Source organism: Dermacentor andersoni, chromosome 4, assembly GCF_023375885.2.
Source record: "Dermacentor andersoni chromosome 4, qqDerAnde1_hic_scaffold, whole genome shotgun sequence".
In the NCBI taxonomy this organism is placed as follows: domain Eukaryota; kingdom Metazoa; phylum Arthropoda; class Arachnida; order Ixodida; family Ixodidae; genus Dermacentor; species Dermacentor andersoni.
In genome coordinates, this window is record NC_092817.1 from 62,178,534 (window position 1) to 62,322,712 (window position 144,179).

Here is a 144,179-nt window from a genome sequence, read left to right on the forward strand (position 1 = left end):
ATTCGGGGAGCTTATTGCCTAGGTGACAACATATTTCTCAAAGGTGACGCTACAGTTACAGGTAAGGCTACAGGTAACGCTACAGCTCACACCAGCCCACTGCAGGTTTTCAATGTAAAGATCTAGACTTTGCAGCGGTAGCTCACTTGAATAATAAAAGCATCAACGAAAAAAAAACATAGCACATAAGAATCCAGTTAGGATATCATACCAGCCGTGATGCAAGAAACATCTCAGAAACACGGGCGATATATGGCTTCTACACCATTTACCTTGATTTTATCCCGCTAAAACATGTTTGCTCGCAACGAGTAGTTTATGGTATGATGAAGAATTTTCGAATTTCTTCCCAGTAGCACTCGGCAGTAACACTAGTACTTATAACGCTGTCGTTCTTCTTGTTTATTAACTGCAAGAGCGCCAGCGCAGTTTAGATTCTACCAACACCACTTGTTTCTTTAACTGCTTCTCAAACTAAGGCCCTTCTTCACCGCTTAATTTTAAGTCGCTGTAATTTGAAGTAAACTTAATTGAGGCTTACAGCTGTTGCAGTATACACTGAAAGGAATGTACCAATATTTATTCCCTTTTTGAGCAATTTACTGGTGCTTGTTGTTGAGGAACAGACAGGACGAATCTGCTTGGCGAACTGACACTGGCTGCTCGGCCCAAATGTTTGAGTGAAATGTGCGTTTTGGACCGTTTGGCTCCAGCCAGAAAAAAGCCGGAGCTTCATTTATAAGTGGTATCGCACATATCATTATTATCAGTACATATCAGTAAAAAGTCAAGTGAATTCATGTGAGACTTCTGTTGTCTTCATTATAAGGTGGGTGTGCGAACGTCTGTTTGGTGTACTGACGAAGCGAATAGTTCTAAAAAATTAATAAATTAAGGGGTTTTTATTTGTTAAAACCACGACAGGCGAGTCCGGAAATTTGGACCACCTGGGGTTATTTAACGTACACCGTTTGTATAATTAAAGAACGCAGTTTGGAGACACGGTGAGGCAGAAGGTGTTGGAATTTTCATTTTCAAGGCAGCCTATGCTGCGCGATATTGCCTCGAGTATGCTTCAGGCATCGCAATTGGCGCTGTAAAACTGCATCAGAGTTTCAACTCGAAGTTGTAGTGAACTGATGGGTTTCGCGAACACTGCGTGCCTCGCCATGACGACATTCGTTTGCCTCCGTCGCGTGAGGGGTATGCCATATTGTATATAAAGGCTACTGAGGGCTACTGAGAAGGCCACTATGATAGGATATGAATAGCTCCAATTGACTGATTCTCGATCTTACGAAGGTGATTCCTGTTATGGTATTCGTGAACCATTTACATGATCCCCCGCCATGAGCAATGCATTTTCTTGGTGCCTTTTCCGAGTTCTCATTTTGCGGTATATACCAGTTGAGTCATTCGGTGTGCTTTGGTGGCATAGCCGTTAATGCGGTACTGGCGAAGCGGCAGAAAAAATGTGTTAGGTAGGGTGACTGTGACGTCAGAAGGCACACTGCACGAATGAAATGAGGACGGTTGCGATGCGCTTCGCTGGCACGGATATGGATTTCACGTATATTTTATATTCAAGAGCATGTATTCATGACTTAGAACAGCAAAAATTAACATCCTGTGCAGCGAATTATTGCATGCTACTATATTACATGTAACTATATTGTATCACGGCATTTATCTAGCTTGGTAAATCTGTAAACATGCTTATATTCCAAGTTCTGTATCTCCTCAGACCCAGTGCTTTGTTTTTGTAGCATTTGTGAAATGTGATCTTTCACAGCTGCGCATATACTTTAAAGCAACCTAGATAAGAGAAAACCAGCTAGTGGTCGGTGCTCGCGCTTTGTGGTCTCACGAGAATTCTGTAGTAGCAATTTTAATAAGCATGAAGTTATCTCTGGCAGACATGGGTGCGGGAAATATTTCTAAATATTCGTGACTAGACGTCCAGACAGCGGCTCACCACTGCATTCCTATGCTTGTTTTTCGGGAAGCTTTCCCTTCATAGCCACCAATAGCAGCATTGCTGTGTATACACAAGGCTTAAGGTGTCTTCTACATTAATGCATTTCTTTCATCGACTAAAAGGTGACTCATACGGCGAAAAAAAAAAGAACATACGATAAAATGTGTCCCCCCTGAGTGGTTCTGACATTAAGCTTCAGAACGTTGCCGAACAGCCACTGGGAAGTCTTGTGCTCACGTCTTCCGCTGACTTTGTTGTCCGGAAACTGGGGGCTGTTGTTGCCGTGAACGGCGCAAACGACCTGCTTTCTTTGTAAAAGGACCGTTAAGCGGCGGTTATCATTGCTACCCCACAACTGCACTCTTCACTTTAACAGACACTTCTTTATGATCTGGCGTTGGCAAGCTCTCATGAAGAGCACTCAAAAAACAGTAAGCTCGTTTGTGTGTTTTAAGCAGCGCACGGAGTGTTTTGTGCACAGTAACGTAAGTTCTGTTTCTGCTTTCACATTCTGCACTATTCTTTTTATAGTACAGCTAGATGCTAGCTGGATACTACAAAATCACTAGAAAATAGCACTGTATTTTGCTTGCGTACTGTAGATATATGACGAAAGGATGCTGCCTATGTTCCACTCTTTTTAATAGCCATCTGCCATAGGCACATGGAACATTTGTCTGAAAATTTAGTGTTGTTGCTTGAAGGACTCATATAGTTTCGCCTAACAAGGTTGCTTACGGTGCCAAATCGATGATTGCAGCGGAAGCTTTATGGCAACAAAGAAAGCATGCGGCTTTGTGGAAATAATCAGGATCTTAAACTGATTAGAACAGTTTATATTTGAATTTTAGTGAACACTCAAGAAGTTAAGCTTTTCGCTAGTGTAGAGGACTAAAAATCGGGGGTGGACGAAATCATGACAATAGAAGAAGCACGATGGCAAAAACGACAATGCAGTGATGCCGATTTACTGATAACGACGGCATGCCTAGAATGCGATACGACACTGCAATTACTATGACAGAGTTATGACGATGGAACGACCCCGACGGCACAATAACGGCGCAATAACGACTATGGCGTGACAATGGCAGACTGACGAAGAAATGACGACGAGATTATCGCGACAATGGAATGACGACGACAGTGTGGTGATGACAGCGTGATGATGTTGTCACAACGACAATCGCATGATGCTGGAATGGTGACAATATGACAACGACGGCATGGCGCCAAAGAGATGACGGCACTAGGATGATGGCTGTATAACAACTACACGACGACAGCGGGAGGACCAAGTTGATAAGACGACGGAATCTCGACGATCGTGTGCCCACGCATGGTTGACGACGACCATATGAAGATAACGTCATGACGACGGTGACACAACGACTGTAGAAGGACCACGACGGCACGATGGCAGCAGACGACGACGCAGTGATGGCGATAGAATGACGAAGGAATGATGACAGCGGTATGACATCGATGGTATGACGAGGAAGGTATAACAGTGTTGAAATAAGAATGACAGTAACGTGACGATGCTGTAACTACAATGGCATGACAATGCCTAAATGACCATAGTGGGATGACTATAGTCGGATACAACTTTAGAACGCAGCAACATTGGCCCCTCAAAGGCAGAGGCACACGCACTTCCCCCAATGGGCCCGCACCCTAGACTGCCGTAATGAGCCGGGTGGCCGGTCAGCCCGCCGGTGGAGAACATGGCAGCCCGCGCTTCGAAATGGGCCGGGTCGGGTCAGCGGGACTATTTCTTCAGTCGCGGAGGCAATCAGCTGTCGCGCTTCGTTCACTTGGGAGCGGCCTCTTTTGCCTTATTTAGTTGTACCCGACTGTAAGTTTGTGTGACGACAATGGAAGGACCACGGCGGCAACGCGGCGGCACCGCGACGACGTTATGACCACGCATGCATAACGACGACAGCATGACGAGGACACAATGACAACGGCTTAACAACGATGTCATGACGACGGAATGGTGACAACGCAATGATAATGGCGGCGGGACAACGAAAATGTAATGACCAAATGACAATGCAGAGATGATGACCGAGTGGACACGGCTGAACGATGACGACGGCATGAGAACGAGGAATGGTCACAATAGATTGAAGTCGGTGAAATGAGCATTACAGAATGACGTGCGCGGATACTTGAATTCTCTGCAGCGCTGGGCTGCCTCAGTTTGCACTGTATTTAGTGTTCGTTGTCAATTGTGAAAGACGGCAGCCAGCAGCCGAAAAGTGGAAAGAGCGGCAGATACAACTTCGCCTTAAAGAAACCTCTACCCATTCCCCCGCAACCCTTCTCCCCTCCGTCCTATCTCCTATTTTTACCCGTCCCCACGCTTACGTTCAGCAGCTACATTCAGGTGTTGGTGTAGGAGTTTATTGTTGTTCATCTTAACAGGCCGAAAACGAAGAATATACGACAACGCACATTAAATAACCACAGGTTAATATGAATCTAAGCCAAATCACCCAACTCGTCATCTTGCTTCAGCATGTTTATTGTCGTCGGACATTCTCCTCTGTACTAGGCGATTAATCGCGTACATTGGATGCTCAACTCCTTCCCTCAGATACTCTCTTTCCGACACTGCCCCCTTAAATGGCTGATATATTTAAATTAATGGAAACGTGCACTACACCATAGGAAACTTACTCTGCGGAAATGAAAATGTTATGTGATGGGCTGTGCCTGAGAGGCTACGGAGAGTTACCATGATTGAGAGACTCTGAACACTACGTATGTTCGCTATTGGGCAACCATTGACCACGTGTCTAGTTTCTGCATGTGCCGATCGGGATTGTATGGAATATTTATTCACTGCAATTTATCGTGTGTCGGCTCGTCTGCAAGAGACATAACAATCAATGCTAACGCCGGAATGTTTTAGCACTAAATGTGCTAGTTTGGTTACTTCTGCTCCAGCAATAGTTGCCTCGGATCACAAGCAACAGAAAGTACCGTGCTTGCATTGAATCCGACACAGTTTGTGGCGTCATGGGCCTCTAATAGCCTCGTCGTGGGATTCTTCTCCAGTAAAGGTTTAGTAAGGAGGAACACGCTTTACAAACAGTGACAACGTCCAGCACGTGAGTATTCATTTAGTTTGCTAGCACGCACGCAGACACAGACAGACAGACAGACAGACAGACAGACAGACAGACAGACAGACAGACAGACAGACAGACAGACAGACAGACAGACAGACAGACAGACAGACAGACAGACAGACACAGACAGACAGACACAGACAGACAGACAGACAGACAGACGCGCGGGCAGGAGGTTGGTAGGTGAATGGACCTTTAATTATCATTGAAAAATATTACTGGTTAATTTGTCTAGCATAGTAATGAAGACTGTATGACTCACATATGAAACGATAACCGCAAGAAAAAAACTAACTCGCGCGCCATAAACTGGCGCCTACTGGAAAGCTAGCTTACGGTTTTCTGAAGGCCGTCGAAAATTAAACGCGCATGTGAGAGCTGTACAAAAGAATGAAAGCAGCTGCAAAAGGCATATTCCATGATGCAAGTTAGAGGGCTTATTGCGTACGTATGTAACTTGGCTAACGTAATAGTCAAGGTTTCAGTAAGGAGCATCTTGTTAACCGAATTCAACTTAATCCATTGTAGGGGCTACGGTTAGATTTGTCTATATAAATTCTGAGGAAGCCTTACTATTATGAGAAAAGGAGTAGCCATCACGATTATAGGATAACTACCTCTATTTTTGTTATTTCAATTTCAATAAAGAGAAAGAGACAAAGGGGAAGGAAAGACAGGAAGGTTAGCCAGTGTAAATACCGGCTGGCTACCCTGTGCTGGGGAAAGGGGCAAAGGGAATAAACGAACAAAGAAGAGAGAAAAAGAAACAAGAAAATTTACGCAGTAACGCGATGTTACGCGCAACAATAGTCAAAGGCGGTCGCACAATTCAAAGGCCCTTAAAAACTTCAGCAACGCCCTTAAGGCCTTGAGTGCCGAAACCCGTCTGGACCAGTGTCCTAGAACTTTCTCTTCTGTGAAGGGATGATTGTCTAGTTTTACGAGCGCGGTCACGAGCACTTCTTTTGGCACATTGTAACGTGGACAGTCACAGAGGAGGTGCGCGATCATCTCCTCGCAGCCGCAGATGTCGCAAGCAGGGCTGTCGGCCATTCTAATGCGGCAGGAATAGGAGTTCATGAATGCCACGCCGAGCCATAGCTGGTACAGAAACGTTGCTTCCGCTGGTGGCAACCCTTGTGGAAGACGGAATTGCAAACTTCGATCCAATCTGTAAAGATGTACGTTCGTGACTTCACTGGCGTTCCACAGAGTTAACGTAAGTTCGCATGCGAGGGAGCGAAGACTCGTGGCTGCATCTGTTCTTGACAGCGGTATGGATATTATCTGGGCACCATCGTTGGCCGACCGGGCAGCGTCATCCGCACTGTGATTTCCCGAAATTCCGTAGTGACCCGGTATCCACTGGTAGATGATGTTGTGTCCCTCGTCGATTGCGTAATGGTGGAGTAGTCGGATGTCTGCGACTAGTGCGCATTAGGTCCGTGGTTGAAAGAGGACAGCAGAAACTGGAGGGCTGCCTTTTAATCACGAAAGATGGACCATAAATGCGGTGATTTAGGACCAATAAACTCCAGAGCAGCACGGATAGCAACGAGTTCTGCAGCAAGGCCTTTACAGAGGGCGAATGTGATGATCTCCTAGAGCGCCGCTACAGCTTATCCAATGCTCTTATTGACTTCCTTTTTAATCTCAATCCATCCTACCTCACTTGGTAACCCCATATCATGCCTAAATTTTATATATGTTCATCTTACCATTTACGGCCAATGCTGCGTCTAGTGCGAGGAAATAAATAGACTGCGCGGAACTCAAGACAAGCACGTAGTAAGGGACACCGACAGGCGCCAACAATAGCGCTTGTCCGTGTCTCTTAATACGTGCTTGTCTAGAATTCCGCGCAGTCCATTTATTTCCTCGCAGTCTGAACCAACCCGCCCAACAACAGGTCTTATTGAAGTTGCGTCTAGTTTTGTACAAATATATGGTAATTTGTTTTTCGCGTTTGGGACCCTTAAAAATATTTTGGGGTTGCGGTATATGGTTCACCCCATTTTGGAATAAACTTCAAACTTCCTGCGCCACCTATTTAGCAAGCATACCCGTGTTAATTATTAGATATAATTAGGAAGTCAAGAAATGGGCATGGACAGGGCATGTAATGAGGAAGGAACATAATCGATGGTCATTAAGGTTCACGGACTGGATTCCAAGAGAAGGGAAGCGTAGCAGGGGGCGGCAGAAAGTTAGGTGGACGGATGAGATTAGGAAGTTTGCAGGGACAACATGGCCACAATCAGCAAATGACTGGGGTAGTTGGAGAAGTATTGCAGAGGCCTTTACCCTGCAGTGGGCGTAGCCAGGCTGATGATGATGATGATTATTATAAATGGATCTCTACGTCAGTATGAACTTGCTCTCTTTCTTCTCTCTCTCTCTCTCTCGTTATTTTTTTGCCGAGCTGGCAGGTAAAACTACTGTGGAGCCTACTACTGTGAGCGCAAATGTTCTTCAGCTGCCTCCGGAAGGTGTAATATCCATTAGCAAAATCTGTCGACTTGGCTGGAAGGTAATACACAAGCAAGGACAAAACAAAGACAAATAAGAGGCAGCTTCACTTCTTAGGGCTCCAGATGACGGCCATTGTATGAGTGGCTCTTAGATGGGTTTGCCCGTGTTTCTTTATCTACTGCAGTATCCCAAATTGGTTCCACTATGACATATGAGGGAAAGAATATCGACCGCGAGAAACGGAACTTTCCGCGTTCGGGCGTTGCGCGGGAAAATGGCCAGTCATTGTACAATCATAAGTAGAAGACACAAGGACATATGTGCAGCAATCATGTTTCGCTTAAAAAGAAGAACCCAGTTTCTGTTCTATCACTTTATGTGCACTTCCGGCAGCCACGAAAGCGGGCATAGAGGTGAGGACGAAATGAATTTAAACGTTACTGCTCGCTCCGTATGAAGAGAGAGAGAGAGAATGAAGAGGAAAGGCAGGGAGGTTAACCAGATATGAGTCTCCGGTTTGCTACCCTACACTGGGGATGGGGGATAGGGGTTAGAAAGATGACAGAGAGGAAAACGCAAAAAAAACAAGAAAAAAAGAACGCGCACACATGGAGACACACACACAAAAGGCGTTCCAGTTAAAGTCGTTCACACAGGCCGGTAGATCGCAAGAAGCGCAAAAGCGCTTGCACGGCCTTCTTCTGTGACGGTAGGTCCTTTCGAAGTTGTATGAAACTTTGGCTGTACTTGTAGCAGGTGACATAAATGTGTTCCTGCAAAACGTATCTTATCGTCAGCTAAACACAACGTATTGGTACTGTTGAACAAGTTGCGTATGATATATGTACTGCAGTGCGACTCCTCTTTCATGATCCCCCAAGAATATGCGACGCGATCTAGCGGAGCATGCGCGTGGTCCCCTAAATGCATGGTGCGCCGGTGCATGTGAACGCTGAGAAACGCTTCATGCGGCAACCTGACTCCTCTATCGCACTTTTTGTGGACACGCCGCGCCAGCTAGTGGCGCCGCCGAGGAGTCGACGCGAGGCCTCTGAGATGAGAAGCGTGGCACGCCGATGCTTGTGAACGCTGAGAATTGGTGCCTTTCTTGCCAGACACTCAGTGACACAGACTCTCGGTAGGAGGTTCTTTCAAGGGCCGCACATACCCTGTGCATTCATGACGCAGCTCGCTAAAGCGTTGACGTAAGAAAGGCATTCATTGAATCGCGGCACATACCCAGTGCATTTGTGACTTAGCCCGCTAATGCATCGGGTTGCTCTCACTGAAGAACCTTTGCCACGTGGGTTCGATTCCGCTCAGATTCGGAGAAATTCAAGGGTATCGTTTCTGTCATCGAATAGAGGCACATTCCCAGTGGCACATGCGTAGTTACCCTAGTTGGCGTGAATGGCGCTCATTGAAGAGCGGCACACACCTACTTACAGATGCCCGGTGACCCAAGTTGGCATGAAATAGGTTTATTGAAGACCAGTACTGACCAAGTGGCACCTACCCAAGGCTCCAAGTCGGGGTCAAGAAGCCTTATTGAAAACCTGCACCTACACAGTCCCGCATCTACAGTGAAACAGGTTCGTCGAAGAGCGGTGCATAATATACACAACGCTACATACTCAGGGATTCATGTTAGTCCGACGGTTGGCTTCAAAACTTGTCCAGCACCCCAATGAGCTACTTATTCGGCCATGGAGTACTCAGTAAACCAGGTAGGTGGGAAAATGGTTGTGGACATACATACATACATACATACATGCATGCATGCATGCATACATACATACATAGTGCCACTGGCAAACACACAATGACCCAAGTACGCGTCTAAGATGTTCATTGAAGAGCGGCACATACAGTGGTCCATACCCAGTGACTCATATTCCGGTTTAAGAGCATCTTTGAAGTTTGGTGCTTACCCTGTAACACATCTAGTGAGCCAAGTTGGTCTGACGGTTGGTTTCGAAACCTCTTCCCTCAGCACAGCAGCCCGATACTGTGCCCAATATGGACTACGCAATGATACAGGTTGGTGGAAGAAGAGAGAGAGAGATGCAAATGAGAGAAAGGCAGGGAGGTTAACCAGACTTAAAACCTCCGGTTTGCTACCCTGCACTAGGGGAAGGGAAAGGGGAAGTAAAGACGGAAAGAAGAGCGTGACAAAAATAAAAGCGTGAGAAAAAAAATATGAAAAGGGATGAAATGGGGTCATTATAGTCTTTCTAATAGGCCACTGTCACGTAGAAAAGTCAGCAAAGCCTTGACCGACTTTTGCTGCGACGACAGTTCACGTCGGCATTCCAAAACTGACTGTTCTGAAAGTGGCCTGTCGTCAAGGCGTGCCAACGTGGTCGCTAGTGACAGCCGGTGCGCGCTGTACTGAGGACAGTGGCAGAGCACGTGTTCGATGGTCTCCTCGCCGCCGCAGTGTCTGCAAGCCGCGCTGTCGTCCATACCGACTCGGAAGGCGAAGGATCTTGTGTAGGCGACACCAAGCCACAGTCGGCAAAGTACTGCTGTTTCTAGTCGAGAGAGTCCAGATGGGGGTCGAAGTCGAAGGGATGGGTCCAGTCGGTGTAGACGTGTATGTTTTAAGCTTGGTGTGTTCCATAAAGTTTTGATGGCTTCATTTGCAAGCACACGAATTTTCGTTGCGGCGTCTGTTCTTGAGAATGGAATGGAGTCTTGCAAGCCCTCCTCATGTGCAGATCGTGCTGCCGCGTCGGCAAGTTCATTGCCCATTATGCCACAGTGGCTTGGAATCCACTGTAATGTGATGTCGTGTCCTTGCTCGACGAGGTGGTGAAGCAGCAGTCTGATTTCTAGAACTAGTTGTTCGTGGGGTCCTCGGCGTAAGGCAGAAACCAAACAATGAAGTGCAGCCTTGGAGTCAGTGAACACGCTCCATTTCTTGGGTATTTCTTCAGAAATTACACGAAGTGCACAACGAATAGCAGCAAGCTCCGCGGCAGTCGATGTAGTCTGGTGAGAGAGTCGAATCTTTATGGTGGAAGGTTTTGCAGGAAAGATCACCGATCCTGCAGACCCATTCACCGTGGTTGAAGCGTCAGTATACAGATGATGATGACCGTTGTACGTCTCGTACAGCAAGAGCAGTGAAAGCTGCTTGAGTGCTGGAGACGAGAGCTGGGCTTTTGTTCGTATGCCTGGTACGATAAGTCGAACCTTTGCTTGAGCCAAGCACCATGGTGGAAACGGAACTTTCGCTGGAGCTGTATAACCTGATGGAAGGTATGCACGATAGGGCAGGACAGTTTCACAAAAGGAAGCACGTGGTCGATCCTCCGGCAGTGTGGCTAGATGATGGGCAGGGGCTCGAGCAAGGTGTCTTACGTGTGCTCTGAGTGCTTCCATGACTATATGGGTCTTGGCTGGGAAATCGTGTGCAATCGCAATGGTTTCAGCCGTTGACGAACACCGCGGCAATCCAAGACACACTCTAAGCGCCTGGGCCTGGACGCTTTCGAGTGTACGGATATTACTTCTGCAGGTGTTGGTCAGCACAGGCAAGCTGTATCGCAAATACCCAAGAAAGAGCGTCCTGTACAGTTGCATCATTGCATGTACTGAAGTACCCCAGACATTTCCTCCAAGAAACTTAAACACATTAGAAATATCCGTCAGGCGCTTCTTTAGGTAGGCCACATGAGGACTCCAGCAGAGGTCGCGATCAATGATTACTCCTAAGAATCGGTGCGTCCTGACATAAGGAATGTTTTGACCGTCGATAGAGACATCGTATGATCTCATTGGCTTCCGGCTAAACGCGACCAATGCGCATTTTTCTGGCGAGATCTTGAGGCCTTGTTCATTTAAGTAGGCCGATGTTGACGTGGCAGCTTTTTGAAGCCTGGCGCGTACTTGCGGCCGTGTCACACCAGATGCCCACACGCAGATGTCATCGGCATACATTGAAATTTTAACTGTGTTCGGAAGTCGTTCCACGAGACCAATGAGTACAAGGTTGAAAAGCGTGGGACTCAAGACACCACCTTGTGGAACTCCGTGGTGCGTATAATATTGCGAGGTTGGGCCAGCTTCAGTGTTAAGAAATAGAGACCGCCTATGTAAATAACTGCGAGTCCAACGATATAATGGACCGCCTAGGCCCACCGATTCCAATGCTTCAAGTATGGCGTCATGAAGAACGTTGTCGTAGGCTCCCTTTATATCTAAGAACATTGCGACAGATAACCTCTTACACGTCTTTTGGTGTTGAACATAGGTTACCAGATCGATAACGTTGTCGATAGAACATCGGTGACGTCGAAAACCAGCCATGGCGTCCGGGTAGATTTCGTAATGTTCAAGATACCACTCAAGTCTGGCGAGGATCATTCGCTCCATTACCTTCCCAACGCAACTTGCCAGCGCAATTGGTCGGTATGAAGTAATCTCTAAGGGAGACTTGCCAGGCTTAAGAAGCGGTACCAGGCGGCTGAGCTTCCAATCTTGAGGAACTTTGCCCTCTTGCCAGGACTCGTTATAGATATGAAGGAGTGCACTTCGTGCCCGTTCACCAAGATGACATAGCATGCGGTAAGATATGTCATCCGGACCAGGCGACGACGACCGATTACATAGGGCGAGCGCCGCGTCAAGCTCTTGCGTCGTGAAAGGCAGATCCATGCGTGAATCGCGTGAATCTGGAATACGGTTCAATGTAAGCGAACCTGCGCGAGTTGGCTGGCCCGCAATCATAGCACAGAAGTCTTCCGCCACATCAATGTCTTGTCGGCGCTGGAATAGTGCTAGGGCCTTAAACGGGAAACGCTGTTCCGGAACAGAACGTAGACCTCGCACAGTTCTCCATATTTGAGATAGCGGTTTGCGTGGATCTAGCGACGCACAAAATTTCGACCAACGCTGAGCCTCAAGTTTATCCATTCGGCGTTGTATCTTCTTTTGCATTCGCCTGGCTGTTCTGAGATCCTGAATTGACTTAGTGCGTCGATATCTCCTTTCGGCACGACGGCGAATCGCACGAAGCCGCTCCAATTCCAGGTCGAATTCAGAATACCTTGGAGAACACGTAAGTGTGCGCGTGGCCGTCTGTGCCGTTTTCTTAATAGCTTGTTGAAGTCCACAAGAGAGGCCTTTGTGACAAGCGTCCTCAATCTGGGATTTAAAGACAGACCAATCTATTCTTCGTATCGTGGTGAACGTAGACGTGTTGGACATTCCCTTGATCTTGAGGTAAGTGGGGATGTGGTCACTTCCGTGCGTTTCAATGTCCAAAAACCACTTAACATGTGTGGCGAGGCGGTGGGAGACGAAAGTCAAATCGAGGCAGCTGCTGTACGTTATTCCCCGCAGAAATGTTGGACTCGCGTCATTCAGCAGGTAGAGACCATTGTTGGAAGCTAATGAAGCTAGTCGTCTTCCCGTCGCGTTAACCTTTGAGCTTCCCCAAATGGTATGGTGAGCGTTGAAATCCCCGGTGATAATCCATGGACCAGGTTGTGTTTTCAAGATGTCTTCTAGTCTTTTGGTGTCAAATCGACTTGATGGAGATAGATACACCCCCAAGAGTGCAAAGGTGACTTTCCTATTTTTAACAGTCATGCACACATACTGATTGTCGTCATGATGTTGCACCGGTTGGACGACGTAAGTGAGTTCACGGCGAATAAACACGACCACCTTGCTACTTTTGATGTCGCTTGATGAGAATATTGTCTCGTAGCCGGATAGTCTCATTGGATGGGATAATCTTGGTTCACAGATGACAATGATTGGAAAGCGGTTAGTGAGAACAAATTGACGAAAATCGGCGATGCGAGATCTTAGACCTCTCGCGTTCCACTGAAGGATCGACGCTTCTCTGACCTCCTTACGAAATGACTTGTGATTGTCAGTCATGGCTTCACTCAAGGCTTGCTAGGACGGGGCTCAGCGCGTCGAGCACTTGTAGTCCACTACGAGCAGATGGAGTGTCAATGCTTGTCAGCATGGCCCTGATGACATTCACAATGGATCGCAGCACCGGGATTATTTGGCAGTCGACTGTTGAAGCCTCACCGACAGAAGCGGGCTTCGATGGGAGCATCAAGCGTGGAGGCTCCTTAGAAGACTGAGAGCTTGCAAGCGCCGGCCACTCTTCCACGGGGGCAGCATTTTCCGTCGGAGGCCTCCTTGTGCTCTCGGGCGTTCTATTTGAAGATGATGGCGTTGGCGCAAGCGGCGCACGAGCTCCACTCTGTCTTGAGCGTTTCCGTCGATGACGACGTCGACGCCGGATCTTTTCTGAGGCTTCTCTATGGGTTGAGTTATCCCTCACCATTTGCTTCAGAACTTCGAACTCTTTTTTGATTCTTGGGCATTCTTTAGACGTCGCTTCATGGGTGCCTTCACAGTTGCCACACCTAAAGTTTGTGGCATGGCAGACATCTACCGTGTGTGACTCCGCGCACCGGGGGCATATTGGGGAGTTTGCGCAGGCGCCCTTAACATGTCCGATCTTAAAGCACTTGTGGCATTGAAGCGGCTTTGGGATAAACCGTCGTACGACATGTCGGAAGTGACCGACCTTTACGTGCGAAGGGATGGAATCCCCCTTGAACACAATCTTCACACAACGGCTGTTGCCAAGTCGGCATACGTGCGTGATGACCATTCCTTCGTATGCCGGTTTGATCAGAATTGGCAGGTCCGAGTTCGAAATAGCCAAGTCAACATCGTAGATCACACCTGCAGTGCAGGCCCCATCCATAGGTATGACCGATCGTACTTTTATGTTGCCCAAATCTGTTATCTGTCGTAGCGTCTCCAGCGTGGTTCCACGGGTTGTGTCGACAGCTAAAACATTCTTTCGTGTGTTCAGCCGGACTTCCTTGATTTCGTTTGGCGCCTTTCCCTCAAGAAAAACAGAGAGAGCTTGCCTGTTCAATACTCGAAGGTTGACAGAAGAATCCACTGGCATGAAGAGGATGGTGTGCGGCCAGCGTTCACTACCTGCCTGCATGGTTGACGTACTCGCTGGTGACGACGTCTTGATAAGCCTCCTTTTAGCCCTTCGGCTCCTCACCGACACGAAGCTGTCATCAGATGAGTCGTCACCTGTGATGGAGTAGACCTCTGTGTCTTCGCTGGTGCTGGACCAGGTGCCTCGTTTCCTTGAGGAACTTGTTAATGTAGTGATCTTGCCAGACGGGCCGGCAATAGGCTCTGCATCCATGGCCACAGGAGTAGGAGTCTCTCTTGAGCGGTCACTGGTGGTTGACCAGGTGCCTTGACTCATAGAAGAGATTGCCGTTGCAGACTTCTGGCAGCACGGGCCTGCGGAACGTTCCGCGTCCATCGCCTCAAGCCAGGACGCGGAAAATGCCCCAGAGACTGATGAAAATTTGACGAAAACTGGCTAGCTGGGACAGATGCGTTCTAGCACTGAGTAACTTCCTTGGTGGAAGAAAGGTTGAACAGAAAGTCCCCTGAAAGTTCGCCAAGTTCACAAATATAAATAAATAATATAAAAAATAATATAATGTTACGAAGAGGAAGCCCGATGCCCAAATGTATGTACAACTATTTACATGGGGAAAAGTTAGTGGCAATCGGGCAGGCTGGTACAAAGTTCACAGCACCAGGAGGCAGTCTGCCACTTCCTCTTCGTCTCCCTCTTTCGCGCACGTTCCTGTCCAAATGCACCGTAACAATATATACATAAAAAATATCACAAGCAAAGTTGACTTGCATGCAGTTACACGCACTAGTGAGAATCTGTTGCAGAGGTAATCGCACAGAAAAATAAATCCGGGAATGAAAAATGAGGACTGCAACAACCCAGACCACGGCCATTCATTCTTAGAGCTCAACAGGGTTGGTCCTTTCTCCCATGTAAATTTGTTTTTACATTCATACAAGTGGAACGGGCGAAATGTTGCATAAGGTAGTTGATCCAAGAGTCACGCGACTGAGCATGGCCTTCATTTATTTCTAACTGGAAAAAGCCAACATTGCTTGCAGATTTACCGATTAAATAATAATTATCTGGATACAATAGAATAAATGGAAAGTTAAGTAGCATGAAGTCAAGCGGGAATAAATGTACAATTTTACACGCTGGACAGAAATGCAAAGGTTTTGCTGAACACGCGTATGGTGGGCTATTCGTGTAGTGATACGTTGATGAGCTCTGTAGTCAGGTAAAGGAGAATTTAGCGGTGAAGTTTCCATGGTTAGCTCTCGGTTTCAATGCCGGAGATCGCCTTGTTTGTCAGAAATTATGAAGAATGGCTCATCAATATTTTAGGGTCTTCTTTTTTGTCAACATCTGTTACAACCAGATAAGCCGTTTTTTCAGCCTATTTTCCAACACACCATTCAAACCCATCACATACTTTTAAAGAAAGAAAATTATGGGTTTTACCATTGCGCGGACTTCAATAACGTAAAGCATATGTCAGATAATCCGTTATTATCCAGGAAATGTATCATTAAAATATTTAGCCGTTAACTGTGTTGCCATTTCTTCATAAGGTCCGTCTTGAAGCGGCAAAGTAATGTACAAGCGAAAAGAAGTTCTCGGTACAGAGGCCGAAAAGTACTGAAACTTGAAACTCTTCTCTATATATATATACCGTGCGCTCCATAGGAGACAACACTTGTCTGTGGGATTGGCGTTTTTCAATCTAGAAAAGAAGATGTCTTATGCAAGGCCTCCCCACCATTAGGCTTGACGCGGGGTCATTTTTAAATCTATTTCCCGCCCTTCCTCCACATGTCTGCTTCAGCCCACTCGTCTAAGCGACCAACGGTTTGAGAAAATCTAGATAGGAATCCATCACCTGTCATAACAAGTGGCAAGTTGCGCCACCGTGTTGTTGGAGTGTCAGAGAGAATCTTGAAAGGTCTTGAGATAAAGTCTTGAAAAAATGTCTTGAAAGTCTTGAAAAGTCTTGAACTTGCATGCATTGAGCTACCCCTCTCTCGGCAGCTTTGCATATCCGCCGTTATAAATGCAGCGTTGCTAAATCACCTATACTTATAATTTTATAATTTCGTACATCAGGCCGAAACATTCTTAAGCAAGTCTGTTTATCAAAAACGATTTCGTTACTGTCAGGTAAAACGTATGTGCAAATGTAGCGCGCTTGCGAAAGTCGAGTAAGCACAGGCACGTTGTGTTAAGGATAATTTCAGTGCGCACTGACGCTCTGCTTCATTAGGCCGGGCGTGGAAAACACGGATGGTTTCACCGTTGATGCTGCCAGAGGTTCGTTAACGGTGCTGCGGAAGTGCTTAGGGTAGCGATGGACGTGGTCGTGGAAGCGGCACACGTGCAGGCATGTCTGTCATTGTGTGGAGTGCCGCGCCGGGAACGCATGAAACTGAGATGAAAGTCGGTGCAGAGATTCCTACCTAAACTGCTTCACTCATTAAGCTCCAGCCTGCTGATACAATGAGCGTCGTGCATCGCTTAGAAGCAGCAGCGGCCGTGGCACCCAACCAAAACTGGCCTCAAGAGGTTTCTCCAAGCGGAATGCCCGCTCAATGACAAGGTGTAATGAGTGCAGATTTACGAGGCAGCCCACTTGGCACACGCCGACGATTCCGCATAATTTGTTCCTCCGAACTATGTTTGGAATACGCCCGCAGCGTCCTCCAGCAAAGTACAAACGCTTGTTTGCGGGACGCGAGAGGCTCGAGTGCTTGCTCTTGTCATCGCCAGTGAACAATCTGCACCGCATTCGCATTTGCAGACGTTCGCTGCGACGCTCTTTTCTGCAATGAAGCTAATATGGAAAAATAATTGTCCGTGCGCAGTTTGCGGTGCTTCCGTATGAATAATGCAGAAAGCGTGATGCTGGAGGCTTAACTAAATGTCGCGGGGGCTCCACGGTTGCGATATTCTACGGATGAACAGGTAGCCACGGGTTCGATACCCAACTGCTGCGCCCACGTTCTAATAGGGCTGGATGCTTAACGCTAGTGTACATATATTGAGATGAGCTTTAACGAAACCCACATGGTCAGAGTTAACCTGAGAGCCTCCACTACAGCGTTCGTGGCAAGCACGATATTGCTCTGGGTCACTAAACTGTTAATGATAAAGCTACTCTACGATTATATTTATTATTACAGCTTATAATTGACAGATGGTACATTACGTCGAAAGGCAACTTGAACGCAAATCAGGAAGACAGTTTGACCAGCGGAGTAAATGTTATCCTCAGTTTTCGAACTGGGACCGAACAACATACGATTGACTGTCAGCCTCCTAAAGAAAAATTACACGCAGAGAGGAGATCAGCGGTCTCAAATATTTTGCACATCGAGTTTTCTACTAACAAGCCAACGTAGGTTACAGAACTTGTCCTAATGGCAGCATCGTTATATTTCCAACGTCTATTGTAAGTAATTTCAGAATGTAGCGCGATATGAGATTCGGCGATAAGGATGAATTAAGGCAACAGAGAGAATATGGAGTTAGTTATAAATGGAAGCGTTTAGCTGAGATAAAAAACGTTGGCATTACATGTCGGGTCTGCGGAAGTTTATTGACATGATTTTTCACAATAAACCACTTCCCAAATAGGCGATAGTTTTTGTGGCTACCCAAAGACACTCACATTGGGCATGAAGTAAAAACATATATTGTCCTGTCTATCTGGTAAGTAGGTCTTGGTGCTTGCGTTTGGGTTAGTTTTTAGAGCCTCACAGCTGCTCACTGGAGCGAATAATTCAGCCTGAAGTTTGCCCATGCAAGTGGCGCGTGACATTTGAGTGAGAGGTAGTCCTGTGCAAATAATCAGAAAACAGGTCTTCGAAATGAAGATTTATCACTGGCTTAGTCCACTTTGTGCTAGCATTAGAACTCTGATTTTTACCTCACAATACTCGACACTTCAAATTTCACATTAGAGTTTGACCGCACACAAGGACAGCCTGAAAACTGAATCAAGGTATGTATGGATCCCATGAGAAGTTGCCTAGAGCCACTGATGAGTATAACTGCGATAGACATTTTGTTAGAGATTAGGCTGGTGGGGGAAATGAAAATGACGGCGGCGGATATTTTACTGTCTGTTATTTGAAGTTTAAGTAGGCCCAGCCATGGCATTGCAAAAGGCCTCTGCAGTTATCGAAATTTTATGACCTGCTCAACAGTCACGAATAATGATATATTATTGGTACAGTGAGGAAGATAAATCACTCATTCAGAGCTAACCTTGTTAAGAAGTGATGAGAACTGTGTCAAAACCAACGCGTTATGCGCATTTATGCGCATTTGCACAACAAAGCCAATCAGATCATAACATTACTGTAACAATGACATTGAGGAAACTAGCAGCACAATTCCCTACTGCATGAACAGAATGGAATGGGGAAGAAATCCGAAACGTCACTTGCAATACCGTCCTCATGTGCAGGTGGAAGAGCAGTGAGCGCGATGAATTTAAGTGATACTTTCAAGATTATCTCTCAAATGAAAAAAAAATATATATATTTCTATCTTGCTGACTAGCCACACACATCTTTTAATATACTTGCCTTAAGAGCAGAAGTGGTCATCAGCTGCAAATAGACAGCTTAATAATGCAACGTACTATTGCTCTAATTTCTCGTTGCATGCCATTTTACAGTAGTACCACATCAAATGAAGTTAGTAAGTGTACAAGATAACTAATAATCTTTGGTGGAACAATGGTTTTTACTAAAATTACAAGGCGGAGCTCTGACGGTATGCTTGTTCAGCCTCCATAGGAATTCTGGCTAGTGTAAGTATTTGCCTGATCTTCAGGCTTGTGGTTTCAGGCATCCTTGTGGAATTGTCTAGTACGTTTCTTGCTTTCTTTTTGCAGAATTGCCTAGCAATTATATTTTTCTATAAGCACCAGGACAATATTTATCTGCGCAAGTGAATAACATCATAATTTGTTGTATGGATCACAGAATTGTTTTCTTTAATATTGTTACGAGGAGATTGACCTTCATAAAATATGGTCAAATCGCAAAGACTTAAAGACGTTTGCAGTCACAAGGAGGCAGTTTATGGAAAGAAACATGCTAACTACCATTTTCGTTTTGTCTGAACCGCCTTACTTGCTTCGCTGTTAAATACTAGTGCCAAATTTCCATTGTGTAATTTTTCAGGAACCTTTAAGGATGGAGGAGGAGGGGTCTGGGGCTAACTAAGGTGAAGAAGTACACTTCCTTGCCCTGACGCTATATTAAATTGGATTGAGTTGGAGCCAACTTTATATGTGCCTGCAGTTGGGCGCTCGCGCGCCCCGACGAGGGCCTACGTCATCTACGAAGTCGTCGTTACTCTGCGCGAGTCTCCGCTCGCCGTTGCCGGCTCGCTGGGTCCCTGCCTTTCGAGCACCCCGAGGACCTGCTGGATGGCCCAGAGCTGTTCGTCTTGGTCGTAGCTCTTCGCGGCTGCCTCGAGCCGCGGTGGGATTGTTCTTGATTTTGCTTCTTCTGGATTTTTAACGCAGTCCCACAAGATGTGCGTGTAATCTGCCGTCTCCCTCCGGCAGACTCTGCACTAATCGGTCGGATATGTCTCAGGGTACATGCGCTGCATCAGTCGCGAGCTCGGTAGCGATCCGGTCTGGAGCTGTCTCACTGTCTCGCTTAAGGCAGGCAACGAGCAAAAGCGCTTTCCCAAGTTCCAACGCTTTTTAGGGTAAAAATTGTTACACGCCCGTGCGAATACCAAAGAAAAGGCTAAAATTGAGTAACGAGCGGTTCCCGCTTCCGCCGCTTACGCTGATCGCCCTGGCGCACAGTTTTTGTGGACGGAAGTTCCAGGAAGAGTTTCCAAGCAAATGAGACCCCTCGCACTTCAATTAGGCGAGAAGCGTCATCGCACCATCACACTGTTCTGCATCTAAGTGCAATCGAGAACGGTGCCCCAAGGCATCGGCCCTATGGCACTGAAGTTCCCAAGAGCTTCATTTCGGGTAACTCAGTGGGTCCAGATGGTCCCTCGCCGACAGCCTGGACGGGCGGCGAACCGGCGCTAATGAGAAGCTGCCGATCAGGTCCTCTAATGACTTGCACGGTGCGCTGGGACCCGCCGTTGCTGTCGTGAGCGTCGTGTTTTATGCAGGGACAAAGTTCGAGAACTAAAACGACATGTCCTACTTGCGTAGCTTATGTGTAACTTGTACGCATATCGTTCTAGCACGGCCGTCCCCCTTCTTTGTCCGTAGTTTGTATTTTTTTATCTAAGATGCCTCTCAGTGAAAGGGAAGCAGCCGGTGTGCGCAGGCGGAGGTATCAGTCGATCCTGGTAATTCTAAAGCAAAGCTTTCCTTTCCTCTTTTCCCCATTTTGTGGGTGCCGGCTACTGCTGTGTCGTTGATTTTACATCTCTGGTAACTCTACATGCACAGCTTAGAATGGACCCCTGGGTATCCGAACATTCTTGGTCACAGAATGAACAGAGAGAGAAGTTCAATTACAGAAAGGTGGAGGCGTGTACCCATACAATGGTCAAGTGTCATTATTTAGGTACCCGAACATACAAATAGAACAGTTGGCAAGAAGCGAAGAATCCGGCAGCAGCGCCAACGGAGTGTAAAGAAGTTCAATTAACGAAATGCAATCACAGCGTGCATTGAATGCGAAGCGTAGACCTTCGTAGAAGTAACGAGGGCGAACTTCAGTGAATGTATTTCAGTAAACATCAATGAAAACTTCGTTTATCACCAATTCCCGTATATGTGTGGGATCCGCCATTCTATCACTTACTTATTTGACTCTACGTTGTGTTTTCCTTTTTAGGCTTCAGACAATCCTTTTAATTCGGCTCATGCGATGTAGCTCAATGCGCCGTCTTGACGACTTTCTTCAATATGCATAGATATGTGTCATGACTACCAGAATAGCGGAGCTGCACACAGTGGCCTGTGTAGACAACTGATCAAACCCAACTTGAGTGCTACCGATATCACAGCAGTCTGGGCACACGGAATTACACCGGATGCCTCTAATAGGCCACGCTGAGAGGAGTGATTGCAGGAGGTTGTAACGTCGTGAACACAAATTGTACGTCCAGAGAAGAGTCTCTTTGTCGCTTTGTTTCATTTACGTTGGTCGGGGATGTTGTCATTATATAAAAATTCAAGTGATCCTACGGAGGCATAACAGATAAGTGAGCATCGCAAGACTAAGCTCAAGTACGTTACCACCCATCCTTCCACCCACAAGCGACCGAAAATTATCACGAACGATGTCACATTGGGATGTGCTGCGGCATGTTATTGACGCCCTACCATCCATTGCACAAAGGACTTAAGTTTATCAGAAAACAAGTAACCCTCATCTTTCTAGCTTTTCTAACAGACTGAGAGCTTTCGGATCAGTGGTGATCATTTATGGACTAAAGTTTTTGCTATGGAGAAATCAAACAGCTTTTCTTTCTTGTTTCAAAGAGGCACTAGGGCTGAGCATCGGGCAGAGCACCAAGGCAGTGCGCTAGGATACAGTTCACACTATCTGCCAGGCTAGCATTGCCCTAAACAACACCACCTCCACCACACGTAGGCTTTATAGTAACGTTTCTTGGGAGGGAGGGCGGAGTTATGGCCTGTACGACGTTTTTACAATATTTCGCCTGCCGCAAATGATGTGCCGCTTGTGTACACGCCCAATCAGTTGACCGTTTAAGCCCGCAGCAAACAAGCACACACAAACCAATATAAAGAGAAAGAACCAATTATCTGCACCACGAACTATGCACATTTTATGTTAAATAAAATAAGCCACCCAAAGCTTGTTCTGTTGACGATATATTTCCGTTCGTATTCAAGGGAACGAGTGTTGTACACAAACGCACTTCTATAGTTAGACATTCATCGTAAGACCAAAACTGCCTTTCCCTTGCAATTAGGGTCGCGTTTAAAGATGTCGGAGACCTAATTATTGACGTGTATTTTTTATCTTGATGTTCTATTTTCTTAGCACCTCATTGCATTCTGACGAGGCTCTGAGTTCTACCAAAATTACCATAGGAAACAAAATTATGCAACTTGTTTTTCAATATCCTATTTCCAGCGTCGGTGAGCAGCTGTTTACGTGATTATGAGAAAGAAATATATTTTATTTCTTTTCATGTTTATATTTAAATGGGCCTTATTTTCATCAAAACAGGATTTGGGGCAACTTGTACAAATATTTATTTGTACTAAAGCTGCAATATTCAACACACTTGTTGAACAAATGAAGTTATGACAGCCTGCCGAACTTAAATAAGATACGTGTATCGTCTAGAATATAAAAATTCCGAAACATCGCAACTTTCGAAAAGTCGCATATTTAAAAATTTTTCAGAAAGACTGTGAGCGCTATTTGTGCATATCGTCATCGTCATTTGTACATATGAGTCATCTTGTGTGAGCGTTGTTTGTGCATATTATCGTTTTCATTTGTAAATACGGCTCATCATCATGTTTTCGTTGGTGTGGTGCTTCGGCTCTGTTTCGGGCGGCTGCTCTGAAATAAAAGCAACGTATTGGTCGATATCACACAAGTGGTGGAGTATGCTTCGATTCGGACGTCCTCTTGCTATTCCGTTACCCCTGCAGCTCCGGTCCGGTCGTCATTTTCTCTCGTAAATCACGGTGACGGTAGAAAGCAACCCATCAGCCAATGATACTACCATCTCTGATGATCCAGCTAGGCCCACCTGGTCCGTGAACACCAAACAACGAGACGCTCCCGTATTTGCCGGATTCCGCGACAACGACGTGTAAGATTGGCTCGAGCACTACAACAGAGCAAGTGGCGTCAACTATTGGGAGGACACGCACAAACTACAATATGTCGCTTTTTACCTCACTGAAGTTCCCAAGAAGTGCTTCTTTAACCATGAAAATGACATTTCGGACTGTTCAACTTTCACCCAGCAATTTCACTAGATATTCGACATGTCCTCTGGACGCTCCGAAGTCGCAGAACAGACGCTGGCAACGTACATACAAAAATCGGAAGAGTCCTGTACATCCTACATTGAGGACGTCCTCGCTCGCTGCCGCCGCGCACAGAGCGACAAGGTGAAAGCTGACCGCGTTCGTCACATACTGAAGGGCATCAACTCGGTCGCCTTCAGTGCTCTGGTCACTCAGAGGCAAAGCAGCGTCCGTGATATTAACACAGCATGCCTACGTCTTGGCCCGCTTCAGTTCATTAGCCTTCCACGCGCCTCTTGCGAGACTCGTTTCAACAGTGACGCCGAGTTGCGAGCGCTGATAACTACTCTCATTAGGGAGGGTGTAGGACCGGGCTTGTTGGTAAAACATGTTTTAAAGTTTGAATAACAGCGCAAGGACAGCAGAGGGGACGGTAGAGAGAACAGAGCGCGCTGTTGTATCTTGTGTCCTCTCTGCTGTCCTCGCTCTGTTATTCAAACTTTAAAACTTATGAGGGAGGAACTTCAGGGGCATCTTCCTGGACGTGCGACGCTTGCAACCGTTCTCCCCGCTCCTTCTGGACAGTGTGACATTATGAAGGACGAATTGGCCTTAATGACAAGTGCCGTACTTGACAAGTCCACTGGACCATTTCGCGCACCAGTTATGCGGACCTTGCCTCAAGCATACCTCAACCGTTCATTCTCCACCGGCAGAAACTTACTGCGACCACCTGGTTTGGATGGCAGCGAATACTACTGCACATCCGCACAGGCATCAACCCGTTCGCCTTCAATGCTCTGGTAATTGAGAGCCGAAACAGCGTCATTGATATTATGACAGCATGCCTATGTCTTGACGCGCTCCAGTCCATTAGCCTTCAACGCGCCTCCATGACCTTCGTCGCTCTCTGTTTGCTCCTATGCGGTGTTCGCGGCCATATTTCTCCCTTCATACACCGGCGTCAGCCAGATGAAAGGCGAGACTGCGCTACCTTTGAGTGGGACAGGGCACCTCGGTTAGATTCCTACGTTCCCGGACTGTACACAACCCCTTCTCGTCGCTCTCCGTCACCTCCCTATGCCTCGAGCTTCCCGCTCGTCCCGGAGTCGCTCTCCTTTACCTTACCGACGTTCCTCATCGCCCTTGCGCGCTGCTTCCCATGCTGTGGACGACCATTCAGAAAACTAAAGGCTTCAGTTTGGGGAGGAGAAACCGCAACGAATCGGACTGCCACAACTTCTCCTGCTCGTCCTGTCAATTTATTCTTGGTTTGTGTGGAAGGTGTTTCTGCCGACCCTTTTGTATATACTGGAGCCCCTATTTCTATTATTCATCACGAACTGTGCTTCCGTCTGAGAAAAAGTGCAAACACCATATGTTTTTCTGGTTCTATGTAGTGCCAATGACGCTCCCATTTATCCTACCGGATACGGTACAGCTCGCATCCTGACTGGTGGTATTCGTCATCATGTGCAACTGGCTGTGAGAGAGAGAGAGAGAAAATAATGCAGAGAAAGGCAGGGAGGTTAACCAGAGGTAGTTCCGGTTGGCTACCCTGCGCAGGGGGAAGGGTTAAGAGGGATAAAAAGAGAAACAGAGTGGAAGGGGGAGATAGAAAGAAAGGGAGACAAGCACGAACAAAGCGCGTACACTACAGAACAGTAGGGGGCGGCATTCTTAGGGTCTGTCGTGAAGCCCCGTAGACCGCAAGAACGTTAATAGCGCGAGTAAGGCCTTCAACGCGGATGTTCTTTCGGAGCATTGGCCTAAAGCTTTTAGTTCTTAAAGTGGACGATTGTCCAGCTGGTCCAGTACCCTGCACATCACTTGTCTCTCAGCACTGTATCGCGGGCAGACACAGATAATGTGTGCGAGCGTCTCGTCGATGTTACATGTGTCGCACGTGGGGCTGTTGGCCATTCTTATGAGGAAAGCATAGGCGTTTGTAAAGGCAACGCCTAGCCACAGACGGTAAAGCATGGTCTGTTCACGTCGTGGTAATCCAGGCGGGAGGTGCATCCGTATGTTCGGAGACAACGAACGCAACCGACACATGGTGAAAACATTTGAGTCCCACAGGGGCAAAGTACACTCACGGGACATCAATCGCAGCCCAGCCGCAGCGTCTGTTCGCGAAAGCGGAATGAAGACTCGTGCTTTCGAGGGGTACTGATCAGGTGGTATTAGGATGGGACTTCCTTTCCGCTGCTTCTGCACTAATTACGTGGGGTGACTCAAGGATCCACATCAGCGACAGCGAGACATCTGTTTTCGATTTCCCGTGTCCCACCCTCACAGCAGCAGCGGATTTTATCATCGCGCCAGACGAAGAAACTTATTCTCACCTTCGAGTCAAGAGAAATTGTCGACGGAGACACATTGGTTATACCATCTCAGCGCTGCATTTCTCGAGCACTTTCCATACCCTCTTGCCTAGCCCTGTTCTCGCGCGGCTATGCCAGCCTCACCGCCTTTAACTCGGCTCCTTAGCCACTACTACTACCGGAAGGGTCTACTGTCGTCAACCTCGCCGATGTTGCGTCAGTATGTGTCACCGCTGTTTCGCCTTCCTCATCATTCACGCATTGCACGCCCGCAGAAGGCCACTGTGATGCTATTGAAGCCACCTTGAGTGTAGATCTCTAAATTCGCATTAAAACAATGCCCTCCTCACAATTTTAATGAAGCATAAAGCTTGTTTTAACGTTTCTTCGTGAGGCTTCAGTCAGAGCACTGTAACTACTCATCGAATCGAAACAGAGGGCTCTCGCATCATTCGCCATCGCCCGGAACGAAACGCGAAAAAGCTTCGGAACGAAACGTTATAGAATACAAGTAACGACATGCTCACACGCAACATCACAAGGCCTTAGCAAGCCCTTGCTCTTCGCTTGTTGTGTTTGTTAAAGAAAGGATGGTTCTGTGCGCTTTTGCATCGATTATATAGTGTTAACAAAATTACCTGCAACGATGTTTATACAATTCCTTGTATCGACGACGCTGTAGATAGCATGCAAGGTGCCGAGTACTTTTCGAGCCCCAACTTGCGCTCCGGATATTGGCAGATTCCGATGCACGACCCTGGTAAAGAAAAGACTGCGTCTGCTACACCTGATGGAATTTTCGAGTTTAATTGATGTATTTTGAACTGTACAATGCGCCAGCTACGTTTGAACGTATGACAGATACGATACTGCGTGGCTTAAAAGGGAAGACCTCTCTTTGTAACTTGGACGACAATGTCATCTTTTCTTCGAGTTTCTCCCAGCACCCGCTACGTCTAGACGAAGTTCTAACGTATCTAGAAAAGGCTGGTCTCCAATTAATACTAAAGAAAGTGTCGATTTGCAAGTCGAAATGTTAAAAATTGGGCCACGCCGTCAGTAAGCATGGTATTCAGCCTCATTCCGATAAGGTCGCTGCAGTGTTGCTATTTCCGCCACCAGCCCCACTTAAATACCTCCGCAGCTTTCAACGACTATTGTCCTACTTCCGCCGCTTTGTCCGTGATTTTGCAACCATCGCCGCTGCTCTTCACGAACTTCTGACTTCGAGCGCGTCCTTTGTGTGGTCGGACGACTGTGAAGCCGCCTTCCAGACCCTCAAGCGATGCCTCACGCCAGCGCCAGTGCTCCGCGATTTCGATGCAACCTCCGCTACTACTCTACACACATATGCAAGTGAGTATTGAATTGGCGCTGTCCTGCTGCAGTGGAAGTAGAAGTCTGACGAGCAAGTAATGCCTTATGCAAGTCGCACTCTTTCTCCTGCGGAGCTTCACCTTCGCTCTACGCGTCACCACCTAGCCAACGTCTAAGCACACGCCCAATAGCGCGGAACAGTTGGTTGCCTCCTCAGTTGACTTTCTTCTGTCTACTGACCTCGCCTCGCTCCAACGTAGTAAACTGCCGTACGCTGATCGACCGACTCACTGGCTTAGCACGAACCCTAACAGTCGCTTACGACGACAACTTTCATGTTTTAAACTTCATGGTGGAGCGTTATTCCGATTAATTTACTATCCTACTGGTAACCGATGGGTCCCATTCATACCTCACTCACTTGGACTGCCAGCTTTAGAAACATTCCACGACGACGCGATGGCTGGCCACTTCTGCTTTCACGAGACCTATGACCGCATCAAAATGGGCAGTTTTTGGCCGGGCCTTTATACCTCTGTTGCCGAATACATTGGCTCCTGAGCGTCATGCCAACACAGAAAACGCTCGGCATCCTTGCCAGCTGGTCATCTGCAGCCCCTACCATGCCCGTCTACACCCTTCAAAGTTGTGGACACGGACTTATACGGACCCTTCCCACTAACACCTGCTGGTCACCACTGGATCGCTACCTCAGTGGGCCACCTAACGCGCTACGCCGAGACAGCAGCTGTTCACTCTGGTAATGCCTGCGAGTCGCCGTTTTTCGTGCACGGTATCGTTTTGCGCCAAGGCGCACATCGGCGCCTCCTGAGTGACCGTGCCAAGACGTTCCTTTTGCACAGTGTGCTTCGTGAAGTCCGCCAGGCATCTGACACCGCCCATAAGACCACATTTGCGGACCATCTGCAAACAAATGGTCTTACAGAGCGTTTTCATCAAACTTTGCCCGGCATGCTGTCTATTTATGTTTGACCCGATCACACAAACTGGTGCACCATTCTACCTTTCCTGACATTTCCTAATAATACTGCCGTCCAACGAAGAACTAATTACAGTCCCTTCTTCCTCGTGTACGGTCATGCACCGTCTTTTGTCTTGGGCACTACGTTCCTTTCAGCACCTGCTGCTCCACCCGCGTCCCTTCCAGAAGAATTTGCTGCTCGCATCGCCTGCTGCCGTGAAATTGCCCGCGCCAATACCGCTACCATTCAGAACAAAAGGAAATTTCGCTATGATGCAACGCGTCGCGTTGCTCCGTTCTGCTCAGGCGACGAATTTCTTTTGTGGACACCTGTTCACGCACCGGGGCTCTGTGAAAAAATGTCTTCATAGATATCTCGGCCCATACACACTTTTGCAAAGGACTTTTGCCGTTTAATATCGCGTCACTCCTGTGAGCTTTGCTACTAACCGCAGCCACCGCACTACGGAAAATGTTCACGTCTCTCGCCTGAAACCATAGATTTGCCGTACCTACCTTTTCTAGCTTGCGGTCTTTCTGACGACTTCGTGCAAGGGAGGAGGAGAGGGGGTAAGGAGTTAGTGTGAGCGCTATTTGTGCATATAGTCGGCGTCATTTGCACATACGACTCATAATCAATCTTTGGCTCGTGTTGTGCTTCGGCTCTGTCTCGGCCGGCTGCTCTGAAATAAGAGCACTGAATCGGTTGACTTCTCACAATATTTTTTTCGCCCAGAAGCCTCAAACAATGCTACCTTACTCTTCTAGGGGTAGACATTTTACATGAAAATTGTGTTCTTGAAAGCCGTAATACTTCGGATTTTATATCGCTATGAATTTGCGTGAATGCCATGTGCATCACAACTTCGCCTCAACACTGAAGAACTCCGGCATTTTCTTCCTCCGAAATTACACAGTTATATAAGAACCGAAGTTTAGTTTCGTTCTACCGGGTGACGTGCGCATAAAATAAAAAAATGTTTAATCGAATAAAAAATATCAACATTGGGGCCCGTGTTGTTCACTCATGGAATCACCCTCCCTCCTTATATCTACGCTCATCATGTTTTGTACTCAAAGGGTAGGCTTAAACACAGTCAACGTCATCGTCAATATCATCGCCATGTAGGGATCCCACGCGATAATCTTTCTCACTGAAAACCTCCACTCTGCACGCGCGATACCAGCGAAACCACCCGTATAGGTGGGAGTTTGATAGTGACGTCGAGCGTTCCTTCCTTCGTTTGATCGGGTAATCCGCAATGATGCCCACCGCACGTATGTAGCATTGTCTCTTCATTCTCACTGCGCTAATGTGCAGTGAGATTCTAGATGGTGTTACATGTTCCAACGCACCCACTTGCATGTAGGATACTACATATCGTGTTAGGAAAGTTCCCGTCGCAATCGTGCTTTGTAAGACCAGTTTGCTAGATGTTGTATGTCAGCCTTCTGGTGACCACCTTAGCGAGTTTCAACAACCGAAGCGTTAAAGCATTTCATCACGTACGTTGTATTGCAAATGCTTCACCGTTCTCGACGCATCCATGGCTTTTCCCGTATCATGAGTCAGTGACGGAAATGTTAAGGTACAAATAAAATATATTTTTCAACTCAGAATCAAGAACTTAGGTGCGCAAGATAGCACTGGTGACCCACTTCTCGGTATACAAATGGAAAGCAACGACAGCGCTGTGTGGCACCGTGTCGCTAGAGATTCTGCACCGGTATCAATCTTGTGCACCTCGCAGAAGGAATGGAGCACGCAGGATTGCGGTCATCTATCTGGATAAGTTAGGCGCTAAGGCTGCCAGAGGCCAGATTTATGTCACCAGGAACGCTTAATGGAAGCAGAGCTGATGGTGCAAGTAGTCTGTTGGCAGGAATCCTGCAGCTGGCTGTATAAACCCTGTCTTTGACGCTGAAAATGCTGAGCCACGTGGCATTATAAACAGCAGCGACTTGGGTATAGTGTAGCATAATTTGTTGCTGAGCACAACGGGTATTCTTAAATAAAAAGAAATGAAGCATCTTGCGTTATTCTGCATAACATGTTGTATTCATATTATTTTTTTCTTTTCCAGGAAGAAATCATTAGAGAACAGAACGACATGTCCTAGCAGAAACTAGGGCAAGTTCTCCACCTATACCCGTAAGATTATTTCTTATATTCTTAAATATATAATTTCCCTCCTCATAGTCAAAATTGTCACCTTCTATAGATGTGAACAAGAATGATGACTAAGCAATAATTAAAAATCGACTTTGTCAATTTTTTTTTTCACGTGCTGCGCTTACTGGCATAAATTTGTCGCTCAGAATGCAGGAGTCATATGAGCTCGTTTGCTGACACTTGCGTTTGGGCACATATAACCTTCTTATATATGTATGCAGTTGAATATACATGCGGTATAAGCCATTTGATGTAGGAGAAGCCAGAAGCCTCACTTGAGATCCGACGCCACACGAAGGAGCCGATGGGAAAGGTGTGAGAACGCTTGTCCAGGTCGAGTCGTTCTTTCTGAAGGCCTTGCGTAACTGGTGTAAATGAGGCGCTAGCTGGCGGCATTCTTCGGCACCCTGGACGAGGTCAGAATTCCGGCAGCATTCAGAAGCATGCGGGTGGCAGGGAAGAATGGTATCAAGAGTGGAAGAAGGCTCACGTCCACTCAGAAGGACGAGTGCGGAAAATTTAGTAGTTGCTTGCGTGGTTGTATTGTAGGAGTGTGCAACGGGAGGAAACACCATGTCCCAACTTGAATGGCCGGAGGCTACGTACATCAAGAACATGTCAACGAGAGCGTGGTGCAAGTGCTCCGTTATCCAATTAGTTTTAGATGATAGCTGGTCGTGGTGCAATGCATTCAGTCAAACTCCTGGACGACTTCAGAAAGAAACACACGTCTGCCGTCACCAAGCAGCTCGCCGGGCGTGCAGTGGATAAAAATGAAGCTGCGGTAGATGAAAATAGCAACGTCACGAGATGCAGTGGTTGGCAGAGTGGTTTCGGCATATCAAGTTAAATACAGCCGTGCACAATTATCGAAAAGTTGCCAACAGGGTTGCAAGGAAGCGGCCCGTAAATTCTATACCAACTCGATCAAATGGACGAGCAGGGCATTGCAAAAGTTGTACTGGGCCGCGCGCTTATTCTAAGATGTTTTCAATGGGTGACACGCAGTGCCAGAACGAATATACTTGCAAACACACCTGTGCATTTCATGCCAGTAGAATTGCTCGCGAAGACTGTTGTTCATTTTCAAAACAAGAGCGTGTGTGTTTTGCAGGTCGGCGTGGAAATAAGTGCATATGTCGCAGCGCAAATGGCTAGGTATTTCACGGAGTCAACTTCGACCATCGGGCTGATAATGGCGCTGGTACAAGATGGAGTCGCGGATCGCATAACGGGAGGCTTGTCGACGAAGTTCTCGATATGGCTGTGAGGTGAAAGACACTGAGGGCGTCGAGAGAACATCAATAATTGAAGCTATCGCAGGAGTCTTACGCTGTTCCGGAGGCATCTTCATGGCATTAATTTTCGCAAATGGAGGCTCGACAAAATAAAGAGGTGCAACGTGAGAGAGTACGGGCGAACGGGGAAGTGCGTCAGCGTCAGCATGGTTGCGTCTTGAGTGGTTAAATCACGAGAAGATCGAACTCTTGCGAACGGAACGCCCGACGTCCAAGACTATCCGAAAGATCTTTCAATAAAGCTAACCAGCAGAGTGCATGTTTATCGGTAACCACATCGAAATGAAGACCCTAAATGTAAGGTCAGAATCGAGCGGTTGTCGCTTGCGTTGGGCAAGCACGACGCAAAGTCCACAGCCACTGGAATGCGTGTGCGCGTAAAATTAACTTTGCTTAAGTTTGCGCGTAACTTTGTTTAAGTGACGGTATTCTACGCAGAATCGAATTCAGCCGTCTTTCTTTTTGACATAGACAACAGAAAACGACCACGGATTGCTGAATGGCTGAATTACGCCACGTTGAATCATGTAGCCCACTTGTGTGATGATAACACGACGCTCAGCAAGAGACACGTGGTATGAGCGCTATCTCAGACGTGTGTGTGATCTGGTGTCAATATGATGGACCACCTTGTGTGCTCGGCCTGATGACGTCAGCTGGCAATCCAACGAGCTGCTAAACTGGTGAAAAAGTGCAAAGAGTTCCTCGCCGTGTAGATCTTCGAGATCGCTGTCAATTCAGGTGCCAAAGGTATCCGAAGGTAGTCGGTCACACGTACATGCAGACGGTGTCAGCACACTGAACCGCAAGCTGCTCAGATGAAAGAGACGTCGAGTGACTGAACTTTGCCGATACACTCCCCACGGAACAAGGTTGCAGGGGTTCGACAGTGAATTTGTGACGATCTAGCGTTGCAATGGATGTTGAGGACAGCAAACAGAAACAAGAGACTCCCACAGTGAACGACAGTGTCGGACGGCGCAAACAGGACCGTAGTACTAGAAATGCAGGCAAAGGACAAGAGTACCAGGCGCACTGTAGGGTCGTATGTCGGGATCATCGGCGACTACCCGCTAGTCCGAGTAAGCACCTTGCGAAGCGGCACAGAACGCCGAGGAAGTAACCTCTGCACACGCACAATAAATATCAGCGTGATGCTGCGAACAAAAACCTAAGCCAATGACGTCGTTCGAACAAGCAGGCAGCGCAAGAAACTATGTAGTATACAAGATGCCTTGAAGCACGATGCGGGCTGTGCACAGGCGCAGCTAAATAGGGGTGCGCGCTGGCGTTGCAAAGGAACAATCCCGTTGACCTCGTGACCTTCCTAAGTAAGAAACAAAAAATTTTAGAGCAATAGCGGAAACAGTACATCAATGTCCACGAATGCAAAAGTACGAAAACCATCCACAAAATCTTGAACGAGGTTTGCTGGAGAATTGCGAGAACTTCAATCTTTTAGGGACAACGCAATTCATGCCTCAGGAGCTGCGGCGTTTCGTTTTCACGTGCAGAGGGCAGGGACGCATAGGTGAGAGAGAGTGACATCCGGGTGATGGCGATGGGCGGCTCGCCAGGGCAGGCGCTCGGGTAGGTTCTGGTAGCCCCACGCATGGGTCATGAAATCATCCAGGGGCGTAAGCAGCTGGTCGCATGCCTTCTGTGAGAACGGCAAGACGGCCTCAGCTTCAATCGTTTTGTGCGTTCACACCACATCTTATAAATAGAGCTTATAATTTGGTGGTAGTGAGAGGTACACTTCAAAGCTGGAACTACGGAGCCACGTATTGCCTTCAGCGTCAACAACGCAGCACAAAGCGACAGCTCAAGTTATTTCTTCTGAACCCCGGCTATCGTGTGTCTAGAATGCTGCGTCAGCGTGACGCTGTGATATTCGGTGGAACTGACGACGAAGACGTCGAGGACTGGTTGTCGCCTTTTCGGAGGGTAAAGGGGACACAAGTACGACGATGCAACTAAGCTGAGCAACATAATTCTTTACTTGGCTGGTATTGGCAATCTCTGGGTCCGCATTCAAGAAGCGGATATTACCAACTGGACTCCATTGCAAACGATTTTTGCGGAAGTCTTTGACCGCCGCGCAATGCGAAAACTCCGCGCAGTACAGTGACTCCGCGGGCGCGCTCAACAGTCAGGCGAGAACTTTAACAGTTATATCGAAGACGTTGTCAACTTGTTCAAACGCACAATCCGTTCAATGACTCAGTCGGACAAGATCAAGCAAATCCTTAAAGGAATAGTCGACGATGCATTTGAAATGTTGTTAGTCAAAGACCCAAGAACTATTGCAGAAGTGGTCCCTTTGTTCAAGTGTTTTGATAAATGGTGCAGACAACGTGCCATAACGCCCCACCCCCTGGCACAGGACGACTCTGTCACGAACTAGACTCTCCGCGTTGATCAAAATACGCTGTTGACCAAAATTAAAGAATTTGTGGGTGAGGTGGTCCCGTATCAGCTCTCCGTCTTGCTTAGCACCCCCGAATCAGCACAGCACCCGGCCCCAGCCATACGAGATGTAATACGAGACCAGGCCACCAAAGTTCTGCCCTTAGCTCGTCCACCAACTATGGAACCTGTGCCTTTGACTTACGCGGAGATCGCTGCGAGGTTGCCCGGACAACCGGCGCTTCCTTAGTCGCCATCATTAGTTCGACCACCGCGAGCCCATTTAGGTCAATCAGTCCCAACGTTTACTATTACATGGCGCACGGCACAAAACAGTCTGATATCTTATTAAGGCGAAAGCCTTATATGCCTCATCGTCCAGTCGACCTTCAAAGTCCTTGAACGAAAACGCCTCAACGACACGAAAGGTACGAAAACTATCATCATCAATAGGCTCATTTCCCCGTCAGCACGCATACCCCCGTAAGCAAGCAAGAGAGAGAGAGAGAGAGAGAGAGAGAAAGCAAGGATAGGAAAGGCAGGGAGGTCAACCAGAAGAGCATCCGGTTTGCTACCCTACACTGGGGGGTGGGGGAAAGATGAATAGAAAGCGGAAAAAGGGAGAGAGTAAGCACTGAGTGCGGGGGTGTGGGAGGGACACTATACACAGGGACACTATAAACGGTCGCTTAAGCTAGTGCACTTCAAGTATTGTACTAGTGCACGAATCGTTTTCCGTGCCAGTGACAGGTGTGGCCACGGTTCGAGTATCTTTGACCCGGTGAACGGTCTTGAGTCCAGTCGGTGTAAAGTTTCCCGCAGAGAGAGGCGTTGTACATCATAGCGAGGTCAGGTACACAATAGGTGTTAAATGGTTTCCTCGCACTTACAGAAGTCGCCCATCGGGCTCGCGGTCATTCCCAAACGATAGGAGTATGTGTTCTTGAATGCCACTCCCAGCCACAAGTGTCACAGCAAGGTTGTTTCGCGAGGGAAAGGATAGATGGCAGTTGTAGCCGTAGCGCGGGGTCCAGTTTATGTAATCGGCAACTGAAGGCACTGCAACTCCAGAGATCTTGTGACTTTTTGCGTGCAACTAGGCGAAGTTCCCTGGCAGCGTCCGACCTCGCCAAAGGTGTTTGACGCGTCTGGGTATCTTCGTGGGTAGACCGGGCAGCCTTGTCAGCTAGGTTGTTGCCGACGATGCCACAGTGAGCAGGAATTCATCGAAATATAATGTGGCGCCCTCTTTCCAGTGCATGGTGGTGCACTTCCCTGACGTCAGATATTATCTGCTCGTAAGTTCTGTGATGTAATGCAGACTTCATACTGTGAAGAGCTGCCTTAGAATCACAAAATACGACTCACTTCTCTGATGGCTCTTCGGTGACGTACGTCATAGCGGCATGGAGAGCTGCAAGTTCTGCCGACGTAGATGTAGTCATGTGTGGCAATTTGAATCTAACTGTAACCTGCTTAGCCGGAACGACGACTACGGCAGTTGAGCTGGTAGATGAGGTCGAACCATCGGTATATATATATGTATGCGGTCATAATACGTCTGGCGCAGTAATATGAGCGTAAGTTGCTTGAGCGCCGGCGACGGGTGATTGAACTTTTTTGTAATTCCAGGAATAGCAAAATCCACTTGAAGCAAGCAAAATGGATGATAAAGGTGGGTGATAAAGTGAATTACGATGGCTGATAAATGCAATTAAGATGATGACTAAACTAATTAAGAGGATCAGTAAGTGAAATAACAGGATGACTCAGCGAAGTAGACTAAGCGAATTAAGGGGGATGACTAAGCGAGTTAAGAGAATGAGTAAGCGTATTAAGAGGGATGAGAAGGCGAATCAAGGGAGATGTAATGCATCGGCACTTGGGGTTTCACCATCAAGCTGTCTTAGGTATAACGTAAGAGAGCCCGTGAATTTTTTCGTGGTATTGCCCTTATTCTTCAGTACAATATATATAACACTGCGTTGCCGACCCAGCCATAAGCAAACAGACAGCAGTAGTGGCGACGCCAAACTCAGGGAGTATTTGAAAAAAGTAATTCGGCAGAGAAACGTAACACTGCTTACGTGTGGGATTGCGAAATCATTATACCCTTTGTAGACCTCGGGACACGATGAATGTGCTCATGCTATAAATTCATGACGAGGTGCCACCTCCTTCCCATTGGCTGCGCCGTCAAGTTCCTAAGGATGCACACACTAGGCCACACCTTTAGTCCGCCAGATGGCTGCGACGTGACGTGTGCAATGACGCACGCACTAGCTACACCTTTAGACAGCCAGAACCATGGAGCCACCGTGGCAATACTACCCAATACTACGATCATTACTACGCTCACTTAGCCAATGATTTACCCAACCTGGCAGTTCTATACCAATATTCGTAACGACCTTGTTTGTGGGGCTTTATGTATCAAGTCTACTTCGCTGTGCAATTTCTCTCGGTTCGGTTTTCTGTTGAATATTTCTACACAGCGTCCAGAAAACAACTGCACAAATATTTGATATCAATGACTTTCCCACATACCCTTTATCGTTCTACATTCTCCAGTCTGCTAGGGCATATCGTACTTCAACGAGTCCACAAGATGTCTTTATCCTCGAGTACAAAAACATCTTTCTTTAACTTACACAGTGAAACGCTACCGGTGAAAACTTGGTTGCACAAAAAAGGCTTTTTGTATCTACTGTGAATTGCTGCCTCTGCGATGTACCCGCAACTATAGAGAATTGCTTCATACGTTGTAAAGATGCAATATTATTTTGGGATGTGCTTCAAAAAACTCTTAAGAAAGACTTCATTTTGAATCAGCATACCATCCGATACTTGATTGCACCCCACGGAGAAGACATGCTTTTTGATATGTTTTTCCTCACTGGACTACATAGCTTTTCGAAGACCTGCATGTTGGACCAAAATGCTGAACCCATTGCTTCATAAAAATTTCAGTATGCTCAAATGATAAGCTGCTTTAAAGACATGTGTGACATAGCAGAGTTTGAACCGGACTGGTACCACCTCTTGATGAGTTGCTTGTCGTTACAACTTCTTAAAGTTCCACAGTACTTGTAGTTTTTATCTGGTGCATGGTGTGTGTGTAATTTATAGATCCTTTGTAAGCCATACATACGAGATGTGTTGGCTAGCGGGTGCACATTTCTCGCGTATGGTACATTTCTCGCATAAATATGAAGCAATAAACTCCATGTAAGAAAAGAAGAAAAAAAAAGGAGCCTCCATGGCGTCGGGGAAGTGTGCTTGTCTCGCACGCCGGAGGCCCACGTTCGGTCCCCACCCACACTGAACTTTACCAACATATTTTAATACCATTTGCTTTGTTTGCAGGAACCTCTCTCAGAAGTTTGACTTTAATCCGAGCATATTCTTAACGTGTTTTCACTGTTTGCGCCGTGGGCCATTTTTGGTATCATCATTCGGTCACGCCGATGCCGACTGATTCTCACGTAATGGGGCATATAATGCTTTGGCATTAAAAAAACTTTGCTTTTGAAAAACAGTTTATTTTCTTTGGTACATATTTACTTCGTATATGTCTATTGAAATGGCCTCATGTTTAAAGGACAAGCATGACCGAACGTGATTGTTAATCAGGCATAGTAAGAAAAAAAGAAATTTGAGTTGGTAAAATAAGACAGCTAGTAAACAAATTTGTACGTAGAATCTCCCCACGTAGTTATCTGAATGACGCGTAAGCATTTCGTGGTAACGACGTGGTGTTGAGTGGTCGTGCGCTGGTGTGTTTTGTATAATTGAGAGAACGGCTGTGAAAGAATCGCGAAACGGAGAAGCGTGGTTTCAACACCGAACTGTTGAGACCTGCACGAGATGACGTAGAAGAGGCGGCTAGAAGCAGTGTTCACTCCTGTTATAGAGAGCCCGCAGCGGATGTGGAATCGTGGTGAAATGACCAGGGAAATGTAGGAAATGGGGGAAATGTGTTCACCTTTCTCTTGAAAGTCGGCATCGTGCGGTGTCGACACGGCGTCGTTCTCCCAGTTTGTTGCGCTCGGCAGCGTGTTGCTGCAGTTCGCTGCTATGTGCAGCGTCGTTCATTTGTTTCGGGCGTAATTTTGTATTCGCACTGATGCTCTGCACTCCTGCGTTTCCATCCTTCTTCACTAAGTGGCTGCGGTCGTCTTGGCGCCATTACGGTGAATGCGACAGGGCTGCGGCGACACGAACTGCTGCAGAAGGCGGCGCAACGTGAACTGATGGGGAAAGCAAACTACTGCAGGTGGCGGAGCCAGGCGCACTGATGACGTTCCGATACGAAGCCACAGCTGATCCACAGTTCTGGCGCGTGCATGATGGTACATGTCACGTGGTCACAGAGACTCCCTCGTGCCACTGCTTGAGCGACTGTCGTCGCCTTCTTCCACAGCTGGCTGGCTCTATCTTGAAAGCGATCGCCTTACACGAAGGAGTGACGGAGACATTTTTCTCATTGAGTAACCACAGAAATGCTTACGCATGTAAAAGTGGGCGGATCATCTGCAAAGTGAGGGCAGTATTTTTCCGCAAATGAGTAATTTTAATAACATTCAGTCTAATGAATAAGTTTACCTGACCGCTTAAGTTGCGCTCAGCATCTCATGGTCGATAGCATACATGATATATAGTGTCGAGGCTACAGCCTCTATGGACCGCTGATAAACGTGTTACTGATATCTCTGGAAGCGAAATCATAGGAACAGGCGTAAGTAAACAAAAGACTGAAGGCGATTGAAGGAACACGCAGTCGCTTCGCTTTCGAACTATTCTATGCACTTCCTGGCGGAGACTAATCCGCCCTTCTCGGAACGTTGGCTCTAGCTGAGTCTTCTCTTATTTGTCCACCGTTTATATTTATGTAACGCAGCCTCCTTTTGCTTCTTCACGCGTTCTATCATCTTTCGGGGCTGTTTTCCCCACGATGATTAGCGAACTGGTGCGTAAAACCTATTCAGTTGCGCAGGGTGAGCTGCTTAGGGATAGGATACGATGAGTGGCTGTTGAGAACGGCCTGGCGAATAAAATTGTAGAGCTCCTCAGTATGGGGCCCTGTACTCAGGGCTCTAGTCATGACCGAGGCCTGCCGGCGGGAAGCGCTCCGGTGAGATTTTGCGCACCAGTAAAGTTTCTCGTTTTCGCTCGTGAAAAACAGTGTCTCGCTAGGACGACGCGTTATCAGTGGAATGAGATTCCCAGACTTTCTTTTGTTGTTGTCTTCCTCCTAGGCTTCTTGTTCCGCCAAAGTCTGTACACGATGTGTGTCTGACATATTTGCTTGGCCTTTCTCTCTCACTATACCAGTCGCCTACCTTTGGTGACCACCGCATCGTCTTGTTGCGCTTAAAGTCAAACAAAACTGCTTGTTTCTGAAACTCTTTTGGATATCTAATAGTCACTACTCCGCCAATTTCATATATTCTTGTGGGTCACAGGACATAATAAACTCAACTGAAATATAGCATCAAAATGGTCCAGGACAATACCAATGGATCAGACTAAAGAGGCAATACGAGGTGTGCGAAATACATACTTGAGAATCTGGAGGGTGAGCTAGACGTGGTTCACGAGACATGTGCATGCAGTATTGAACGTGTCTACAGACTCTGCCACCAATAATTTACTATGCACTCAGAGTCACTGTATTTGTTGAAAAAAATAATAGAAAGTGAGCGATTACACACATTGGAGGAACTTGGGCATCCGCTTGCCATTCGTTGATTTGTGAGACGCAGCTGAGAACATTGGCGCTACAGAATCTGGCGCTATAAGTAAAAGTGTGAAATAAGAATAGCGCTGATAGCGGCTGCGGCCACTCTCAGCGCTATTCTTATTTCACAGTTTTACTTATTCTACACTTTTACTCTTGTGCATTGCGTGCATGCGCAAGAGACGATGGCAAATAGAAAAAAATTGCCATGGCTGAACGCAGTTAAACGAAGTTTGTTGAACAATAGCACGGCTTTGCTTGCTTTCGGAAAGGACACAGACGCTACTCGACATTGTCAGCAACTATTGCATCTACAACTGCACCACAAGACAACACACAGACGCTGCTCAGCGAAGCAGCAGCAGCGAGCGAATTGACCTTCATGCTGCGTCTCATTTCAGCACGCACTAAGCGTTGAAAGCACAGCGCATACGAAGCTACCAGCACTCAGCGACCTTTGAACACATCGCAGATCGCTTTGAAGACGAGGCCCACGCGACCGTGCACTTTGTCTAAATCACAGATCGCTTTGAAGATATGGGCACCCACACGGTATACACATCAGCCGCCGGCAATGGCAGGATATGTCCCAGTTTGACCTTGGCTGAACTTGAAGGTCGGGTTTACGGAAGCAGGCGTTTTCTGGGTTTGTTCCCGGAGTAGTAAAGCTATCGCTCTAAAACAATGAGGCTTTGCCCTTCAGCCAGCTGCTTTATGTCTCTCTCGTCACAGCCATCGAATCCACCAAGAAAATTAGGTGGCCACAATGCTGAACCTGTCGACAACATTCTCTGCGAGTTTTACTAGGCTCGCCGAAAAAAGAAGCAAACAAACCAGAAACGTGCCGCATCCCGTAGGTTGTCCCGCTATACAGAGAATAAGGTTCCGGCACGTTCTGAAGCGCGCTCGTAATCCGGCGCCTCGTGGAGATGCCGCACGTAGGAAGTTGGCGCCGCTCATTGCCAGCTAGCTTATACCGAAGGCAAGCCACCGGAACAGCACGCCTCTCCATGTCGTCGATAAAGCAGTACCTTTCGCCTTGGCGTATACGGCTTTACGGACAACACGCATACGCTAGCGTCTTTCGCGTCCCCTACACCCGATTATCGATTTCGGTGCTCAGAGTAGCGCCCTCAAAGAGCTCGCCTCGCGAAGACCGCTGTGCAGTGCTCGTTCCAGTGGACATGTTCAACGAGATTTCCAACTCAGGTTGCTTCTATATGGAGGTTCGTTTTCACCTATATTTCAGACACGAAATCATGCGGCAAGTGCGAGGTGAACGTAAGCGAATGAAATCAAACCATCGACGCGAATGCTACTACATAGGCGTTTGGATAGTTAACACTTTCTTTGGGGAGAAAAAAATGGAAGAATTTGAAAGCGCCTTTCCTTTACTCTGCGTGCGTACTTGAATCTCCACAGCTGCTTAAACGTTGGTATGCAACGATTACACTTTTCGAACCTCCCAATATGAGTGGATCCTTACGAACCTTTATTCTTCTGTAATTTTAATGACGCACTTGGTCCACCATATAATATATACGCAGAGCTTGGTTACTCAACGCCAGATTCACCATTCCTTACAGCTAATAGGTTTCAAGCTCATGAAGCAAATACTTAATTAGAGATTCCATGAGGTCTTAACTTAAGTGCTTAAAGGAAGTGAGATTCCGTGCTGAAAACCCAAGTTAAATCTATGCGAAGGAGGGAGAAAAAAGAAGCACTGCACGAGACTAGCTGAAAGATTGCATCAAAGAGTCTTACACTTTAAATATCTTCAGCATAATGAAAAAGCGTAGCCTGCCCGGAATTACCATCCAGCTGTTTCTTCTGCAGCCGATGTTACTTGTACAAACCGTTAACCATATGAGAAACATGATTTATTGGACGTGCGATATTTCTCATGCTGTTCTGCTTGAGAATTTCGCGCGCAAAATAAATTTAAGAGAATGAGTTATCTCGCCAACAATAATCATTTTTGCTCTATTTACGGCACTTCTTGCCGCTTATATATGTTGAAGTAAAATGAAAAATAAGGTATGACCAGAAAACATAAAACAGTTATTAGACATTATACAGCCGACATTCGTGGCAGGCGCTCCGAACTGTCTGACACCTTTGAATTATTACGCGAAATATAGATAACTTTTCTTTATTTTATGCCTTTTTGTTGTCTTTGATGCAGCGTCTGAATTATTATAGTGCGCAGCTTTCTTTTACAGGCTCCCTTGGAAATAAATTTTTCATCTCCCTCTTTTTTCTTTCTTTTTTTTTTTGTGAATGTCAACATCTGCTCCAAGCGACTGTCTTTTTGACAAATAATTTGTGAACGATGCCAAACCGACGTTAGGGGAATCCGGCCGAGCGGTGGGAAATGTCCGTTTGTCATCCAACCATCTTGCTTAAAAAAAAAAAGCCCAGTGCCCTTCCGCTCTGTGAAGAAGGATGACCAGTGAAGCTACGTATGTAGGCTCCTTAATGGCGAAGTGCACCTCCGCCGCGGGTCGGCCCGGTATTGCACTACCTTCGGTATCGGCCCACGTACGGGAGTGCTTAGCGCCGGCTTCACCTCCGCCGCGGGTGGGCCCAGCATTGTACTACCTTCGGGATCGGCCTCCTTATGAAAAGTTGTTGGTATACGCACGGACGCGATCCACCAGATCCTAGCCATAGACAGCTTCGCTGTGAAACAAGATCCGTTATTTCTACTAAGCCGTCGAAAAGTAGTAGTCGTCACGCCCGATGCAGGACTAATGCCTATCTCTGCCATCTTTAATCCCTCCTTTCTTCGCGTTAGCCGAGTTGATTCTTTGGCTTCAAATTTCCTAGTATAATCCCACCACCTACTTCACTGCCATCAACTACTACGTTTCGTCAACTGTTATCTATTATACACATTACATGACTTACCCAGCTCCATTTATTATTCTTACTATCAACTAGAATATTGGCTTCGCCCAGCTTGCTCCAAAATCTCACCGCTATCTTCCTGTCTCAGAGTTACGCCTATCGTTTTTTTATTCCCTCGCTCGTTGCACGAACCTTAGCTTGTCATCAAGCCCTAGTGTTATCCTCCACGCTTCTGCCCTATCTATTACTGCACCGGTAGCACGCAACGATCGCACAAAACGCGGTATAACTTGATAATGGCTGCAGCAGGAGCTCCAAAGGATTTTTGTTCATCTCTCGATTTCATTTTCGGTGTCCGAGTCGCTTGTAAAAAATTGTAGTTGATAAACGTACTCTTATACAGATTCGACAGTTTGATTGTCAGTCACACATTCTGCTTGATTTGTCTGGCTTTAAACATTGTCCTGTCTGCATGTATGTATACTTTAAGTACTCTTACACTTCGTCAGCTAAGGTCTAAAATCTAGCTAAGGTCTACACACGCACGCACACACGCACGCACGCGCGCACGCACGCACGCACTCAAGCACACTGGCGCGGGCACAGGCCCGTTAAGTAAGTCCTTGCTGCTACTTCTACTTGCTACTATTTGACAAACTTGGTTAGCCTCCCTGCCTTTCCTTCTGATCTCTTTCTCTCTCTCACTCAGTGCCAGTGCTACTATAGTCACACGTGCTCAATGCATGGTGCATTTTATATGGTGGACATTTTTATACTTTTCTACTCTAAATAAAAGTCACTTGTGCTGGGGTTCCCTTGTTTCAATTTTTACCTATGTGTATATAGGTAGGTATTTCGTTCTTTATTAAAATAATATAGTGAACATTATGCATCCTATCCACCATCAGGGTAGGCAGAAGAGCACAGCACGCGATATACACAAGAAATTCGGTAACAGTAAGGACACCACATTTGCAGACGCAGCTAGACACAGAGACAAGCAGACCTACAAAGCAGTGGCGATAAATTACGAGAGAAAATGCCCGACGAGCGCTACAATCAACACGCCACAGATAGAAACCGCCCAGGAAATAGCTATCGCGTTAGCCACAGCACAAACCCAAGCAGACATAACCATCAGTTATTCCCAGATGGCGAAACGAAACTTCGTCAACGGTCGAATCTCGCCAGAGGCACTACGTCTCCTAAAATTAGATAATAACCACGACAAAAGTGTCCATCTCACCTGGACACCCGCTCACACACTACCAGACCGTAGCATGAGGCGGCGCACCACGTGGCTCGAGGGCTTACGGACCGACCGTCGGTTAGCCTCGCCTCACCGACTTCCGACGAGTGGGAGTGGGAAGGTCGAATGACCAGATTTCACGAAATGACACAACACGTTAGCATGCAGAGGCGCACATTCCAGCCGCCGCACCCAAAATTAAGCAAATATCAGTGCCGAATGGCGGCAGTTAAAAAATATATCCCATCCGAGTCCAGCTATCACGCACCTAATACACCAGATTTATACACAACTGACCAGTTCCGACATTGCGACTCTAGACACACCCTAGAGCATACCCTACGGGAATGTACGGGTATAATACAAACTAACGGTAATGCAGCCTCGAACAGCGACACCCTCCGCGCGCGCTGGGAGTCTGTGTTACTCATCTCGGAATTGCAACACCAACTCCGGGCCGTCCAGCGAGCCGAGGAAACCGCCAAGGGCCAACAACCGTTGGCCGAAACGTAGGCGGGCTCCAGGCCCACCCTACGAAATCGCAGGGCACTCAACAAAGTAATTTGAATGAAGTAATGAAAATGGAGGGGACAGTACTTGCTGCTGACCACACTGTAACTGTCTAGCTTTCGCTACTGATGAATGAACGGGGGACAAAATGAAATAAAAAGACGGGAGGAGAGGATAGCATAGAGCAAAAGAAGGTTACTGCTTACGCGTATACAATACAGTGACTAGGCAAAGGTTCATCCGTCGTTCGCACGTGGAGTGATTTCTTCAAGAGTGTTCATCACCATGCCCTGCCAACCGACACTGTTAGTTCACGTCACAGGTGCAAAATTATTTTTAGCAAGACATACAGTGCAACGCTAATGCAGAACTGACTTTTGCACCAGGCGTCACGTAACATGGTGTGATAACCCATTACCTGGTGACGCGCTTACCTATAGTTGGCACTAGAGAATTTCACACTGACCGATGTTCAGTTCAGGATGCAAAATACACGAAACAGTTAAACTCATGTGGTTGTTATGATTATTTAGCGCAATTAGTTGTCAGTTCGTTTGAATGTGAAAATGGCCACCTTTGTTTAAATTATACCTTCTTTAGAGTGTACAACAGACCGTATTTTTGCTGTAGCAATGAACAGCGTCACTGTTGAACGAAGAATCCCACCATTCCACCCCCTCCCCCTGTTTTTTTAAAGGCTTATCGCACGCGACGACGGGGTGACGGGGGCATACTGACTGAAGCGCCATCTCCCGGCTCAGTGTGGGTGTGTGCGCGAGACGTGGTGGCGAGGGTCGCTGGGAGAGGGTGAGCGGGCCCCCGGTGCGCGCCGCGGCTGTAGTTGCCGCGTCGTCTCGGCCTCTCAGATGCGTGGAAACTCCAAGCAGTGTCGGTTGCGGTCCTCCCCACGGGTCATCGCCACATATATCGCTTTGCGTGCGCCGCCAGCAAGGTCGCTGGAACGTTGTTAACGGACTCGCTTTGCCACACGGAGACAACATCCCGTCCCTTGTTATCTTTTTTTTAAATATTTTTTTTGGACGCCGCTTTTTGTGTTGTCCAACTTTGTCCAGCCACGGCGCTTTGTGCTCCCTACTGAAGAAACTAAACGACTTGAGGTAAGTTTGTGGTTGTCTTAATACTCATTGAGCCTTCTCTCTTTTTGTCGCAAGGTGTAACATGTTTTTAATTATTGCCGAGGCCTGTTTATCCGCCCCGAAGTTGTGAAACGAACCAATCTCACGATTACAAATATCCCTTGCAAATGTGCTTTTGCTGTTTGGCTGGCGCTTGGCTTACAGCTCTCATGCACGAAATGAGCGCCCTCGATAGTTGCAGACGCAGATCGCAGCTGACCGCAGACGGAGCTTAAAAGCACTTTTGTGAATGCAGGCCTTACTTTCGTTAAATTGTTGGTACTGGAATTTGTGTCTTCCTTTTTTTCTTTTTTTCTTTTGTTAATCTGCTTCAAAGAACAAGACTCTTGGGAGTGACCAGTGTGTCAAGTCGAGCAATTTTGTGTAATAAGCCAGGACACTTCTTTATATTGACGCTAGTATTTTTTTTTTCTTGAGTACTTGAGGCTTCAGCTTGAACTACTACTATCGAAGGTATTAATTTTTTTTCGCGACAAACAGGGCATTTACATGAAATATAAGTTACATCGACAACATTCACACTATGGACTAGGGTACAGAGGAAGGCCTGAGCTGAAGGCGTATTTATTAACATGTTATCAGGAGTTAAATTATTAACAGTGAACTTGTAGTATTCGGGAAATAATCGTGCAAGGACAGTCGCCGTGATTAAACTTATAACTATGCTGTACCTCATGCATTTAGGAAAGCAAAAACAAACAAAGGCTAACAGCAAGTGCATAAAGTGCATATGTAGCATACAAATGCGGTTGTAAATTTATTACATAAACATATTTTTTAGGATTCGTGCAATATATTCAAGACGCTTCCGCATATCTTCAGAGCAACACTAATGCAGATGCCAGGTTCCGTGGTAAACTGCCGCAGAATTTGCGCTACAACTCTCGCATATAAAGGTTGATTTGATTCTTTGAATAAATGACAACTAAGGGGTAGGTATATATCGTTTTAAGGCCTTACGTAAACTATTATGTCCAGCTTGTAAAACCCTGTGCATTAAGTAGGTATGATTGTCAGGTATTTAGCTCGCGTTCAAGATAGCTTGAATGATTCATGAATGCTGCACTCATCGATCTATCGTTTACTCTCTTAATTACTACTACTGCTGTTGTGACCAGCAGTTCAGTTATAAGCAGCTGCGCAGATAGTTCGTGTAGCTTGTAAGTGGAAATAAGGCTGCCTTCAGCATCCCTGAACTCTTGCGAAAGATTCAGGAAATGTCAGCCTTCTTTAGTTAGCAGGTAGTAACTGTTTCTGAACCTGTTCTAGGATTCTTCTCCATGAAGCTTGTAACTTCGCAAGCAGATTTATATATAGCTTTCAAACCTCCATGTCGAGTCGTCAACGCAGAACTTTGATCTGACTTTGCGTGTAGTCGGTCTTGCGACACACATTGCTCAATGGAGAGGCTTGTGAGCACGACAGTTGTGGTTGTCGGATCACTGTAGAACGCCGTATTCGGGAGATCTTGACGCACCTTCGTACCAGCGAGTTCCTCATTAAAAGAAGATCGTGGCTATCCATGCCAAGCGCATATATTTACATGGTTATTCAAACGTACATAAATAAAGTGTGTGATGAGAAGGCAACACGGGCCAGGGAATGCAGTTTTAGTTCTATAGGCATTGTGTGCAGTAACCTTCCGTTAGTTTGTTAATCAGCTACTGAGCCCACGGCTACCATCGTACTCACTAAACAATAATTATCACAGCATCATGCCCTTTATTCTTGCATTCATTGCGACGTTATGTGTAAATATTGATAAGGTGCGCTCTAATGCTGTATAAGCGAATGTACCGAGAATATTAGATGTCGAATAACTCGATTCAGTGTATAGTACTATATAGATACATACGTCGAATGTAAAATGAATCTGCCCTGCCAATGCCAACAAGATAGGAGAATTGAATCTGTGTTCATTGAAAGCTTTTACGGGAGAACTGTTCCTAAGAGTAGATGCCATTCGAGTGTAGAGCGTAATGCAGACATACTATTAGCGAAGACGAATGACATAACTTTATATAATCCACAAACAGCACTTACGGTCGAAACGCTTAATGATTTCGGCTCCTGTATCTCATAATCGCCTGGCATCGTCCTAGCGCTTCTTGCGCGAGGACTCCGAAATCTACAGAAAACTGCACACATTTCTTTTTTTTTAACGTGTCTATCTTAGTCTTTGCGGACAGCTCTGACGTGGGATGACTACAGAATAGGACGCAACGTGAGATTAATCTCATGAGGCTTTTTTTCACAGGAATTCATATCGTTTCTTTGCTTGTATTCTCATCCCTCCCAGGCATGAGTTATAATGAATACGTTGCTGCAAAATTTCCAAGTTCTCGTCGTTCTACAGTATAGCGGGAACCATTCCAGTCATTCGCTTCATCAACAGTGCAACTGGCGTCTTGTAGCAGGCCCCGCAATTTGGTTGTATGCACATAAAGGGTCATGCTGGTGAAGTCCAACTGAAGAAATTCAGAACCATATTTCACTTGTGCAGTATTGTTTTTTTATTTTCAGGAAGAAACGTGTGAAATATTACATATAAACGCTTAAACAAATCTGAGTGCTTAAAAAACAACTAAAACGCCTCTTAATTATAGTTACCGTACACACATAGAAATCATTTTCCCTAATTAGTTAGGTAAAAGTTATGGAAGTCGGAAAGTTAGGGAAATTTAGGGAAGTCATCTTTTTTTGACCAGTGCTTCTTAGGTGTCCAATGAGATACCGTGTCATTAAAGCAGAGATGCGTGTTTTCTGATAATGCAGCAAGTACTGGAGAGGTGTGAACGTCTACACGCAACTCTGTGTGACGACGGCGTGGAGTTGCGTTCACGTCATTAGCGAGGTGGAAGAGAGGCTCAGTTCGTTAAAGCCGTTTCCCGTACCGGGCTTCAGACTAGGCAAAGGATTTGCAGCATGGCTTAGCGGGGCTTTACGAAAGGAAAACTGCCCTTTAACTACTGCAGGAAAGTAAGCGCTTTTTCGCGTTTCGTCAGGTGCGCGAGCAGAAGCCTTGGACGTGTGAGCTATCTTTTTAATCATTTTCACCGCTGAGCCCATCACTGTAAGTCATCATCATCAGTGACGCCAGCACTAGCAAGTTCTTCTACGTAACCGTCTGGCCGGTGCTTTGCTAGAGAACCAAATAGTGTAGAGGAAAAATTTTTTTTCTAGATCCAATTGCTCATACGATCACGGAAGTTTAGAAGTTCGCGAAATTATATGCATACATTGAAGTTGCAGACAGAATAAAAACAGTGTTTCGTGCCGACGTAAGCAAGCCCGGGGTCAAACTTAAGAAGGATTCACGAAGGTCACACCGAAAGGAATATTATAAACCGGCACTTGTTGCTACACATCCACGTACGAGTTGCCTTGCGAATACGAACGCTGTTCCCTGTGAACAAAAATTCAGGGCCGTTCCGCCCTGCGAAAGTGGATAACCGGTGGAGCTGCAAACATCGTGGCAAGAAATCTTGCGGTAAAGATTTTATTGGAATCGCTCATTGTCGTTTAGTAGCGACGGTAACAATGGCTTTGTGGTCGCTATGATACATACTGATCGGCATACTGGCAAATGCAAACATATCATTTGATAATGTCATATCGGCGCAAGCACGCCGCTGGGGGGTGATGCTGGCGGGATCGGTGCGTCATCGCAAGCGATATGCTTTCACATATCGCATATGTCTACCCAAATGCACAAGTACATCTTGTTTTATATGCTGCATTACTTACTTTCTTCCATGTTTCCTTGTATGTGATTCTAATGTGGTGCTCCTCGTTGCTTTAGAAAAAGCATATTTATATATAACAGGAGGTCCCAATACAGTCATCGACTATAGGACATCCTTCTGTATATTATTGTTCTTTATAACCTGTAATCTAGAATGAATAAACCAATTCCAACACAAAACGCGTAAACCACTCCCTTTTCGGTCCCGACGCTTCCACATTGAAATCACCGGCAACGACGACAGGGTTAGTGTCATCGCAACTAACCCACGTGAAGCGAGTAGCCATGAACTTTACGGGGGTATGAGCCATTTGCTTTTGGCTTGCTTACGGGGGTATGAGCCATTGACGACGACAGTTTTCGACATGCTGTTCTGTATGTTGTACGTGTGATTAGACAGAATGTAAGCGCTTTGCTGAGTGCTTGTAGCCTCTGCCTTACGGGGCAATGAGCCATTGACTTTTTTGCTTGGTTATGTGGGTGTGCGCCATTAGTGACGACAGTTTTTTTTTTTTTTTATGCGGACCCGAACATCCTGTGGCACCTTTACAGCTCGGCTGTAGACGTGTCGGCACGTGGAGTTCTAACATACGGCTATGCACAGAGTTCTTGTGCCAATACCTTAACGCATGAAAAATAAAGCGTGGCATGATTTTGCAAGTGAACGACGTGGTGAGGATGAATCAAAAACGCCAAAGAACCCATGCCTGTATAAAGCTGTTCCAGCTGACGTTTTCCAAGCTGTTCAACAAAAACTTAAATAAAAAATAGGCTGTGCAAGTTACGATCTTAAACTCTACGTCGCAGAGCCTTTCAGAAATGTTTTTGTAATTGATGTTTCTAATTAGCAAGTCATAGTTCTCCAAATGATATCATCCTGTAGGATGGCGAGACAAGTTGTACATGTCCTATCAGCGATGGGTCAATTCGGAGTTCCTCTTTTCGAAGAACATATCTCTCCGGCATAGTTTTCGCATATATATTAGGTCATTAACATCCAACTATTTCCTTTTATTTCGCTATATTTAGGCGCCGTTGATATATTACTTAACGTCATTTTGTGTACATCTTGGGACCCCTTCAGACATGTTATGAGAACGCTTTAGAACTCTCATGTAAGCTTTCATTTATTAGAAGGGTGGAGAACAGGAGTAGCGTTAATTGAGCATAATGAACATAGAAGAATTCAGGAAATTTCATTCGGTAAAGGCTGCGGTGCTCTGCACGGTGCTCGCAATATTCTTTATTCTCAGAGCTAATAAATAAAAACAGCAAAAGTTTAAGTGATTTCATTATGTTCCACGAAACTTGGCAGTTGGTTGTTCTGCCTTTTTCCTAATATCTCACTTTCTTAAAAGTGAAGCGAAACTTTCTCTTAAATTTGTTATTACAATCTTTTAATTAGTACCGGAAATTCCCGTCTATAAATTCTTACTGCTTACAGAATAGCTAGGTTTTGTAAGAGGGTGCATTATTAGTTTCTTATATTGGACAACGAGAGGAACAAATGTAACTGTAAGACAGAATCTAGCAACTCGGGTAAAAAGGTGGGCTACACGACAAAGTTAATTACGTACATAGTGCTTGCAACGACGCAAACCCACAACGCCGGAACAAGTAAGAATATTACATTTCTGAGGAGGCAACGGCGCAGAATAGTGCATGCACTAAAAATGCACGCAGAAAATTTATGGAGTAGATGCAATGCTGATGAAAGCAAAGGTATGCCCTGAGGAACAGTAAATGATTCACAAGAAAAAACTATTTTCAGAATTTACTATCGGTATCACAACCAACCAAGGAGCCCCCGCATGAGCTTACATATTAATTTTTTTTTCAGAGAGGTTTTGGCTCTTCCGAAATTGAATTACACTGAGCGAGCAGACGTGGCCGATGCTCACCACAGCTGTTGCTATAATGGCTCGCTTAGTTTTGTGAATAACGGGTGCGCTCAGGCACATATTCAAGGGGGCAGGGGACCCGCTCCCCCCTCGCCCTTTCGGAAATGAAACTCATCGCGCCTGTTCGCACGCCAAAGAGGAATACAAGCAGAAGCACTGATGCACGTATTTCTCTTCCGCGAGAGTTGGGCCCCTGCTCGTGTGCAAAAGAAACTAATTTCCCCAGCGCATTGTCTTACACAGGCAGGCATAAGCGTGATCGTGAAAGTTGACCCCTCCGATTCGGGCAAGATAGCGCGGTGTCAGTTTTGCGGTTTCTTTTTTCCCCTCGATACAAGCAGGGCAATTTCATTTTGCATCCACGCAGAGCAAACGAGTTCGCAACAAAATGCAATGCGCCATGGCTGCAGGGTCGCCAGACGAAAACATCAGGCCGATTATTATTGTAGTTCTGTACAGAGGAGCAGTACAGGTGAGCGTCGTACATTCCCTACATCGACGATCTGTGAATGTTTCTCGAGCTCCACTTGGCAAATCACGGCTCAGCAGACAACAACACTAAACATAGCTCGTAATTTGCCCTAACAAGGCACGCACGTCGCGAAGGGTATCTGCGCAGCCCATGTTCAAATTTTACGTCGAAGATATGAGAACGGCACATCTCCTTATGGGAAATGCGAGCGGGAGATCTAGGAGGTAAAGTGGCAGGCCAATCAAAGAGTTTGGCCAATCAAATCAAGGCATCGCTGAAATTATTGGCAATGGTCAAGATTGAAAAGAATAAACACATATTTTGCTTATCATGACGGCTGAAGAACGGCTTAATCAGTGGATCTCATGTACATTCATCGTGTGCCAGCCAGCGTCTACGAAGGCAATATCCGTGCTTACCAAAAAGCCCGGGCGTATGAAAATCGCAGTGTAAAGCAAATACTCGAACGATGGACAAAGTGAAATCTTGAAGAAAAAGCAACTATAATAAAGGCAGTGATGTTATTACGGTCATACTGTTAAAAGCGCTTAGAAGATGGCCTGGCGCAGTAGTATCATAATGCTGTCTTCTCATTGAATAATTAGTGCCTGCTAAATCTGCAAGCGTTTACGTGTCGCATCGTCGAATACGATACTGTATGTTTAGTGGAGCTTGAACCATTCTCCTAGTGGACCGCTACGCCTTGCTGAGGCATCCTTTACCAACGTGTTGGAAACTTAGTGTTTGTCTTGTTCATTAGAAAGTAAGTTAATATTAGTAAGATGCGTCACGGCTGCGCATAATTGTGTAATCCAAGTTTGACGCTCCTTCTTAAATTTGTTTTCCTATATACCGGGCGTCCCCTGTCACTTGAGAGTCAAACTAAAAAAAAAAAAGATTTGTAAATGCCACATAACTGGACAGGACCGAGATAATGTTGTTTGCCGTCACTTGGAAATATTTACCTTATTTTTTTTTTTTTTTGCATTCCGCATGGTTACAAAATTAGTTTTAATTAGTGAACTTCTAAGATATAATTAGATGAAAAGTGACAATGAGAAAATTGTAGAGCAACATGAAACACTCAAGATACAGCTTTTTGTTGCTCAATACGTGCTACATAAAAGTGTTTTTTTTTTTTCCAAACGTGAGAGAAGTCCGCGAATACAGACTAAGTTCCTCGAGCAGCCAGTCGCGCGAGAATTTTTCGTGTATTCGCGGGCTTCTTTCCTGCTTGGAAAAACACCTTTATATAGCAAGTAATGAGAAACACAAAGCTTTATCGGGAGTTTTTCATGCTGCTCTACAATTTTCTCATTAGCACCTTTCGTCGAATTATCTGGTTTGAGAAACTGATTAGATATTCAAGAGCAATTATGTAATTTGGTAGAATGAAAGAAATAACCTGAGTATCTCCTAGCGACGGCAAACAAGATAACTTCGGCTCTGTCCAGCTACGTGGCATTTGCATATCTTTAAGATTTGACTCAAGTTGCAAGGGACAACCTATATAATATAATCAGCGAGACAACCCATTTATTTTCAATTATATGAAAGTGCACCGAACTTACAAGAGGCAAGCGTGAAACATTTGTTATTGGATACAGTGAATTTCAATCATAGGTTTTGTGTTCTTTGTATAAGGTGTCGTAATACATTTTGGTTTATATATATATATATATATATATATATATATATATATATATATTAGTAATTACTTTTACTTACTGAATGAATTAAAGAAATTATAAAGTATTGACAATGAAAGTGGATAAACAACAACTTGCCGCAGGTGGGAAACGATCCCATATCTTCGCTTTACGCATTAATTTCTCCTATGTTGTCATTGGTGTCTTTGTTTGTTTGCTTCTTATAAGAATAATAAAAATCGGGCCCCTCGGTTAACTCCCTTTCTTCGCGTTCACGCCACACAGGGGAACAGTTCGTCCGACCAATAGAGGCTTGGGCCGCCATCCGCGAAAAAAAAAAATGAAGAGAAGGCTGGCTACGTGCCCTGCTGTGCCAGTTCCTTGAATAACGCAATTTGCTGGGTTGAGTCGTTTGCCGGTAAGGGAATCTCGTAGATTACATTGCGTTATGGCATCGAGGAAGCATAGTTGGTATTAGTTACTATGATCAGTGAATCCATGTCAGTGAAGGCAGACGTGCAAACAATGGCATCACTATAGAACGAAAAGAACAGCGTAAATGCCTTTCTATTCTATACTTGTGTCCGAGTGTGCACCTCCCTTCGGTAAAGCGAATCGCTTTCAACTCACTCTACTTTCTGCCCTTTTGCCCAGTGAATGTTTTGTATTTTGTATGTTCCCTAAGCTATGTTTTACCTTCCTATGTGCCGGAGTCAGCTTTTACTTTCAGGATTTACAGGGGTCAGTGTAGCACTCTCTATCAAAGTAGAGAAATGCCTTAGAAGGTAATGTAGGCTATTTCAGAAGCAATTTGCCGCAATAAGTGCTTCAGTTCGTTAAGCAGAAGCGGAGTTACTGGCAAAGACCACCTTCGCGGTGCTTACGCTCCTTCTTCGATGTCTTGCACGGCGAAGGCTACGTCGGAGCGGGGCTTGCCCCATTGCGCAACGTCACCTTGGCGCGCAGTTAGACTGATTTTCAATGTTCACGCAGGCGCCATTGCTTCCGATTTTAGCTCCTAAGACGCGGCGAACGTAATCCAGAGGCAGCTGTCCTGAGCGAGCCGCGTGGCGCTTAACCGGCGGACTCGTCGCGCTTTCTGGGGGCGGCCGCGATATCTACGCTACGTAGCAGACCACAGCTACATGCAGCTGCATGCAGCGCTCATGCGCAGCGGTCGCTTTCTGCACGACAAGGCTTCAGTGGCCGCTCGCGCTCATATGCTCCAGTCTGACCGGGCTATACGTGGTGCAGATGTCCTACGCGAGCTTGACCGACGGATAGTAGCCACATCCAACTTGCGCATTCTGAAGCGCTATCTATTTCTCACTACAAAGCGAAGTCTGCCATGGCGTCTAACCAGGAGCGGCCAAGAGTGAGCGTACGCTGGCAAGCGATCGTGTGGTCTGATCTCAAGTTGCGGGTGGTCTGAGGCTGGTTGAGCGTTCAAAATTCGTGTTCAGAGCCGAATTTAGCGAGATTCGATGGCTACGACACCGATGGGCCAAAGTTTATTTCCAGCGCGCGCGGCCGCGCCCGAGCGTGAGCAGACGATATTGGGCTTCTTCAGGAAGTATGTAATTATTATCGAAATTGGAAAGCAGATTTTCGATTTCTCCAGCCTGTTTACTAAACTTCGTCAATAAGTATACACAGTAACAGTAGGAAGAAGCGCACTGATCCAAACACCGTTCTTGATCGATGTCAGCTGTTGTCCAATAGCAGCCGCGTATGGGAGTCCGCTATATTACGAAATAAAGCGTTCAGAAAAAGAGTGGCGAACAGGCTTCTGTTGAAAAGAGAGCGTTAGAGAAATGGGTGACTTCGCGCTCCGCTTGCGAGCTCCACACGCAGTGCACGACTGCAAAGCGCAGCTGAGATGTTCGGAGCAGCGTATGCGATACGCGGACTGCGTTACTTGACCAAGTCCGAGGGGTGGTTCCGGACCCTTTTGGGCTCTATCTGCAGCTTGGCGAATTCGTGACGAATTTCGCAAATAAGAGCCCCTGTTAGGAGATGAAAGCACAGCTACGATATATGAGTTGTTTCTCGTCTATTATCACACAATGTGTTAAAAACAGGAATACGTGGACTACGAGCAGTAAGCAGCGCTATATGAGAGGACTAAGAGAGGGACACAGACAACAGCACTAACAACCAAGTGTTGCTAGTCAGCGCTGTTGTCTGTTTCCCTCTCTTTGTCCTGTTGTATAGTGCTGTTTACTGCTCGTAATGATGAACCAACCAGCCCAAATGCGTACTCTTCTACGTGGCCTATACATTCATTGGTACACGATCAAGAAGCACAAAAATATCGATAGCGCCACATCATGCCTGGAAGGTCATGTTCCCTTGTGCAGCATATCCTGCTCACATTACGACTTTGGTCTCTTAAGGTGAAGTCGAGTTTATTTCGGAAAAACCTGGGAGTACTCCAAGATAAATAGATTGCATCCCTAACAGAAACTTAATATATAAAACAGAAGGAACACCCGATGAGTTACTGCGTTTAACTGAAAGTGAAAGATAAGTGAAAGATACAGCTGCCTAAAAGCAGCTTCGGCTTTCAACAATATTGCGTCAGTTGGCTTTACTTCCCGTGTACTTCGAGATAGTTACGGAGTAGATTGTTCCTAACTCGCCAAACCGTGCTGCATGCAAATATATTGATAAAATGTTACGCAGTAGAAGCCCAAGATACTAAATAGAAAGAAACATGAAAGGAAATAGCACTTGCATATCATTGCTGTTATGCTGCATCTTATACAAGGCGCCAAGAAAAATATATGGTGAGGTTGTTTCTGACGAAAATATTGTTAGAAAATGCTGAAGCTGAGATTTCGAAAATAATGTTACCCATTCTACCAGCTGGAACGATTGCGTGGTACACCGCTCGTTGGTGACGTGATCGACGTGCATCCTTCTTTCATTTATTCTTGAAAAATATTGTTTTGATCATATTTAGTTCTGCGCATTCGTTAATGTGCTCTTAATTTAAAGCGTTCTAAAATATATTTATTTTGCTACAGCGATTTTCTTGACTCATGACTTGAGCACTCCAAGTTGCCTTTTGCTTGAGTGACATTTTTTTTTTTCCATCTCACGAAACAAAACAAGAAATAAAACCTCGGCAACAACGTGTAATATATATATATGCGTGGGATGTCCCAACACTCTGAATTCGGTATAAAGCAAATAAAGGCCCTTCCTTTTAAGAGCGCTGTGTTAGCATTGCACAGATTGCTTCTCGATTCCTTTCTGTTTAAATGCAACTCTGCTGGAATCAGTGACGTTCCATTTCGTCCAATTTGAAAGCAAAAAAAAAAAAAATTAAAAAACTGTACACATAGAAGGCATCTTCTCCTCAGGCATTTACATTGCTTAAGACAGTCACGTCTTCCCATTGGCGCAATAGAGCTTGTTCGTCTATGCCAGATGCCGTGGCCCGAATTTTTAAGCAGCACTGGTGCTAGCTGCTGACGAGGATGTTCCTGAATATAATTTTTACCCTCCTAATTCTCACATTCTTCACAGGACTCCTTTGAGCGTGATCGAAGACGCGTGGGTGTAGGTAGGCTCATTTCTTTTCGGATTCACGCCGCCCTTCTCAATCCGGGTTTCGAAATTGATATCAGGTCGCCTGCATAACCATTACAAGTGGCCTGATGAGTCGAGCCCGAATATTGTGCGTAACAAGGTAGGCATAGGAGATGGAGATGAAGTGCGCCCCAAATACTCGCTGACTACATCTTTCTTTAAAGATAAGCAGCGACCGAATGGAGTTAGCAGAACGACTGAATAAAAGTAGTAGAGCAACAAACGCGGACTAGCGTAATAAAGCTCGCCGATCAGTATTCTGATTTAGTGACTGCTGTAACATTTGTGACATTTATAATAAAGCTTATTTTACCTAAGCGCATTGTTCGAATTTCCGGTAATAACCGAATGCAATGATCGGCGCAATAAGGTCACAATCACCTCGGCAATAGACAACTGTTAGGGGCACGTGCACTAGAGGAGATTTGCGAGTTCCGGTACAAAAATTATCCTTTTTCGCGAAGCTAACAGTAAAGCAAGATATTTTAAAAGCAGCTCGTGTAGCCATTGGAAATATTGCGGAGCACATAGGTCATTAGGAGTAGCATATCTTGTAGCTCTGTTGAAACACTCCAAGAAAAATTGAAAGTTCCTGTGTCTCGCATTTGCTTGAAAGGGCTTTCTTTTTCTTGTTTCCATCACGCAATGTATAGCGAACAAAAGGTTCGGCCGCGAGATATGGGCTGAGTCAGCAAGGATGCTTTTCTGCAGTGGTTGGGCGCTAATGGAAAGCTCCTAACTGTCTATTTATGCCTAGTGTTCTTTCATTTTATATTTCCGGCAGGTATACGATCGCAACAGATAATCACGATTAGGTGGTCGAAGTAGATGGCTTTTTCTAGATTTGTTACATTTCTAACTTTTTAATAAGCGAGCTTGCAAGATGGATGAGCGACTCCAAAACATACGCCACGGTTTAACATCAAAACGCCTTAGATTTATTCCTTGTTTTGGTAGGATGTATTGCTGCCTTAGAACTAACTATTCATGCGTGAATTTTTTCCCCTTTGTCCCTGTTGTTTCCCCGGCGACGAAGAATTATAGTGAAAATTGAAGTGAATACTCATTCTAACATTACTGATCGTTAGTCAAAAGAGCAGCGCTAGGTGCTTACAGGGATAACCAGCTTATATTTGGTTTTCAAGTAAATCTCCTGACTTCTTTTAGCAAAGCAACCTGACACGAACGCGACAGTTACTCGATCATCCTTCGTAGATCAATCACGTCACAGCGACCTATACGCGCGTGCTCCAGTTTATGGTGAAATACAAACCTTGCACGAATGCATCGAAAGAAAATGCATGCACTCGTTGGAAGGGTCGAAAAGCTCGAGGTTGTTTGTTTGTGCAAGCATGAAGGATGGCTCTTCCTTCTCTTGCACTACCCAGGGCAAGCTAAACCACCCATTTGCGATGAGGAGTTCAGTGAAAGCGAAACGTGTAGAATAAAGCGATTGCAGAATTCTGCAGGTGGTCACCAGGGTTTAAAACTGGAAGACTCGAGTTCAGCCCAGTGACTTTTTAGATACTGCTAGGACGAAATGTTCATGCTATTGATACGTTCAGTTTACAAACGGTATTTTTTTTTTTCTACCGGAGCATTTATCAAGAAGACTCATCGCTGGGCTCACTGGTTGATACCAAAACTTTAATATCAAGCGAGTCGCAACAACATGACAGACACGACAGGCGAGAACTGCGTATGTACAGGCGCCGACAAAAGTGGTATACTCTACGCAGCGGGAGCCGGAGCAACGGCAAACTGCATCGCAACGCCATCTACAGGCAGCATCTGGGATCGAGACAGCCAATGGGTGCACTTTATTATCTGCAAGCATGTCGCTTGACTCGTGTCAATGTTTCGTGCTTCAGCTCGCCAAAAGGCCGAGCGACGCTGCTGCAGTAGCAATCTGCGTGGAGTATACCACTTTTGTCGGCGCCTGTACATTTACTTTAGAAGCAAGAGAACTTCAAATCGAGTCCACTGCAAGGTTCCTTACCAAAAAAGGAAAAAAAGGAAAGAAAAAGGAAAACAGAAAGGAAGATAGAAAGAGCTAGAACGAGAGAAAGAAAGAAAGAAAGAAAGAAAGAAAGGAAGAAAGAAAGAAAGAAAGAAAGAGCGGATACAACGCAAATTTGCCAATTTCTGCGGTTGAGCATGGTAAAAGCAGATGATAAACGTGGTAATTACTAGGCAATGGTTTTGTTCATGCTATCGGAAAATTTGTATTACAGGTACGTATATGTGGGAGGTGGCGCGAAGGGGTAGCCGCCGTAGCCACGGTTTATTTAGGCCGGTCAGTCATGGCGCCACGGGATTTTGGGTGCGGCCGATAGCGCGGCCGCTCAGGTAGAGCGCGCCAGCGTGTTCCGTTCTCGCGCTACGTGCCCGTGAGCCCACCTCCTTCGGCGGCTCTGGAGGTGATAGCCGCGACGCTACATATATTTAGAATCAGCAGAGTACTATTGCATAACGCACACAGTTTGCTCATTCACATCTGTTGGCTCGTTATTTCTTCTTTTTCTACACACCGGGATCTGCATTTCTGTTGGTTTCAACCACAGAGTCTCCCACAAAAATTAGCAAAGACGCTGCAATCATTTATCTATTACGGGATTGAGGGGCATATTACATGTATTTGTCAATTTTTTCCGCTTGTGGCTACAGTCGTTCTAGTGGCGAGTAATTTTCTTACGCTCTTTCTTCCTAAATTTTCATCCAATCATAGCTTTCCAAACGCGGCAAAATAATACAGTCTCCGCACATGCGTAACCTTTGCGAATTGTTGCATTTATAACGCAATGAAAAGTGATGTAGTAGCAAAGTCACAAAGCCGTTTGAAGCCAGGAGGATGAAGTTAGGCAAATCCGTTTGCTTCCCATAATTACCATGCTGTCTGAACAAATACGCTTGTGGCTCCCGTACACACTAGTCCCCTCTAGTGACTTTTGTGGGAAACTATGGCTTCAACAGTACAGAGGGTGTCCCAGTAAGCTTTAGCCAGACTTTAGAAAGATGCGAATGCCACGTAGCTGGAAACAACCACGGTAATCTTGTTTACCGTCACTTGGGTATACTCAAATTGTTATTTTTTTCATTACACCTATTGAGATAATTATTCTTAATTATTTAGCCACCTTCTCAACTGTTATAATTAGACGAAGAGTGTCAAGGAGAAAATTGTAGAGCGACATGAAAAACTCATGATACAGCTTCCTGTTGCTATATATCTGCTACATAAAAGTGTTTTTCCGAGCGTGAAGGAAGGCCGCAAATACACGCAAAATTGCCGCACGACTGGCCGCTCGAGGCCTTTGCCTTTATTCCCGGGCTTCTCTCACATTTGGAAAAAACACTTTTATGTTGCACGTATTGAGTAACAGAAAGCTGTGTCGGAAGTTTTTCATGTTGCTGTACAATTTTCTCATTAAAACTTTTCATCTAATTATAATATTCAAGAACCTGAATAATTAATTAAGGCTAATAATCTGACTGGGCGGAATGAAAAAAATTTATTTGAACATCTTCAAGCGACGGAAAACATTATCTTGGTTCGGTCTAGCTACGTGGCATTCGCATATCTTTAAACTCTGGCTACAGTTAGCTGGGATACGCTGTATATACCCAAGATCTCTCCGCATAAAAACCATTCGTTTGCGTCGAGTGCCTGTGTCCCCACCTGCATTTTTCTTTTCTTTTCTTTCCCCCCCCTTCTTTTTCTGCCATTTGCGCTAATCGCTTCGCTAAATGGAACTCGCTTTGTATATGCTCGGTTATGGTCGCCCTCCAGCAAATGGAAGCTGTGTTTCACCCGGCACTTGATTTTACTCATATTCAGAGCTTTTAATTGCGCGTATACTTAGTGACCGTCTTTCCCCGGTAGCGTCCATCATTTTTTGCCATCCTGTCGCTTCCTCTCGTATTGCTTCCTCACTTACTGAGCGGCAGATTAGAGTCTTTCTTTCTTTCTTTCTTTCTTTCTTTCTTTCTTTCTTTCTTTCTTTCTTTCTTTCTTTCTTTCTTGCTTGCTTGCTTTCTTTTCTTCGTGCCGAACCTGGATACTTCACCTTCCACGCAAGCACTATGATTAGTAAAGACTGATTGTTTTACACACAATCTTTTTTGCGTTATCACGTAATAGAAAGAGAAATACGAGCAAAAGTCGGCCTCAGATATAATGCTTACCAATTACCTTTCCTTTATCGAGCGATTGTTTTACGCGTTCAAGAATTTCGCAAGAAAAGAAAGAATTGCCACTCGTTCCCTGTCTTGCGTACAAGATGTAACTCCAGAGTCGTGGGACGTTGTCTAGTCCCAAAGATGTTTTCGAAATAAGCTCCTGAATTCTCGCATTGAAAACGTATTGCAACCTAGAGGCCACCATCACGCCGTAGAAGTTCTCCGGAAGGCATAAAGCCTTCGATGAAATAGGACGTTTCTGACGAAACAGAAGTAAACGCCTTCCATTATAAACTACAAAAATCCCTTCCACAATGTGTTATGTTCTGACTGTGTGTATTCGTTAAGACTTGGAAACAGCGCTTTCTTTCAGACGCGGAAAATTATGACTTGAATCAATGGCGCGTGTAATGATATCTGGGCGCATACAGGGTCTCCTTGCGGTGCTCCCATGATGGCGTCATGATGCGAAGGGCGTCGTTTGCAGTCAGAAGCGAAATACGGAAACTATATATGGAGACTGTACTGCGGCGTCGTCGAGAATCGCTTTGGGTGTTTAGTCGTTCCGGCGAGACTGCCTGAATGAAAATTTTCCGCCGGTGTGAAGAAATGCATCGTAACTCAGGCGTAAAGAAGAAGAGAGACTTTTAGTTTCATGAATACGGCTTCGTGAAGCTATGGCGCGAGAAGCATTTCTTACGTATGATGAAGGGCCTTGAGAAAATAAAACTATACAAACAAACGTTGGAATGGGCTAGGAGCGAGTACGTGCGCATCTAATGTTGCATCACCACAAAGGAATACGGAAAACTTGAGAAGACGTCGTTTAATGAAAAACTACGCGTCACGTTAGCAAAAGAAGTGTGTGTGCGAAGGCGCATTGCTAGTGTGGCGGAATTGACTGGCGGAGGCTAGATTAGAAAGCTCTATGCACGATATTATCTGCTAAGTACACAGAGCGAATGAAGAAGGAATTGTTAAAAAGAAAAGCGTTAACGGCAAGCTGGGAAGCTCAGCGTGAGGACTGAATTAGAAATGTCTTAGGCAATTATTCGTGAAAGCTGAAAGTTCACACGCTCCAATAAGTGTGCCAGCACCCATAAACGAGATAATCCTAAGCATGAGATGAAAGGAGACGAACATTAGAGGAATAAAGCCATAGCGGAGGACAATCAGAGCATAGTTCCTCCAATAGAGGGCAGAAATAAGGAGGAATGGCTTTGGACATTGTCGCCCGCCATAAAGCCACATTTCACAACACTCTTGCATGTGCTTCAAAAGATCTCCCGTGAAAAGTAATGACGGCTTTTATCTTTCACGTCCTGATGGCGTTCTTGGTTTTTGATATATTGGCACATTGTGCTGCTTAGTATAGCGCGTGATACAAGGAGGTTGTCAACTGATTGAAGGGACAGTTGAAGTTTTTTTTCCACTCTGGTGGTAGTCGTCCGCACGACGTGAGGCTTTCACGCATAGGCTTAGCGGCAATATTCGCAAAGCACTAAATAAGTGTATGCGCAGGCGCTTATGGTCTGATATACGTAACGTACAATGAAAGGGTGCTGGGAAAAGATTGCACTAAAATGCCTTAAAAGTAGTCATTTAGAGCACTTTTTTTGAGGTAAACACGTGACACCAGAAAATTTATTTATTTATTTATTTATTTATTTATTATTTTTGGAAACTGCCGCTGCTCCTAAGCAGGTGAAGATTCTATAGGTTGTTCCAGTTAACGTTAGCCAAGCTGCCTAAAAAGAAAAAGAAAATACTACAGAACATAGGACTGGCTGAATAAACGTACACTCGCCAACTGAAAAAATTCAAAACACGGATTCAAAACACAGACACGGAAAAACAAAGCCAGACGAGTTTTCGTCAAACCCTAGACTTCAGAACATAGGACTGTTACTGTTTTTGGTCGTCAGACCTCTGGCAACCGAAAAACGTAGGTCTTATAATCGCATTTTGCCCCGTGATTTATTTCTCTCTCTCTCTCTCTCTGTTTTTTTTTTTCTTTTTTGACCACCGTGGCTAACGTTAGCTAGGACACACGGCATATAGGTGCTTTAGTCGGGCGTCACCACAACGCTTATTCCCGCGGACTCGTTTCCGCAGGCTGTCTCGGGCAAATGTTCGTAAGCAGAAAGCGTTTCTGACGAAGCAGCGGAGCCTGTGCTCATGGCGTTTCCGGGTCGTCAATGCCAGCACCCTACAATATATCAGATTTCCTGCGTTGTCTTGCGAAGGAACATCTCAGAGTAAGGCTTTCCTCACTCATTTGCAGACTTGGCCAGCTTAGTAGAGGTTTACCGTATCTCATATTTTTTTTTTTTAAAAACCGATTTCAGCAGTTACAAAAAAAAAAAAAAAAGAAGAAGAAGAGGGATGCGATGCAGTCGTGGGAGTCGCGTCATCGTAATAACGACTGGCGCCGATCGAAGACGCGTTCTTTTGCAGCAGTGGTCTCGGTAGTAACAGCTATATCCGCAAAACACTGAGTCTGCTCTTTACCCGCCTGCTGTTTTACAGCGAAGCTGTATACAGCTATACCCTGCGGCGGTGGTCGATGTCCGTCCGGGTACGCGTCGCCTCGGCACGAAAAAATGTTCGTCTCCAGTTTCTCGCGAATGTTCTGTAGCTCTCAACCTAATGTAGATATCTTAGAAAAAAACTTCCCCGATACTTGCCGCTAAGACGACTTTGTTAATACGCCATGTTTAATTTAGTTGTCACAATTTATTAGTTCACAGTGAAGTTGTGAATTTCCGTCAGCTGTCAATGCACGGCCGTCTACGGAGGGAGTGTGGTTACAGAAAACGGCTCCGAGTCTTGTTTTAACGAAATTATCCCGAGACAGATTACATGAGAATTACCCGATAAGAAGGCTAGCATTACGCCGAGTTTCATCGACACTTTTCACAATTACGTAGTTCCCAGCAAAATTGTCAATATTGTGGAATTCGTGTCTGCTGTAAATACGTGGGCTTCTGCTGGGGAAAAACGGACAGTCTTTTGTTTGTCCGCTAGAATAAAGCTCTAGTCCTCCCAAATTTCCTTCAGCTAATTAACTAGTAAGTATGCTCAACCGCAAATTACAAACAAACGTGTTTTGTTTTGGGCCCTCATTCGGAATACGCCCTGGTCAGCGCATATCGTCGCTCGCGTTAAGGCCCGGTTTAAAGGCCAGCTGCGTCCTATGCACACTGTTACCACCAGTGGGCGTTCGTGTAGTTGTTACGTCATAGTACCCTAGGTGACCTTACAACAACAACAACAACAACAACAACAACAACAACAACAACAACAACAACAACAGCAACAACAATACTAATGCTTACATATACATAGATGCGTCTACTGAAGTAAAACACACCACAGCTTCGCTGCTCGTCCTTCACGGAGTGGAAGGGCCGATGAATTTATTTTTTACCGCGTCTCTCCTATTTGCGAAAGGCCGCTAGGTCTTCCTTTCTTCCGGCACCAACTGCCTACTGGTTTGTGTGCCCACCTTCTTTTGTTTTTCCTGCGCATGTGTTAGTTATGTGGACCTGCCCTTATGATGATAGGGATGTGCCGCCCATCGAGAGCAAGTACCGTCGACGAAATGAGGTCAGCAGCTGCGTGGTGCAATGAAATCGATCGTCCCGCTTCTACTGTTGGTGCACCCGAAAATTGCGCGGTGGCTGAGTAGTCTGGTTTAGGACACGGCACGCAGTGTTAACAGGGCACGGAGTGGCTGGTTCAAAGTGAAGAAAACAAAACAATAAAAGAAAACCCAAGGAAGTGTGAAAGACGCAACTTCAGAAAGTCTCGTCTTATTCGAGAAAGCGATAATTTTTTTACACAAAAACGGGACAACCGAGCAGACAGGAGTACACAATACTGAGCGCCGGCCATCAGCTGAATTTTGATATGTCTTTATTTCTGCAGCTTGTATTAGACATTATACCAGGGCGAGAAAAACAATGACCGAGGTGCCTTGGAGGGGAATGTTTAACGAGAAAAAAACAACAACAAACAAACAAACAAACTGATGAGAAAGTTGATCAGGAAAAGAAAGTTAGCAAGTTTCTTCCTTCAGATCAATATATTCGTAAGTCTAGCATGACATTAGAAACCATCAATAAATGTAAGCAAATCTTCCTACTCATTATGCGCCGGAAAAACAGTGGTAGCGACAAGAATTAGGAGAAATTGTGACATGCGTTGATGGCGCGATTCTGTTCGCGAAACAACAATGCTGAATTTATCTATGAAGGCAAGAAAGGCGCGGCTGTGTACTTCTGGTTTGCCCAGAGCACAGGCCCCAGACCGTTGTACGGACACGATCACCTCACGCCAGGGCAAAAGCACCTTCAAAAAACACACCAGTTGAAGCACCCCTGTACCGATAATTGCACAATGAAGGCCCGGATGACCGATGACAGCCACGTGTTTCGAATTGCATGCGCATGAGACCTTGGTATCTTCAGATCTTCAGTTAGATATGTCGGTGTTCTTCATTTTAAGCCGACCTTAAATCAACATGGCTATCTACTTGTGCCAACAAACGACAGAATTGTCACAGGAAAAGTCACACGCATTATCGGTTCTGCACCTAAACATCCGCAGTCTCAGAAAGCATCATGATGATCTTGTTCCCTTTTTTTATTTACTTGAATATTCGTTATCTATCATATGTTTGTCTGAAACACAGTTATCTGGCAATGAACGTAACTTGTATGGATTGCCAGGTTATCATTCTGAATATTGTAAACGCGAACTGTGTCGTGGTGTTGCAAGTGCCGTGCTTGTCAACTCGTCGTTAACATAAACACGTAGTCTTGATATCACATTCAACAATAGTCCCTTTTAATCCGTTTGGCTTTAATTGGACCATAGTGTCATACCAGTTAACAGTGGTAACACCATCGTAGCTGATAGTTATCGGTCACCTTCATCTTCGTTTATAGTCAGTTAATGTTGTAGTCAGTTAAGCAACATTCTTAATAACTTTGCCACAGAAAGCAAAAAATTAAATTATGGGGTTTTACTTGCCAAAACCACTTTCTGATTATGAGGCACGCCGTAGTGGAGGACTCCGGTAATTTCGACCATCTGGGGTTCTTTAACGTGCACCTAAATCTAAGCACACGGGTGTTTTCGCATTTGCCCCCCATCGAAATGTGGCCGCCGTGGCCGGGATTCACAGAAAATAAGAACACTGTTATATGCGGTGACATTACCATTAACAGCATCAATCATGACAGTACATCACGCTTAGAGTACATGCACAGTTTATACAGCTTTGGCTCTTTTTTTTCGCATGTTTCAGCTCCAACTATGGACGATTTACTTGGCTTTAGTACGCTAATAGATCATGTCTCCAAAATTTCATGTGACCTCAATGCAGGAATGGTAGGCCATTGCATTAGACACCATAATCCCATTTTTTTTCTTTTCACCTTAGGTTCTAAAAATGCAAAGATTAATAATACTTTGACAAAGTGAATATATGACTAGGTGTAACTTGAGGAGTTAATTAAAACGCTATAGCTAAGAATATAGAAAACTGCACCAGTTACATTACTCTGACGAAGTGGCTTCGTTCACACAGAAATCCATGGATTAGTAACTCGCTGTTAAAATACGTCAACAAAATGAATAACCTTCCTTGGAAATTAAGTTGCAGCCTGGTAACCTTACAATAAAGTCGCGCTTTCAGAGAAATTCTGCAATGTTGTTATCTTTAATGAGGCGTGGTAAGCGCAATTATTGGCAGGTTCCTACGGTAAAAATAAAGCAACACGACGCGCTGCTGGAAAATTATTAAATATTTTCTGAACAAAAGTGATTGTTCAGGAACCACAATAAGAATAAAGCAAGGCGACGAAATGTATACCGATTCTGAAGTCTAGCTAATGAATTGAGTGAGCATTTTTGCGGATTATGGATGCGTAGCAGCCGACATGTTCTTTATTTGATATACCTCGGTGTAGTCATTCCTTTTAGCTGTTTTTACGACTGCAGATGAAGTTCATCAGCTGGCCACATCTTTGAATACTACAAGCACTGGCTTAGACCCCATTGATCCTTGTAAAGTAAAACTAATTTCGAATGAAATATCGTCAGTTTTGACACTAATCATTAACCAATTGTTCTCTGCTGGGCTGTTTCGGAGCTGTGTTAAAGCTGGTAGAATAGTTCCTGTTTTGAAAAACAAAAAAAGGTGATTAGACTTCAGCAGGGAAGTACAGGATAATTTGTATCTTTCCTTTTTGTGGTGAAGTCATTGAAAAGCTATTCCACACCCGAGTAATGCGCTACTTGAAGAAATTTAACCTCTTGTCTCCTCCGAAATTCGAATTTCGGCAAGGATATTAAACTGAACTGGCACTTATTACTTTAGGTGAAAAAATTAAGCAAGCTACTCGCAGATGCCTAATTGCGGAATCAGTATTTATCGATCTGGTGAAGGCCTTCGACACCGTGAGCCATCGCGTCCTACTTGCTAAACTCGTATTGTTCGGCATATCAGGTCCTCCACTAAAAGTCATTATAAACTACTTAGGTAAGTGGTCTCAAATGATACCGGTTAACGGCCATCTCTCATCATCCAAGCTAATTAACGTAGGAGTCCCACAGGGATCAATTTTAGGCCGCTTTTATTTTTGATGTTTAGTAATGACCTATCCACTATTCTTACTAAGACCAAGTGCATACTTCATGCCGATGGCACGACCATATTTGCAACCAGTTAATCGATTGCCAACCTGCTGTCCAATTTTAACACCGATCGAAACAATATTATTTATGGTGCCAAAATAATCATGTGCACATTAATTCCCCTAAAACCACATTATTGTGTTCCATTCTCTGAAGTTTCAATCGACTTCCCACCTTCTATTCGCATCGGTGATTACGTCATGCATATTTCGAACGAAGCGCGTTTTCTTGGCGTGATCTTAGATGCTGAAATAAAATTTAATGAACACGACCGATCCCTTCTGAAAAAGATTCCATTTGGCATTCAAGTTATTATCAAGGCAATAACTTATTTTCCACCTTAAATTGTGCGATCTTCGTTTTTTGCTCATATTCACAGTCATATCTTACGTATTTTGTATCGTTGTGGGCCAATACGTATTTTACGCATATCAAATGTCTGCAGCGAATTCAGAATCAAGCTATGACACTAACGACTTTCAGCCTATTTGATTTTTCCTTTAGCTCACTGTTTCCTGAAGTTAACATTCTCCCGTTACAACAATTATTCTCTCAGAAACTATCCATAATTGCATATAGGCTCATCACACTCGGAATTTACATTGGATGTAATCCTGAACACATTGCTAGAAAGAGTAGCCAGTTTTTCCCACGCTGTACTGTTATCTCTTCCTGCATGCCGCAAGGAGGAATTATGGCAGGTTCACAACGCTCTTCTCTAGCATAGCAATATGGAATTCATTACATTTCGAAATAAAATTATCACCCAACGTTCACACATTCCTCACGTGCAGCAAGAAATATTTCATTCAGTAACGAACCGACTCATCTGAATTTTATAATTATCTGTGAATATTCCTATGCCATTTTGCTGTAAACTCGTTTTTGAATAAGTAATTGATAATATTGATAATAAAAGAAGTTTCGTTTCTCATGTCAGATTGATTATTCTTGTCAATATTTGTTGTTATTCTACTTATTGACATGCTTTCGATTATTTTTCATATTTTTGAATGATTTGCATTACCATTAACTTATGTATCCAATTTCTTGTTATAGATAATCAGTTAATTAACTTACGTAATTATTATTATTGTTGTTCCCATGTCCATACCTTTTGCTATTTTTGTATAGTAACCTTATTTATGTAATCAAAGGAGGCCCCCCGTAACAGTTTTTTCAGAACTTTCAGACCTCCTTACCACGTAATTCGAACATAACTGCAGCAATAAACTTGACTATGTGGGAACCCACATATATTAACAGCGGCTTGTTCATGCTAGCTCATGCGCGTGTTAATTTCAGTCTGCTTAAGGGAGCCACATTTTCTGTGATAGCGAAATCACGTCTGGACCATACGATGAGTGAACACATTGTCGTATATATTTTGTTCCAAGGACAGTGAACCTTCCGGGATGCATGCAGTTCCGTAACACTGGTGTGTAAAGGACTGCATGCTGTGAATTTTCGGCGCTACGACATCGTTTCTATCTTGACTATATATATATATATATATATAAATATATTGCTCTTTCAGCTATGCCAGAAAAAGTAACGGTAATCGGGGAAGGCTACCATCTCTTTCTTTTACTTGAATTTCATTAAAAACAGAAACTGGTAACGCTTCCACACCACCAATTCAGCATTAGCTTTAGTAAAAAGAATTACTTCAAACTTAGAAAACGCAGCAAAAGATGGACTCCAATCTACGCTGTGAAGTTGGTTGGCCAGCGAAGCTGCGATATCCCCTCATCCGATAGACTGACGTCACATAGTCTTGAAGTGGGCCCTGCCGAGCCTGAGCAGGACGGTGTTTTGAATGTTAACGTTGCTGCTCCTTTTGTCGCTCATCGTTTTCGCGCTACCCTTCAGGCGTCCTAATTGTGCGTGGCTTTCCACATAACGCCATCACAACACAAACAAAATCAGTTGCTAAGCGGGTTGCTCTTGTGCATACGAAAATGTAGTTACTTCACTCCCTGATTCGTATGCTACACTTGCCGCGTCCCGGCAACTGAAACTTATGTAACCGTAATATTTACCATCAAATGCTTGAGACAAATGCTATGCGCGAAGGTGAGCTTTCTGGTTCTTTATATTCCTGCCCCTCCATGACCGGCGCCGCCGTTGCCGCGGAGGCAAGCGCCATCTGGTGGTGCTTCAAGGAAGCCAGCGGCGCACGCGGCGAGGGCCTCCCGCTGTTATTGGTTGAGTTTACGCCCACGGACACGACAAATGCAGTGGGAGGTTGAGACGTAAAATTTCATTGTAAAAAAAAGCCGAAAGAGAAATGGAAATCGTGTAACACGTTATTATGACGGAACATACCATTACCATGACAGAAAAGCAGGACGACATAGTTCTGAAAATTGAAAGCGAAGGAAAGCGATGCCAGCACAATATTGAATCAAATATTAGTCGACATACCGAGGTTAGTTTTTATGCAAATTAAATTATCGCTGAACACAACAGAGAAAAAGAAACTTTCCGGCATAAAAAGCACGTATAATTTGTCAACGGTATGGAGATTAAAAGCCGGAATAAACGGGGGCTAATTGTAAGCTCGACTAGTTTCGCAAGGCTGTCGTTGTTTATTGGTTACCAGGCTTTCGCGGCAAGAGCATCACTTCCAACCAGAGATAATGTAAGCCCGATGTCTTATCGAATTGCATGTTGTGTAAGATTTGGCCTGCCTTACGTATTGTGCTTAGAATACAGCTTCAGCTTAATTAGGAATGTGGTATAATATGTTCGAAATAAACATATCGATATATAGTAAAAAACAAAGCATAAGACTACTGATGGCGCGAAGAGTTATGCGCTGAAGGGACCGACATCTCTTTCTCTCTTTCTTCCTTTCTTTCTTTTCACCGGCCATGGCTGCTTAGTGGCTATAGTGTTGGGCTGCTAAGCACAAGGTCGCGAAATATAATCTTGGTCATGGCGGCCACATATCGATAGGGGCGAAATGCGAAAACACTTGTGTACTCAGATTTAGGTGCACGTTAAAAAAACCCAAGTGTTCCGAATTTCCGAATTCCCTTACTATGACATGCCTCATAATATCAGATCGGGGTTTTGGCACGTAAAACTCAATAATTGAATTTTTTCCTTGTTTTTCTTTCTTTTTTATTTGGCACCAAAGTGCCTATGTAGCCTATGCCTATGCGAACTAATCAAGGACTAAAAGGGTCAAACGTGACTGTGCGCTGAAGGAGGGGAAGGGAGAAGGGGAAGAGAAAGAAGGGAGAGAGAAGGTGTAGGTACGTGTACGGATAGCACTTCAGTTAAAGTCGCTCGAGCAAACCAGAAGTTCTGAGAAAACACAAAAGTGCCTTCACTGCCTTCTGAGCCGATGATCGGTCGGGACGGTGCTCTAATATTCTCTGTTCACTCAGAGGACAATCGTCTAGTTTCCTCAATGTGTCGGACAAATACTGTCTTTGTGCTTGAAATTGAGGACAATGGCACAATATGTGGTCAATGTTCTCCTCGCATGCGCAAACATCACATGCAGGACTATGCAGGCGCTGAAGAATCAACAGTCAACCATACTGATGGCATCGTGCACGCACAGTGCCGACGATAATTAGGCACTGTTTCTTGAGACGCATTGCAATCAGAACAGATTTCTGCGCGTATCCTTCCAAACAATGGTCGTTACTGACTCGCTTGGGTTTCTGTCATTTCAAGTTTCACAAAAACTAAGGAAAAAGAAGTTTCCATGATCACTAATGCGAGATTTGATGTGACCACTCATGAACGTACGACAAGATATCTTCAAATTATTATGCTGTGGCGGTTCTGACCGTTAGACTCACTCGAAATGATGGCAGCATTCGAGACAGTTTTTTTTTCTATACATACGGCGCGCCTGCGCAATCTCAAGCGCCATTGAACGCACCGCGCAAACAACGCGTGAACATCGGCGACAGGAACAGCATTATTAAGCGCCAGAACGAAGACTTTTCTTATACACGTTACGGAGGGCTTCTGTGAAGCATTACCGCAACATGAAGTCGCGTTCTCATTGTCCAGTACGAGCGAATGAAACGAAAAGACTCAACGACCTTCGCAAACGAGCGTCGCTGTACAAGATTCTGCTGCTCCGCAAATTACCGTCCTCTTAAGACGAAGACAATTTAGGGAAGGGAGCGTATGAGAGGGCTAATGGGATTGCAGTCCCGGCACGGGAATCACGCCAAACCTGAGGAGTTAGAGGCTCTGCAGTGTTTCAGCGAGGGCAGAGAATTTTGGCTCTTCGCAACGGGCCTAGTTGCACTTCCATTTATTACTCGTGACTTTCATGGGCAAGGCGACCGTGTACGTCGTCGGCTGCTTGGAAGTTCTCGCGCTAATTTAACGTCAACACATCGCTGTTGACGACAAAGGGAAGCCTTCTAATTAAATTTAATTTCCCCTTACTCTAAGCTATTTCAGTTCCGGTAACAAGCCATTAAGGTGAGCTTATACCAGTGTGGCCCCGCTCTGGCCCTACTCTAATTTGATGTTGAAGCGCGCCTGCTCGACAGACAGGGAAGCATGAATTAGTAAGCAAATCCCTTACGAGACAACGCGAATGCCGTATGTGAACGCTGGCCACCGCTTTCGATCGTCACGTTACCTCGTGCGTTAGACAATATGGGTGCGCACTTACCTGCGCCTCATTTGCATATATGATGCGCGTTCACGACGTGCAGCGCAAAGAAAATTCCAGTTTCTGAAAACTGTGAGTAGAAATTTTATAATAAAATATTATATAGTCTGATCACAAAAAATCGAACAACGTAAGATATATTTAAAAAATTACTTGGTGGATTCTTTTGCAATACACGAAAGGTCTCTTGTCATGCCCCGTAGCGTGAGTAATTCAATTTACTGCAGGTTTCTTACGACTTTTCAACGTCCTGTATAAGTCATCGTAACTGTGAGAAACAATGACGAAAGAAATATTATTGGGATTTTCTTGCTGCACGTAGCTCGTTGATACGACGCTCAACAAACTGCAATAAAGCGCACAAACCCCACTTTGAGAACTACCGGAAGTTGCGAAACTTGAGATAAATATGCCTTTACTTGCGGCATCATGTCGACGTATTAGGCTAATGAAGTTGCTGGCGTCCTAATGCTGGCGCTCAAATTAGCGATTGTTGCCCACTGTGCAAAAAACAACACATCACCAGTGCTTTTTGATGTGAGGGAAAGCTGCCACCAGCAATCCTGTCGCAAGAAATATGAAGCAGGAATTATAGTAGCTCCTTTTTTGTCTGTAAAGCAGTTGTCGAGGTATAGCTCGTATTTGATTTCCCTGTTCACCTTCTAACTTATCACCGATTTATTCTAGCAGCGTAGAAAAGGTAAGTCAAGCTGATTTCACAATACAGCTGCGTCCGCAGTATGGTCAACAAGAAACTATCAGCCTTTAGACTTCCAGCAGAACTTTTTGTTGGGCTAGTTGGTGCATGTTACTGAAGTACTATAGCGCCAAACAGACGGCACAAGAAGAGACACGGACGAGCACCTGCTTTTTTTTTCTCACGCAAAAACAACATTCTAAACCATCTCGGAGTCAGTATTTATTAGGTGCCCATGTAACCGTCTCGTGTCACGTGTCAGGTGCCCGAGTGGACGTCGCACTAAACAGAATTACGTGCGTCACGATAATGAAACGGGATGTTTTGCTGTGAGTGTTAAGCGCGTTCGATCCCTTTCGCTGACTTGCAGTGGTCGCCAAGCAGGAATATTAGTGCGCAAGCGCACCGTATATGTAAAAGCAAAAAAAAAAAATAAACTACGTTGAATTCTGCCTTCATTTCAAGCGTTGACATTCCAACTTCTATTTTGCTTCAGGTCGCATTGCGGGTGAGTTCCAAAGGGTCGGCCTTCGGTGTCGCCAAAACTTCGAATGAGAACAGTGCTGAGAAATAAATAAAAAACGCTCCGAAAACTCCTTCTTAAACAGCCTCTGTACCTTCTTGACAACCGCTCGAAAACTTCTTGAGTGGTCGACACCAATATGAATCTACGCTCAGCGGCTAAAAACGAAAACAACAGGAAGGCGCGATTCTGCAATGGAATTCGCGCCTACGTCTTGTAAGACCAAAGAAGCCTGCACTGGCGTCGAGTTGATGTCATGGCATTTTTAGACTCGGATTCGATTAAAGTAATACCTGCTTGGCAACCACTGCACGTCAGACCTTAATCGAGTAAGAGTCTAATAATGCCATGACATCAACTCGACGCCAGTGCAGGTTTCTTTGGTCTTACAAGACGTGGGCGCGAATTCCATTGCAGAATCGCGCCTTCCTGTTGTTTTCATTTTTAGCCGCTCACCGGAGATTCATATTGGTGTCGACCACTCAAGAAGTTTTCGAGCGGTTGCCAAGAAGGTACAAAGGCTGTTTAAGAAGGAGGTTTTGGAGCGCTTTTTATTGCTCAGCACTGTTCTCATTCGAAGTTTTGGCGACACCGAAGGCCGACCCTTTGGAACTCACCCGCAATGCGACCTGAAGCAAAATAGAAGTTGGAATATCAACGCTTGAAATGAAGGCAGAATTCAACGTAGCCGTGTTTACGTTTACACATACGGCGGCCTTGCGCAATAGTAAGCCCTACTGAATGCACCGCGCAGAGAATGCGTACACATCCGTGACATGAAGAGCGTTATTTCAGAGGCGGACAAATATCAACATCTAGAGTGCCGCTCATCGGCGCCGGTTCCTACAGCGAGCGTCGGCGTCTTACTCCATAACCGAGCGAACGAGCACAGCGAATGGCGAGATTGAACGGGCAGCTCAGCGGGGAAGAAGAAAGCTGCGAGAGCGAAGAGAGTGTGAGGATGAAAGCGGAGGAGGTGGGCATGGCGAAAGCGTGAGAAGAACCCAAGGGGCTTTGTGGCGACGACGGCTACGAGGTGTGCGCCGGAGTTAACGGGCGTCGTTCGTATACGGAAGGAAAGCGCGCTGCGTGGGCGGAGATTGTCTGCGGCGGCTGCCGTGAATCGCGCCCACGCGTCACCCGCGTGCTTCCTCTCGCGATCTCCCGATTAGCGAGGCATTCGCGCCACACTTCGCTCTGTTTGTGACGTGCCGCACGAGACAGAACGTCCGTGCCAGCCAATATATATCGAGAAATGAAAACGCGCAAATAGCTGCGCTCAAGTTTCGCATTTGGGAGTATTGTAATCGTCGGTGAATGTTTTTTTCTTCAAATAACGATCGAATACGTCAACTTAGTATTGCATATTGAATCCGATATCAAATAGTCAGACAAGCGCAAACATGGGTTGTTTTACATGATCGTTAGCAGAATTTTACTAGATGAGCTAGGTTACGCTCCAAGGCAGACATTATTTGCACAAAAAATGTAAACAAATATTTGTCTAATAAAAAAATTTGCTAATTAACTTTAGACGCATAACAATAATCCCCATATTGAAATTTATGAATAGTAGCAGGTGATGTTTCAAGTCATATCCACTTGGAAAGAATCATGAGGACGATGCCAGTTTCGAATATACGTTCCCAAAGTTTGCGGCGAAATGTAGTGGTGTTGCAGTAAGTTTTGAGTTTCAATGCATAAAAGACGTTTTGTCAAACAGTAAGTTTGATTGCGCTTAACTCAAAACTGGCGTCAGTTTTAATACTTATTCCACGTGAAAGCGCCTTGAGAAATCACTGGCTTGAATTTGTTATTGCAATATGTGCGGTAAAGCAATCAGTTGAAAAGGAAATGAGTGATATTTCTTTAGTCAATTATGAGTATTGATTTTCATATTAAGTAGTGTATACCTGTTTGAGCATTCCATCCCAATAAGTAGGTTTATGCTAAATGTCGCTAATAATTTGGAACAAGTGCGTTAACGTTAAAACACCCGGTATTTACAGCAGGAATACTTAATTCGATATAAGTAGGTACCACGCCTGCACTGAGTCGCGCAAAAAGGACCACCAGTTTTGATAACTGTCATACACAAAAGATAAAATTTAGTCCCAAGATAACTAATTATCATTAACAAACCTGCACAAATAACCTCTTTATATTTTTACAGCCAGGTTGCGAACAAGCTTTTCTGACAATTAATAGCCCTTGTATAACGGGATTTCCAAAAATCCTTAATAAATGGTGGGCGAAAAAACACCAGAGGCTATGGAGAAAAAAAAGCTGCTGAATGATTTGTGTTATATCAGCACCCGAAAATGGTGTCTCGCCATTCCGCTCCTCCCAAAGTGGGTGTCCAGCGAAGCGGTTGCAAGACCACCACTACAAGTACGGAGGGAGGTATGCAATGGCTTATTGATGGTTCGGATGCTAGTTTTGAGCTTGTTCTTTATTAAAACGTATGCTGTTCTGTGTGTTGTATGGGTGAGATAAATGAATCTACGCACTGTTCCCTTCACGTTGCTGAGCGCTTCTAGCCTCTACATTACGAGGTGGATGAGCCATTGCATCTTTGCTTCCTTGAGGGGAGGTATGAGCTATTATTGATGATAATTTCTACTGATGAACGGACGCAAAAAATGCCGACAACCGAAAGGCTAACTGCTTCGCTGTAAAAAAGGTCCATTGCAAGGAAAATATTGCTCGTTGTCGCGTAAAAGAAAGCTGCTACGCTACCACAGGCCACCAAAAGTCTAAATGACAGACTACAAGCAAAAATCACAGGTTGTCGGATAATCTGCTGCCACAAAACCAAATACCCACTCTTGCGCGACACATTTTGCTTCTGAATCACTTCTAGAGCTTTTATCTTCATTTAACTTCCACTAATTTGCAGTGCTTTATTCAGGAAATGGAGAATAGTAGCCAGACTTTAGCGGTCGATTCTTGAGAAATGTTCCGTTAGTTTGGAATTTTCGAAAACACCCAATATTTCCATTTTGAACATAGTTACGAAGAGTGGATGTGCAATAATCCATTCATATGCGATACTTCGAGTATCTGCCCTATTTTAACGCGGAAGAATTGCCACATAATACAGCCTCAGACCACAGCTTTATTTCACCTGACTTATGGCGCGCATCAATGAGGTCCAACTGTTTGACGTTGATATGTTCAATATTTTCAACAGCCCTGCTAAATAATTGCGTTTCTAATTCCGAAAATGTTTCTAATATCAAGTGTAACAAGGAGTCTTTATAAACTCAGCAGAATATTTTTGTTCTTTTTTTCTTTTTTAAACACGTCTAGCAATATGATTAGGCGATTAAATTCGAGATTGCGAAGGATCGCGGTGGGACGAGGAGTATCGTAGTTTATAGAAAGTGCCGCCTATAGGGTAACACTTGTCAAGAAGAGAAAGGGTTTCGGCTGTGCGTTCGCGCCGCGTTTGCAATGTCTCGTGACATAGACTTGCTTTGGTAAGCTGCAGCTTCCTTCGTTTACAGTGTTTAGTCACGCCGCCAAGATGTCTTTAATATTTCGCCAAGTGTGCGCCATTACAGCACGGAACGGCACAAAACAAAATCCTAGTTTGAGCGTTTCTCATCGCATATTCGGCGCAGACCAGCAGCAGAACGTTCCTCCATTCAACACATCACCTCGACTCAACGAAGTGGGCGGTAGCGCCGCCCCTTGAGAGAAGCGCTCATTTCACATCGCCGACACTCCCGGGCTATTTCTGAGAAGCGTGGTGTGTTCACTCGAGGAACGGCGCTATGCTCAACTGAGTGTAGGAAGAGCTTAGAGTTGAGAATGGTTTGAGAACGCGGGTAAGTTTTTTTTTTTTTTTTTTACTGCGAGTGACTTGGTTTACTTTTTGTGTACCATTAGAATGCGTACCTTATCGTGCGTGCCCAATAGGATGGGGTGGTTGCCAATGTGAAAGGTCTGAACGGATTCTCCATATCCATTCGGTAGCGACACAGGCCGGGACCGCTCTGAGCACTAATTCGAAAAAAAGAAATTCATGTTTGCATTGCAACTCACATTCCTACGCAAAGAGCATGGATTGTGAAATTGTGAGCCTTAATCCCAGGGAGAAATGAAAAATTAACAGCGGTTGATTTTAGCAAGGTTTACAGGCTATATATAAGTTTATAGGGCGACCAGAGCTGCTTTAACTGTTGTGCGCTGCTCTGTTATTCTATTCTAGTCATTCAGTGTTTGTCAGTAAATGACAGAAAAAGAAAGTTTATGGCAAGAGAACAATCCATGCGAAATGTCCTCGAAAAGAACCTGTCATCTGGAAAGCAGCTCTTAAGACCATTCGGCAGCGTCCTCGAATAGCAACAGATTTGTCAGCTGGGCCTTTTCCAGAATAACTTAAGCCTAGCGGCAGGGAAATTAATTCGCCCAAGAGTTTTGCGACGTTAAGGGGGCTGTGAAAGTCACTGGAGGCTTTCTCGCGAACATGGCTAGACTAGTCAGCGATGGACCGGTACACTGTCACTAATATCGGCGCCGCTACCGTTTCACTCTTTATAACCACCATCTATAGCTGAACGAGGATAACGACCACTGCTGGCGGTGTGTCCGGCATGCTCGCAGTAGAAAGCCTTGTTACGGAGAGATGCGGAAAGAATAGGCTCTCGGGAAATTGCGCTGATACGGTGAAAGCGCTGCTACATCGAGCAAAGGCGGCCACTGGTCTGTATACGGCTGCGCAATCAAACTGACCTGAGATGCGCTCCAGAAAATTACGGTTGCAGTCGAAGGACGCTGGTGCCCTGCCATAATGATGATGATGATGATGATGAAAAACGTTTATTTGCTTTATTTTGCCGTGATTTTTGCGGCTTCAGATGGAGTCTTCCATCTTCTCTCCAGGGTCGGTTCCCCTAGTCCAGGGCTCCGCTGAGGGTAGCTGCCCTGCGTGCACGCCTTACTAGTCCTTGCTGGACTTTCAGGATGTCGCTGGACAGCATCCTCTCCCACTGTTCCGCACTCGGGTTTTTTATTATGGCTAGCCCATCTATTTTCCGGCAAGCCCATGTGGTATGGTATAGGGTTGGTTTGTCTCCACACCATGGGCACTTGCTCTCGTACTGCGTGGGGTAGATCTTGCTTAGCATGTTTAGGCACGGGAATGTTCCCGTTTGTAGCTGCCGCCATGCTACGGCGTCTTCTCTATTTAGTTGTTTGTGAGGGGGCGGGTATTTTCGTCTGATGCCTCTGTAGTAGCTTAGTATCCCTGAATAGCTTTGGGCTACCGGCTTGGGTTCCTCAGCGGGGTCGGGATTGTTGGATGCTCGGTTTGTTGCGTGCCCTCGAGCTATCCTATCCGCCTCCTGATTTCCCGTAATGTCGGTATGTCCCGGCACCCAAACTATCGTGTGTTTGGCCTGGTTGTTGACGGTGTTGCCACTTGAGCGGAGGATGCGGAGCGCGCTGTGGCTGATTCTGCCGTTTAGGTAGTTGCGGCATGCTGCTTGGGAGTCTGTGAGTATGGTTAAGGACCTGTTGGATCGGTAGCCCTCCGCTGCCGCTTGAGCCACGGCTGCCTCTTCGGCCTCAACTACCGTACAGTTCCGAATTGATGCGCTGGTGATTTCTTTTAGGTCCGAGTTGATCACCGTTGCGACTTTGCTTTTCTTGTGGTTTCTGTCCTGAGTGTAGGTAGCGGCGTCTACGTACACTGTGTCGTGTCTAGTTGCCAGTGTTCTTTATACATACTCTGCTCTTGTTTGTCTTCGTGCCATGTGTAGGTTCGGGTCCATATTGCTGGGTATCGGTGCTACTTTGATGGTATTTCTGTATTCGTCTGGTATCGTCTCCGTGCTTTGTGTCTCCTCTATGGTAGCTTCACCGCCGTATCTGCTCAGGAGTCTTCTGCCCGTTGCCGATAGCTTTAGTCTTTGCATTTGCGCGATTATCTGCGCTTCTTGGAGCTCCTCGAGACTGTTGTGTAGCCCCAGGGCCAGGAGTTTGTCGGTCGATGTTGACTGCGGTAGGTGGAGCGCCGTCTTGAGGGCTTTCCTCAGGATTGCGTCCGCTTGTTGCATTTCGTGCTTCGTACAGTGGTAGTACGGGAGGCTGTACGTCACTCTACTGACCACCAGGCTTCTGACCAGTTTGAGTGTGTCTGCTTCCTTCATGCCGTGTCTTTTCCGCGAGACCCGCGTTATCATGCGGGCCACTTGGTTGGCTGCAGTTTTAAGTAGTGTTAGGGTGTGGGCACATCGTTGGTTCGATTGTATCCACATTCCTAATATCCTGATGAGCGTCTTCTCCGGGATTGGCTGTCCCTCGAGGTGGATGTTCAACTTCATGTTTACTTCCTCTGGGACGGTGCGATTCCTCTTGCCTCGCCATACTCTTAGGAGCTCGGACTTCTCCGTTGAGCAGGCTAGACCTCTTGCCTTGACATATTCCTCTACGCATGTCGCAGCTTCTTGTAATATTTCTTCCTTTTCCCTGAGTGAGCCTTTGGTGACCCACACAGTGATATCGTCGGCGTACATGGCGTGGCGTACGCCGTCGATTTGGTCTAGCTGTTGGGCCAGTCCAATCATGGCAACATTGAACAGGATGGGTGAGATGACCGATCCCTACGGTGTGCCTTTGTTTGGGGTGTTGAACTTTTCGGATCTCAGCTCACCCAGGCCGATTGTTGCTGTTCTGTTGGACAAAAATGCCTTGACGTAGCTGTGTATTTTCATGCCGCAATTTAGGTTGTCTAGTCCTGTCAGGATGGCTTCGTGGCTTACGTTGTCAAAGGCGCCTTTGACGTCCAGTGCCATGATGATGGGCTCTCCGTTGAGCGAGATATTGCTCAGTACCTCTTCTCTGATTTGCAGGAGTACATCTTGGGTCGAGAGCCTGGCTCTGAAACCAAACATGCTGTGGGGGTACAGCTCGTTTTCTTCCATATGATTTTGTAGCCTCCTCATAACCACTCTCTCATAGATCTTGCCTAGGCATGATGTAAGGGAGATTGGTCTGAGGTTTTCCACTTCGTTTCTTGCCTGGTTTCGGGATCATGATGACTTCCGCGTGTTTCCATTCTTCTGGTACTGTTCCCGCTTGCCAGTGTCCATTGAGGTATTCGGTTAGCTTTGCGACTAGCTCGTCTCCGAGGTTGCGGATGAGCGCGTTTTTGATCTTGTCCGCACCTGCGGCTGTGTTTGTTGCGCTTCTTATCGCCGCGTACACCTCTTCCCGGGTGATGGGTCTATCCAGCCTTCCATTTTCTTCTCCTTTGTAGCGCTCTGTGTAGGCTGCTGGGTCGCCGTCGCCGTAGCACTTTTTGCGTACTTTTTCCAATAGTTCCGAGTCTGTTCCCTCGTACTGGTGCACCAGTCGGTATATGACTTTGTTGTTTTCGGTCTTTGATTTTGCCGGATCTAGGAGTGCCTTGAGTATGCGCCATGTTTTTGCAGTGCTCAAGGTTCCGTTTAGAGAGTCACTAAATTGTTGCCAATTTTGCTAAAGATCGCGAAAAAGGCAGAAGAGTATGCGGCGCAGCTATCGAAGCAAAATTGGCAACAATTTAGTGACTCCCTGCCATAATATGCCTGCAGAATCTCTACAGTGCAAGAATTTCCGTGGGATGGCTAGCTTATTATACAGTATAAGCGCCTCCGACTTAACGACGACAATGTATGCGATGCGTGATGCAGGTAACTTTGCAGCAAACATAGGTAGTAGGTCAATACAATTTCCGTATAAGATACTGCATTCAAGACGCTCTCCTATTGATTTATGGCAGCTATTTGATGTTCATCTCTTTACCTTAAGGTAAATTTTTAGCCACTAGATTTAGCAAGACGTTATACAGCCACTCTTTGTTTTCGTGGTTTAGAGTTTTGCAAAACGGGACGAGAAAATTACGAAAACAAGGTGAAATCTCACTATGAATGAAACGTTGCTGAAACAAACAAACGTTCGTGGAAGAAGACGCACTTCTTTCGCCTAACTTAACCAGACTTAACGTCACCGTTTGGTGGGCCTAAACCACGGGAAGCTTTGCCAGGTGTTAAAACCACCGACACAAAGAGAGAACATAAGTCAATATGCTTTTAATACAAAGCCCGGCCTATAAAACGTTCAGAATCGAGCGAAAGCTAACTTAAGTCGTTTGAAAAAAAAATTAAATATATAAGCTTAGCCGAGCGTACGCCAGACGAGCTGAAGACGATCTGGAACAAATACAGCTTGTTTAGACAGTGGTCCGATCCTCATGTTTTCTCTTGCTTTTATTCATTACACTTCCGGAATACATTTCTGGCACATTGCAAGTATTAGGTGGTAAATTACACTAACACTCATATAAGAAGTTAAGATGAGAGCATGTGCTCGACCGTGCAGTTCTTCCTTCTTAGGCTGTCTTTTGCTTCCACACTCTTAAGCATGAAATGCTTTGAGCTCCCGTTGTCTGTAACCTTCAAGTTACCTTGAGCCAAAAGCCAGAACCGTTGGCCGGGCACTGAAACTAGAACAAAGGGAAAGTTGCGAAAACAAAACAAGATCCCAACCCCCCTCCACCCGTCCTTTGTGCAGGACCGCATTACATATGCTAGTTACTCCCAAACAAGTTACAAAACATATTGACTCCGAGTTCTTTCTAATGTTTGATTACAATATCACTCAAGCTGTAACTTCTAATACGCTGAAGTTTTATTTCTCATTCCAAGTAGCGACGTTCAAAAGCAGATACAGGGCAACAGACACTTCAATTGTGGGAAATGGAATTTGCTGCGGATCTAAAGCGCCTGCCAAGTTGCGGCATGGCGTGACGCCGGAAGCGTCTGATGCGCTGCTTTACCCAAGGAGGTTTAAAAACCTCCTTGGTTCATGGAGGAAGGAAAAAAAGTTAGGAGAGAGCATTACGTCACGCAGTCAGCCTTGGTAGGCGAACGCTCCGTGAAGCCAGCCCTTCGATCAGTGGCGGCCAACACTCGACTTCTTGCGTCGAGATCACGGAGCAAGAATCGAGATTCGCTGAGCCATCGCGCATCCTTCAGGCGATTTTCTTCTAGCTGCGCAGTGCGCACAGTCGCCCTGGCGTCTTTCGCTGCCTGAAGAGCCGCCTTCAGCCGGGTTTCTCCTTCTAGCCGGGCAGTGTCTATGTGGACCAGTGCACAGTACGGCGTGGTGCGGTGTGGTGTGGTGGGTTGAGCCTTTGCGAACGGGCACTACACCCATTTGAGATTGTGGCTAGTGTCATCTCTAAGCAATCTGCGTTGCCGGTTGCCCTTTCTTGCTTACATCTACTCTCGATTACGGGAGAGGCAGCATTTTTTTCTTACTAATAGAACCGTGCAAAGTTACCGAGATCTCTGTCTCGATGGTGTGCGATAATGAGATTTCCCCACAGGCCTATTTCTTTAATTCACAGAAAAAGCGCGCAAGGACAATGTACATAGGGAAGACAGCTAGGACACTTACGCCGACACAGGCGTGGCCAGCTCACTACTCTCTTAAAATTGTTTGTTCATCTGCAGGAAGCCTTCCTTCAACGAGTGAAGCTTGAAAAGCTTCCATTCTATTTCTGTTCTGGTCAAGCACGATTGCAGTTGGTCATACTGAGCACGTGCAGAGGAAAGCTCCTCACGAGTGGCATACAAAAAAAAAAAAAAGAAAGCGTCTTCCTCCGCGTATTTGATTTATCGCGCTAGTCAATCCCTATCCTCACCGCAGCTAGCTGGCTCCTGTCCTTAATCGCCTCTGCCGGTGATCCAGCTGACGGCAATCGTTGCGTTGCGTCGGCGGCGTAGGCGCCAACCCGTCCGACGTGCTGCCTCGGCGGGTTATTGCGCTCTGTTAGATTGCGGCACCGTGGCTCACCAACGGCTTCTGCTTTGCTCCTGAGCTTGAAGCTATCGCGCAGGAAGGAAACTTCCTCCATCTACTTTGCTTTTTCTGCGACGTTTCGCTTCACGCGGAAAACGTCCCGCAATATAATAGAAGCGAATTTAGAAGAAAAATTTAAATATATACATCAATTTATGGGAACCTTCCGTCCAAATAATGGTGGAATTCTTTTCATTATTCCGCAAATGGAAATACTTTGTAGATAGAGGTAACCTGAGGGACGGTCTCACCGGTGCAATTTGAAGGTGATCAAATTTCAGTCGTTTACGAGAACTATATGCTCCAACAAATGTTATTCCATAGTGCTCACAATTTTCCTGTCAAGGATGCAATGTCATACTGATAAAGCCCGTCCCTGAAAACATGCCACGTGCACAGCATTACAAAATGTAAAGTCACGAAAGACAGATGGCAGTTGTTGCTTGGGGACATAATAAGCGCCAAAGGGTGTACAAACTATTTTTGAGGAGTCGGCATGTGTAGCTTCCAATTCGGGAAGTTCACTGGAACTGCTGCAAGGGAAGCCGAAGGATTCGCCAGAGCAGGTGGTGGAGGTGTTCTTCTGGAGTGGTCCAGCTAGCTGGGATAGATGGTCAAATGGCTGGTAGATAGGGAAAATGGATGGATGCAGAAATACAGAATGGCGGAAACATCTCACCGTATCTTCTGCAGATCAAAGTTCAGCATGTAACAAGTGATAGGCTGCGCACGCAAACGAGCATTTCCATACGTTGGGATCTGCATTCTCACGTATATGATGCGGAAATGACATGGAGAGCTTATAAGCATAAACCTGCACGATTGTGTGTTTCGCTAAGAATCTAAGCAACGAGACGCCAGGTTTCTGAGAGTGCTACGGCTTTCTACTTCGTCATATCAACGCGTATGCTGCAAGGAAAAGGTTCTGAACGCTGACACCAAGTACCACTTCCATGAGACGCAAAGGGCGAGGCACTCAGCTAATGAAACGAATGCCTGCATGCGTATGAAGTTTGCCTCGGCTATGAAGCTGAATAACCGGCATGGAATAAAGCAATCCGAACGCACTTAATCACACACCCCCACACACATTCACATTCCAACCTACACCCAAGCACCCACCAAAGGGTACGGATCATCGTTCTGCTAGTTTTTGTCGCATGCATTACACCTATTTATTTTTAAATAATTTTTATTTATCACATACTGCGGACCCAATACGGTACAAGCAGTAGAGGCAGAAAACAAAAGGATAAAAATATTCAACCTTGAAAAGAAAAGAACTATGCGCATTGACAAAGAGACACTAAAAATGGACGATGCATGCTTATACAAAACTGAACGAGATATTTCTCGCATAAGAAAAATGCGTAAAAGAAAAGGAGCAACACGCCGCGTTGACAACATATCACATCCTAGACAATGCATTCTGACCGTCCAATTCACTCATGAGGGGCAAGGAGGAGAAAATAATGCCGCAGTGCATTCCTATCTGTGATTGTATTGCGGAAGAATAAATAGATTGATCTTACTGATTTACAGTGCTCAGTGATTCTAGATTTGCCAGTGTGTTTTCTGCAGAAATGAAGAACCTTCTGCGAAATTTTGCATACATTTGTGCAACACAAATATTATAACTTCTCTTGATTAAGAAACCGTCTATGTTACATGCACGACAAGAGATGGAAAGAAACACCTCAAAGCCTTGCGCAAGCAGTACTTGTTGCGCCTTTCCTGCAGGTGTTGTTTCACATCTTTCCCACTCACCTATAACGTTCGGTGTCGTAAAGTAAGAAAAAAAAAAGATAAGTGAAATGCGCATCAAGGTAGCAGAGAGATTTCAAGAAGCGTTGCACACCCACAAAGGAAGGTGTTGCGTAACAAGAAGCCATAAGCCTTCTTGAAGTCGGACGGTACGAAGACGCAACGGCACCGCCATGGGGAGTGATGTTATTTAAAGGAGCGTTGCACATCGGTCATTGTTCTGGCAACTCGAGGAGCGCGATAATGAGCTGCATACTATTACCGTATGCAGCGAGCTAGATTCACAAAACTCGAACACCTTAAGCCATATACCTGGGTATTGCGCAAGAAGCGCTCGATATTCGATAAGCGCATCAGTATTGAAAGATGAAAACTAGAGAAAGTCGATTACCCTGATAGCTAAAGTTATTATAAAAAAAGTCATATTCAACGCATATGTTGCAATCGATGTGAATCTAAGCTTTCACGTAGCGGATAATAAAGAACTCTAAATTTTTAATTTTGTTCCTTCGCCTTTGTCGTAAAAGAAACTTTCACGTTCTGTCGTTCATCCGTGCTACGCAGTGCGACAAATCTTATATCGGCTGATATTGCCAATTTTGTTCTTATTTGTTTTAAATATACTGGCCGCTCTTAAACGATTGCATGTTGTTGGTACGCGCCATTGTATGAAAATCATAACCATCATTATCTACATGTGAATGCGCTTTGTGCCCAGTACCCCGTTGTGGGTATGTGCCATAGTATATATGAAAATCACAATTATCGCCAACGCCCTGCCATATCTACAAGAGCTAGGTGGTGGCATGATATGTACCGCCCCCTTCTAGGCCAATTTCCCGCTGTGGATATTTGGCATAGTATGGAAATCACCATCATAATGAACACGCGGACACTCTTGGCCGATCCTTTATTTTGGTGTGTGTCATAGTATGGCAATCGTAGTCACCACCAAGCGGCGCTCCTCTCAAATAACTACTTAGTGGCACGATATGTACCACCCGCTCCTTGGCCAATCCCCCATTGTAACTGCGTCATAGTATGAAAATTGTCATCCTAATTAACACGCGGGCGCACTCTTCGCCGATACCCCGTTGCGGGCACGTGGTATAATAATATAACCATAATAATTCTCAACGGGCGCCGATCATTTCAAAGAGCTAGTTTCAGGCCCGATATGTCCCGCCCGCTTCTTTGCACGACCTCGTTATGGGTATGTTCCCAAAGTATGGAAATAATCATCATAATAAACATGTGGCAACCATCTCAATGAGCTAGTTAAAGTTGACACGAGAGAATTCTGGCGCCGGGCGTGTTTTTTTTTTTTCATTTTTTTTCAATGAGGTTGAATATACTCGGCGAAAACCCGACCAGCGACCAACCGACTGACAGAGAGCGCCGACTGGCCGAGACCAAACGATGGAATGGTCGGCAAAGAAAACTTCACTTGAAAACGTTGGATATTCTAGGTGTGGTGTGTGTTATCCTTGCCGTGGGTTTGACTTGTGTTCATAGCTGCGCGCGTACAGCTCCAACGGCGTCGTATGTTGCCCACTAGTCAGTTGCGTTTAAAGCGCGTCTGCTTTTGTAACTGAATATTGCGGCATCAGCACTCTGCTTTGAGTTCTCGATGTGCCCGAATGAAGAAGTCAAGGCCGTGTCCTTTCGTGGCTGGTTTCGCAAAGCAAGGTCATTCATCCGAGAGACAAAGGAGGAAGTAATAAGCGAAATGTAGGGAAGATATATAGCAAGGCTCAGCCCAGTAGGCTTTCTAATCCCAGGTAAAACTGAAATGCCTCAAATTCTAATATTGTACGGGGTATATACGGTAGCATGCATATGCGAGCTTGGATGCAGTTTCCAAACTGTGCGCAACCAACTGTCGTCAACGCGAACATCTACGTAGTTAGAGCCTCTGTGGGGACACCACACGCCTTCTAATGATGCATTAGAAGAATACCGAGCCAGCGTTCTCTGAGTTGAAGTCCTAATAATTTTGGCTAGTATAACTTAGCACATATTTTTATTTACCTTGCATTGCCTACGATGTGTAAGTTTGATGAACGAGCGGTAATACGAAAGATGATCGCTTTGTTCCTGCTGCATAAAACGTAGCCTCTTCAGCTTATTTCCATTTCCTTCTTTCTGACCCGAAAGCTAGCGTGTGCGAGCACTCTATTCAGAAGTGCTTGTCGTCATCGTTCGTACTTTTCTTTCTTGTCTTTTTCGTTTTCATGCGATGGCAATTATATGGACACTCCAAGCGCAGTTCCACCGTCGCCGTAAGGTTGCTTATAAAGTCCAAGGGCGGTAACGCCGTCGCCGCGCGCCTTACCCTGAATGTGCTATATAGTGAAGGCGTGAGAGGGCAGCCGACGATCGCGGCTGAATCTCGCCCGCACGAAAGAGGCAAAAGCGGGTGGCAGGAAGCGCGCTGTCTCCCGTTGTGCGTGAGGCAACCAACATTGCCACGCACCGGAGGAGCAGTGAGAGAGGAGGGGGAGGGGTTGGCGTTCTACCCCGGCTGCAACTGCGCATGTGGCCGAAGCGCACGGTCGCCCGGCCGTATCTTGCCAGGAATGTGCGTTGGGGCCATAGTCTGGGTGCGTAGCTGGCTCGTAGCTTTGTGCGTGCTGTGCATTCTCGACGTTCACTTTTCGTTGAAGCCGATAGACAGCACAAATGTCGCCTCGCTCACTGATGCTGCCGGGTTTCCTCACGCCAGCATTTCGACAGCGAGTTTACGTGGTCATCGAGTCAGATATGTTGTTTGCTAGTGCGCACCTGAGACCATGCTTCTTAATTTAGTTAGTGTACCTATGTTTGCAAATTTATACTGCCGATAAAACTACTATCCTTACTTCGTATAGCTGTTCACTAATTTGCTATCGCAATCGATGCTCCGCCTTTCGGGCGAAACAGACTTTTTTTGGCTAACGTACTATACTAAGGCGTCCTATTCGTTCCTTGATATCCTGCACACTTCGTCTAGCGAAAACACCAGCATGTCTTCCTTTATGGTATCGTGCTCCACATTTTCTAAATAGAAAGACAGCTTAGGGCGCGCTTTTGAAAGGTGGAACATTCTCTTAACTTTGCTTCTGTCGGTGGAAAATTGCGCTTGAAGCGAGCAAACCGTGAGAGCACCTGTTTTCTTTTTCACTCGGGTTTCATTTGTTTCAAAGAGTTGGAGCTTTCTTGGCAACAACAACGTACAAAATTTTCAGGAGTTGAATGTTTTCGCTTTATTTTTAACGAAGCGTAACAGAGTTTCATTATTTTTTCTCTAGACCTCTCGACCTTTCGCATTCGGGGGTTAAGAATCTCGTCTAGCAAGAGTCATGATGGACAAGCAAAGCTCTGAATTATTTCGATGACTATACCGTATGCGCAGAGGCATAAAATATTTTGTCTCGTTTATTACTCTTGTGCCTACCTAATGTTCCCCCTGCGTATATGCACAAGCTCTCATACAATGCATTTTCTAGCTATTCTAAATTCTTAACCTTTCAACTCTAACTAACCCGCCACAGGAGCCTGTCTGGCAAGCGCAAGTCGTTCATGATAAATTGCAAGAATAGCATTCGTAATATGAATAATCAAAAAGCGATTGAGTCGCTAAGTGGTCAGAGCCGATCCCGAGCTGTTTTTACTGCTCCTGTTATCCGTACTTTTGTTTAGTATGCCGTAACTACTATTTGTCAATGAAGCAATCAAAATTAACTCACCTAACATTTAGCCTGGTTCAGTTCAATTCATTATGTTGAAGAGCACTCTACGGGGTCCAACTTAAACAGCAAAAAAAAAAAAAAGAAAACAAAACAAAAGGAGCCTGAAGTCTGTCACGTCTTAATGCCCATGCACTCAAAGGAGTTGAATTCCCACATTTTAGTTTATTGAGATGTGCGGACGGTGGCATAAAAAAATAAAAATAATATAAAATAATATACAAACAGGCGTTATTCGAACAAAATCATTCTGTAGTTTGCCATAAATTGCTCATAGGAATGAGACACCAGCCCTGAACTATTCGTTGCTATGCCATCAACCACTCAGATCTACTTAACGAGAGCACCATGCTCACTTATTCAAGAATAGTTAAAGGTCATACAGGGGTGCATATGAAATGACTTACGTAAGCTTAAGACGAACCTGACTGCACCGACATCGCGCTAAAACGATAAGACAAAGTACAAAAGCAAGAAATGTTCAAAAAGTCATCGGTATAATATAGCGTGGACAAGCTATATTCACTGTAAAAGGTATATGGGATAAGGCAGGGCCAAAAGCCAAGTTAGGCAAAATAAATGAGGCATAAAATTGCACAAATTGAAAACAAGCAAGTGCATGTATACTGTTAGCAGAAAGGTAATTGCGGCCTGGTAATGTCGAAATTTCGTAACGCAAATTTTGTTTAAGCTCTTTTCAGAATTTACAGGCCCGGCATTTCACACGCACTAGGCAAGAATAGAGTACGTCTAGAGGAATATCAAGAATAAATGTATCAATAATGAATATCAAGAATAAATATCAAGAAACGATGACTGCTGGGACGATGAAGTTGGCGTAATTAGCTGATGTATTGCCTTGTAGTGACTTGTATTAATTACAAGACACGCGAAAACACGCTAGCGGAACGCCATCAGTTGGCCAGAGAATGAGTGACAGTGAGATTAATTAATGCCTTCTCATTCAGCGGACGTTCGAGGGCTAATTAGTTGGTGCTGTCTGTAAGGAAGGCTATGGTGTCTCATGGCTTTCGGTTATTCGCCGGGAGGCGGTGAAGATACAAAGCCACCAGACAGAAAATTACTGTCGAATGTACGCAATATGGCTGTACGGCAAGAAGTGCAACATTCAGATAAAACAATGAGCATTCAAAAGAGCACACTTTCATGAATTTGAACGAGTCTTGGCTATGTATTGCCGGCTTTAGCACTAAAGTTCAAAGTGGCGGCTGCGAAAAGTGCATTCGTATAAACTCATCAGGAGTGCGAGAGTAGCCCAGAAAAATATATGATGGTTTATTTCCCTGAAGTGATTTATGTGAGCGCACCACCACAACCGTGACCGGTATGCGACGCGCTTCAACGATGTTCAGTGTCGACTAAATCTATTGTCGACGTCTGGCTACCTTACACCATCCGTCAGTCTGCAGATAAATGTTTCGGTCGTCTAAGACCGGCTTAAATTATGAAACATAAATTATGGAAAAATAAATTAGGAGTCTTACGATGTCAGTTTCCATGCCTAATTTCGGCATGTACAGTCGTTAGCTGCGCCCAACTAGCAATGACTCCTGCAGGCAGGAACTTGTCTGGATTCAGAGGCACACGTGAGAAACGTGGAACCTTAGCGAGAAAAAAAGGTGCAAATTTATACTCAGCCTCATGTCCTGGCTTAGAAAAATGGAGGGAAAGATATTTTAAGATTTTTTACGAAAAAAGAATCCCTATCCATCCTATGTTCTTATTGAGCGATGAACCACTGGTCCCATATGAAGATACTTTTAACTTTTAAAAGCCACAGGAATCCTACAAGAAGTGTAGCACATTTCATGTCTTATTTTTTTACTTGGCCATTTACACCATTTTACAGCATTTAAACAAATAAGCTAATACGAAAAACATGTTCTTGGCGCATTATAGTCTGCACGGCTGCTGCGCCATAAAAATCCCAAATCATCATCATTATACTCAGCCTACTTGTGGCCTTGAAGAATATTGCTGGATTCGATGCCTGGAGGCAGCAAGGCAACCTCTTCTAATCGCTCATTTTTTAAAAGAATCTTTATAGGAAAGGCAATGCGCTTTCCATGCCAAAATCAGATTGCTTTTATCTTCGTACGTGCTGAAAGATAATATTACAACGCTTCTCTTTTCCTTCAGTCGCTTGTTTATATGGCGTGTGGACAACGGTGTCGTGAGGGTGTGCCGCGATGGACGCTGCATGGAATCTAGTCGGCCATAATTCAAACGTACGAGCGTTTGAGTACCAACCGCTTATATTCTTAACAAAACGGGCTATGTCCCTTGCTGACTTCTCATATTTGAGATAACATTTCTGTATTTCGTAGCTGAACAGGCGGCTAGTTTGCTTCACTCATACATTATACCACATATGGGACTGCACCATTGCCTTTTCGAAGCCATCAATTTGCACGCGCGACGGTAGCTAGTGTTCACAGATACCCATTATTTCTCAGATTGGGGATAGTTCTTGTACTGTTTGAAGTGAAATTTGCCTTATTTTATGTGGGGGCTAACCTAAATCAAATCGCCAATCAGCGTTTTAAGAGACAACTGTTCCTTCAATAAGGGACAATGTTCGTTTATAATTACAATGGCATTCTTTGAACAGGCAATGCTTCTCGTTTGTTTTTTAATGCAACCTATAAAAGGTCAGCAAACGAAAAGAACATGCAAGATCAATAACATTGCAATGAGCTAAGCGGAAACTAAAGAATTACAGTTCTAATAACTTGTGAATAGACAACGCATGCAGAACAGTCGATATAGACAAATTGTAGAGCAATAAAAAATATGTCAAATCCCATACACGTGTTGGACTTTACATAAAGTGAAGCCGGGATAGTTTCACTTGAATCTTACGGAAATAGACACATAATGCGTGCAATCGCCTTTTATTTCCAACTTGCATCATTTTTTACACATTTTGTTTCAATGCAAACAAGTTCACATGGCTGACACGGATGCGGCGATGACTCGCCGGCTAACGCGACGTTTTGCGATTTGAGAATGAAGCATTAAGAGCAAATAAGCATGTACAGAAAAATTTTCATCATATTAACGCATGTTTAAGGCTTCAACATCTCTGATGAACACGTTATAAATCAATTACCAACCCAGTCAACCAACAGTGTGACAGCATGACTCTATCCGACTGATAGACCTGAGTCTATCTTTAGACAAGTCATTTGTTCGCAATAAATGCCCCTTGTCCCGCAAATGTCTCTTGTGCTTTCTTTTTCCGTGACGCAGCTGTGAGGAGAAACCACCGCTAAGTATGTCCGACTAGACGACGACGCCAAATCAGCTAAATCCGAAACAAGGAGCGTTGAAGCTGTAGGTACACATGTGCTGCGCAAGAACCACTGTAATGCGATCGCATTATCAGGATTATCAAGGTTGCACTTCCCGCTAGATTGGCTCGCGTTACCGTATCTATTCAGTTTCTTGGAAGGACATATATATTGTAGACTGGTGGAAGGATGGGCCCACCAAATCGGTGCAGTTGTTTACACAACCTTCGTGGTAGGCGCTATTTCGATTACATCATGTCGAGGATCGGCTCGGTTTACTACTGCACTCGCTGCCTGATTGTCCCAGCTTTAACTACACTATCGCGGCAGTATACTCAACATTCAGTACACCGCCTCTGAGATCGGTCTACATTACTCGCCAACAAACCAAAGTAAGAATGCGAAATCTTAAGTAAAAAAAAAAGGATCGATAGCTCTCTTACATATATGTGGATCGACGATAAGCAAATCTTTCTTTGATACTTACTGAAATGTCTTCACTTTACCTCTTTGCCAGCTCAACGCTCCTCGCTCAATGCACTCTCTGGTCCAATTTTGTTCCCCTCGCTTCGTTCTCTCCACTCGGCTGCTTCTGTCGCCGGCTTCTTCACTACTTGCTGTCTTGTACTTCTTGTCTATTCGGGCAGCCTACCCATTGGAGCATATCCGTTTGGAGAGATTAGCCAAGAACGTGCGCACAGCCAGTGGCACGTACCCAGTCTCGCACTTCCAGCATCAAGAGAGAGAAAATCATGCATAGAAAGGCAGGGAGGTTAACCAGAGGTAGTTTCGATTGGCTACCCTGCACAGGGGGAAGGGTGAAGGGGGATAAAAAGAGAAAGAGAGCGGAAGAGAGAGATAGAAACAAATAGAGACGAGCACGACCAAACCGCGTACACTACAGAGCGACATATAGGGGGCTGCGTTTTTATAGTGTATCATGAAGCCCCGCAGACCACAAGAACCTCAATGACGCGAGTAAGGCCTTTAGCGTGGATGTTCTGTGGGAGTACTGACCTAAAGCTTTCAGTTCTGATAGTGGACGATTGTCCCACTGGTCCAGCACTGTGCACAGGACTTGTCTCTGAGGACTATATCACGGGCAGACAGATAATATGTGCGAGCATCTCCTCGATGTTGCATGTGGCGCACGTGGGGCTGTTGGCCATTCCAATAAGGAAAACATACGAGTGCGTAAATGCAACGCCTAGCCACAGACGGTACAGCACGGTCTGTTCACGTTGTGGTAAGCCAGGCGGTAGGTGCATCCGTATGTCCGGAGACAACGAACGCAAACGACACATGGTGAAAGCGTTCGAGTCCCACAGAGGCAAAGTACATTCACGGGAAATCAGTCGCAGCCCAGCCGCAGCGTCTGTTCGCGAAAGCGGAATCAAGACACGTTGACCACTCTCATGTGCAGACTGGGTGGCTTCGTCGGCGTGGTCATTCTCGCTGATGCTGCAATGTCCTGGAAGCCATTGAAAGATTATGTTGTGTCCCTTGTCATGGCTGCGATCATACATGTTTCGAATTTCTGAGGCCAGTTGTTAATTGGGTCCGCGGCGCATTGGGCTTTGTATGCACTGAAGGGCTCCTTGGAGTCACTAAAGACTGCCCATTGTTGCGGTGGTTCGTGATTAATGAAATCAAGTGCAGCATGGAGTGCCGCAAGTTCAGCACCCTTTGATGTGATAAAACATGAAGTTTTTAATTTGATTTTTTTTCAGATTTTGCCGGGATGATGACTACAGCAACAGTTGAGCTGTTGAGTTTTACGGAACCATCTGTGTAGACATGTTGCCGGAATCTGTGTACGTTGTAAATGTGTTCCAAAGCTGCTTGTTTCAAAGCTTGCAACGGCGCTCCAGCTTTCTTTCTGATTCCTGGAATTGTCAATTGCACTTACGGCCGGTGCATACACCGCAATGGATCTGATAATCGTGTAGCGGGCGTAAATTCTGATGGCAAGAAGGACTGATGCCTTACAACACTTTTCGCAAAAGTAGAATGTGGCCTCTTTGCTGGCAAGCAAGCAAGATGGTGTGAGGGAATCCGAGTCAAGTGTCGGATGTGTGCTCTCAGGACATTTGTATCTATATAGACTTTCAAAGGAGTGTCTGCGGCAATGGCCACTGTCGCAATCGATGACGTAGTTTTGGGAGACCGAGACAAGTTCTGAGGGCTTGCGCTTGCACACTCTGAAGTTTACGGATATTTGTAGTGCAAGTATTTCCTAGTACAGGTAAGCTGTACCGCAGGAAGCCCAAATACAGTGCTTTATATAGTTGCAACATTGATGGTACTGTTGCGCCACTGGACTTCCCGCCGAGAGATGCAAGAAGGTCCACGATGGCGGCCAAATGCTTTGCCATGTTGAGACGTGAGGGCTCCAAGACAAGACCCTATCAATGATGACGCCAAGAAAGCGATCCTTCGTCTGTATCGTACAGTTTGGTTATTAATCCGCAAAGCCTACGGGGCCATGGCTTTGCGAGAAAAGGCAACGAGTGCACATTTCTCAGGGGAAAGCTCCAGGCTATGCCTTCTTAGATATGTTGACACGGCTGTTGAAGCCTTCTGAAAACGTGCGCGAACTTGTAGACGTGTAACCCCTGAAGCCCATATGCAAATGTCTGCATATACAGAGAGCTGAACCGTTTGCGGTCATAAATCGGCGAGATCAACGAGCACCAGGTCGAACAGAGTCGGGCTGAGTACTCCGCCTTGCGGTACGCCAGGACTGGTATAGCTAGACGGTGTTGATCCGTCTTCCGTCAAAATAAAGAAAGATCTTCCATTCAAATAGCTGCGTACCCAGCGAAAGGCGTGTCAACCAATCCCTACAGCTTCTAAGGCGTCCAGAAACGCATGATGATGGACATTGTCGTACGCACCTTTAACATCAAGGAGTAAGGCCACAGTGATTCGCTTCAGATGTTTCTGGTGCTGTACATATGCTACGAGGTCAATAACGCTATCTATTGACGAGCGTCCACGTCGAAAGCCAGCCATTACCTCTGGATAGACGTTGTAAAATTCCATATACCATTCTAACCGTGTAAGGATCATTCTCTCCATTACCTTGCCGACACAGCTGTTGTCTATTTGGGCCTGTGCTAAGTGCCTGGTGGCGAATACCCCGTGGCCCAGGTTGTTGCATACTCAGCAAGACAGCAGTCAACAGCCAACCGTCAATAGACAGCAGCCATCTCCCGCAAACAAGAGGGAAGCGGCAAAGAAAGCTTCGCATTAGAAATATTTCAAATCTCCGAGAGTGTTTTATTTGCAACCTACGCGCGATGACTATCTTCGTCTATTGAACGGCTAATATTTCTACCAACGATGTACGTATAGTGTCAAGCTAGTGCTTACGGTCACGGACACACACAAAAAAAGAGTGTATTAACGCCAACCGCCTGGGTGTCTCAGTTGCTATGATATTATCGCAAAGCCGAGACTTGTTGCTGGATGTCTCGGCTTTCATTCCCGCTCCCGACGGCCATATTTCAATGGGAGTGGAGTGATAAAACAAACATACACGCACACATACAAAAAAAAAAAGGCTGGTGTGCTTAAATTTAGGCACGCGTTAAAGAAAAGCCTAGATATTCAAATTTGACACGGAGCCGTCCACTTGGCGCCCCAGTGTTAACATGACAAGTTCGATTCGAGTCAAAGTTTACTGTATTGCCTTGGACGCTGAAGGTCGTAGTCAAAGAACCGCTACACCGCCTCTGTTAGCAACGCAACCCATTCGGGACTTTAGACCACCCGAAGCAATTAATCAACTAACACCGTCTAAAAATGATCATGCCATAAGATGCAACATTTATCTCCAAATTTGGCTGAAAACCGCAAATGTTTTGTCTGGTGGCATGCCTCCTGCAGGCGAGTGTGAGTGAGTGAAAAACTTTATCAGCTCTAGATTCGCTGGTCTTCTGCATGTTCTGCATGTTGATGCGCGCTGGCCAAGGAGTGAAAACGTGTGATTCCGCTGCTAGAGAGAGCGGCCGGTGGAGCTACTTCCCGCTGTTTACCTTTCATGTTGATTCGAATAGCGTAACCTAATGAAACTATTTGCCAGGGAGCGGAGGCACTCCTGACGGGTCTCGACACCGTCAGCCAACCTTTCGGTTCCCGACAAAAAATAAAAAAACAAGCGTAGTTCAGAAAAGCATAATATATACGCTCGTGACAGTAATCGTTACCGCGGTATAAGCGGAGACGCAGGCGTCGATGGATTGACAGGAATGAAAAGACACCATAACAAATGTACGTGTGGAAACAATGGAGTACAACCCATGCATAGGAGAACAAGCGTGTGTGAGATGCCAGTTGGCCGCCTTCTTGGCACCTGCTGACGCAGCGACTGGCTCCCTTGATATAGCTGCACGTAAATACTCTCTCTGGGAAAAAGGGGAAAAGGTGAAATCTACGACGGGAATGAGGCGCACTTAAACTATCTGTTTTATCTATATAAAAAAGTTTGTCAAAACGGTTAAAAAGAAACACCAGATACCACGGTAGAAACTATGATGGTTAACACTATCAAAGCCTGTATAGGGAAACGTGACTTGAGATATACAGGACGTAAGGAAGGATAATACATATAGTGCTTCTTACGCAATCAATCGACAAAGGCTTCGAGGCAATCCATTGGGCTGTCCATTTTGTTTGCTGCGTAGCACAGACAACAATAAAGGGCTGGAGCATTACAAGGTTTACTTACTTTCATCGTCTCCGCAATCCTCACAATTGGAGGGCGTAAGAGATCCGATGGGGTGTTATAGATCCCTGGCCACTATCGAAAGAAATGAGGGATAAGGTAGAGACGATTGCAGTAGCTATAAAGACTAAGGAAAGAGTTGTGACTGGCAGAGAAACTACGGTAAAAATGCATTCCTTTTATGTTTGGGGCTTGATGGAAGTACGAACTTCCGCCCTTTACATGGCATGGTAATTTGGAGCTTTAGAAGATTCCGAACAACGAGATGATAACACTACTATCAATGTTTGTAAAAGTTTCGAGGAGAATTCTCTGAGGCAGTGGTGTGAGTTTTACAGAGCCCGGTTTTGAACAGAGCTGCTAGAAGCATGCTTGATTGAGAGAGAGCTATGTAGCTGCAGTTCTATCGACAGAATTTATGTGAAACCTCCATCGTTAACGGTTAGCACTGCGGGACTGTTTGTAACCGTGCAGTAGTCGAGGATTTTTTATGAGTATAATTCGCAGAGAAATCCAGGGTCAAAAACCATCCATCTAGCACGTCACAAACACCGCAACACTTGAAACAGCATAGCTCCTGGTTTCGTTTCGTGCATATATCACCATGTCATTGCTCTCGGAGGTCTTGTTTCTCGTTTTTAACGCGTAGAAAGCCTACTATTTTGTCTCGCTTCTTACTTCCTTCTTGAACTGTTTCACTATTTTCTTAAAAGGCTAAGCCCAATGGATTTACAGTGTATGCTTATACGTCGAAACGCCATTTTCTTTTTTAGCAAGAACAACGAGGGAAACGGACTAACTCAATCTTTTGTTCGTTATGCCTTAAGCTCCACAAATATGACCGAACATGAAGCCAAAGAAAGAATAAGGTAAATGAACTGTTCTCTCAACTGCAACATAAAAATTCTAAGGCAAAGAGAATTTAAAGTGGACGGAACAACTTGCCGCCTGCAGAAGGCGAACCTACATCTTTGAAACTTGCATGGGCAATGGTATACCATTAAACAAGCTGTCCCCCTTCCCCCCTCCCTGCTCTTTCATTTTATCTGTCATTTTCTGCTTGTACGTGTATCAACTCTCGACTCTACTTCTTGGAAGAACAGCTATCTGGATCGTTCTGCTCGTCATCCGTCTCACGCTATCACAACTTACATCATTCCCGCCCCCCCTCCCCCCCCCCACCGTTTTTTCTTCTTTTTGCGCCAGAGTGGTTTCGTTTCCGATTAAGCAAAAATACGTCATCACCTGATGTGTCTCAACACAGGAGAGCACAAATTTATCGAGCCGGCGTATACGGAATTATGCAATGAAACAACAAACGGTTCCTATGTATCCTGAATTCAGATTCATGGCTTCAAGCTTCATATACAGGTTGTCCCACGTAACTTGAGCCAAACATTAGACAGTTTTAGTTACACGTACGTATAGGCTTCACGTACGCAAACGTGAAAAGCCTACGTACCTTACGTGGACGCCATCTGAAACGCTTTTAGCTACACGTACGTGACGCACGCCAAGAGGGACCCCGTAGCTACATCTATCGGGAAATGTGAACACGGCGGTAGCCAATTCAATCCTGTCGCCGTGTTTCGATGCAAGCCGTCTGCGCGCGCGCGGCCCGCTATCGCTTGTTCGTTATCTCGCGGAACTCCCGCGCGAAGCTGTCTACGTACGCAAGAAACGCACGCAAAGAATTGAATCTCACGTACGTCCGTGAGACGCGCGCGCGCCCGCTACGTTGTACGCATGCGCACTGCTCATACGTAGCTCTACGTACGCAAAGCCTCTACGTACGTGTAACTAAAACTGTCTATTAAATACTTAAGGAAGGGAACTGCGCTAAAAAAGACACGGACGAGTAATGACATGGACGGGCGCAAACTCGCGACTGATTTTATTCAGAAGGAACATGAATATATATATACCTAGATTCTTACGCAATCATTGCCTAAGCGCACATGCCAAGAACGTTCTCTCTTTCTTATACAAATTCGTACTAGGGTCGCTTACGCATTCATCACCTGACTTATCAATGTAAAAAGCCTCTGCGAGTTCACGTGCTACCTGGTTATGACTGCGCCTTAAGATTTTGGTTCTAGCCAGCAAAGGCTGGCATGCTTTATCAGGCGTAGCCAAAGGGCATGCGCCGCAATGTAAGGCCAAATTTGACCCTTTTCCGTTAACCATAGAAAGCTTGTGTTCCCTTAGTCGTTCATTTATACAACGGCCCGTCTGGCCAATGTAAACTTTTCCACATGTCAGGGGAATTTCATACACAGCCCCGACCGAACACCTGACAAACTGGGTGGCGTGACGTTTCGTGCAGTCTCGCACGCATTCCTCGCCGGAGACAATCCGGGGGCACAAAGAGGCCAACTTGCGCGGGGCAGAAAATACCACCGGCACACCGTAGCGATTGGCTACATTCTTTAGGTTGTGGGAGACCCTATGAATATAGGGGAGAACCGCCGGTCTGGTCTTCGGTTGACCGCCACCTTCTCGAGGTGTTCTAGGTTTCAAGCCTTGCAGAAGCTTCTCTGCCACAGCAGCCACGACGGAAACGGGAAAACCAGCCTTCTGTAACCTGCCAATCTGATTGTTGAGGCTGTCCTAAAAATGTGTATATACCACGTAGCTGGACAGAGCCAAGGTAATGTTGTTTGCCGCCACTTGTAGATACTCTGATTATTTTTTTCATTCCGCTTAGTTCGGTAATTAGGCCAATTAATTAACCAATTAATTAATTAAAATGTTATATTGAGATGAAAAGTGCCAGTGAGAACAGTGTTGAGCAAGATGAAGAACTCTTGATACATCTTTTTGTTGCTCGATACGTGCTGCATAATAGTGTTTTTGCGATCGTGAAAGCAGCCCGCGAATACACGCAAAGCGCCTCGAGCGGCCTGTCGCGCGGCAATTTTGCGTGTTCTTTGCGGGCTTCTTTCACGCTCGGTAGAAAAAAAAACTTTTATGCAGCACGTATTGAGCAACAGAAAGCTGTATCGGAAGTTTTTATGTTGCTCTACAATTTTCTCATTGACTCTCTTCATCTAATTCGAATATTTGAGAAGTCGATTAAATAATTAAGACTAAACATCTAATTAGGTGGAATGGAAAAAAAAATAATCAGAGCGACGGCAAACGACATTACCTTGGTTCTGTCCAGCTACATGGCATTTGCATATTTTTAATGTTTGACTTAAGTTACGTGGGATACCCAGCATATGAGGAGTCCGCAGGACACGGTACCTGAGCAGGATAGGAGCCTGGTGAAAGAAAGGCGTGCACCCGCATTTCGCACAATGAATGGCGTGATTGCTGCCTGTCTTCAGCTTATTGGTGAGCTCTCGCAGACGGCCATTAAGGCAACGACCCATTTGTACGACGCATGAGCCCCACAGCCTGACGTGGGGATCTCGTACACGACTTCGCCCTTGCAGCGAACGAAGCGCGTGGCATTTTTTTCTTTTCTGCAAGCCTTGTTCTCGGATTGGATGGCGTTCGCTGGATTGCAGTGGGAACCCGTTTTTTATATTCGCCGAGTAGACTACTCGGAGGCCTGCACGCCCTGCCGCCTTTTCACGCTGCGGGAAAGACTGCGCCCATAGGCGATTATCCAACGCCACTTAGGCTATAGTTTACATCACAAGGCCCCTGCGGTGCCTCCTCCATCAGCTTAGTGACGTCACCCCAGTTAGATGGGCTGCGTTATGGGCGATGCGTGGATGCAGTGGGGAGAATCGACCTTGTCACTCTACCCGGCCCATGCGGCAGGGATTTTCGGGAACAGTAGTAAACAGCTGTGAACGCTGTCCTGTGTACTGAGATAGCTCTAGATAAGCTTAGAGGTGAGAGGCCGTCCACCAAGGTTTTTGGCCTTCTTAACTAAAAGGAGGCAAATGTTGCGCTAATGCGCGGTGCCCTCGATGATGACTTGGGTTCCTTGACGTCTTGATCACGGGAACTATCCGCAAGACGTCATGCATCACGTTTTGAGTGCAGCTGCAAGAATTCTACTGAGCAACCTGTGCGAGATAGCAAATGGGGAATTGCTCGTACCAAAAGGAAAGATTAAGCTCCAGACTGTTAGTAGCTAGTGTGTAGCTGGTTGCAGTAATGTAACGACCTGGGCCAACATCTGTTGTATTTTACGGCGTCACGTAATTTTGTGTGCCAAGAGTGTGCGCGACAAGTAGCTTTTGCCTTTCTGCTCTTCTGTTTGCCCTAAGCATTTCATATGTTAACCTCCATCGTACCTACAATGGCCTGTGCCATACCATGCGCTTCTTGCTTGTCTTATATTTGCACCCCTTTCGAACATTGACTTTTTTTCAATTACCGTGCACGTGATTTTATGCATGTATATTCTCTGTTCACAGTACACTCAGACAATGTATCGGTGCTTGCCGAAGTGCAAAGTATTCTTTAAAAAAAGGCACGTTGGTTATTTAGTTCATGTGTGTGCCTTCGCCAGTCTATTGCATTATTCCTGGAGTGTTTTTTTTTTCTCTGTTGCCGCATTTCTTGTGCATTTCTCGCGTGCTGAAATAAATTAATTGCTTGAAAGCTCAGGTTGTAGAGATTCATTCGGGTGCTACTCTCTCATAAATAGTGTTTCAAAAATGGCTATCGTTCCCGCAGCTCTAAGCCGAATAAATAAAATCGTACTAAGTTGATTGAGCGTACTTTGAAGTACTTTAACTCGTTTCTTCCACTGCGATGTTTTGGGTATCTCTAAATCGCTCGTTAAATACAGCTTTTCATAGCATCAGAATAAATCAATTTTCTTGCGTGGGGTTTGACGGTACACACCTAGCTGCGGGACGCAATGGCTGTCCTGGAGCGAAATATGTTTTTTATGCGTTGCAGGAGAAAAACAATTGCAGCCGATAGCGCTCTCAGCCTTAGGTTCCCTAGCGTTCGGTTGTGGAAAAGATCAAGGCGTGGGCGGACTGACCTCCGACGCCCATCGGACCGGCGTGACGTCACCACGGCGTGCGGGGATCTTGAATATTGTTTATGTGGTGTTGGATTCTCGCGACCTTCGCCTTGTCCACTTCCGGCCAAAGCTTGTTGCTTTGGACTCGGACTTTAGGTAAAATGACTTCTGCCAGTCCGGACAAGAAGCGCTCTGGGAACCCTGCAGTCATTAGTCGTTGAACTTGCATGGGGACGCTTCTCGCTGTTTGATGATGGCAGGAACGACCCAGGGTGTCCCCAAGGCACTTAGTGCTATACCACTTTACGAGCTTCGAGTGATGTGAAGTGAAGGAAACAGATTCTTTGAGAGTGGGGCATAGGACCAGCAGGCGTGCGGCAGTCTAGGGGTAGCGTTAGGTCAGGGAAACGTTGTTGACAGTCTTCAGGCGGCTCCCTGATGAGGTAAAGTTCAGGGAATCTGAAAGCTTGTCCGAAATTCACGACAAATCTGGGCAATCCTTTCGCTGACTTTATCGGGATTGGCGTGGAACAGAGCAATATAGTCGCCTAGAAAACGAAAAATACTGACTTTGCCTGCAGACCCACGGGGCTCCTGTAGGTGCCTGTCGTGGCGCGATAAAAGATGGTCACCTAAGAGCGGGGCGATGCACAAACCGATGCACACTCCTTCTTTCCTGTTCTGCCTGCTCTTTTTTTCCCAGTGTTCCTCGTGCTTTGCTTTCGCGATGGAGCAGTACCGACAAGCTCACGGTGAGACTCGCCTAAAATATTTTGTAATATAGCACTTTTAAGGCGCACCTACTGTCGCGCGAGAACTTTGTGGCGTCTGGTTTACACACGCTTGTGCGGGTGGCACTGTGTCGCTTTTCTTCAGTGCTCAATATTTTCTTGCGTTCTGGTACGTTCTCTAGAGATGCACACGTATTCCATGGGTAACAATGCACATTTCAATGTCATGTGCCTGCTATGCGTATACTGAACTGCACTACTGTATAACATACCGTATTATACTGCTACACTATACCAACAAACCCATTTGTGGCACTACTTTCATTGTTCTTAATGGCACTAAGTGGCTGCAGCTTCTGCCGGTGGCTAGTTTTGCTCAGAAATAGTCTTATTTCTTTTAGGAGGTGTGTCTCATCGCCCCCCCCCCCCCCTACCCCCACCTTCACCTTCCTTAGTTGGCGCTCTTCATCACGTGAAATTTGGTGGCCTGAGCGTGGACGGCGCACATCAAACCACCATCCTTCTCGGCTATCTCCCCCCCCCCCCCCCCCGTACGCTTTCTCTCGCACCCACAGGAAATTGCGCAGAGGTCACGATCTCATTGAACTGGGACTTTTTCAAAGAACCTCATGCCGGGGCGTCGACGGCGATGAACACGACGACAACTCGCCTTGAGTGTCTGTATAAATAAACAAAGATATATGCTTGGTGCTATGTCAGCAAATTATTGAAAAAAGAAGAAATTGGAAGTACCTCTAGTTGACGCCCATCTACCTCAGCCAGTTGGAGGTTAGAATGGGGTGCATGACGCATCTATTTATTCTGAGGCCCGCAGCGTCTGAAACGACCATGTCTGCACTTTCGACTAGAGGCGCTGCGCTTAACGATAGCATCTCAGAACGCAAGGTGCCATGTGGGAAGAATGTGAGAATGCTCTCTTTACCACTGGTACCACTGCACGGTGGTACCGCCGCCAGGCAATACTACTGCACGATGGTACCACCGCTACCGATACCACTGGGAGCGCCGATAACACCAATACCATTTGTATCACCACCGGTACCGGTATACTACCAGTGCCAAGGAGGAGGAAAAGGAAGGAAGGAAATGTAGGGAGGTGAACCAGACGCACGCCCGGTTTGCACTAGTACCAATATTACTAGTACATGCGATGATCTCGAAAGGTCCTACTTTTGCCTCCGGTCTGGGGGCTACGCTGGCACACTATCACACTCTAATGTGTCATCGCTTGAACAATGGATTTAACCCCCTGACACCAGCCAATGCAGCTCTGGTCCTGTAGTTGCTGCGGAATTTCGCTTGTGAAGCAGGAATCATCGCAAGGATAGAACATTACCCCTTTTATTACGAAGTATTATTTTCCGGGTGCAGCCAGATTTTTGCAAGCGGGTGGGCGGGCGCAGTTTCATGGTTTTGGTGGGCTGATCTCGGTAATAGTGTAGCATATCCGCCGTTACGAAGGGCTGATCCTGTTGATTGTCCAGGCGAAAATTATATGCCACAGGGGCGATTTGGTATGTGCACTGGGGCCACTAGGCATGTGCTAATGGGTTTTAATTAGTTTGCCTTCAATGTTATATATCCCGGCATCATAAAAGTCTGTCTTACTTACTACAAATATAGATACTATAGCGTATAATTTCTGCATAACCATTCGCTACACGACAGTTACACATTATTCATGCGACCGTTCTAAACAAATAGTGGATGCTTCACAGTACGTTGACATCAACTACAGTTGAGTCTGCTAAATTACAGCGAGGCTCTTAGCGCCCGTTCCTGCGCTGAGCGTCGGCCTCGGCGTAGGATAAAAAAAGAGACCGAACGCGGAAAACAGAAGAGGATGAAAGACGCCGAGAGCAAAGAGAATGCGAAGAGGAAAGCGGAGGAGGAGGTTAAAGCGGAAGCACGAGGAGAAAAGCGGAGGAGGATATTATGGCAAATGGGCGAGGAGAAAAGCAGAGTGCCGCACGAGACATCCTCCACGGAGGCGACCCGAACGAGATGGCGCCATAGTAACGTGCGCCATCACCCGGTTGCCGATGACGTCATTACTAAGGCATGCTGCGAGCGCGTCCACCTACACCATATATAGAAACAAAGCGCCGGAGTTGGTTTCGGACCCACTGCGCATATGCTACTTCGCTTGCGCCGCCGCTAGCGAACGCACTCCGTGCGAGCCAGGCGTTCCCGTGCTCAGGCTTCCTTTTTGAACAATGAGCGACGCAACTGTTGGAAGTGCTTCGCCTGCCGCTGCTGCTAAACGAGCTGTCCGAGCAGAAGCACAGCGCCGCCACCGAGAGATTAAATTAATCTGCATGGTAGATTAAAATTACATAATTTTAATCTGCTATGCAGATTAAAATTATTTGCTTCAATATACCGCGAATTCAAAACACCTGAACAGCTGCCCTCGAATTTCGCATTAGGGAGTACCGTAACCGTCGGCGAATTTAATTTTTTACCATTACTCCTTTCCCTAACATCGACGAGCATGCCATAATCTTGCATACAAAAGTTTTTCTTTCTACTCAATTCCATTTTTTTGCTTCGCAGCCCCGAAGGTTCAAGCTGACATTCAACGAACTACAATTTGCTTTCTTGTAGAACCGAACTGCGAGAACCGCTGAGAACCGTCTGCAAGGTTTAAAGCGTGAGTTAGAAACGCACTCGGCAGGCGTTGGTTAAATAAAAGCTCTCTAGAACACGTACATATAACAATTCGGGAACTTCTTTGAAAGAAGAAAGAAGTGCGACTCGCATTATTGCGTATAGACTGCTGCTCGCAGTGTTTGACATCCTTCGAAAGAAAACCGAAACACCTTCCAAGCCCCTTTCACCATCAGCTGCTCGTCTAATATGGGAGACTCGAGGTGAAACTTTTCTGGCAGCGTCAGCTTCGCTTATTGAGGCACAGCTGCGTCGAGATTCCTGCCTGCAGTCATGGAAAGTTCTAGGTTCATACAAGGAGCAAAGTTTTCTTTGTTATTTTTAAAATATTTATTTCGCTCGTGTGGGCTACAAACACGCCACGAGTGCATATGATTCGAGGCGAATATGATTTTCTTTGACGGTGTTCCCTTCCTCCAGTCCTTAAAACTCGCCTGACGTTTAAAGCCTTTGCAAGCAAGAAAACTGAGCAATAGCAACCAAATGTGACGGGTGAACTTGGGCGGCAGTAAGTATTCCGTCTATCGTGAAACAATTTCAAAGCAGGCGCTGATGGGAGAACGAAGAGTTGTAGGTGAACAATTCTTTCCATAAACGGATAAATTGAAAAGCACGAAAAATAAGTGAGCGCACAGGAACATGCAGTACACAAAGGTGGTGATTTAGACAATTGGGTATCCCCTGATGTTTCCTTGAAGAAAACAAGATAAATATGAAGAAACAGGTGACCATGGGGGCGCTTAACTTGCCGCTGCTTCTTAACTGACACCTTTGAATTGCCTTTACAAGAAGTGAACAAAACAACATCTCACAACAGCTTATTCTGTAGACGCCGACAGAACAAGAAACGTCAATTCTTTTCATGATCTATTTATAGACCGCTATATTACGCCCATCTATCCAACACATATGATGTTATAGAACGTTACCATAATCAACTGATGCGCAAAATAACAGAAGGTGAAGCAATTGCAAGATTTGAAGACTTGTTTGCAAGCTAACTATCTATAGCTTCAACATGCGAAAATTGACCTTTCTTAGTCTGCCGGCAAGTGTTAGAAAGAGCTGTGTGTTTGTTTTTGCTTCTTCACTTTGTAGAAAAGCAATTAACAGACGTAAATTAATAGGCAGCTTGAAGTTAATCGCTCCTATGTCTGCTGCTTCTTCTTGTTTGTCTTGTTTCCTCCGCTCATACTGAGTTGCGCTAATTCAAGAGAACATTCAGTAGATTACGTGCAGAAAAGGGCATGCAATAAGGCAAACATAAGTTCAGCGGAAATTTAGCGGTAAATGCGAAAGAAACACCTCAGCATTACGACGCACCACTTTGAGGGCCCGGATCCATGATTTAAACAGCGTTCACCACATTGCAAAGCTTTGTTCAGGAGCTAAGTCGACACACGCCGTGCCTCTTCGAGGAGTGAAGTGTGCAACGGACGGCGGTCTGAAGCGGACCACCATCAGTTGCACTCTCTCTCTATCTCTCTCTCGCTATATATATATATATATATATATATATATATATATATATATATATATATATATATATATATATATGTGACGGCAAACAACGTGAGCTTGGTTCCGTCCAACTACGTGGCATTCACATATATTTAATGTTTGGCTAAAGTCACGTGGGACATCCTGTATATATACATACATGCACATAACGACATACTCTTCTAAGCTCTCCCATCCCCTCTCTACCTCTACCATGTGACCAGCTGCCCTGATTTCAGACCATGCACGTTTTTCTACTACGATTCTCTTAATTCTAATGCATTAATGCACAGGTATACAAGCGGCTTGACAGCAGCATTCTTCTGTACGGCAACGGAAACATTTGTACTATCTGGAACCAGAAAGAGGTTTGCGCTTCTCTATGAGTAAATTTATTGCACGCCTTATGGCAAGGGGACAAACTAACCGCGTACCCTCGTGACGTATACGGTGGGAATGTTGTCACGTAGGCGAAGAGATGTTCTACAGCTTTGTAGAAGCTAATGTATTCCTGATACTCTACTTGTAATTAATTGCTCATTCTGTTTATTCGTTTTCAAAATTAACTATGAAGTCATTTCGCATACATCCATCTTGGAAATGAAATACGTACGCCCCATGCGAAATTCTCTGCATATGGCTTAATGATGTTCTTACTGCCAGCTCTTGTGGAAGTATGCACCAATTGAATCCAGACCGGGGTGTCGTCCAAGACGACAAGAACCACCCTTGAAGTTTGTTTTGAACACTATGGAGATGATTTGGAAATCAAAAATACAGCATTGACATGCCAACCCCCCCCCCCATTGTGTTACATTAGCTTTGTGTTAAGACAAAGAAAAAAAAACAGTTTTTATTACAGGAAGCACGAAGAGGTGGTTACTTTGTCCATGTACGTGATGATGTTTTAGCATCCAATCGTGGTAAAAAAAAATATTTTTCCGGTTCGTAACATACCAGTCGGTAACAAGATTTCAAAAAACGATTATGCACTTCAGCTCTTTTCGGTTTTCAGGAAGATATAACGCGTACAATATCAATGTAAAGAAAAGTGGCTTGGTCTACATTAGATTGGTTTCATTTCCCATATTACATATGTGGACGCAATGCATTTCGTTTCAGAAACATCGGTTCGCGACGCCGGCTGGTTTGGAATGTCGGAGCCAACGCTGTCTGCGAAGACATAGCGCAGAGCGCAGCCGCACAGGTACCGTCGCGTAGCATTCCGACATGGGAGGCTCCAGCTGCGGCCAGCGTGGACTGGGTGGTGTGCCGCTCCCGGGAACGGTGGCGAGCTGGACCAACGGATCGACCGAGGCCGTCGTGTTCCCGGACGCCGTGGACTGGGACGCGTCCTTGGTGCGGCGCGTGGTCCCTCTGTCAGTCATCATGTTCTTCACGATCGCGGGAAACGCCGCTATCGTGGCCGTGCTAGCTCGACCACGCGCAGCCAAGCGGGCCTCACGCGTCAACCTCTTCATTCTACACCTGGCCATCGGAGACCTGGCCGTCGGTCTCTTCACGCAGTCGTCCGAAATGCTCTTCGAGGTAAGCGAGCTGTACTTACGAAACACGAGTTTCGAATAAATATTGCCGTGAGCGCCGTGAGCCGTGTTTGGTATGAGAAACATGAAGCATGGTCACTGTGGCATTGTTCTGGCCAAGCAGCATATCTGCACATGGAACGTTGAAAGTGAGGCGATGCCTTCATTCATAATGTCCTGTCACCGCTGAAAACTAAGTGTTGCGGGTAAGCAAACAATTCTTTAACCGAGATTAGGTACTGAAAAGGAAAGTATAAAAACGGCTAAAATGCTCACACGGTTCCCTTTGCGCTAAGTGCGCTTGCGCAGCCGCTTATCTTATTTGGAAGTGGATGCAGGTTAAGATAACGTGCTAGAAAATTTGTTCAGAAATGTAATACATAAGTACAAGTATAATACCTTATCATGTGTCCCACGAACGTTTGAACATATGTGATAGGCGCCTGTCTCACATCGGTTGGCTACTGAACGATCATTACGCCAACTGGCCGTACGTGGTGAAAAACCGAATACCATGCACGATGTCCCTTTCTTTTATGTCAAAATATAAAGGCACAAGCAGGAGTAACCTTTCCACGCCAGTGAAGTAGGTAACTCGGCCGTGCTCGTGCTGGAAGACATGGTACGCCTGTTCGTGCTATGCTAAAAACGTCTTCCCGGTCGTTCTCCCATGCAATAAACGGGCAAAATTACAGTTTTTATTCATCGCTTATTTTTTTCTTCACGTGCGAGCCGTATTGTTGGGAACACGCCTGACTCAAGCAACCGACTGCAGGTGAATCGAGCGCCCGTGTTTATCTGTCATTCGCAGATCTCAGGAGGCTGGGTGCTGGGAGGCCCCGCTTGCAAGGCGGTCGTGTACGTACAGATGGTGACCCTGGCCTCGACCACGTTCATCCTGGCCTCGATGAGCTATGACCGGTACGCGGCCATCTGCAGACCTCTCGAGTCACGCTCGGGTCTGCGCCGCGCCAAGGCCATGGTGGCTGTCTCTTGGGCAATGGCCTTCCTGCTTGCCCTGCCGCAGCTGTTCATTTTCGTACAGGTATGTCTGCGCTCGCTTTGGCAGTATAATATGTTGCGTATAAAAGTAAATCAGGTATATGTGACTTTCCGGGGCTAAACTGCTGACTCGCACACTACATGTGAATTTCTCGTAGAAGTATTACATTGAGATGCGCTTTTTCATATATTATATATATACAGTGGATGTAATATTTGCCTACTTCGTGAGGATTAAACAAGATTTCACTCTAATGTGCGGTGATTCCGTACGAAAAGCGCAGATTTGCTAAGCAACGAAATGGAGGCGCAAACAGTAAACATTGAGATAAAGACATGAGCGCCGTGCGGCGCCAGGAACTTTCAAGCGCATATTCGTGCTTGCTGTGAGTATCTATGAGTATCGCAATGAGAAAGAAGCGCCACTTACAGCAGAATGCAAACAAAGTAGTGTGGCAGCTGTAGAAGTTGTGTTCTATCATAGCCCCGTATGTTTTTCTTGTGCCTGCTGGATCACTAAAAACTGCCGTTGTCTATGGAGGTACCACGTACGTAGGGTAAGAGACATGATGTTTAGGGCAGAGTGAGGACAGTCCTTGGGATTGCCCTATCACGTACCATTGGCAGCAGAGGGCGAAAGCTCACTGTGCTCTAGAAACAATATTGTTTGCGAGTGTACCAATACGGACACCCGCGTTTGTACCAGGAGCCGACGTAGCAGATGAACTCGTTTTGAAAGGGAGCTATAACCAAAAAAATTCGCACCACACCATTCGCTCCACTCTTAATGATGCTCATGCTTGCTTATATCATCGGCAAACACCAAAAATGTCAAAGTTTTGCTCCAGACAACCCTATGCAAGTGGCGACACCACTGTATTGGGAAAGATGGCCGTTTCCCATTGCTTCGCCGATGATCCGACAGGCACAGAATATACAGGAGGCTATGGCATTGTAGTATACGGATTGCAGCAAGGGGGAACCTAGTTCATGTCACGTCCGCGTACGGCGCAGGTGCAGACAGGCGTCACGACGTCAGGTCGTGCACACTTCGAGTGCCTCAGCGTCGGCTACACCCGTCATTGGCAGAGACAACTCTATTTCTCCTGGCTCACCCTGTACATACTGGTGGCTCCGGGCATTCTCATCTCGGCCTGCTACCTTCGTCTTTTGCGTGCCGTGTGGGCGGCATCAGGCTCGGACGGCTCCAGCTGCCTCGTCACCACGAGCAGGTCGTCCCAGAGGAGCAAGGGAAGTGACAAGGCCAACGGGAAGTCGTCTCCTCCGACGCTTCGTCGATGCGCTCAAGGACATCCGCTTCTGCCTAGAGCACGGGCGAAGACGCTTAAGCTCACGGTACGACGCAGTTGCTTCAAGATTTAGTTACTTCCAAACAAGGCTGCGATTGTTCATACTGAGATTTTCGCTGTATTTTAAATATCGTATTCGCCTTAAGTGACACATACTTAAAGCAGTTTCTTGCAGCCGCCGCTCTACCTCCGAATGTAGCTTGTAAAGGAAGCGAACTTTGGTCATTCACTGCAGCCTCATTTAATCTTTGAGCCACCTTGCACTAGGTAGAGATACAGGTGCTTTGAAGGTAACATCGTGCTTTTAGAAAAGCCAACACCTTTTGCTCATACAAAGAATCAAAGAAAGAAACAAAAAGAAAACATTAGCCTTGCTCACTTTTTTCGCCAAGAGTAGATAAAAGAACGTTCTTTTTTTCCTTTTTTTTGTTCCTCAGGGCGCATGCCATTTTCAAAGTCAAAGTATTTTATTTAGGCATCAGAACGGTTGCCTAGGAGGCAGAGATAAAGATAATTAATGCCTGACAGAGTGTCAGTCCCCTTCTCCTCACTACGGGGAAAGTGGCTGGGAAGCAGTGGCTTTCATAAGCACAGGTATCTTGCGTTGTATATGTTACATTAGATTTAGCGTATTGTATACCACAGTCATTCGGCACCCACATGCAGAATTTTACGGCTTGGTTACGCAACTCGCTAAGTGTCTACACACTATCATAAATAAATTATCTTCTTAACGACAGTACGTCACGCTTCTCAGGGGTATTATTGAGCAGCTATTCGACAAACAAAAAGGCACAATCAAGCATTCCCGCTCGAAGTTTCCAATAATCGATGGCAATGCATAAACGGCGGATTAGAGGTCTTGAGGTAAACGTTGCCCCTGAGGTTGCGCAGTCTATTAAATATCTGTGATGAAAAATTCTCGTGCGAGGAAGTAACATCGAAAGTGAAGATCGTTCGGCAAACTGCTGTATTTTGAAATTCTGAGACAAACTTAAGCGCAATAAAAGACGACAGATGTGCAGATTTGTGAAAGGAAGAAAAAGCGAAGACAAACTTTTAGAGGTAATCATTCCAATCCGTCAAGCAACATCGTCTGCAGTCCGTAAAGGTTTTCATGTGTCAAAAGATTGCACAAGGGATGCAGCATGGATAAAACAAGACTCGTTTACTCACGCTAAAGCATGTCGCACTTATTTTTCTTATCTGACGAGCTCCTGGGTTGTCTGCCCTGCATTTGTGATGTAGTACAGCCCTCAGAAAACTTCTTTCTGAGGGTTCTGTAGCTCCTGGACGGGTTTTGTCGGAGGAGCAGCTAGTACGATAAGGAATTCTTGCTGTCCTTGTAATTTCTAAGCATGCACTATTGTTCGGGTGGCGTCTCATAATTCATAGCGTCGCGTAGCTCAATCTTATCGGTTTGCCTGCGGTACCGGCAGGAAGCCCTATATTATGAGCTAGGCAGCCTTGCTTTAAGGCGGTGCTTTATAGCTTTCAAGGCACGGCCAGTCACCGCTGCGGTGGTCACCACTCCTTGGCTGGCTCATTCAGTAAGGAAGGGGGCAGAACTCGAAACAGCGGCGCATATGCTAGAAGGCTCGACAAAGAGGCTGTGCTCAGGGCTGTAAGCTATAGCACCGATAAGAACCTTGCGTTAAAGCATTGTTTAATGACAGCAGCGCCAGAAAATTCATCCTAGTGAGCGGTGAAAGGAACACAATGCCCATTCACCATGATACGGGCGATCGCTCATCAGGAGGCAATAGCGTCCGAGATCTAAAAACATCGTAAAGCCCATTCTCCGCATGAGCGGGGAGATCTCTCAATCGAAATCGTGAAGCGCGAACGTTCAAAAGCTTCAGCTCGGCAAAACTTAGTCGGCTCAGTGCTTTCCTTTAATAATGAGCGGTCAAACATAAGTCGTTGCCGTTTTAAATGCCATTTGATTTCCTTCGCATTCCTAGAGGCCGGTGTGAACGGCGCTGCGTTGATAAATCAGAATGGGATAGCGCCCGCGGCGGCCGGTGCAAATGTTAAGCTCAACTGAAAAAGAAAAGCAGGAAAAAGAAAGGACAAGCTCCACTGCACTGTCTGGTCTGGCCGACTGGTTTGGCTAATAAGGCGTTAGTAACCATGCTTAACCCGAGGCTTTTCTTATACACGTTAACGTAGAAACTGAATATGAAACCTCGCTCAAACTATTATTTTACATCATAAACAAATGACAGTGTTACCTAGAACGAAAAGGGATAGGATACGTAAGATCTGCAGCGAACTCTATAAGGACTCCATCACAACTTGATGTTTTGTACTCGAAATGAAAGCATGCCCCAAGTGCAGCATTTTCCCATCACATTGCTTTTCCTAATTGGCCGCCTAAAATATCAGGGAAGCAGTGGCTTTTATAAGCACAAATATCTTGCGCTATATTTGTTACGTTAGATTTAGCTTATTGTATGTGACAGTCACTCGGCACCCTCTTAATGTAAAAGAAACAACAGATACCATGTAGCAGGAGAGCGTCCAAAGCGTTCGCGTGTGTGCCGGAGTATACAAGTATATCTTGGTGGCCGCAATAAACGGTCATTTGCTAGTCAGCGCTACGTCCTGAGTTCTTTAGTTGTCTCCAGCTTGCGCTGTTTCTTCACGGTAACGAAAATTCGGCAGGGACACTTAAGACTGCTCACGTGCGGGAATGCGAAAGCATTGTCGTCGCTTTCGTGACATGTTTTCACTTACGTATTCATCTGCATGTCGTCGCGCGCATTGTAAACTTGCACGGCGTTTCTTTCGAGACATGATGGCAGTGGTACGCTTCATTTCATACACTCATGATTTAGCGTCGAAAGCGGCGCCTACTATATGGTTACGAGGAACAAAGCGGTGCCATTTCGTATTGAAGGATCGTTAGCACGTAATAGAAAACGAAGACGACGGTGACCAGCACACCTTCAAAAGTGGTGCGTGAGGTTTTGCATATAGGGAAGAGACGATGCCGGGTTATGTAAGGCACTGAGAAATTTGACGTCAATCCCAGTATTTTTTACGTGTTTTTAGCCTTTGCGCCGTCAGCCATGTTTGGTACCACGTTTTGGTCACGCCGCTGCCGGATTTTCCCAGAAATGGGGCATATAATACTTTCGCATTAAAACATGGCTGCTTATGTGTACCGCTTGCCATAGCGTTTATCCTTGGAGTAGTCTATAGTTCTGACTAGACGCTTCATGAGCAGGTATAAGCTCGGTACATTCACAAGATTCTATAATTCTGCTGCGTTCTTTACGCCGACATCCTTCTCTTTCCATATCGCAGGTTTGCATCATAGCAAGCTTCATGCTCTGCTGGATACCGTACTTCACTGTGCATAACGTACGCATCCACAGCCACTACTGCATCAAGGTGCCACGGGCCGCCATCGTCTTCGCCGAGACGGTGGCCCTGCTCAACAGTGCCGTGAACCCGGTGTTCTACGGGCTCTTCAACGTGCACATACGCCGCGGCATCTGCGACATCCTGCCGTGCATCCGCGGACACCGTCGTGGTCGGCGGTGCAGCGCTCGCGATTCGACGATGCGCCAGCGCACCGGCGTGCTCACCACGACGTCCTACGCACCAGATGCCGGCTCGGTGAACAGCCCCGCATTAAGCAGCAGGGGACGATCGCTCTGCCACCAAAGCGGGCGCGCTTGTGGCGACGTCACGACGATACCCCTGGTTGCTATCAACGGGAGCGCTGTGATGGCATCTGTTGTGTAATCGCGTTCGCGCATAGCCTTTGGAGGTGAATGTCTGGTGGTTACGCAGGAAGAGCAGGGTTTCAAAGTTTCCGATGGGCGTTTTGCTAGCGCGTGTCTGCATTCACCCCCATCGTCAATAGACTGAAAGAGCCGAAGGTATATAATATTTTCAGATGAGAAAGTTCCCCAGTCGGGGAAACCTGTAGTACAGCAACGGTGATTCCCTGATTCGACAGTTGCGCTCAAGCGGAACATTCTGGCTTCCCGTGATATTTGATGATTGCCCTTGTACGCTCCTGATTTCACTCGTCTGGTGTAAACGTCTATGAGTGTCTATGTTCTGACGGAGCCCTCTCCAGGTGACTGCTGAACATGTTTGCGTCTTTCAACTCAACTGATATGTTAATGACTGAAACGGCGCAACTATATGTCATCGATGTTCAGTGAGGTGAGCACGCGTCGCGATGTTGTCGCTATGGCACCGTTAATGCCTGTGATCAACTGGAACAACGTGTAAAAATAAAGAGTGACGAAGTTTTCAAGCATGCGTTGTGTGCATATGCTGCTTTTGTTTTGTTTGTTCGTCTTTTCTCTGCGGGTATCACTTACAAAAAGAAAAAAGAAGATCTTCACACCTGCTCATGTGGTCCTGTGCCATTACGACGTGCAGAAAGCAAGCGTCCCGAACGCTTAGAGCTTGCAAACCTTCCTTTGAGCACTGACATAGTGTTGATATAATTTTAGATTGCCTCCCAATGTGGAAGACCTTAAACAGGCACCTGCTCAAGAAGTTAATCCATATGCTTGTGTAGTATTATTAACGCCGTCTTAATGGGTGTCATCTATCAAAACCACAGCCAAATGCCTCTTCGATATGTTTTACTAGGATTCAACTTGAATCATTTGTCTACCCCTTTGAAGCCCCAGACGCGTTTTAAAATATCTCTGTTAGAAAAACGACCTTCACGAAAGCTTAAATGTGCAGTTAGTGCTATAATAGAAGGGGTCATAGAAAACCTCGTTAGTCTACTCTGCCAATCAGCTGTTTTCTTCATTGGGATAGCAATTATATGGACACTCAAGGCGCATTTCTGCCGTCGTTGTCGGTGTCGCAATGATGTTCCGCATAAAGTCCAAGGGTGTTAACATCTCCCCGCGCGCCATATGTTGTATGTGCGCGTGAAAGCATGCGAGGGTGAGCCGACAATGGCGGCTCAATCTGGCGCGCGCAAGCGAAGAAAGAGCGGTAGGAACCGCTCTCTTCCGTCACCCGCAAGGCACCGGCGAAAGGGGAAAGGAGGGAGGGGATTTTCTGCTCTGGCGTATGGTACGGTCATGCGGGCCCTCTTTTGAAAACGATCTGCGATGCGAACAGGGTGTAGGCGTCTAGGCGCACAAAAGGCCGATAGCTTCTTGTGTGCTGTGCTCCCGCAGCTTACTTCGTGTAGAAGCGAGAGGCAGTACAAAAGACAATTCGTTCGTTCCCGCTACCGCGTTTCCTCACTCCAGCGCTTTCGCAGCGAATTTACATGGTCATAGAGGGAGATGTACTCGTGTTTTCTCTTGCGCGCGTGAGACCATGCTTGTTAATTTAGTTAGCAAGCGAACGTTTGCAAGTTTTTACTGCCGATAAAGCTATTATCCTTAACTCGTATTACTATTTACTAATTTGCTATTGGAATTGGTGCTCCGCCTTTCGGGCGAAACTGCGGCTTTTATTTTACACTTTGGAGACTTCTTTTGAAGGCAACTCATTAGGAACGCTCATGAACATTCGAAATCAATGTTCTAGCGTATCCTGAGTGTCGCGCTGACATCGGGTTTGAATAATTACGTACACTTACTCCTCTATTCTACAGCAACAGTTATTAAGGTTGTCGGCTAAAGAAGAATGAAATATCATCTGTCCTGATTAAGCAGACTAGTATCGTTGCTGGCTATAAGAACGTTTGCCGAAATGTTCCTTGCCTAGCATGATTATTACCTTTTTTTTTTTTTGCAAGCGGTTCTTTCATACGGGGTCGCCTTACAACGATGGCTGTCGCCATAAATACAATTTTTGTCAACGCGTTCGAAGCGACATTACGTGATAGGAACTTTCATTAGACAGCTATAAACTGCCTTTATGCGATGGATAGCTAGATATTGAGAGAGACTAGGCTTCTCACTTCTGAGTTTCGGAGAGATCGTCTGAAGAGGCCTTGCTATAAGCTCCGTTGACAAATTTCCGGTCTCGTGGAGTTATTTAAAGATGATGAAAACTGTATAAGGTGAGGTCGCCTGTAACTAGATCTAGTTAATAATAAATCTGCGCAAAAGTTGTGACTTGCCAAGAGACGCGACACGAATAGTTTAGTTCCCACCGGAACTCATGTTTCTGTATCTGCGCATCTTAACGCTGTGTTCTTACACACCCGTATGTCAATAAACGAAGAGGTGTATCTTTCATAGAGCGGAAACCCGGGCCCTACAACGTAAGACTATTCCAATCTCTTGACGTCAAATTTAAGCAACCACCATCGCAACCGTCGGGCGGTGACTAGCAGCGTTGTCTTTATAGCCCAATCGAACACTCTGCTCGCTTATAGGGCGTTCCCTTTATTTGCTTTCAAAATGAATAAAATTGTCTACATTGAGCGGTTTTTCTTATCTAATTGGCTGACAAGAGGGGAGCAGCACGCCCAAGTGGAGAGGGTTTCGATGGGGCTGAGTAAACGCAGTGAATACAGTTAACCGGATTGAGAGGGTCGTTCCGGCATCTGGGATTGGTCCACTTCCCCTTAGCTTGCGGTGGATGGTCGAAAATCGCCGCGGCGTGCAACAGAATGATAAGAAGGCCACCAAAACGGATCCTCAACAAAGAAGAGTTGGCAGAGTGATATCGCATACGTGCCGAAAGGGCTCGATAACGTTTTACTGCCACGCAAAAAAAAGTTAATTATACGCTAATAAATCCATGCTCTTCGACGGGTGCGAATAGCCAGTGCCTGAGCGATCGGCTGGCAGCCATCTTCTGTTGCTTTCGAAACGGGGCAGGCTCCTGCTATTCAGAAAAGAAGACTTTTCTGCGGCACATTAATGCATCTTTCACGTGTACACGTCACTTTGAGGAGCGAGCTTTTCTTGGGTTTGGGATGTCGCGTGACAGGCAGGCGAAGTGGGTGTAGCCCGCAAACTTTTGACTGATAACAGAGGCATGAGAAAAAAAAAGCACTGAATCAGAAATAAATTTTTTTTGTGCGGTCTATCCATGCATCATCAGCGTGTACACGTCATATGAGATGGGGAACTATCGCGGTTTCCACGACGTCGCGTGACAGACAGGCGAAGTCCATAGGGCGGCCCAAAAATTTTTCGACCAATCATGGACTGCTGATTGCAGAATTGGAATAGAAAAGTTTGGAATAGCTTTACGTTATAGCACCTCTTCTACATTGATGTAAGCTGTTTTAATACTATTGGGGAAAATATACATAAGTACCTACACTTTTACTGTCCGTAATAGGCTATATGCAAGATCATGACAAGGCGTTGGGCAAGTAGCAGTGATTGCGTTCTTCCTAACTTTGGCGATATGAAGTAATATACTTCGTTTGTAGAAACAGCTAACTCGAAACTTTGTGGGAGGATTTGCTGCTGCGTACCAGGCAAAAAAGGCAGAGTGCGCGGCGTATTTACAATATCGTGGACGTTGTCAGAGTGCAGTAAGCTACTTAAATCTGCTATTTCTAGAACTTTGTTAAGGCTAAGCTTTCCGTTGGTCCTCCCGGCGGGCACATATCTCGAAAGAAACGTGCGTTTCTCTACCTAGAAGGATGAAAAATGTAACGGGACACGTTACTATAGAAGCCTATCTTTTTGTTTTCGCTCACTGAGGAAGTAGGCGGTAAAAACTGAAACATCGGCACTACTGGGCTGTACTTTTGCTCTGTCGCAGTTCTGAAAGCAAAACCGCCGCGCCGCCAAGCTCTTTCATAGTAAGCGTCCTTGCAACTCTCTTTCGTGCGACGACTGGATATTGCATCACAAAGGGTGCGAACAGAAGAGCAAAGTCCGGGGAGCAGAACTTCCGATGCTTGTGCCCTTCGTCGGGGAGTGGTATCGTGAACGAGATTGAAAAGTTGAGGCGCTATGGGGAACGGCTGCCGACAAGTCTGTTTTCCTGGTGCTTTTAGCGCCGCCCGTACATTCGCTCACATAGAATTAATAGCCGCTGGCAGATGTGGCATCTGCGGCATGTGGCTTCAAACAAGGGCATTCATGCATACCCTGCACACGCTCTGGTGACCACGATACGAACTCCAGCTCGTCGCATGAACTAGCACAAAGTTTGAGACAGCTTTCGGAAGGAGTGATCTTCCACGAATGGAAATAATGAAATATCTGCTCAGTAAGCGTACACGAAAACGATCAGGATGTTTTCCGTTCTCACTGCAGAAACGAGTAAAGGTTAGTCTTATTTCCATGCCTTTAATGTAGAAGAAAAGGAAGACTCTCTCTTTAATGAAGAAGACTCTCTCTTTAATGAAAACAGGATGTTTTGCTAGCCGGTAGGATTGCATGCTGCGTCACAATAATGCAATAAAATATGAAGCGACACAGATAAATATCCCAGGACACCTAAGCACTTCTTATTACACTCTTAAACAAAATTACACCCATTTGGTCGTACCTTGCCACACAACAATAATCGTAATCTGTCTTTTCCGCATTTCCTTTCTTTAAGGCTGCGATCCCGATACTTTCCAAGTCACGAACGGCATGCGCGTTATCAGCATGACAGAACATTCTCGACAGGAAAGTAGAGAGCGCAGCGTTTTCAAGAAAGGAAACGCAAGCAAGACAGATGACAATTATTGTTGTGTGGCAAATATACACCCCGAAGGGTGTACATTTGTTTAAGAGTGTAGTTGCGAATGCAAAAGCATTAATCTCCAATTGAATTCCGCTGAGCTGTCCTTGGAGTTTTGCATTGCGAATGGTAAGTAGTGTACTGTAGTGGTAAGTGCTAGTCGAGCCAGCAAACAGCAGTGGCAGCCTGCGATGCCAAAGCCGCGTGCCACCGACGTTCTCCGCGACGAGAGACGGAGGAAGCAGCTGTGGCCACCAAGGCCGGCAGGCGCGTGCAGCAGCTAAGCTCAGTCGTTGTCAGAGAGAGATACGGACCGTACGCTGGCTTCCGAGAGTGAGATCGAAGGTGATGTGGGATCGCGGCGACGCGTTCTTCCCTCATACATTTGGAGCGCTGCGACCACAGCAGGTTTTCCTTTTCGCCCACTCTGCTCTGTCGAGGCGCGCTTGTGACGGGGCGTCGGAACAAATGGGAACTCCGTTGAGGCGCGCTATTGACGAGGCATCGCAGTCCATGGCAATGCGAATTTAGGGGCAGTTTCGCTGCTACAGACGACAGACGCCGGCTTTTTCGCTCAATGGGCCATTTGACGCTTCTGAATAAAAACCGCTACAATGACACAACATACATACTCGGTCCCCTAGGATTTCGCTCAGGAGTCCCCTGCCATCATCCACTACTCAGCCTCTAATGCGCAGAGCGAAGGTGGTTGACTCACAGCCTTATTTCCCGCGCGTGCCATTCAAACTTCGCGAAATGACATTAGTGTGTCATATGAGGTCAGGTGTCGCCCTTATGAATGCTTACTCATTTCTTTAGCGCGAGGTTGGCGGTTCTGTGCCCTTCCAACGCGGCCGCATCCCGAAGGGGGTGGAATGCAAAAAAAGTGTACGATCCTTTGCGCGCATGTTAAAAAAACCCAGGTGGTCAAAATTATTCCTGACCCTTGAAAACGAGAACATACATGTAGCTAGGAAAGACACGCAACGACTACTATTCGACAGGCACCGAAAATTTATACGGGAACACAATGCGCAGAGTTACATGACAAAAAAAAGAAGAAAGAAGCGTTATAAAAGTCACCCGACCGATGTTTAATTTTAATTTAATTATGGCGTTTTACGTGCCACAACCACTTTCTGATTATGAGGCACGCCGTAGTGGAGGACTCCGGAAATTTCGACCACCTGGGGTTCTTTAACGTGCACCTAAATCTAAGTACACGGGCGTTTTCGCATTTCGCCCCCATCGAAATGCGGCCGCCGTGGCCGGGATACCCGACCGATGTGGTTTAAATTTTCTGATGAGAAAGCGGCACCGCCTGCTCCACAATGTCGTCCATGGTTCGCTGACACATGACACAAACAAGATAATCTTTAGGGTGTAGAAGGCTTCGAGCAACTTATATGTGAGTGCTTTATGAGTGATGCCTGCTATCGGACACTGTAAAATAATTTACGCCCTAAAAGTGGATAAGAGTAAAATATTTTACAAAGTTATATATTAGGAAGCAAGGAATCACATGTGCCTTATCTGCAGTTTGCCATTTAATCGAAGAGGCTGTGTTAATTATTGGTCTCTTGGTCGCTCAATGATGTACTAGTCATTCTTATTTAGGCTTACCATGGTGCATGTGAGGGGTATTTAATAATCCGCTTTAACAATGCAAGCGACGTGTGGCTTGGCGTGCTTCATGGAAGCCACATAAGCACTTCTCTCGTTCCGACAGTCCTGAGCATAAGATAGCGAGCCTTCAACAACACAGGAACGATTGGACGATCTCGTCCAAAGGGCGAAGCATTCACAGTAATATGAAGGTTTAGTTTTGAGCGCAAGCTTCTCAGACAGCATACGAAAATACACGGGGAAGGCTCACGTTGGCGTGATACAGCATTCAAGCCAATTGCTGCTGCGCACCAGAAACAGCCCGCCTGGCAGTAGACAGCTAAAGGAAGTAAGGGCAGTAGTTTTATCGACCGTAAAAACTTGTAAGCATTCGCTTACTAACTAAATTAACAAGCACGGTGCCACGCGCGCACAAGCAAACAGGAACAGAACTATCTCGATGACCGAGGAAACTCGTGGTGGAGTGAGGAAAAGCGACAGTAGGAGCGAGAGAATACCACCTTTCGCTTCAACGCGTAGTAAGCGGCGAGAACACACCGCACCTGAAACTATCGGCGTCGGTGCAACCAGACGCCTAGACTCTGTCCCCATCACAGATCGCTTTCAAGATTGGGCCAGTGTGGCCGCGTTATACGCAGGAGCCACCGGAGTATAACCCCCTCCTCCCTCTCCTGCCGGCGCTTAGCGTACGACGGAATACGGCGAAGAACGGAAGGCGCCATCGTCGGCTCACCCTCGCACGTTTTCACGCGCACATACAGCATACGGCGCACGGGGACGATGTTATCCCCCTGAGACTTTGACGAAACATCACTGTGAAGGCGACGAAGACGGCAGAAATGCGCCTTGAGTGTCCATGTAATTGCTATCGCACTAATGGGGTAGAGTCTGTTAATTAGGTCGATGTGTTGAACGTCACATTCACCTGTAGTAGAACGCGCCCCTGCATTCACTGCGTGAGCCGATCGAGTGGAGCGTGAGGGCGCGTCCACATCGTCGTCTTTGCAGGCCAAGACATTGCGCGTCGCTCGAGTCTCTGGAGACCTTTCCTCTGTACGCTTGTACCTTCGCGCTTGCTGAACCGCGCTTGTGGAGCCGCGCTTGCACCGTTGACAGCGGGAAAGCATGGTGGTGGTGTCGCCGACACAACGAACTACACCTCAAGGGCATATAATTGTCATCGGAATGAAATAAAACAGAATCATTATACCTGCTGGCCACGTTGCTCAGGCTATCTGCGAGCAAGCTACTCTAGGCAAATAGGAGTGAACTTCAGGCAGTTTTGTCCTCTGTCTCGGCTTTGCCTTTTTCTCACGCTTCATCACTTTCAGCCTGGTTTCCGCGACCCCAAGCAGACATTTTCGAAGTAGGAGTACCTGGATGTCTGTTGTAGGCCGCATTCTTAAGTTTAAAGCTTGCCTCAACATTTTTGAGCCCACGACTTCTCTAAGGTGGACCCAAGGCGCGAAGAAGCAGCTGGAGGTTAGTCTGTTTGCTGAATAAAAAATACAAGCTCTTTTTATACTTTCTTCTTGCACTGTGTTCAAACCGAAAAAAAAAACAAAGAAATGGGTACAAAAACACGTTCGGAAGGAAAAACCACCAAATAGTCCCTTTCATCGCCAGTTAAGGTCAATAACTTTAGTAGCCCAGGTTTTCCGAAGCTCAATTTTTCATGTGACTTGGCGGGCTGTGTGAATATTTTAATTTCATGTAGTTGTCAAACAAAAGTATCAAACGAGAGTTCGTGGCTTGCATGTCGTACTTGCTCCTATGCTTCTGATTTTCACAGCGAAGATGTCTATGGCTAAGATCTGGAAAAAAAAAGATGTGTCTCGAGATGTTGACAAGAACAAATTATCATGTGGGGCGATCTTGGTGATAGGGCAGAAACTGTCCAAGCTCAGTGGCACATACCCCTGCAGGATCGGGGACCTGTAACGCACCCTTGAACTACTGTTGTCATAGGTGGGACCCAAAGAGGTCTCAGGCACAAGGGTAAGAAGAGATGTTCTTGAAAAAAAATGTTTTATGCAGCATTTTCAGGAAGTACTGTTAAAACTTCATGAGCCATTCCACTCTGTGAAGGTTGATGACGCGCGAAGTTGTTTACCGCACGACACAGAGACGACCCCGAATATTGAACAAAGGTTCGAACATATTTATTGTCCTAACCTGTGGTCATCGTGGAAATTTATCGCGTATCACTTCTGTTAATAAATGTGTCTTTCACGTAAGAAATGAATGGCTCATACCCTTTTAAGCAATGGCTCATGCCCCCGTAAACGTGGCCTCCCCATTACGACGACAGAAAAGTGAAATTCTGCGCTGGAATGATCAGTCCTTCTCATGAGCACAGTATATATTCACAGTCAATATTCTCATGAGCACAGTATACCTTGCCATCAAGAAGCAACTACTTATGTTTATTCAGACGATATTGCATTTTTCGCATCTGCAAACGACATCCACACGCTATACCAACGACTGCAAACTTACCTTTGGGCTCTGGAGAGGTCGTTAGTTGTTAATCACTTTATACTCAATGCCAGCAAATGTGCTGTTCACGTTTTTCTGATACGTGACGTAGTGCACATCTCATTGTCTTACCACCTTGAAGACGTACCACAGGTGGAATCTGTTAAATACCTCGGAATTATTTATAACGCCTCTCTCGACTGGCGCCCACACATAGATCATGTGACTGGAAAAGGTACCCGTGCAATTGGCATATGCGTAGGCTGAGCAGTCGTCGAATAGGATTGAGAAGAGATACACTCCTAATGATATATCGTATGTACGTTCGCCCTGTATTAGAATTTCGTTGCGTGCTCTTCTCTGGAGCTCCAGCGTATACATGTCCCTTCCTCTAATCGTCTTAGAAAGAGACGCATTACGTCGGTGTTTTAGTCTTCCTAAATTTGTTGCAAATTCTATTCTTTATCTAGAATCCCGTGTTCCTCCTCTTTCGTGCAGGTTCCGACTTTTGACAGTGCAGACGTTCTTAAGGATTTATGAATCCCCGCCCTGACATCCCCAAACAACCTTTATTTCACAACCTGCGTTGTTTTTCGGTGTCATCTGGCCACGACTATACATACTCGGCAAATTATATCAGTGCAAAAACTACTTGACTCTTTGGGCGTGCGCATATGCGATGTACTTCCTTTTCCCCACAGAGCTGTTGCAACGGATATTCAATTCGATGACATTTTTCCTAATAATGCAAAATTACTTCCACATCGTATTCTAGACGGTATATTACAAGATCATCTGAAGAACCTTCAAACAAACATTGTAATTGCGACAAATGCTTCACAATCTCAAGAAAAGTCAGGTGTAGGAATATTTTCCCCGATTCTTGATTGGACATTTTCTCTTCGGCTGCGAAATTTCATACCGATCTTTTTAGCTGAATTCATGGCCGTGGTGCTTGCATTAGGACCATCAATTACGTCAGCCGTCAAAGTCACTGATTCGTTATCATTGTGCTCATCCCTTACTGCTTCTCGTGACTCTCGCGTGATGAGGACGTTTCAATCATTGGTACCTAGTTACTTGAGAAGCGTGCGTTTGATCTGGGTGCCTGGCCATAAAAGACTAATTATGGATGAGATTGCAGACTCTCTAGCCAAGGCATCGATAAGTGGCCCGATTCTCTGTTACTGCCTTTTGACTGATCATGTTACTGCTGCTAGATTTCGCAGGAGTGTCATTATGCACGCAGTATCAGGCTCCGCAATCACCAACTCTGTGGATTACCGACATCTCCTATACCCTTGGCAGAAGAGATTTTTGCCGAACACGGGAAATTGAAGTGTCCATCACGAGGCTGCGCTGCCGTGTACCTGCGTTGTATTCCACAGGACCGGTCTGGTCCCCTCGCCATTATGCTCATTCTGTTGCAAAGAGGAGACAATAGACCATTTCTTGTTGTCTTGCAGGCGTTTTTCTATTTTAAGAAAATGACTACTTGAAATCCCGCTTCGCACTATTGGTCTAAATTTATCAGTGCCTCTCTCCATTTTTGGGTTCAGTCACAGACATGTTTGCTTGGCAATCCAAAATTACCGAATTGAAACCAATCGATTTCCATGTTAGACTGATCGTTCTCCCGCTCCACCATAGCTTTCTTTTATTTCTGATCCATTATTAATTTTTATTTTTATTTTTTTCCTCTTTTTTATGCCCGGTTTTCTTCTCATTATTTCTTTTTCTCTCCAAACACAAAACGTTTACTTCTAAACTCCAATGTTCCGATTGTTAACTCCCTCGTTATTATTTTTATGCACCTAATTTAAACATCCGATTCATGGCCAGTCCCCCACTGTGGGGATGTGCCACAGCCACTCAGGACAGCAACATGAGCGGCAACGGAGCCAACTGTGGAAGACGGTGAAGCTCAAGCCATTCCTGATGATGGTAGTTTTTTGTACAACGGAGCCAGCTGTAGAAGACGACGACGACGAACGCGCGAGCAGTGGCACTAGCGTATTTGCGCGGTGGGAGCCGATAATTTTTTAACAGTCCTCGAAAAAGTTGTACAAAACATTTTTTTCGGAACCGGCTGTTCTCACCTTTGTGCCCGGGACCTCTTTGGGTCCCACGTGTGACAAGGGTAGTTCAAGGGTGCGTCACAACTACCCGGGACCACAGGGTTATGTGCAATTGAGCTTGGACCCTTCCTGCACTACAACCAGGATTGGTTCACATGATGATTTTTTTGTCAACATCTCAGATACATTTTTTCCCCAGATCCTAGCCATAGACAGCTTGGCTGTGAAAATTATCGGTGCCAATCACGCAAACTCGTTAGCGTCACTGCTCGCGCGTTCGTCATCGTCTTTCACAGCTGGCTTTACCATCATCATCAGAAATGGCTCCAGCGTCGTAGTATTTTAGAGCTGGCTCCGTTGCCGCTCATCATTCCAGCGCAGAATTTAACTTCTCTTCTGTCGTCGTAATGGGCAGGCCGCGTTTACGGCGCCATTGCTTAGGGGGGTAGGAGCCATTAATCGTCTTAGGGGACGGACACATTTAATAACGGAGGTGATACGCGAATATGTCTGCGTACCGATATCGTATTGATGACCACAGATTAGGACAATAAATATGTTCGTACCATTGCTCAATCTTCGAGGTCACCTCTGCGTCGTGCGCTGCATAGCTTCGCTGGTCATCCACCTTCACAGAGTCAAATGGTTCATGAATTTTTACAGCGAAGCTGTTAAAGGCTAGTTCCCCCAGGATCGTGTCCGTGTGTAGACACAAAATCCTGAAGATGGTGCAATCCCGGACCGACCCGAGGCGGATGTGAAGCAAGTGTTAAACCTGGCTCAGGCAGGCCATACGTGGCCCGATCCCGAAGACAGTGCAATGCCGGGCCGACCCTAGGCGGAGGTGAAGCTGACGTTAAGTACTCCCCACACGTGGCCGGATCCCGAAGATCGTACAATGCTAGGCCAACCCTCGGCGGAGGTGCAGTTCTGCAATTTTAAGCTATAACAGAGGGAATAGAATTACACTGCCACCGCCACATAAGAATCTCGGTAAGGAAGAACAGCTTATATGGAGAAAGCTGCTAACCTATACATATAACAACATGCACGTACTCCATAAAATTTATCCAGAAAGATATACGGACACATGCCCATGTTGTGGGGGCATGCTAACCCTCGACTACATTTCATGGGCATGCACGGCGTATACACAAAAGACAAACAAAGAAATTATGGAGTACGCAGAATGGGAGGCGGCGCTGCCCACTGCACAGGAAGAGGTCCAGAGGGCCATCATCTGACAAGCAAGACGGCGTGCGGAAGCCAGTGGGATCCCTAGAGGTTCTACCCATTGAGTGTTTTATTCACTAATAATGCTCTTCTTCGCCATTAAAGGGCTCACATACACAGCTTCGCTGGTCACCCTTCTTCAGGGAGTGGAAGGGCACTAAATTTTTTTTTGTTTGTCTTTTCGCACGCGTATTTTAGTACCTTTGATAGTTCAAGATCACGCAGAAACGTGCCAGATAAGATACGGTTTATGAGTATTTCAGGAAAGAAAAAAAAACTGAACCAAAGACATTTATCAGTACTCGCCACTGCTATCTGATTAAGATTAATATTTTTTACTGATATTGATAGACTGATGGAACATTTGGCTTGAATCTATTAGGATCAATATCCTCAACCTGGAAAGGGTGACAGAGGCACTGTATACTGTGCAGGGTACCGGCTTAATTTTGATGCCGTGGTTTTTTTTTTTTTTTAACGCGCATTCGTAATGCTAAGCACGAGGTTTTTCTTCTTCATTTTTTCGCACTTTGTCCACATCGTATGGCGGTCATGGCAGCTGGGAATTGAACCCCCTACCTAGAAGGAAGGAAGGAAGGAAAAAGTAGAGAAGGAAAGGCAGGGAGGTTAACCAGTTTAGCGTAACCGGCTTGCTACCCTACACATGGGAGAGGGATGGGGGCAATGAAAGATGGGGAAGGGGGAGAGAGAGAGAGAGCACATAGCACAGCACACAAACATCGTCCGGTAGAGTCTATCAATCTGGCATTGTACGTGATAACACTGTCAGAGCCGCTTGTCCAATCCCGTCTCTTTCAAAAACTGAAGTAGTCCCTTCGTCGCCTTCACCTGCGATGTCTTCTGTCGGCGGCATGTGAAAATCGTGTCGAGGGACAATGGTCTAGTGTCAAGGTGCGCGAGAACGGATGCCAGGGACTGTCGCCGAACATTATATTCAGGACAGTCGCACAGAATGTGTTGCAGCGTCTCCTCGCAAAGACAGGCATTGCAGAGAGCGTTGTCGGCCATTCCAATGCGGAATGAGTAAGATTTCGTGAAAGCCACCCCTAACCATAAGCGATAAAGCAGAGTCGCCTCGCTTCGGCGAAGTCCAGTTGGCATATAGAGATGCATCAAAGAGGGCAGGTGGTATTGACGGTTGCTCTGGTTGGTCTGGCTGTTTGGTGTGCACCATGAAGAGAGCGTCATCTCCTGTGCAAGCACTCGAAGTCTGCTAGCTGCGTCGGATCGTGAAAGCGGTATGGCCTCTTCTTGTGCGTCTTCAAGAGCTGCCCGAGCGGCATTATCGGCGTCTTCGTTTCCAGTGACGCCGCAGTGACTTGGCAGCCACTGAAACGTCACGTGGTGTCCTTTCTCCTGTGATGTATGGAGTAGGCATCTAATATCGAATACGAGCTGTTCGAATGGCCCGCGACGCAGAGCTGATAGTACAGATTGTAGGGCTGCCTTTGAGTCGCTGAAGATGGACCATTGTCGAGGTGGCTCCCGACTGACGAAACGGAGTGCAGCGCGAAGAGCAGCTAGTTCAGCAGATGTCGATGTTGTCGGGTGGTCAGTCCTAAAGCTGATGGTAACAGCTTTTGCTGGGACAACCACAGCACCGGACGAACACTGGATGTTTGTGGAACCATCAGTATAAATGTGTTCACTGTCCGCGTACCTCTCGTGCAGAAGAAGCAGAGACAGTTGTTTGAGGACAGGCGACGACAGTTCAGACTTTTTTCCGATTCCTGGTACACTGAGATGTACTGTGGGGCTGATAAGACACCAAGGGGGTATCGATGGTTTAGATGCAGCGGTGAAGCCCGAGGGAAGTTTGTCGTTGTACTTCTTGATAGTTTTAGAGAATGATGATTGGTGCCTGTCTGAAGGTAGCGCTGCAAGGTGGTGATAGGGGGCACGCGCAAAATGTCTGATGTGCGTTCTCAGGGCTTCCACCGTAATGTGAGTTCGCATTGGATGGTCCCGAGCAATCGCAAGAGTCACCTCTGTTGACGTACATCTGGGCAAACCAAGGCAGACTCTGAGTGCTTGAGCCTGTACTGCCTGCAGAACACGAATATTTGTCTTGCAGGTGTTGTTCAGTACAGGTAGACTGTATCTTAAAAAACCGAGAAAAAGAGCTCTGTAGAGTTTAAGCATTGCGTCTACTGACATCCCCCATGTCTTCCCTGTCAAGTATTTGAACAACTGCGAAGTAGCTGTCAGGCGCCGTTTCATGTAGGCCACGTGTGGGCTCCAACAGAGGTCTCGGTCAATAATGACGCCAAGGAATCTGTGGTTTCGGACATAGGAAATGGTCCGCCCATTGATTGAGATGACATAAGGCGTCATCGGTTTCCGAGTAAATGTGACTGGTGCGCATTTTTCAGGTGAAATGCTGAGACCCTGTTTACACAAGTAGTTCGCTGTCAAAGTGGCCGCTCTTTGAAGTCGCGCACGTATCTGAGGACGTGTGACTGCCGAAGTCCAGACACAGATGTCGTCAGCGTATGTTGAAATCTTGATGGTAGTTGGCAAGCATTCAGCAAGTCCAACAAGAGCGAGGTTGAATAGCGTCGGGCTGAGAGCACCGCCTTGAGGAACGCCCCTGCTGGTATAGCGTCGCGTAGTTGGGCCATCGTCAGTTAACACATAGAATGGTCTTGCAGACAGGTAACTTGCAATCCACAAAAAAACTCGACCACCTAGGCCAACCGTCGCAAGAGCGTCGAGAATGGCCTCATGTAATACGTTATCGTATGCCCCTTTCACATCTAAGAATAAAGCTGCAGATAAACGCTTACGGGACCTTTCGTGCTGGACATATGAAACGAGATCAACTACACTGTCGATGGAAGAGCGGTCACGTCTGAAACCAGCCATGGAAAGCGGATAAATCTTGTAAAATTCAAGGTACCATTCCAGGCGGCCAAGGATCATCCGTTCCATTATCTTTCCTACACAGCTGGCCAGTGCTATTGGGCGGTAAGAGGTGAGTTCTAATGGGGATTTGCCCTGCTTTAAGAGTGGCACCAGGCGGCTTACTTTCCATTCGTCAGGAACATTTCCCTCCTGCCATGAGGAGTTGTAAAGGCTCAACAATTCTATCCGTGCGGGTTCTCCGAGATAGCACAAGGCCCGGTATGATATACCATCTGGACCCGGAGATGATGAGCGCCTGCAGAGAGCTAGTGCCGCTTCGAGCTCCTCCATTGTAAAAGGAAGGTCCATGCGGCAATCACGGGAATGGGGGACGTCAGCTCGGGCTGGAGGATCTGGACGAGTCGCTTGGTCTGCGATCCGCGCACAAAAGTCTTCTGCGACATCGATGTCTTGCCGCCCTTGGAAAAGCGCTAGCGCCTTGAATGGAAAACGCCGTTCCGGAAGGCAACGCAGACCTTGCACCGTTTTCCAAATGTGAGACAGTGGCTTGCGGGGGTCGAGTGTCTGGCAAAACGTTGCCCACCGTTCCGACGCTAATCTATCCATACGACGCTGAATCTTCTTTTGCATCCTCCTGGCTGCCCTAAGGTCATGGATTGATTTTGTACGTCGATATCGACGTTCCGCCCGGCGACGAAGCGCTCGAAGTCACTCTGCCGCGATGACTGTACGGTTTAGTTTGTGTCAAGGCTTAAGAAAACACCGCGCTGAGTGAATCAGATTTATTTAAAAGGGAATAAATATCGCGTGACGACTTATTCAACGAACAAAACATGCGTAGTAGTCACCAACAAATCAATCCATTGCATCTGCTATCGATTCTATAAATGGAGGATTTCGGACACTCTCCGTGCACTCCTACTGCCAAAGCACCACAGTGCGACCACTACGATGGTTCCGGTCCATATATTCGGGCAGCTGTTGTCCCACTACAGGATATCTGATTTTTGTCCACCAAAGCAAGAACCCTACAAGGATTCTGTTGACAGCTTTGCTTTTACAGCAACAAACAAATACCATAGTGAGGATTACGCACTGGCGTATGGGGCAAGCTTATTTCGCTCGACATTTCTTGCGTTCTTTCCGGCTGGTCCGCTCGAAGTTCTCTTCCTCATCTTTCTTAGGAACTATCGGACTATCGGATTAGGAACTATCGCACTTTTTACGTATACGCTTCTTCGGGCTTCTATCGCCCTCTTTCATACTATTTATTTTTTGTCTTCTAAGAGCCGTAGTATGAGCGAATACAGCCACTCTTTTCTTTCGCCACTTGAGGGAGCAATCAATACTGTTTGCGGTGATCATTTTCGTTTAACATAATCCAGTGAGTTTAAAACAGATCTTGAAGCCCTGGAAACAAAAAAGAATGTGTGCGAAGTTGAGGAAATGCTCCTGTCATTCATTACGGTACAAAGAAATAAATTAGTTCCGTTTATCAGTATTTCAATACACGCTTATTCATTCTAAAATGTTACCATGCAGTTATAACCTAAGCACGATTAAACTTCATTATCATTTATATTGCCTTATAATCATACAGGCTCAGATTAACCTTAGCGTTGGTATGTGGTTTTCACAGTCGGTTAGTACCACGCGGAAAACAACGTGAACAGGATGCCACGAACAACGGTGAAGGACGAACATGTGGTGCTCTTCATATGTTGTCATCGTTATTCCTGAGGCGAGAACAACAACAGCAACAACGACCAGAATAACAGTGAGGACTAAGACGACGGCAGCGGTGGCAGTGCGTGCTCAAAGAAAAGGGTTAGGTTCGATGGCGCAAGGCAACAGGCGCCGTGCTCTGAAAGCAGCGCCCGTTCTATCAGAAGTGGGGAAAGTGACAGGTATAATTTGACATCCCAGCAAAACGTCAGCTTTTACCAACGCCATTACTGGCCATATAAGGGAAACATCGTCATCCAGCCGACTGCTGCTTATTTGACAACGCGTGATATGTGCTGCTCGTTGTAATGGATCTCATTACTTGTACAGTTTTTGCTATGGTAAAAAACTATTTGTTTCACACAGAGTAGGCGTCGAAGCTATATCAAGTTGAATTTTCCTTAAACGAAAACCGGTAGGGTCTATCGGCATTATGCAAGGAGTGCTTCTTGCGTGTTTCTTGATCATCCTGAGATCCCTCGTACATTATATTGCACATTGCCATCAATCTCTTTTTGAAATTGACTCGGTAACGATTTAGTAAAACATTTATGCCGAATAGGAAGTCAGATGGCTGCCAGATAACGCGGAACTATGCTTTGCAAGTTCATAGCGCGCCACTCTCTAATATGAACCAACTTGGAAAGCGGTAATAGCCTTCAGTTTGCGTTCGGCCCTCAGGAGGATCCGCGTGTGTCAGCTGTATGTTTAAAGCGAAGCTTTCCTTGCCTGTCATCCCAACTTTACGGTTGCGGTCGCTGCTGCTGCGGCCCAGCTCGCACGCGTCGCTGGATTTCTTGCACCACCACCTCCGCGCATCCCAGCCGGCGCCGCGGCGGCAGCGTTTCACAGTTTGTGCGTATGGCACGTGCTGTGCTTTCTTTTCTATGCGACGAAAATGCAGGTGCTGGGCTGCGATAGCGTAAGCATTACAATTGTCCATAGCATGGGGCGGACGTCTCGACAGCGTGCTGGCCACGTATGCAGGATACGTAAACAAGCGCCAGTAAAATGGCTGCACAGCATGCACTCAGCGTCGAGGACACTCAGGCCCGAAAGAAGCGGCGCGCCGAACACGAGTGTCTTCGCTACGCATGGAAACGTGGTGCGGACCACGAATGCGTGTATACAATCTATACACACAACTATAAAATTAATTGAAATACGTACAGCCGCATGAATTGAACTAAAGTTGAACACTTGCGCCACGTCAATCAAAGCCAAAGGCATAGAAAATTTTGCTTACATCGATTCCCACACTGTGTGGGATCTGAAGATTCTTTAGCTGCGAAATAGAAGGGGGTGAGGTGCTACAGAATGAATACATGCTGTGTGCCTGAGTACTAGCAGCTTTTGTGATTCCATCGACTCTATGCCGGACAAGTTCGTGGATGTGATGACGGGAAAGAAATACAAACTTCACATTCCGCGCTGCAAGTGCTTCCTAAGTGCCTGCCTATTCCATATGCAGGACTGTAACGACGACGGTGTTGACTAGAATCTTACCTTATCCATGTTTTGCATATGTTACGACAATTCACTGTAGTAGAGCTCAGCCCCTTGTCTGCATCAGTGCGTGCACTCTTCGAAGTTGAGAAACGCTTTTTACAAACTTACTCAGCCTTTTTAGCTGTTTGTTTGCATCGTTCCTCATGCTATAGTAGAGCCTCATGTTTCCAAACTTTGTGGATCGATGCACGATACTTTTGACTGTCAGGTGAAGCCAACGGAAAAGCTGGAGAGTGGGGGGGGGGAGGGGGGGGGGCAGGACAAGCTAGGAAGGAAGCCTCTGACGAGTAACGACAACGAACTATCACCGCCAAGACTGGAATCGCTCTTTCCGCTATTCAAAAAAATCTTCGGCCCACCGTTTCATTGCCTCTAGTCGAAAGGTGCAGGATAAAGAGTGTCTTTCTCCCTCTTATCAATAGAGGGCCGCTCACCCTCAACTAAAATAGATCTTGTGTGTCTCCAGAGCTCGCGTTTACTGGGCGTTTAGGTCAGATGCAGCACATCGGCCGGAGATAGGGAGATTGTACCGATAGCCTAGTCAACAAAAGCCCTGTCGGGCAGGAAGAGCACCGTTCGTCAAACTGTCACAATCGCCTGTTTTCCGAAACGTGGCTTCATAACGCTAGTTTGCATGTCAATGGACATGCGAGTTGAATAATGTTCAGTTCGTGTATGCAGACCGACAGGGATACTATACATTCTTTTTAATGGCGTGAAAAAAGCATTACAAGCTCACATAAGGAAGCATAATATGGATAAAATTGAGCATGCTTTAAGGAATGGAGGAAGCTTAAAAGCAGTGAAAAAAAAAAACCTAGGAATAGGCACGAATCAGACGTATGCGCTAAGAGACAAAGCCGGCAATATCGTTACTAATATGGATGAGATAGTTCAAGTGACTGAGGAGTTCTATAGAGATTTATACAGTACCAGTGGCACCCAGAAAGATGATGGAAGAGGGAATAGTCTAGAGGAATTTGACATCCCGCGAGTAACGTCGGAAGAAGTAAAGAAAGCCTTGGGAGCTATGCAAAGGGGGAAGGCAGCTGGGGAGGATCAGGTAACAGCAGATTTGTTGAAGGATGGTGGGCAGATTGTTCTAGAGCAACTGGCCACCCTGTATACGCAATGCCTCATGACTTCGAGCGTACCGGAATCTTGGAAGAACGCTAACATAATCCTAATCCATAAGAAAGGGGACGCCAAAGACTTGAAAAATTATAGACCGATCAGCTTACTGTCCGTTGCCTACAATGTATTTACTAAGGTAATTGCAAATAGAAGCAGGAACGCCTTAGACTTCCGTCAACCAAAGGACCAGGCAGGATTCCGTAAAGGCTACTCAACAATAGACCATATTCACAATATCAATCAGGTGATAGAAAAATGTGCGGAATATAACCAACCTTTATATATAGCTTTCATTGATTACGAGAAAGCGTTTGATTCAGTCGAAACCTCAGCAGTCATGGCGGCATTGCGGAATCAGGGTGTAGACGAGCCGTATGTAAAAATACTGAAAGATATCTATAACGGCTCCACAGCCACCATAGTCCTCCATAAAGAAAGCAACAAAATCCCAATAAAGAAAGGCGTCAGGCAGGGAGATACGATCTCTCCGATGCTATTCACAGCGTGTTTACAGGAGGTATTCAGAGACCTGGATTGGGAAGAATTGGGGATAAGAGTTAATGGAGAGTACCTTAGTAACTTGCGATTCGCTGATGATATTGCCTTGCTTAGTAACTCAGGGGACCAACTGCAATGCATGCTCACTGATCTGGAGAGGCAAAGCCGAAGGGTGGGTCTAAAAATTAATCTGCAGAAAACTAAAGTAATGTTTAACAGTCTCGGAAGGGAACAGCAGTTTACAATAGGTAGTGAGGCACTGGAACTGGTAAGGGAATACATCTACTTACTGCAGGTAGTGACGGCAGATCCGGATCAAGAGACGGAAATAATCAGAAGAATAAGAATGGGCTGGGGTGCGTTTGGCAGGCATTCTCAGATCATGAACAGCAGGTTGCCATTATCCCATAAGAGAAAAGTTTATAACAGCTGTGTCTTACTAGTACTCACGTACGGGGCAGAAACCTGGAGGCTTGCGAAAAGGGTTCTACTTAAATGGAGGACGACGCAACGAGCTATGGAAAGAAGAATGATAGGTGTAACGTTAAGGGATAAGAAAAGAGCTGATTGGGTGAGGGAACAAACGCGAGTTGATGATATCAAGAAAAGAAATGGGCATGGGCAGGACACCTAATGAGGAGGGAAGATAACCGGTGATAATTAAGGGGTTACGGACTGGATTCCAAGAGAATAGAAGCGTAGCAGGGGGTGGCAGAAAGTTAGGTGGACGGATGAGATTAAAAAGTTTGCAGGGACAACATGGCCAGAATTAGCACAAGACCGGGATAGTTGGAGAAGTTTGGGCGAGGCCTTCGCCCTGCAGTGGGCGTAGCCAGGCTGATGTTGATGATGATGATTATGATGAAATATCAGACACCAGGGCCTCTGTGTGGAGTCCAGTTTTCGCGCCATTAAAAGACATTACATTAAACTGCACCAACGTGTCCAGCAATAAGTCCTTTGAAAAGAAAAAGAGATAATGCTGAGGAATGCCTAGGTGAGAAAAATCTGCCACGAGCAGGGCACGGCCCCTTCCCTATTGCAGCACACAGCATGTGCCGTGTCCATTAAGGTGGCGGCCTGGTGAAAATCTCTTGGTAGAAACACTGCAGTGCAGAAATGCAACAGTGGCAGTTATTCTAGCGTCTAACGCTTCTACAAACGAAGCCAACACAAGTTCCGTAAGACTCTCTAGGGTTCCATGTCAGTTTTCTTTCATCGATGTTAAATATTATTACTTATGCTGGCGATTTTTTTTTGTTAGACTGCGAAGGCTATATTTCTTAATAAATGGCTATTTTTCTTGCTATCTCATGCGCTCTTTTTATGTGGTGTTCCAATATACCTAACCTCTATGTGGTTCAGTGCGAGGTGGCTACATAAGCTCCCTCCTCGTGGATGTTAAGGAACAGTGGGGCTGCGTATTTCTTTATTCTGTTTTTATTCAGCCGTCCACTAAATTTTATCGCCACGATCAAGCCACATCTGAATGCCAGCAATGCCAGAGCATCCGGACGCTGTATATACTCGAGGTATCACGCATCAAAGGATTGAATTGAAATTAACATGATAGTTCTAGTGATTTATTCCTGACGAAAGTTGCGCCCGTAAGTTGCGTAAAAAAGAATAAAAGCTAGAGAGGTATGCTTACAAAGGAAGAAAACAATTCGGAGTTTTTACGAGCCAAAACCACAATCTGATTACGAGTCAGGCCGTAGTGAGGATCTCCATATAAATTTTTACCTCTTGGAGGTTTTGACGTGCACCAAATGAACGGTCCTCTTGTGTTTCTGCCTTTCGCCCCCATCAGCATGCGGCCGCTGCGCCGGGAATCGAACCCTGGACCTCGTGCCTAGCAGCGCAACGTAATAGCCACTATGCCACACTGCAGATATATGTACCTTAAAGAGGTGAGGATGACCAGAAGAAAGCAAAACGACAAGAAAAAAGGAAAGCACGCTTACGCACGGGACCAATAAAGGTCTCCTTTTCATTCTTTCAAGCAAAATCACCAGTGCCGCTCCCAACGCCCGACTGCTTCTTTAAACCTGAGCAATGTTGCTGAACAGGCCACAAGCTTGATTTAGCTCAAGCCATTGCTGCGCTGGCGGACGTCACGTTGAAAGCACAACGCACCGTAATTCAAGCGAATTTATGGCCTTGCGCCGCTTCGGCGAAACCGAGGGGCGGGGTCACAAACGCACGTCCCGGTCATAATACGGTTGTACCACTCTAAAGGGTCCACTTGTACCTTCAGCCTTTTGACACGCCTGACAAGAGTGGATAATTACTGTACCTGCATGCACCATGCTTTGAAGAGTAAAAAAAAAAGTAAGAAAGAATCTCAGGGCTTTTCCACTCTGTGAAGAAGAATGACCAGCGAAGCTCTGTATGTGGGCTCATTAATGGCATACACCTCCGCCGTGGTTCCGCCCGGCATTGCACTATCTTCGTGACTTTTTTCTACACGTGGACACGATAGTGGGGAACATAACGCTTAACAGCTTCAGTGGGCTATGGTGGCGCTTCAGCAGATGTTCTGAATTACCGTCCTTTCTCAGACAAGAGGAAGCGCGTGCATGAACAAACTTTATTGCTTCGTCTTTATGATGCATAGGCAGCATCGCTAAGATAGTCTGTTGTGCTGTGTCAAGGAGAGCAGCTATCGATGGAGCAAGCCTTTAGGGGAGCAGAACACGGTCAAATGCACAGAGACAAGAACAAAGACTTGCAGACAACACGAGCGCTCGTGTTATCTACACATCTCCCTGTCCTTATTTGTGAGCGCTAGTTCGTGTTGTGCTATGCAAAATCAACTCGCCCAAAAGTCGGTGATCTTCGTATTTAAGGGTCTTAATCTGTATTGATCTAGTTCCTTTTGCATTCTTTTCCTATCATCTTCGCACTACTCCTGAAGACATCGTATGCGTGCGCATGTGCGTATATGTATGCGTGCTTGCTGGCGTGCTTGCTTTAATCTTACTCTAGTGAGCAGACATTCGTGCTTGCAATGGTTAATCCAGAAATTGGTGTTTGAACTAAAGGGCATGCGATTTTAACGGTAAGAAAATATTTAGAATTTCGATAGCTAAAAACTTGGGTCCTTGGTCCACAAGAGATCCGATCGGCTGACTGGACTTGACACATAGCAAAGAGGTGTGTCGCAGTCGCACAATAGCTTACTTCGGTTGACCGAGCAAAGCCATCACAACTGATGACAAGCAAGAAAAAAAGGCCGTGTTGGATGTTAGAGGGAGAGACCGCACGCGAGGCTTGCATAGTGAAGAAACTGAAGATAGCCTAGCAATATTGCACGTTACCGCTAGAAAAACATGTGCAGAGGTAGAAAAAGGAGGGCGTGGAATAGAGGCTGTTTGCATATGTTTTGCATATGCATATGTTTGCATATGATGCTCTCCGCCGTAAGAGCCGGAAGGCTACCAAAACCGTGGGCACACGGGAAATCGGGACGCATACGCTTGCACGTCTAGAACTCGCTGGTGCTGGCGTTTTCTTTGTCGTTTCTTGTCGCTACATGAGTCAAGTAAATAAAGCATAAACCTAGATATGCCGCTGTATAAGCACCCAAGAGCTGGGAAAACTCTGCACAAGTATGCACGAGGCGTTTCGGTAAGCTTCCTTAGCGTTTTCTTTCTCGCACTAACGTCGGTGGTTCAATGGTTTGATTTTTCTCTCTGTGTCTCTCTTTCTTTTTTTTTTTTTTTTTTGCAAGTGCACAGAATGACTGTAGCAACGTTAGAAAAAAAAATCTACTTGTTAGCAGTCTCGGACCGCGATTCCGTGGAGAATATTGTGATACTAGTATTTTTTCGCGTTTTCCGCCTTGGTCAGCTGTCAGCGCGATGCTTCGCCCGTGTTATCAATGGGAGCAACCGATCGCGAGTGGTGGACGATAAGAAATGCATAAAATCGAGTGAAAGGCATCGCTTTAAAATCGAGGCCCAGGAGTGCTTCGTAATGTTCTCACATATTATAAATGGAATCCAGGACTGTTGCCTCATAACACAAAAAGAAAGAAAAACCAGGCATCCCACGTTTCTAGCCTCGCAAGTCGCGCAGTCACTCCATGTGCTCTTCCTGCTCGTGCAGCTATAGCCTGCGAAGGAATATGATGTCACCTTTGGCACGCATTTGAAGGCCAAGCTCTTCCGTCATGTCATTATCTTTGCTTGAGAGAGTCATTCCTCCTGAGAGAGCGACTCCATAAATATCTCTCTTCAAACGCCCATACCCACTCAGCTATTGAAAGTCTTCAAGGTGTAACTTTTCTAAATTATGCCATCTGCGCCGCCATCCTTTTTAGTTTCGTCGGCACGGTCTCTGATATTCTTCATGTATTTTCCGTTTGCATCCAAGTGTTCCTAAACGCGATAGAATTGGTTTGATATCGTTTGAACTGAACGCTCAATGCCATCAACATTGTAGCTTAGCGGAACGAGAGAGGCCAACTTGCGGTCTCTTTTAGTGAACAATGCTAATAGAACATTATTTCCTTCATATTCCCGGTGCCTCAGTCACGAAGCTTTTCTTTCGTAAGTGCTGCTTGCCGTTGGCCATCTGCCTTCGCTAACGGTTTGTCCAACATCACGATTAGTGGCATTAGCTCTCACGAACAGCAATAACGTAAGTACTTTTGGTGAATACGGACCCAGGTTTAAAACGCGACCTTTCGCACCACCGTATGACATTGCTTCGCATTTTAATTCTAAATACGTAGCCTTCTCTTAGTATTGGATGCTTACTGATAGAGTGCGCAGGTATTGATACTAATAAAGTTGAATTAAGAAACAGTGCAAGCAGTTATATTTCCTTCATCATGAATAAGCGAGCCGCAAGTGTTGCAACAGTCATGTTTTTGCTAATCAAATCAACGAGAGCCACAACAATTTCATTCAACTTGGCAGCAGCACCAAAGAGAAAAATTCAGAAAGAAAACGTAGAAATATAAAGTGTAAGGCATACCTGCAGTAAACCACGAGAACGATTTAGCAAGAGGCTGCCACTGCAGCCAAAATGTGAAGCCGGAATCGGAATACGCCCCTCAGAGCAATGTTCGAGCACGTAAGTGTTGCCAGCCGCAGTTTTCGGGTGTCCACAAAAAAAAAAAAAAAAAAAAACAGCCTTCTTTCCTCTTGCTTGAAAAACGGAGCGATAGGAAAGATGCGGCTGTACCGGTAGGGGGCCGGGCATCTTCTGGGTTTATGTACTTTTCCACAGTACCCGCACCACCTTCCCTAGGCGTCTCTTTCCAGCGTTTCCGGCATTCTGTACCACCTGTGATCATTTTGTTTCTAGCATGCTGAGCGTCTCCTTCATTTTCTAATATATTGTTTCGCAGTGTCGCCAGCTTCATCTATTGGCAACACTTCACTGCCATGTCACGCATAAGGTTCTTCCTGCGCAGGAGACGCGCGCGCAATTTCTTGTCACGTATGCCGTAAACTATAGCCTCGAAACATCGAATCATGCGAGCCACCAAAGTTGCACGTCTTTGGCTTGAGCTACACATCTTGCGGGAATTGTTCTAAGGGCTCACCTTCTTGCTAATGGCGGGAATGAAACACGTACCGCTCGTGCGTTTGGTTGACGCTGCAGTAGTCTTCAGATGTACTGAAAATAGCGTCGTAGACTTTACGCTGTTCTTCCCAAAGAGGGAAAGTGCTAAGCCCACGGATAGCTTGGGTCCCGCGACGTGCAATAAAATGGCGGACTTATGCGCTTACGTGCGCTTCTTGCCTGTAGCCATTGGTATTGAAAAAAAGCTCGATCCGATGTCGAAAGCGTTTCCAATTCTCCGTGGTGCCTTCGGCTTCGGACAGCACAGAGAATTGAAGAGGAGGCAGGCTTCTTATAGTCAGCGGAAGTGAGTAGCTGCACAACAGCACGACGGGTTACACTTCTGACACCGTATCGAGGACTCGTGCTATATGCAAGAGAAAAATATTATCTTTGCCTCGTTCTGCAAATGCACCAGGGTTTATTAAATTACAACTCCGCACTCGAGGGGTACAGAGCGAACAGTAGGATACTCGCAGGAAGAGTGACGTTCTGGCTAAGCGAATCGACGAACTGTTAGCTCAGTGAGATTGGATTACGAACAGTCACTTGGCTGAACTAACTACGCAGCTGGAGGTGGACATAGGGACCCAGGCAAACGTGGTACTATATGCACACTTCTACAAACTTCGCTCCATAAAACTTCGCCGCCCATCGAGCACTGTTCTAACTACGACGGAAACGCCATATAGCACTTTGAAGAAGCGATACTGACGCTTCGCCTTGAAGACAAGCAAAAAAAAAAAAAATTAGTAAAGAAAGGCGGACAAGTGTTGCTCGGCCTGAAGTCATGTGGACGTTTTGGACTCATCGTGTCAGTCCACGACCTTGGCAGGACTGAGCCGGACTGTCTTGAGGAGTTTCCCGCACTGTTTCTGGGCCAAGGGTGGGTTCGGCGTCTGTATAACCTAGAGCTCAGCGAGGATGCCCGGATCGTTACCATGCCTCCCCGACGAATGCCCTAAGCACTCAGGGAACAGCTTCGGAAGGAGCTTGCTCGATTAGACGTGGTAGGAATTATCACTAAGATAATTGAGCCCTCGAACCAGCAAAGTCATCTGGTCACATTTAGCAAGAAGGATGGCCGGCTGAGAATTTGCATGGACCCGGCAGCCAGATCAGCCGCGATTTAAACCATAAGCCCTACCAACTGCCACGACGAGATGAGATCGAGGCAGAGTTAGCTTGTGCTGCCCTATTTAGAAAAGGAGTCGCCAACAGTGGGCTTCGTCAGATACCCCTAGATTAAAATCTTATAAAACATGCACATTGAGAACCTCATTTGGGAGATTTTGGTTCCTGCGCCGGCCCTTTGGGTATGCTTCAACCCTCAAAGTGGCCCTAAAAACGATGATTGAAATATTCAACTGACTGCCGAGAACCGAAGTCTATGTCGATGATGCCCTTGTCTGGGTAGTGGCGAAAAAGCAGCATGACGAGCCCCTCAGAACGGCATTCGAAGCGGTAAAAAAATGCAGGGCTAGCCCTAAATAGGGGCCAATGTGAGTTCCGTTACCGATGAAGCGAGATTCTTCGGTGACTGCGTAAGCAAAGCTGGGATCACGCCTGACCCGCACCTAATCGGCTGTATTCCTAACACACCCCGTGCTTCTAGCAAGCGAGATGTTCGCAGGTTTTCAGGAAAATTTTAGCGGAATCTCTCGCTTAAAACAGACGCTTTAATATCATGATAAAACAGGAAAACACTTTTGTATGGGAAGCCCACCTGATAAAGAATGGAACAATCTAGCTGATATTCTCACATGAGCGTCTGTTATAGGGCTTGCGACCCAGCGAAAGTGATAAAAGTATCAGCGGACGCGTGAAATTCGTCTATTGGCGTAGCACTATGTCAAGAGCATGACCAAGGCTGGTGTACCTTGGCATATACTAAAGTGTTGTGCACAGTGCCGAAGCGAAGTACACATAAAACTGAGAAAGAAACCCTTTCCATGTTAATTTTTTTGTACATAGGCCATGTGGCAAGTCGACCGAAAAAAAAAGGAAAAATAAAGAAAAACACTTGCCATGACTTTTGCCTGTGAGCGAAGTTCAAGACACAGCACACACGACAGAGCACTGGCGTCGGTAGCAACTGGTCGGGCGCAGCAGCTAGGCATTTCTGTCACGGAATCGGTATCTGCAGTATAGTCCAAAAAGATGAGTTAAGAAGAGTGTTGCAGCCGCAGCCGCCGCAACAAAAATTTGAATATATGTGAAGGACCGAATTTGCATATGTGACACAAGAAAAAGTTGACTGCATCTCGTAAAGCTTGCGGCGTTCTGCTCGCAATACACAAATCCACATAATACGGGCATCCCTTCGTTACAATGAGTGGCTCATGACGACAGCTGGATACGAAAAAAAGAAAAAAAGAACGCGCAGTTAGAGGCCACGGTTACCTTTAGACAGCGTTTGCTTTATAGAGCGCGTGTTTTCTATGTAAATGGCGTAACGTGCACTTACGTACTCCAAACCTTTCATTAAACCTAAAAAATTTCCCCATTATAGCCGGACTCGGGGCGTTAATCTTTCCGGCCGGTATCACACGTTTGCTAAGAACAACTCGACTCATTAATGCGGGTCCGCATCTTTGTTTGCGCCAGAAGCACAGATAGGTGTAGCAATTTCCTTCCCGTCACCGAATCCAGCGTGAATTGCTCTGATTTTGGAGGACCACTGTATAGGGTGTACCTGTAGAGCTCCGAGGGGAGGAGGCAAAGGAAAAAAAAAGATCCGTGTGTAGTCGGGTCGTATCTACGCCACTCTCGAGCTCATGCGCAGCCCGAGACTCCCACGCTCCCTCATCAACTTCCGTCTTCACGCAGGGCATTGTTGGTGTTGAACACGAAGAGCAAACGAGAGAAGAGGTGGCGCACGCTCGACGCTGCATTGTTTGCTCTTCCGGCGAAGAATACCCCTGGAGTACACGGGAAGCGCTGACGACGTGAAGAGCACGACCGTTGTACAAACAAAGGTCACGTCTCTCCGCCATGGTAATTTTCCCTGCAAATGTCCCTGCACCTTGCTAGCCAGAGCGGCAGAACATGCCTGATAAAAAAAAGCGAAGCAAAGCAAAACGCTGTCTCAATTGCACTTCAGAATTCACTTTTGTAACACTAGAAAGAAAAATAAAAATGAAATTTTCTACTTGAAGATATTACTCGTCTTGCTGTTCAACGGGTCTTACCAAACAAGGACCGAGAGTGGCACTTTATTTCCGTTTCCGGTCATAAACTATTGCAACAAACAATGAGAGGGCAAAAATTTTGCATGGATGAAACGCATCTGAGAACCGGTATTTTCGGTACGAAACAGCATAAAATGTACCAGGTTATCAATGAAATGCGCATGAAGTTCTTGCTAATAGGCTCTCAACGGGACTGTTGCGCACAACATATGTCCACATAAAAGCTCCAGCATGCAGAGATTTTCGGCATGTGACGCCATCGGTTCTTGTTGACAGTATTGCTGTCGAGGAACGTTGCCAGATCGCGCTTGGCTAATGATTTCAGTTTAAGAAGACCGAACGCAGAAGTGCAAAAGGAGGAGACAGGCGACTTCGGGATGCAACGGGCTAACGGGTAGCAGTTGCAGCAGCTTGCCGAAGGAAGGTTCGCGGCAGTTGATTTTTAAACACATGGTGGTGTGGTTTCGCTTCTTCTTTGTCAGTGTGAACGTTAACTCTGACCAAATGAATATTTTACTTCATGTTTGCCTTGGCTCTGTAACTCACTCACAGGTAAAAGCAGAACTGCTGGAAGCTCTAGATCTGCAGGTTTAACGACTACCACGGACGTGCACTTTGCTCCACAACGAACATCCTAGACGGTATATGTTGGCTTTTATTACCGGACAAATAATGAAAGAAAGAAAGAAAGAAAGAAAGAAAGAAAGAAAGAAAGAAAGAAAGAAAGAAAGAAAGAAAGAAAGAAAGAAAGAAAGAAAGAAAGATAATGTGGGTCAGATGTTTTCTGCATCCTCTCGGATTTCCCCTATTCCTGCTTCTTCTTTTTCTGATCCCTGCTTTTCTTAACATAACCTTAGCTTTACTGTGCGAAGTACCCATCGGCACAGCGCAAACTATCTGCTTTGTATGCCCTATCACTCTA

The 144,179-nt window shown here is 45.9% G+C and overlaps 2 protein-coding genes across 2 annotated transcripts; one reads left to right on the forward strand and one right to left on the reverse strand.

The window, feature by feature from the left end:
• The first annotated feature begins 45,065 nt into the window (after window positions 1-45,065).
• On the forward strand, window positions 45,066-115,012 carry LOC126536208 (oxytocin receptor-like). Its single transcript, XM_050183094.3, has 5 exons — window positions 45,066-45,462; window positions 108,000-108,425; window positions 109,233-109,466; window positions 110,438-110,779; window positions 114,046-115,012. The coding sequence occupies exons 2-5, from the start codon at window positions 108,108-108,110 to the stop codon at window positions 114,487-114,489; spliced, it is 1,338 nt and encodes a 445-aa protein (XP_050039051.1). The 5' UTR covers window positions 45,066-45,462; window positions 108,000-108,107; the 3' UTR covers window positions 114,490-115,012.
• Window positions 80,238-80,579, reverse strand: LOC126536701 (uncharacterized). The gene has a single exon (XM_050183724.1). It carries the CDS (start codon window positions 80,577-80,579, stop codon window positions 80,238-80,240), a length of 342 nt encoding a protein of 113 aa, XP_050039681.1.
• Window positions 115,013-144,179: the final 29,167 nt, after the last annotated feature.

What these genes read in the sequence shown, in the direction of transcription:
- LOC126536701 (XM_050183724.1), bottom strand. Translation starts at nt 80,579, where the DNA reads ATGAGGAGGCTACAAAATCATATGGAAGAAAACGAGCTGTACCCCCAC.
- LOC126536208 (XM_050183094.3), top strand. Translation starts at nt 108,108, where the DNA reads ATGGGAGGCTCCAGCTGCGGCCAGCGTGGACTGGGTGGTGTGCCGCTC. An exon ending in CGTCCGAAATGCTCTTCGAG is followed by an intron (nt 108,426 to 109,232) that starts GTAAGCGAGCTG and finishes TGTCATTCGCAG; the next exon opens with ATCTCAGGAGGCTGGGTGCT. An exon ending in CGAAGACGCTTAAGCTCACG is followed by an intron (nt 110,780 to 114,045) that starts GTACGACGCAGT and finishes TCCATATCGCAG; the next exon opens with GTTTGCATCATAGCAAGCTT.